Source organism: Apodemus sylvaticus, chromosome 6, assembly GCF_947179515.1.
Source record: "Apodemus sylvaticus chromosome 6, mApoSyl1.1, whole genome shotgun sequence".
NCBI classification, from domain to species: Eukaryota; Metazoa; Chordata; class Mammalia; order Rodentia; family Muridae; genus Apodemus; species Apodemus sylvaticus.
The window spans coordinates 49910445-50054623 of NC_067477.1; the positions used below are offsets into that span (position 1 = coordinate 49910445).

General features: G+C 40.4%; 2 protein-coding genes across 3 annotated transcripts in view; one reads left to right on the top strand and one right to left on the bottom strand.

Moving 5' to 3' along the window:
* Positions 1-36473: 36473 nt before the first annotated feature.
* Positions 36474-106292, bottom strand: Lrrc9 (leucine rich repeat containing 9). 2 transcript variants are annotated; one of them, XM_052186792.1, is made up of 31 exons: positions 106245-106292; positions 105751-105969; positions 104817-104957; positions 104053-104116; positions 103515-103585; positions 101218-101400; positions 99318-99473; positions 95833-96014; positions 94901-95032; positions 92352-92528; positions 91915-92032; positions 89339-89471; positions 86962-87084; positions 85987-86117; positions 82145-82357; positions 78176-78295; positions 76976-77167; positions 75566-75691; positions 72576-72710; positions 71098-71275; positions 66747-66967; positions 66054-66176; positions 58109-58239; positions 56819-56927; positions 56051-56190; positions 54100-54236; positions 52837-53054; positions 50327-50395; positions 43756-43896; positions 39564-39708; positions 36474-36496 (listed from the first exon to the last, which is right to left on the bottom strand). In XM_052186792.1, exons 1-31 carry the CDS (start codon positions 106290-106292, stop codon positions 36474-36476), a joined length of 4299 nt encoding a protein of 1432 aa, XP_052042752.1. The 2 variants fall into 2 exon arrangements, with proteins under 2 accessions (XP_052042752.1, XP_052042753.1); XM_052186793.1 differs by lacking the exons at positions 36474-36496; positions 39564-39708; positions 43756-43896; ... (2 more) ...; positions 54100-54236; positions 56051-56190 and having other exon boundaries at positions 56750-56927; positions 85987-86090.
* Positions 106293-140755: 34463 nt separating this feature from the next.
* Positions 140756-144179, top strand: part of Rtn1 (reticulon 1) — a 209740-nt gene continuing 206316 nt past the window's right edge. Inside the window, exon 1 of the mRNA XM_052185681.1 lies at positions 140756-141174. Coding sequence (XP_052041641.1) covers positions 140934-141174 — 241 coding nt within the window. The 5' untranslated portion in view covers positions 140756-140933. The remainder of the gene's footprint in view (positions 141175-144179) is intronic.

The following is a 144179-nucleotide window of genomic DNA, read 5'->3' on the forward strand; positions in this document are numbered from 1 at the left end:
GGAGAGATAGATGGCTTGACTGTCTTTTGGGGAGCCTAGGCTCTCCAAGATTGGCAGATCCGTGACTCAGGAGTGCAAAAGGAGCCCAATCCCCCAGGGTCCTGATACCTCCATTAATGATTACAGAGCTAAGGCCATTCAGACAGTCTCAGGGGTGGGAATGCTTTTAAATGGTAACATGTGCCCTGTTCTACTTATATTTGAAACCAAAAATTTTTCTTACATTAATAGATACTGCTTTTTCCTGTTTATAAAATGAAAGTTCATAGCTTTAGCTCTGACTCTAGCCAAAGTCTTGTTACCATTTTTCAAACCTCATGTGCCTTCTTTTGTGTCCCATTTTGTGATTCTCAAAAACAATGTATACATTTGTTGCAGAGGTCTGAGCTCAGATGTTTTTGCTCTTAATTTTATAGTACTTTTGGCACATTATAAACTATAGCCATGTAAAATCGTGCCTCTCTCTGTGGCAGCCAGCCAGGGCCCTGGGACACAGGTTGTGGATAGCCACACTAGGAACTGGATTTTTTTTTTTTCCAGAGATCTCCAAGTGACGTTGGGATTATTGAATTTGCCACAGGGGAAAAAAAATTCCAGGATGAGCCTGAATGAGGCAGAGTTGGAGTCTACAAGTGATTTTAATATAAAGTACAGGGGTTGATAGATATGCTCAATGACAGGGTAAGACACACCAAAGTGTGGGGACTTCCTCTTTCTGTGTTACATATACAGTGTTGGTGATATCTGAGGTTACGCAGGAAGCTCTGCTAAGGAAGTTGAGTGAGAGCAGAAGGCTCCTGAATTTCCTTGGACCTGATTGAAGCTGATAAAGTAAAAAGTATTTTGAAAAGTATGTTTATAGTCTTGTTTGGAGAGTCCCAGAACTTTTCAGGTTCATATATATTTGAGAAAGGAGTGAGGTCATAAATACTCAGGCCTTAAGCATGGCTTGTGAATATTTTTCCATTCTTAATTTGAAATACTTGTACATAAAAAGAATATTGTCTCTTTATATGAAACCTTCACAGAATATTTCAGCTATGCCGGGTCTCTTCACTTGCTGGACTATCTCACCTCATGTAAAAATAGAATTACAACTCTTTGAGCTTCTCAATACATATAAAATTTTTAACCTTCAAATATTGTGTTTCAGATTGGAGAGGTGGCTCAGTGGTTAAGAGTGCTGTTCCGGAGGTCATGAGTTCAATTCCCAGAAACCACATGGTGGCTTACAATTATCTGTAATGGGATCCGATGCTCTCTTTTGGTGTGTCTAAAGACAGCTACAGTGTGCTCATATAATTGTCTTTAAAAAATAGTGTGTTACTTAGTGTATATTAGCATTATATCTAAAAACAACATACATATCTTAAATGCAAAACACTACCTTGGGGGATCAGGGAGGTGGACCAGCAGAATTGACTCTTAGCTAGTAGAGCTTCAACCAGACTCTGGAGTGAAAGGTTTCTCTTCCTTGCTGTGGCCCCTAATTTTCCCTTTCTAGCCGTCTCAAACTTAAATGAGAAATGTGTTTTGGCAGTCTATGAATTCGTTGATTTCCTTTTTCTTCCACTTCTCCAGCCCATTTCTTGAAACAATGCTGTGTTGGAGTTAGGCTACTTAATAATTCTGGAATGATCTCTAAGTGTCCAGGTGAAGGGAAGAATTGAATATTACTCACTTTAAATCAAAAGCTAGAATGACTAAGTTTCAAGAGGCTGGCATGCCAAAAGCCAAGACAGGCTGAAAGGTCTTGAGGCCTCCAAGATGAACCGACTAAAGCTGTAAATGAAAAATTCTTAAAGGAGATAAAAGTGATGCTAAGAGAACACACAATAAAAAGAAATAATTGATTATAGAATCTGCTGGTGTAGAGAATGTCTCAGTGGTCTGGATGGAAAACTAAACCAGTCACACACTGATTCAGTGAAGGCAGAAGGAGAAGCCGTGGAAGCAGTTTTGAAACTAGCAAAGGCTGGTTCATGATGCTTAAAGGAAGAAGTTGTTTCCATTACACTGCATGTCAAGAGAAAGTTGCAAACATGAACAAAGCAGCCTCAGTGAGTCACCGGAAAATCCAGCTAAGACATTGAAAGTGATCACACTAAGCAGCTGGTTTTAAGTACAGAAATACAGCCTGGAGACTTGACTGCGTTACTTTAATTCCATGGTAAACTATGACCATCAGTAGCTGTAGCGTAGGAACAGGCAAAGAAGATGATTTTATAAGATGAGATCTACTCCTGGAAAAGATGCTTATGGTAGTGTTGGAATGGCAATGAGGGATTTCCGATAGTTAAGTGTGCTTGAGAAAGTAGCAGCAAGGCTTGAAAGGATCAACTCCAATTTTGGAAGAAGTTCTACTGTGGCTAAAGTATTATCAAGTAGCATCACATGAAATCGTTTGTGGAAGGAAGAATAAATCAGTGAAGAAAACATTGTCTTGGGAAATTGCTTCAGCCACTCCAAAGCTTTAGAAGCCACCATTAGGAACCAATCAGCAGCCACTAGCATTGAGGCAAGACTGTCCACTGCTGGTGATAACTCTGAAGGATCAGAAAGTTATTAGTAATTTGTTACCAATAAAATATTTTACATTTTATTTTAATATTAATTATAAGTTTATGTGCATTTCTGAATATGGATTTGTGCATTGAAGTGTAGGTGCCTACTGAAACCTGAGGGAGGATGTCTTGTCCCCTGGTCCTGGAGTTACAGGTGCTTGTCAGTTGTCCAATGTGGATACTAATTGTGAAGAACTAGTTGTGAGGAACTAAAGCCAGGTTCTCTAGAAGAACAGCAGCAAGTACTATTAACTGCTGAGCCAACCCTCTGGTCCCCCTACTTTGTAATTAAGGTATGTGTGTTGCTTTTAGATAAAATGCTACAATATACTTAATAAGCTACAATATAGTTGAGTAAAACATTTATATGTATTGAGAAACTGAAAATGCTATGACTGCTTTAACATTTGATTTACTGAGGTGGTCCAGAACTAAACAAGATGTATGTGCAAGATATCATCTCTTTTTTTTTTTCCATGAGTAGGTTTGTGGCTACATTCTTAGATATGGAGAACCAAGAGAGCAATCACTGAAGCATGTTACTAAGTAAGATACCTGTTCAGATAATAAAGGAAGCATTCATATGTTCCAACTGTCTTCCAGACGCAGTGGATAGCTTTCTAGTGTAGCATTCATTTCAGGTTGAGAAATCTTGACTTAGGATCCATTATTCTTGTGCCCTCAACAACCACCACCCTGTTTCTTTGTCTGTGTTTCAGGTTCTGGAGACATTGCAGCTTTACAGCCTGGAGTCCTCAAGGTAGCTGCTGAGAGGCTTAGCATCAGTTCATCTCAGCCGACTCATGCATGGAACCCTGAAGCCAAGCTGTTGGTGTAAAGGTCCTGTGTTTCCTGGTGTGAACAACCTTCTCACACTTTTATATACTCGACAACCTCAAATATCTTGAGAACTTACTAATTTGGATCTTAACCCACTATATATATATATATGTATATGTATATATATTCTCTAGCTTATATCAGTAAACTAGGGTTCAGCAGAGCCTTTTGGCTTTCAGAACATAATAGGACAATGATTTTATTGTCCTATTTATAATTTATAATAATAGCAAAAAATATAAATTGACTTTTAAAGTACTTCTAGACGTTAATTGTAGTTTACTGAAAGTATATGGAAGAACACTCTGAGGCAGCAGCAATGTGCTAACGAAAGACAAAATTTGCAGGCTGACTCATATGTCAGTGTCTCCACAGTCTGAGAGATCATGAGAAAATGTGCTCCTGGCCTAGCCACAGGCTCCGCTCTTTGTTGGGGAAGCTAAGCCCTGTCACTTCAGGTCTGAGCACTACATTAAGTATCTTTGAAACTGCAGTTTCTGCCAATAAGTCTAAGGACACAGTGGTTAAGAGGAGACACTCCTGACTCAGGAAACCTAGACTGGAACTCTAACATTATTCATTGCTCATGTGTTTTTGGAAGTAATTTCATCTCTTTTGTCCCAGGTCTCCATGTCTGATAAAATAGACACAATAAGGTAATTTAACCACAGAAGGTTAAGTAGATTGAATTAAATAAAGTAATCTTAAATAATTTTAGTATGGTAACAGGTAAAACGTAAGAGCTTATTAAGGGTGAACTCCTGGTGTGTGTGTGTGTGTGTGTGTGTGTGTATGCGTGTGTGTATGTGTGTATGTGTGTGTGTTATGTGTGTATGTGTGTGTGTTATGTGTGTGTATATATGTGTATGTATGTGTGTGTATTTGTGTGTGTGTGTGTATATGCGTGTGTGTGTGTGTGTGTGTGTGTGTGTGTGTGTGTGTGTGTGTAAGAGGCTTTAACATGCTTTTTATTCTCAGGCGTACTCACTATGACTCACCAGAATTAACATGTATTAACCTGTTTTTATTGTTGAAATACCTGCTATATGGTACAAAGCTATTAACTATTATTTGTGAATACAATAGCCATCCAATAGCTATTAAAATCATGGTTTTTATTTATCAGTAACCATACTAATTTTTGAAGATAAAAAGATCAAATAAAATAAAATGATTCTCAAGGGACTTAACAAAATATAACTTGGGAGATGAACAAGGACATCCACAGTTACAGGAATGCAGAAATAGACAGAAAGTATTTTGAGAAAATGAAGGTTGGCTGCAGTCCAGTTGTAAAAGGCAGGAAGAGTTAGCAGGATGGAGATGTGATCAAGGACACAGTCCAACTAATACTTCATTCCTACAGTGCTTAGGCAATACAGTGAGTGGTAAGTGCTTTTATGCACTTCATTTAATGGTGAACCCCATGAGACATCTGTCACTAATCTAATTTTAAATACTGGAGTCTGCATTCCAATCAAATGAAGTCTGGAATTGAGCCCATGTTTGTATGCCTTTATATTTCATCTGTTTTCTACTACCTTGCTTATTCATATGAAATAAGCAAATGAAAAATACAGAACAGCTGCACAAGCCAAAATATACAGATGGCTATAAGCTTAGATTTTCAAAACATACTTTAATAAGGGTTCTTAAATACTTCAACCTTCCTTATAGCACACCCGCCAAGGTTGTGGAGAAAGATGGTTAATAGGACAAGGGGGACATGGACCTGTTTAGAAGTAGTTCTTTGGGTTGATTCCAAGTTCATTGTCAGGATATCAGCAGTCCAGTCCAAAGCATCAAACAGGAATCAGTAGAGGCAGTGCAGTACAATGGGCTAACACCACCCACGGATCAGTAGCAGCAACTAGATCCAAAAGAAACTAGGAGGCTCCACCTAATCTGGACAGGTCTTCAGAAGTGGGAAAAAGCAGCCAGAATGCCATGAGAAGTTCTTTGGCATTTCTCTCTATGAAGTCACAGCAGGTGAAGATCAGCGAAGACCAGCAAAGCATTGCAAGGCAAACCAGTGCAAGAGAACCATTCACTGTCTGTTGGGTCCTACTTACCCTCTTTCCGAACATCATGCATCAGCTCAAGTGTCTGCCTCAGTAAAACATCCTCTCACATGTCTGCTTCAGTAAAACATCCTCTCACATGTCTGCTTCAGCAAAACATCCCACGACACAACTGAGTCAAAAAACCAAAACCAAAACCAAAACCAAACAAACAAACAAAAAACAAGAGAAATTTCCAGTTCAGACAATTATGACCATGATATAGGTTTTGTGTGATAGGAAAATGGCTCAGTTTAGATCCAGCTGAGTGGCTTGTGGGGTATACAGCTACATAAAAGCAGCTAGAGATACAGGAAAATAGTTGAGATTGTGAGACTGGAAAAGATCAAGGGAGAAAATCATCAAAAATAGGAGGAGATTAGGTGATAATCTCTTGGTGCATTGAAATTTACCTGATTTCCATATATCATAGATAGTGATATGTTTATTATCATAGCCACAAGGTGTACGGCTTCAGTTCATAGCTGCTGTTCCAGGAATAATGGGATAAAGGCAAAAAAAATTAAGAATACATGAAGGACATTTAAAAAACTGAGCTTCTCAGGCAGGGAGGTACAACTAGTTAGGACAGTAAATGACTGGGCTCCATGGCAAAAAGGGGACTGAAGAAGGAAGAGAGACACTCCCCCTACTGGTGGGATTTCATGCTGGCACAAGCACTCTGGAAATCAGTCTGGCAGTTCCTCAGAAAACTGGGCATGAAAACTGGAGGACCCCGTTATACCACTCCTGGGCATATACCCAGAGGATTCCCCAGCATGTAGTCAGGACACATGCTCCACTATGCTCATAGCAGCTGTATTTATAATAGCCAGAAGCTGGAAAGAACCCAGATGTCCCTCAATGGAGGAATGGATACAGAAAATGTGGCATATTTACACAATGGAATACTACTCAGGTATTAAAAATAATGAATTCATGAAATTCTTAGGCAAATGGGTGGAACTGGAAAATATCATCCTAAGTGAGCTAACCCAATCACAAAAGAACACACGGGGTATGCACTCACTGATAAGTGGATATTAGCCTAAAAGCTTAGAATACCCAAGACACAATTCACATATCAAATGATGCCCAAGAAGAAGGAAGGATACTCTGTCCTTCTTAGAAGGGGGAACAATATACCCACAGAAGGAGATACAGAAACAAAGTATGGAGCAGAGTCTGAGGGAAAGACCATCCAGAGACTATCCCCACCTAGTGATCCATCCCATATACAGTTACAAAACCCAGACACTATTATCGATGCCCACAAGTACTTGCTGACTGGAGCCAAATATGGTTGTCACCTGGGAGGCTCTCCTAGTGCAGGACAAATACAGGGGGGACACTCTCAGCCAGCCATTGAACTGAGCACAGGGTCCCCAATGGGGGAGCTAGAGAAAGGACCCAAGGAGCTGAAGGAGTTTGCAGTGCCATAGGAGGAACAACGATATCAGCTATCCAGTCCTCCCAGAGCTCCCAGGGACTAAACGACCAAGCAAAGAGTACACATCATGTTAACCATGGCTCCAGACGCATAGGCAGCAGAGGATGGCCTTGTTGGACATCAAAGGGAGGAGAGGTCCTGGAAAGGCTCAGTGCAGAAGTGTAGAGGAATACCAGGACAGGGACGTGAGAGGGGGTTGATTGGGGAACAGGGGGAGGGGAGAGGGCTTATGAGACTTTGGGGGGGGACCAGGAAATGGGAAATCATTTGAAATGTAAATAAAGAATATATCTAATAAAAAATAATAAAAATAAAAAAATTATCAAGACAGCAAATTATAATTCAGACATCAGCAATGACCAAATATGTTTTTCTTTTCTCTATGAAAATCAAACACTTCGTCCACAGTTAAGAACAATGTTTTTCTAAATTTTTCATCATTTTAATATTGAACAAATTAATCATGCTCATTTATTTAATAGTGACTCTACCATTCCCCAAATCAGCTACTTTGTTCACGCTTGATAAGAAATGAGGGAAATGCAGGTCTAGTAAATGAAGATTATGTAGAGAGGATGAAGTGTTCCCAGGTACTGTCAATAGGGATGTTTTTGTGTGTGAGGAAGAAGCCATTTCCTCAGGATTAGGCAGCGGCATGGTGTCCTACAATTTTAAATTCCAGTATGCAGGAGGCAGAAGCAGATGGCTCTCTGTGAGTTTGAGGCCAGCCAGTTTACATAGTGAATTCTAGGCCAGCCAGAACTACAGAGTGAGACACTCTTAAATAAGTAAATAAGTAATTGCTTTCAGTCTACAAATAGACATGTCTTCTCTTTCTCAACAAATTTCAATTTCCAGTAACGATAATTCTAAAATAATAAATACCTTACACACTAAGCTAGCTGCGTGGCTCACTCCTATAACCTGAGCATCTGGGCGGTGGTCACAGGTACACTGCTGAAAGCACAAAACCAGTGGAACCTAACTGTAGTCTGTCATCTAAATAAGAATACCACCACCAACAAAAAGCCTCTAAAAGTTAAGTTTTTCATACGTGAAGTTACTGATAGCAAATGACAGTGAAATGTACAAGCTACTCAAGAAATTTTTGACTGCCTTAAAAAAAAAGTCTTGCCTGGTCTAAAACTCTCTGTATAGACTTGACTGGTTTCAAAGTCACAGAGATAGGACTGCCTCAACTTCCTGAGTGCTGGGATTAAAGCCATGCCCCACCAGGCCTGGGGGGAAAAAGTTTAATTCATGATAACAAAATCAGAAAACTATCTTTTTAACCCTTTAACACCTTCCATCAAGAATTACCGTGAATTTTTTTTTAGAACTTTATATCTCACAAGAAAGTTTAAACCAACGAGGTCAAAGATATGATTATGTTAGCTATTGTTTATTTCACAGTCATATATGTATCTGTGTGACATCACACAGCACACATGCCTGTCAACACCATGAGAGAATCTAAAATTCCACCTGTCACATGATCTTCTTACAAGTATGTATATCAGATATGTAGCTCAGTCATCAGTGTTTACCTAGCATGCACAAACCCTGGGCTTAATCCCCAGCACCCATTAAGCAAGCATGGTAGGCATGCCTGTCTGTACTCTGCACACAGGAAGCAGAACAGAGGATAAGTTCAAAGCCATCATTAGCTTCACAGTGAGTTGGGAATCAGGCTGTATAATAAGAACGTGTCTCAAAAATAAACAATAAGCATATCATCATCTGTGCAAGGAAATCAGGTAAATGTCAACGCACCAGGAGATTATCACCTTATCTCCTCCGATTTTTGATGATTTTCTTCCTTGATCTTTTCCAGTCTCACAATCTCAACTATTTTCCTGTATTTCTAGCTGCTTAATACCCCACAAGGCCCCAGCCGGCTCTCGGATCGATTTTGCTGTCTTTCTTCTCAGGACAGCCTCTCCTCACTCATCCAATCATTTCTGTGCATACTTATGTACATTTTAGTTACTTCAGACTTGATGTGGACTTGAACTTGAAGTTGTCTCCTGAGTTTTTGATCTTAGCCATTCTGACTGGTGTGAGGTGAAATCTCAGGGTCATTTTGATTTGCATTTCCCTGATTACTACACATTTCTTAATCTGAACTAAAGATGCTGAACATTTCTTTTTTTTTTAATTTTTTTTATTCGATATAATTTATTTACATTTCAAATGATTTCCCCTTTTCTAGCCCCCCCACTCCCCGAAAGTCCCATAAGCCCCCTTCTCTTCCCCTGTCCTCCCACCCACCCCTTCCCACTTCCCCGTTCTGGTTTTGCCGAATACTGTTTCACTGAGTCTTTCCAGAACCAGGGGCCACTCCTCCTTCCTTCTTGTACCTCATTTGATGTGTGGATTATGTTTTGGGTATTCCAGTTTTCTAGGTTAACACCCACTTATTAGTGAGTGCATACCATGATTCACCTTTTGAGTCTGGGTTACCTCACTTAGTATGATGTTCTCTAGCTCCATCCATTTACCTAAGAATTTCATGAATTCATTGTTTCTAATGGCTAAATAGTACTCCATTGTGTAGATATACCACATTTTTTGCATCCACTCTTCTGTTGAGGGATACCTGGGTTCTTTCCAGCATCTGGCAATTATAAATAGGGCTGCTATGAACATAGTAGAGCATGTATCCTTATTACATGGTGGGGAGTCTTCTGGGTATATGCCCAGGAGTGGTATAGCAGGATCTTCTGGAAGTAAGGTGCCCAGTTTTCGGAGGAACCACCAGACTGCTTTCCAGAGTGGTTGTACCAATTTGCAACCCCACCAGCAGTGGAGGAGTGTTCCTCTTTCTCCACACCCTCTCCAACACCTGCTGTCTCCTGAATTTTTAATCTTAGCCATTCTGACTGGTGTAAGATGAAATCTTAGGGTTGTTTTGATTTGCATTTCCCTAATGACTAATGAAGTTGAGCATTTTTTAAGATGCTTCTCCGCCATCCGAAGTTCTTCAGGTGAGAATTCTTTGTTTAACTCTGTACCCCATTTTTTAATAGGGTTGTTCGGTTTTCTGGAGTCTAACTTCTTGAGTTCTTTATATATATTGGATATTAGCCCTCTATCTGTTGTAGGATTGGTGAAGATCTTTTCCCAATTTGTTGGTTGCCGATTTGTCCTCTTGATGGTGTCCTTTGCCTTACAGAAACTTTGTAATTTTATGAGGTCCCATTTGTCAATTCTTGCTCTTAGAGCATACGCTATTGGTGTTCTGTTCAGAAACTTTCTCCCTGTACCGATGTCCTCAAGGGTCTTCCCCAGTTTCTTTTCTATTAGCTTCAGAGTGTCTGGTTTTATGTGGAGGTCCTTGATCCATTTGGATTTGAGCTTAGTACAAGGAGACAAGGATGGATCAATTCGCATTCTTCTGCATGCTGACCTCCAGTTGAACCAGCACCATTTGTTGTAAAGGCTATCTTTTTTCCATTGGATGTTTTCAGCCTCTTTGTCGAGGATCAAGTGGCCATAGGTGTGTGGGTTCATTTCTGGATCTTCAATCCTGTTCCATTGATCCTCCTGCCTGTCACTGTACCAATACCATGCAGTTTTTAACACTATTGCTCTGTAGTATTGCTTGAGGTCAGGGATACTGATTCCCCCAGATTTTCTTTTGTTGCTGAGAATAGTTTTAGCTATCCTGGGTTTTTTGTTGTTCCAGATGAATTTGATAATTGCTCTTTCTAACTCTGTGAAGAATTGAGTTGGGATTTTGATGGGTATTGCATTGAATCTGTATATTGCTTTTGGCAAAATGGCCATTTTAACTATATTGATTCTACCAATCCATGAGCATGGGAGGTTTTCCCATTTTTTGAGGTCTTCTTCCATTTCCTTCTTCAGAGTCTTGAAGTTCTTGTCATACAGATCTTTCACATGTTTGGTAAGAGTCACCCCAAGATACTTTATACTGTTTGTGGCTATTGTGAAGGGGGTCATTTCCCTAATTTCTTTCTCAGCCTGCTTATCCTTTGAGTATAGGAAGGCCACTGATTTGCTTGAGTTGATTTTATAACCTGCCACTTTGCTGAAGTTGTTTATCAGCTGTAGGAGCTCTCTAGTGGAGTTTTTTGGGTCACTTAGGTAGACTATCATGTCATCTGCAAATAATGATAGTTTGACTTCTTCCTTTCCAATTTGTATCCCTTTGACCTCCTTATGTTGTCGAATTGCCCGAGCTAGTACCTCAAGTACAATATTGAAAAGATAAGGAGAAAGGGGGCAGCCTTGTCTGGTCCCTGATTTCAGTGGGATTGCTTCAAGTTTCTCTCCATTTAGTTTGATGCTGGCTACCGGTTTGCTGTATATTGCTTTTACTATGTTTAGGTATGGGCCTTGAATTCCTGTTCTCTCCAAGACTTTAAGCATGAAAGGATGCTGAATTTTGTCAAATGCTTTTTCAGCATCCAATGAAATGACCATGTGGTTTTGTTCTTTGAGTTTGTTTATGTAATGGATTGTATTGATGGATTTCCGTATATTGAACCAACCCTGCATTCCCGGGATAAAGCCTACTTGATCATGGTGGATGATCGTTTTGATGTGTTCTTGGATTCGGTTGGCAAGAATTTTATTGAGTATTTTTGCATCGATGTTCATATGGGAAATTGGTCTGAAGTTCTCTTTCTTTGTTGGATCTTTGTGTGGCTTTGGTATCAGCGTAATTGTGGCTTCGTAGAAGGAATTGGGTAGTGTTCCTTCTGTTTCTATTTTGTGGAATAGTTTGAAGAGTATTGGTGTTAACTCTTCTTTGAGGGTCTGGTAGAATTCTGCACTGAAGCCATCTGGTCCTGTGCTTTTTTTGGTTGGAAGACTTTCTATGACACCTTCTATTTCTTTAGGCATTATGGGGCTGTTTAGATGGTCTAGTTGGTCCTGATTTAATTTTGGTATTTGGTATCTGTCAAGGAAATTGTCCATTTCCTCCAGATTCTCCAGTTGTGTTGAGTACAGGCTCTTGTAGTAGGATCTGATGATTTTTTGGATTTCCTCAGTTTCCGTTGTTATATCTCCCTTTTCATTTCTAAGTTTGTTAATTTGGATACTTTCTCTGTGCCCTTTGGTCAGTCTGGCTAAGGGTTTATCTATCTTGTTGATTTTCTCAAAGAACCAGCTCCTGGTTTTGTTGATTTTTTGTATGGTTCTCTTTGTTTCTATTTGATTGATTTCGGCCCTGAGTTTGATGATTTCCTGCCTTCTACTCCTCCTGGGTGAAATAGCTTCTTTTTGTTCTAGGGCTTTCAGGTGTGTCATTAAGCTGGTAATGTATGCTCTCTCCATTTTCTTTTTGGAGGCACTCAGGGCTATGAGTTTTCCTCTTAGCAATGCTTTCATTGTGTGCCATAGATTTGGGTATGTTGTGTTTTCATTTTCATTGTGTTCTAAAAAGTCTTTAATTTCTTTCTTTATTTCTTTCTTGACCAAGGTATCATTGAGTAGAGTATTGTTCAGTTTCCACGTGTATGTGGGTTTTCTGTTGTTTCTTTTGCTATTGAAGACCACTTTTACTCCATAGTGATCAGATAGGAGGCATGGGATTAGTTTTATCTTCTTATATTTGTTGAGGTCTGTCTTGTGACCAATTATATGGTCGATTTTGGAGAAGGTACCATGAGGTGCTGAGAAAAAGGTATATTCTTTTGTTTTAGGATAGAATGTTCTATATATATCTGTTAAATCTAATTGGTCCAAAGCTTCAATTAGTTTCATTGTGTCCCTGTTTAGTTTCTGTTTTCCTGATCGGGTCCATTGAGGAAAGTGCAGTGTTGAAGTCACCCACAATTATTGTGTTAGGTGCAATGTGTGCCTTTAGTTTTAATAAAGTTTCTTTTATGAAAGAGGGTGCCCTTGCATTGGGGGCATAGATGTTCAGGATTGACAGTTCTTCTTTTTGTATTTTTCCTTTGACCAGCAAGAAGTGTCTCTCAGAGTCTCTTTTGATGACTTTGGGTTGAAAGTCAATTTTATCTGATATTAAAATGGCTACTCCAGCTTGTTTCCTGAGACCATTTGCTTGTAAAATTGTCTTCCAGCCTTTTACTCTAAGGTAGTGTTTGTCTTTGACCCTGAGGTGTGTTTCCTGTAAGCAGCAAAATGTAGGGTCCTGTTTACGTATCCAGTCAGTTAGTCTCTGTCTTTTTATTGGGGCATTAAGTCCATTGATGTTAAGAGATATTAAGGAATAGTGATTGTTACTTCCTATCATTTTTGACGTTATTTTTTAAATTTGATTGCTTAACTTCTTTTGGGTTTGATGAAAGGTTACTATCTTGCTTTTTCCAGGGTGAAGTTTCCCTCCTTGTATTGGTGTTGTCCTCCTATTATCCTTTTTAGGGCTGGGTTTGTGGATAGATATTGGGTAAACTTGGTTTTGTCATGAAATATCTTAGTTTCTCCATCTATGGTGATTGAGAGTTTTGCTGGATATAGTAGTTTTGGTTGGCATTTGTGTTCTCTTAGAGTCTGCATGAGATCTGCCCAGTACCTTCTAGCCTTCATAGTCTCAGGTGAAAAGTCTGCTGTGATTCTGATAGGTCTTCCTTTATATGTTACTTGGCCTTTTTCTCTTACTACCTTTAATAGTCTTTCTTTGTTTAGAACATTTGGTGTTTTGATTATTATGTGACGGGAAGTATTTCTGTTCCGGTCCAGTCTGTTTGGAGTTCTGTAGGCTTCTTGTATATTCATCTCTCTCTTTAGGTTAGGGAAGTTTTCTTCCATAATTTTATTGAAGATATTTGCTGGCCCTTTAAGTTGTAAATCTTCACTCTCATCTATGCCTATAATCCTTAGGTTTGGTCTTCTCATTGTGTCCTGGATTTCCTGGATATTTTGGGTTACAAACTTTTTGCATTTTGCATTTTCTTTAACTGTTGAGTCCATGGTTTCTATGGAATCTTCAGCATCTGAGATTCTTTCTTCTATCTCTTGTATTCTGTTGTTGATATTTGCATCTCTGTCCCCTGATTTCTTCCCAAGGCTTTCTATCTCCAAAGTTGTCTCCCTTTGAGTTTTCTTAGTTGTTTCTACTTCTGATTTTAGATCCTGGATGGTTTTGCTTAGCTCCTTCACTTGCTTGTTGTTGCTTTCCTGTAATTCTTTAAGAGATTTTTGTGTTTCCTCTTTCATGACCTCAGCCTGTTGACCAAAGTTCTCCTGTATTTCTTTAAGTGTTTTTTGCATTTCCTCCTTGTTGGCTTTTGTATTCTCCTGGATTTCTTTCAGTGATTTTTGTGTTTCCCTTGCAAGGGCTTCTAACTTTTGATCCATTTTCTCCTGAATTTCTTTAAGTATGTACTTCATGTGTTCCTGTACCAGCATCATGACCAGTGATTTTAAATCCAAATCTTGTTTTACTGGTGTGATGGGGTATCCAGGACATGCTGGTAGAGGAGAATTGGGTTCAGATGTTGCCATATTGCCTTGATTTCTGTTAGTGACGTTCCTGCGTTTGCCTTTTGCCATCTAGCTCTCACTGGTGTTAGTTTGTCTTGTCAGTGCTGGACTCACCAGTGCAAGCTGCCCCTTCCCCGTTGGCCTCTGGTGCACAGCTTACCCCCTGCACTGCCTGTAGACAGGGTGCTGCTGCCCAGGCTGATCAGATCCTGAAGCAGGCACCCGAAGGCTCCCGCTGGGGCCCGCTGGATTCACTGGAGCACACTGACTTCTCCCAGCTGGCCGCCCGGAAGCCCAGCTAGCCTCTTGCAGGACCTTGGAGCTGTGGTGCTGCCGCCCAGGCTGATCTGGATCCAGAAGCGGAGAGAGTTGAGCTGAGGGCTTCCGCCTGAGGCCTTGCCCCAGATTGTGTCTGTGGACCAGATGGAGCCCGTGTGCACCCCCAGGGAGTGCCGATGGTGTATGCTGCCGTGACCTCCCCTGTGTTCTGCTCACTCCGCTGGGCAGCCGATCCCCCAACCGGGCTGGCACACACAAGGTTAGCCTGGCCGCCCAGGCCCTGAGTCCAGGCAAAAGCCTGGGAGGCCAAGGTCCGAGCAAAGTTCCCCTAGGTCTATGACTGTTAATTGGGTCCGCCAGGTGACCAGGATGGCGGGCGTGCGCGCCCGCGCTCCCTGAAAGTGTCGGGAGAGTCTGCTGTGCTAACAACCTCCTGGGCGGGTTGACTCACAGATGGCCCACCAAGCCGCCCAGTTCTTGGGATCAGTCCTGTGCCTTTTGGGGCCTAGACCCCCGCTTTGTTAGCCTCAGGTTATGCCTGTTACAGGTCTGCCCGCCAGAGCTCTCTGTCGTCCTGCAGGCAAAATGGCAGCGCGCGCACAGGCCTGGGCAAAAACCCTCCTGGCTGGGTTGGCACTCCCATGGCCCCCGAACAGCCCAGGGCCTGGGTGCAGGCCAACGCCCGTCGGGCTCAGACCACCGCGGTGTTGGCCTCGGATTATGTTTGTGTACCTCAGTCTGTCTGATCCCTGGAGTCCGAAACCAATATGGATGAGCCTTTCCTGACTGGCGGGAGGCCGAGTTCTGAAGTGGCTTCCGTGCAGGAAAGGTGCCGCACAACTGCAGCTGCTTGCCGCCCGGCTGGTCAGCGAAGGTCAGTGGTCGTGGGCGCAGGGCCTAACTGGACCCTGTGTCGCCTTGGTTCCACTGCTGATGGCCCTTCAGCTGGACCAGCCACTGCTGCACTGCCGCCGCCGCCGCCGCCGCGGCCGCCACATCGCCGCCCGGATCAATGCTGAACATTTCTTTAGGTGCTTCTCAGCCATTTGATATTCCTCAGATGAAAATACTTTGTTTAGCTCTGTACCCCATTTTTTAAATAGGGTTATTTGGATCTGTGGAGTCTAACTTCTTCAGTTCTTTGTATGTATTGGATATTAGCCCTCTGTTGGCTAATGTAGGGTTGGTAAAGATCTTTTCCCAATTTTTTGGTTGCTGTTTTGCCTATTGACAGTGTCCTCTGCCTTACAGAAACTTTGTAATTTTATGAAATCCCATTTGAATTGATCTTAGAACATTAGCTATTGGTGTTCAGTTCAGGAACTTTTCCCCTGTGCCCACATGCTCAAGGGTCTTCCCCAGTTTCTTTTCTATTAGTGTCAGTGTGTCTGGTTTTATGTGGAGGTCCTTGATCCACCTGGGCTTGATCTTAGTACAAGGAGACAAGAATGGATCGATTTGTATTCTTGCATGCTGACCTCCAGTTGAACCAGAACCATTTGTTGAAAAGGCTATCTTTTTTCCACTAGATGGTTTTAGCTCCTTTGTCAAAGATCAAGTGACCGTGGGTGTGTGGGTTTATTTCTGGGTCTTCAATTCTATTCCATTGATCTACCTGTCTGTCACTGTAGCAATACCATGCAGTTTTTAACACTATTGCTCTGTAGTACTGCTTGAGGTCCAAGATACTGATTTCCCCAGAAGTTCTTTTACTGTGGAGAATAGTTTTAGCTATCCTGGGTTTTTTTGTTATTCCAGATGAATTTGAGAATTGCTCTAATGTCCCGCGCTACTGTCTCGCCAGCAAGAACGACGCGGCACACTTAGGATCCTTCTGTAGAACGCTTTATGCCTCTTGAGAGGGAGAGCATAAGCTTACATGGCGGAGACCCCGAGGGAGCGCGAACCCAAGTCTTATATAGGCAAGTCCTCCCGCCTTGGACGTGGCGTACCCTGGTTGGCTGCGGCTCATTACCCCATATGACGCCACGAGGTAGGCAGAGACTCAGTGGTGGGAAACTCCGCTTGAGCATGCGCACTTGGCCTGTTTACGGCTCAGCAAGAACAGGAAGTAGGTGCCATCTTGTAATGGAGATCATAGGAGTGTTCGGGCGGCTCCCAACATCTCACCCTTTTTGATTTACTATGAGGGCTAACAGATAACCTGTTTAGAAGGTGGAGACAGAGATCGTCCCTCCCTGTGAGAAATCAGACCATGTATGGTGAGAAATCAGACCATGTACGGGGATATCCCCTAGACTCCTTGCTACGTCCGGGGTATCCTCGACCTGTCCTCTACCGTTTTTTGGGAGAGGGGAGACTTGGGCAGGTAACCCCTATGCTGGGCGATATGCCTCCTGGAGGTGATTTAGCCTCCATGCGATACCTCGTTCAACAACCTTCCCCAGGCGCCAGTCCAACACTCTGCCATGTGCAATGAGCTTAACTCCAGGCGTGCAAGAGCTGTTTGGGCCGGCTTTCTATTGCTTCAGGATTGACAGCCATACTTCTGTGGAGGTTCCATTCTCCAGAGCTGCAAGTGCCTGCGCAATGACCACTTTGTCTCGTTTACTTTGGGTTCTGAGCCTACAGACCAACCATAACAGTAACACCAGCCCGCAGCAGACAGCCATGCCAAACATTCCCACCCCCACCCATTCCTTGAAGTAAGAAAAGGTTGAAGTGTTCCAGGAAGAGAGTCCCTCTGTCAGTGACAGGTCCACTCGAGTCGAATTGACAGCCAACACTGCTGCCTGCAAGGATTCGAGAGTTTCATCGAAGCCTTCAGACCAATTTCAAGGGCCAGGAGTAGTTTCTATGGTATCTGTCCAGGTGTTGTCTTCAGGTGTCAGAATTCTCCGTGTCAGTTGCTCCAGCAGCCAGAATGGGTTATCTTCCCCCTGTGGGAAAACATAAACAGCTCCCCTGGATCTTATTAAAATAGGATCCGGGCCTTTCCATTGACCAGACAACACATCTTTCCATTTGACCATTTCTTTTGGCCTGTCAGGTCTAAACAGTGTCGGTCAGCTGCAGTATGGTCATGCTTGTCCAAATTTAAAAAATTCATAGTAAAGAGTGCTACTGCTATAGCAACCCTTGGTATAGGAGGTAAATCCTCCGCTATTCCCCCTTTTTGTTTTATTAAGTAGGATTTGAGCGTACGGTGGGCTCGCTCGATAATGCCTTGCCCCTGAGGGTTATAAGGCAGACCTGTGATATGGATAACCTGCATTTGTAAGCAGAATTGTTTAAATTTTTGAGATGTAAGCAGGTCCGTTATCAGTTTTCAAACATTTAGGTTTCCCCCAGGCGCTCCATGCCTCAAGGCAATGTTGAATGACCAGGGTGGTTTTTTCGCTGGTCAGAGGTGTGGCATGGAGAATGCCAGAACATGTGTCTACAGACACATGAACTTATTGGAGTCTCCCAAATGAGGGCAGGTGGGTGACATCCATCTGCCAGACCTGTAGGGGAGAAATCCCCCTAGGATTCACGCCCGTATGGGGGGCAGGAAGGAACTGACAGCAGTTCTGACATTGAGTAACAATGTCTCGGGCTTCTTTTCTGGTACAAAGCGTTGGGGAATTTTTCTGACTCTTGCAATCCCTCTTCATGTGCCCAGGCTTTCCGCAATTAAAGCAGACACGCCTGTCAGGGCCCCGAGGAGGGCGTTTCTGAAACTGTAAGATGGCAGCAGCTAGTCCTGTATTAGTTAGTGGGCCACCTAGCTCCTGGCACACTCTGAGCCAATCTTGCAAGCCTTTGTTCTTTCGGGGAGCTATTGCTGTGCAGCATTCCTGCGTGGCCTGCTCAAAGATGAGTTGCTCTATAAAGGGCATGGTGGCCTCAGAGTCCCCAAAGATTCGCCACAAAATCAGAGAAAGTTTCCTGGGTCCCCTGTATGATCTTGGTAAGCTGATTACTTCCCTCCCCTCTTTTTGAAAGAGCTTTCCATGTCCTGATTGTTGTACTTGATATCTTTTGGTATACCCCCCATGGATAGTTAGTTTGATTGGCGGCATAGTGCCCTTGCCCCGTTAGCATATCAAAAGTCCATTGCTGCTGTTCGGGTGTTAGGGAGGCAGCATTGGCCCTAGCCTAATTTTGGGCTGTCTCATGCCATAAGGCCTTCTATTCTAGGTACTGTCCCATGCTGAGAAGCATGGCCTTGGCCTCCGTCTGCCAATCGGTGGGTGTCATGGCGTCCCCTGCCAGTCGGTCTAACTGGCCCAATGTGAAATTGGCCGAGACCCCATATTTTCTAACGGCCTCAGCCAGTTCTTTAATCTTACCATATTCCACCGGGGCATACGCCCGATCAGTGTTCTCCAGGCTTTCAAAGACAGGAAAGGACATCCGGAGCTTTCTCCTCACCCTCTCTGGTAGGAAAGAGAAGGTTCCGCGGCATGCCTCATAAGGAGGGGGCACCGTGGGTGTCTTAGCAATGGTCATGGCAAAGTGAGGGTTCCGACTCCGCCCAAACCATGAGCTATATATATATATTTACTATTATTAAAAGCTTGATTATTAACATCTCAAAAATAGCTGCTATAGTATGTGCTGAAGCAGGGAGAAACTTAAAGGAATAAACATGTGATCTGAGAGTACAAATTCTTTTGGATAACAATTATTAATTTTGCCTAAAAAGGCTTGTCATGTAATAGATCAACCATTAATAATAATTCATTTGATTGCTGCTTAAAGCAAGGAACAAACGTTTTCTTGAAAACAGAGGTTTAAGACCTCCTGTGGCAAGCTTAAAATAAGGTAACTATAAGATAAAGCCAATTAATATATCCTAACAACCTTTGAAAACCATTTACCTAAAAAATTTTTAAAAGTCCATAGTTAGAGCAAAGGCCTGTAACAAACATTCTATGAACATTATACACTGAAAAATGTAAGATCCTAACTCTTGTATTGAAACAGAGACAAACATTTTTTCTCACAAGACTTAAGGCTGTTAGCCATTCCTTGAGGCAAAAACTTTCTAATGAAATTGTTTTGTTGTCTCTTTAAAGTTAGAAGCAAATGCTTTTATAATTATTAGAATGTAAAGTAAAAAACCAACCCTTTAAATTTACAATAATTTTGTAGGGAGTAGACAGGCCAAATGTTAATGCCTTTATAGCCTCCTTGACCTTTCATAGATTTGAACTGCATTTTAACCCACACCTGGATAAGTCAAAAACTTTTTTTTTTAAGCCAAACACTCCCTAGGTGGGGCCTGTAAGGCAGAAACAATTTCTCCAAGCTTCCTCACTAGCTTCCCCTGAGGCAGCTCTAAGCTTTGCATTAACTTAAATGTAAATTTTTTTTATCTGCCCTAGGATCCACCTTGAGTCCTTGGCAAGGACAATGTAAGAGATTCCTCAAATGTAAATATATTCTAATCTGAACCTTTTATCTAACTAAGACCAGACCCAAACCTACAAGGACGTTTTGAGGATTTAAACAAAAGAAACCAGTAATTCCATGGTCAAAGGAACCTACTTGATATCAAATACATTTCCACTGAGATCTCCTTTTTAATCTTGGAGGGTTAAATTTTGCTCCTACCATTGTAGCCTATAAACTTGTGGAAAAGTGGCAATGGGCCTCTAAAACCCATAGCTGTATCACTCTCAAAATTATCTTAATTACAAAATGTTAAGAATTATGAGCCTGCAAGCTGAAAACTGCAGCCAATGACACTGATTGGTTTTGGCACCAGTTGTCCCGCGCTACCGTCTCGCCAGCAAGAACGACGCGGCACACTTAGGATCCTTCTGTAGAACGCTTTATGCCTCTTGAGAGGGAGAGCATAAGCTTACATGGCGGAGACCCCGAGGGAGCGCGAACCCAAGTCTTATATAGGCAAGTCCTCCCGCCTTGGACGTGGCGTACCCTGGTTGGCTGCGGCTCATTACCCCATATGACGCCACGAGGTAGGCAGAGACTCAGTGGCGGGAAATTCCGCTTGAGCATGCGCACTTGGCCTGTTTACGGCTCAGCAAGAACAGGAAGTAGGCGCCATCTTGTAATGGAGATCATAGGAGCGTTCGGGCGGCTCCCAACACTCTAACTCTATGAAGAAATGAGTTGGGATTTTGATGGGGATTGCACTATATCTATATATTGCTTTTGGCAAGATGGCCATTTTTACTATACTAATCCTGCCAATCCATGAGCATAGGAGATCTTTCCATCTTCTGAGGTCTTTGATTTCTTTCTTCAAAGGATTGAAGTTCCTGTCATACAGATCTTTCACTTGTTTGTTTAGAGTCACACCAAGATACTTTATATTGTTTGTGGCTATTGTGATGGGTGTCATTTCCCTAACTTCTTTCTCAGCCTGCTTATCCTTTGAGTATAGGAAGGCAACTGATTTGCTTGAGTTGATTTTATAATCAGCCACTTTGCTGAAGTTGTTCAGCAACTGTAGGAGTTCTCTGGTGGAGGTTTTTTTTTTTTTTTTTTTTGTCGCTTAAGTATACATCTGCAAATAGTGATAATTTGACTTCTTTCCAATTTGTACCCTTTGACCTTTTGTTGTCTAATTGTTTTAGCTAGAACTTCAGGTACTATATTAAATAAATATGGAGAGAAAGGGTAGCCTTGTCTAGTCCCTGATTTTAGTGGGATTGCTTCAAGTTTCTCTCCATTTAGTTTGATGTTGGCTACTGGTTTGCTGTATATTGTTTTTAATATGTTTATATATGGGCCTTGAATTCCTATTCTTTTCAAGACTTTTAACATGAAAGGATGCTGAATTTTGTCAAATGCTTTCATGGCATCTAATGAAATGACCACATGGTTTGTTTTTTTAAGTTTGTTTATGTAGTGGATTGCATTGATGGATTTCCGTATATTGAACCACCCCTGCATCCCTGAGATGAAGCCTACTTAACTATGTTGAATGATTGTTTTGATATGTTCTTGGATTTGGTTGGCAAGAATTTTATTGAGTATTTTTGCATCGATATTCATAAGGGAAATTGGTCTGAAGTTCTCTTTGTTGGATCTTTGTGTGGTTTTGGTATTAGCATAATTGTGGCTTCAAAGAGCGAGTTGGGTAGTGTTTCATCTGCTTCTATTTTGTGGAATAGTTTGAAGAGTATTGGTGTTAGGTCTTCTTTGAACGTCTGATAGAATTCTGCACTAAAACTATCTGGTCCTGTGCTTTTTTGCTTGAGAGACTTTCAATGACCGCTTCTATTTCTTTAGGGGTTATGGGACCATTTAGATGGTGTATCTGATTCTGATTTAACTTTTGTATTTGTTATCTGTCTAGGAATTTCTTCATTTCATCCAGATTTTCCAGTTGTGTTGAGTATAGGCTTTTGTAGTAGGAGCTAATGATTTTTTTTTTAAATGTCCTCAGTTTCATTTCTTTTCATTTCTGATTTTGTTAATTTGGATACTGTCTCTGTGCCCTCTGGTTAGTCTGGCTACAGGTTTATCTATCTTGTTGATTTTCTTAAAGAATCAGCTCCTGGTTTTGTTAATTCCTTGTATAGTTCTTTCTGTTTCTACTTGGTTGATTTCAGCCCTGAGTTTGATAATTTCCTGCCTTCTACTCCTCTTGGGTGTATTTGCTTCTTTCTGTTCTAAAGCTTTCAGGTATGCTGTCAAGCTGCTAGTGTATGCTCTCTCTAGCTTCTTTTTGGAGGCACTCAGAGATATGAGTTTTCCTCTTAGCACTGCTTTCATTGTGTCCCATAAATTTGGGTATGTTGTGCCTTCATTTTCATTAAATTCTAAAGAGTCTTTGATTTCTTTCCTTATTTCTTCCTTGACTAAGTATCATTGAGTAGAGCATTGTTCAGCTTCCATGTGTGTGTGTGTGTGTGTGTGTCTTCTGTTGTTTTTGTTGCTATTGACGATCACCCTTACTCCATAGTGATCTGATAAGAGGCATGGAATTAGTTCGATCTTCTTATATCTGTTGTGGTCTGTTTTGTGACCAATTATATGGTCAATTTTGGAGACGGTACCATGAGGTGCTGAGAAGAAGGTATATTCTTTTGATTTAGGATGAAATGTTCTATAGATATCTATTAAATCCATTTGGTCCAAAACTTCTGTTAGTTTCACTGTGTCTCTAGTTTTTGTTTCCCTGATCTGTCCATTGAGGAGAGTGGGGTGTTGAAGTCACCCACAATTATTGTGTGGGGTGCAATGTGTGCTTTAAGCTTTAGTAAAGTTTCTTTTATGAATGAGGGTGCCCTTGTATTTGGAGCATCGATGTTCAGAATTGAGAGTTCTTCTTGTTAGATTTTTCCTTTGGTGATTATAAAGTGTCCTTCCGTGTGTTTTGATGATGACTTTTGGTTGAAAGTGTATTTTATTGAATATTAGAATAGCTACTCCAGCTTGTTTCCTGGAACCATTTGCTTGTAAAATTGTTTTCCAGACTTTTACTCTGAGGTGGAGTTTGCCTTTGACACTGAGATGTGTTTCCTGTATGCAGCAAAATGTTGGGTCCTGTTTATGTTTTCAGTCTGTTAGTCTATGTCTTTTTATTGGGGAATTGAGTCCATTGATGTTAAGAGATATTAAGGAGTAGTGATTGTTGCTTCTGGTTATTTTTGATGTAATTTTTCTGTTTGTGTGGTTATCTTCTTTTGGGTTTGTTGAAAGATTAATTTCTTGATTTTTCTAGTATGTAGTTTCCCTCCTTTTGTTGGTGTTTTCCACTCATTATCCTTTGAAGGGCTGGATTTGTGGAAAGATATTGCGTAAATTTGTTTTTGTCATGGACTACCTTGGTTTCTCCATCTATGCTAATTGAGAGATTCGCTGGGTACAGCAGCCAGGGTTGGCATTTGTGTTCCCTTAGGGTCTATATGACATCTGGCAGGCTCTGGTGAGAAATCTGGTGTAATTCTGATAGGTCTACCTTTATATGTTACTTGACCTTTTTCCCTTACTGCTTATAATATTCTTTGTTGAGTGCATTTTGTGTTTTAATTATTATGGGAGGAATTTCTTTTCTGGTCAAGTCTATTTGGAGTTCTGTAGGCTTCTTGTAGCTTCATGGGCATATCTTTCTTTAGGTTTGGAAAGTTTTCTATAATTTTGTTGAAGACATTTACTGGCCCTTTAAGTTGGAAATCTTCACTCTCTTCTATACCTATAATCTTTAGGTTTTGACTTCTCATTTTGTCCTGGATTTCCTGGATATTTTGGGTCAGGAGCTTTTTGTATTTTGCATTTTCTTTGACTGTTGTGTCAATGCTTTCTATGGTATCTTCTGCATCTGAGATTCTCTCCTCTTTCTCTTGTATTCTGTTGTTGATGCTTGCTTCCATGCCTCCTGATTTCTTTCCTAGGTTTTCTATGTCCAGAGTTTTTCCCTTTGTGATTTCTTTATTGTTTCTACCTCCATCTTTAGATCCTGGATGGCTTTGTTCAATTCCTTCACCTGTTTTGTTGTGTTTTCCCTTAGTTCTTCAAGGGCTTTTGTTTACTTGTGTTCTCCTGTATTGCTTTAAGGGAGTTATGTCCTTCTTGAAGCCCTCCATCAGCATCATGAGCTGTGATTTTTAAGTACAAATTTTGCTGTTCTGGTGTGTTGGGGTATCCAGGACTTGCTGTTGTGGGAGAATTGGGTTCGAATGGTGCCATGTTGTCTTGATTTCTGTTAGTAATGTTCCTACGTTTGCCTTTAGTCATCTGGTGATCTCTGATGTTAGTTGGTCCTGCTGTCTCTGGCTGGAGCTTGTCCCCCCTGTGTGCCTGCAAGCCTATCTCAGCACACCTGTGTGACCTGCTCTTCTCTGGCACAGAGTGCTGTGGCATGCCTAGCTCCTGGGTGCAGGTGGGACCCTGGTGGACCCAGTCTCAAGTGATCTTACACTTGAGTGTTCTCTGAGTTCCTGGTTGTAACAACCCACTCAGTCTCAAGAGTGATGGTGGCCTTACCTCTAACCATGGGACTCCTTGCAGAGCAGATGTCCCCTGGCAGTATAGGTGCACAGATGTCTGTGGCGCTGCCCAGCTCCTGGGTGCAGGCGGGGCCCTGACGGACCAAGTCCAAGTGATCTTACACTCGGGTGTTCCCTGCATTCCTGGCTGTTACAGCCTACTCAGTCGCAGGAGTGAAGATGGTGCCAGACTTGATAATTTAACATGGGGTAAGTCACTCAAAGTCTTGAGACACTGAAGGGTGACATTCAGTGATGGGAAGAGCCTGGGCAGCAAGCATAGTGCTAAATTTCCAGGTAACTGTGTTCGTTCTGACTTTTGTGCTAAATTGATATTTATGGATAGAAATAAAGGCAAATGTATACAACTTTAGTAAAAGTTATCTTTCTTAATTGCATAAACCTTCTAAATAACACAGCTAAATATGAGTGAGCTTTATTTATTGCTATACAGACCAAAACCAAAACCCTATTTATTCATAACTATGCTAATGTTGAGTCAGTGACTTGTGTCAGCATTAACACGGGATAATATGCCACCTTAATCAACTAGAATTCATTAAGAACCAACAAGTTTACCCACCGAGAGCTTTCTCTTTAAGGTCAATTAAATAAAAATGTTAGAGCTGGCATTGTGAAGATTTATCACCTGTAAAGGTGAAGTTATTTTATTTTTAGCCTCCTTTTGATTAAAACTAGTGGTCAGTGCTGACAAAGCCCTGAGAAATGGTTCTGAAGATGAAGTGCCAGGCTGCTTAGCCTGCAATCACAAACAATTAGGGAAAACTGTAGCAAACACTTCAGTCCTTTCTCTAGGCTGCATGGCAAATTGCATTTAACATTTCAGGCTTGTTGCATTTTAAAATAAGGTCTCAAACTCAGCAATTTTCAAGACAACTTCAATCAAGCGATATTGCTTAAATTTTTGTTATTACTATAGAAATGAAAAGAGTGATTGTCTGTGTGATTAGCCTCGCAGATTGCTTTGGGAAGAGTTTGACAGTTCTGGTAACACACCTATTATCGTTCACAATCTGGGTAGAACTGGATACTACATTGGCTCTCACGACAGTTTTATAAGAGTCCCTCTTGCTAATTTTACTCCACAGTTTTAACATAAAAGAGGGAATCCTTGCAATGTGTTAATGTGTAGGTAATATACTTTTTAATCATGATTTAAAAACATTCCCTGACAATAAAAAATAAACATACAGTGGATAAATTTGACCTGGTGCCTACTATGTGCAAAAGTTTGTGCTAAACAGTTGACAGATTTGTGTAACTTAAACAGGTTGTAGTGTAATGACTCAAATTACAAGAGAGAAAAAGAAGCAAACAAAGTCAGTGAAGAGAAACTTAGCACTTACGTGTGTGCGTGTGTGTGTGTGTGAGTGTATGCATGTGTACACATGAGTGTGCTTGTATGTATATGTGTTTATACATAGTGTGTGTGAGCATATGTGTCTCTGTGTGTATATGTGTATTGTGTATGTGTCTTTGCCTATGTGTGTATGTATGTATGTATATATATATCTGTGTATGTGTGTGTTTCTCTGTATGTGTGCATGTGTGTGTGACTGTATAAGTCTCTGTGTGTATGTGTGTGAGTGTGTGTCTATGTTTTTGTGTGTATGTCTGTGTTTCTTGTACTTTTTTTCCTTCTTAAATTGTGAATGTTCAAAGATGTGCTTGTTTGAGAGAGAGAGAGAGAGACAGAGAGAGAGAGAGAGAGGTGGAGTTGGATGGGTGGGGATATGGGAAGCATCTGAGAGGAGCTGGGGAAGGGGAAACTGTTATCAGAATATATTGTATGAAAATTATTTTCAACAACAACAAAAAAGAAAACCTTAGCAGCAACTGCAGCGATCGAGCCGTGCGGACATTTTGCCTGCCCTGCCTCACTTGCTTAGCAGCACTGCACATAAAAGGATTAAACTGACCTAATGTACATAGCTGGAGAAGTCACTGCACACCCACTTACTTTGTATTTATTCGGTGATAATTGGTTAGAGGTGTAATGGTTCACAGAAGAATTACAGTACCTCCTGCCATCATTTAGAAAGGAGGGAATTATACAAAATCTATGAAACAACTTTGGAAACAAATCCAATATTAGCAGCTGTCAAAATTACATCTTTTGACTGATTAATATTTTCTTATGGGAATTATTAAAAAGAGGTACTTATCCATCGATGTGCTTATTATATATTTATAAGGCTAGAAAAATTTTAGCAGCTTAAATAATGCGTGCTTTTATGGTTGAGAAAATTACAGTATTTGTCTTGGCTGAACATAACACACACATTAAAAGTTAAAATCATGGCCAGGTGTGGAGGTGCCCTCCTTTAATCCCAGCATTCAGAGTCAGAAGCAGTCTGGTGTCTGAGAGTTTGAGACCAATCTAGTCCACACAGCTAGTTAGAGTATCCAGAGATACACTAAGACCCTGTCACACACACACACACAAAAGATGCTTATATGTCTTTGTAATACCATGGAAAGACACATAAAAGATAGCATAAAAGTTGCATGAAATATTCTAATTCTGAAAAAAATAGGCAAATGAGAAAACATGAAAAAATTTTAACTGACAATTTTGTTAATGTCATGACGGTGTCTTGATGTTACTTTGAACACTCATTGTATGTCTGTTTTCTAAGCATCACATTTTATTTTGATATAGCAAACTATTCTAGTGTATAACAGTCTTTTTGTGTGCCGCTGTTGGAATATAGAGTGGTATAGCCACTGTGGAAAGTATGCTGCCTCTTTAAAAACATTAGTTAGAACTACCATATGATCTAGTACCCAGCGGGACTGAAAGGAAGGGCTCAAGAGGATGCTTGTACATATATGTTCACATATGATCATAGAAAAGTCTCTTAAAATAGCCCAAAGGTGCAGAAGTTGCTAAACCAAGTGGGGTGTATACACACAGTGGATGCTTAGTCTCCTGTAAGTGGGAAGACAATTGTGGCACACACTGCAACATGAATAAGGCTGAGGGCATGTCTGTGAGATCCTCCACTCACCATTCACATACTGGCATAATTACAGTATGAGTTATCTATAGTAGTCGGAGCCATCAAGACAAAAGCAAAATGGCAGATTCCTTGGATAGAGGACAGGGAAGTTATTTAATGGGGACTAAGTTTTGAGGTTTTCAAGATAAAATGGCTTTAAAGATGAATGATGGTGTTGGTTGTAAGTGAACTGCACATTAGTATAAGTTAGAATGGTGAACTGCATGTCCCATCACCACAATCTACACAAAGTGGTTCCAATGGACTGAGACAGAGGTCAGCTGACTGGTGCTTGCTTTACACTCAGGGGAACCTGGGATCTGTAAACCAGACACAGTAGCAGACACTGACTTGTCATCCTAGTACTCAGGAAATAAAGATGGCTGGAGCAGAGGTTCAAGGTCATCCTCTACCTAAGGAGTTGGAGGTCAGCTTAGGCTGCTTGAGACCCTATCTCAAAACACACACACACACACACACACACACACACACAATTATATAACATGTAAAGTATACATAATGGGTATAAAAATAAAATACTTGGGGCGGGAGATCTGGCTCAGCAGTTAAAAGCACTGACTGCTCTTCCAGAGGTCCTGAGTTCAATTCCTAACAACCACATGGTGGCTCACAACCATCTGCAAAGGGATCTGATGTCCTCTTCTGGTGTGTCTGAAGACAGCTATAGTGTACTCACATACATAGAATAAATAAATAAATCTGATAAGTAAATACATAAAAGAATTGTTCTATATATTTTATTGCAATAGTTTTAGAAAGGAATAAGGGGACAGAGGGTCTTTTTTTCTGTGTTAGAAATGAAAAAGGGTGTAGTTTACAATATAAGTATATAGTACAATTAAAAATTGAATCCACAGAGCAGCTTGATAAATAATCTTAAATGTCACCAAATTATATTCTATATTAAACTGAAACTTGTGATTTAAAGATCTGTACTGCGTGGGTATTTTCTGTGCCTTTCTTTTCCTCAGTCCCTAGGCAGGGGCAGAGAGTGTAAATGTCAGAAGATAGCAGTAAGAAACAGCTGTGACCTTTGAGTGTTCAGTCACAACTTTTTAGACATAAAGACACTTTCATGAAAGGTGGGAAACTGGAGGTCCAGTAAAGATTATATAGATACATAATAACAGCCCTGTCTACCCCAGGCGTTGGATTTACATTCCAGTGGTATTTAGACTCTATACCATGTCACTCTTAAAAATATCACATGAAACATTCAGTTCCTGTTTTCCTTATCATAACGTTATTTTATTAAACATAAAATTCTAGTATGGTTCTTGTGCCTATGGCTGTTTGGGGGATGTTATTTTTACATTCTCATAAGTTTCTTTTCTGATCCTTTTGACCCTAAGAGAGGTTGTATTTTCTTTACTCTTAAGAATAATATATTTTACAATTTTTCTCACACTCTTAATAATGAATATTCTCTAAATCACTGTAATTTAATCAAAATAAATTTATAAATTATTCAGAATAAAAGTGATACCTTTGCTCTTACCCCAGACTGAGGTGAGGAATCACACTAAGCACATTTTTGGTTGCAAATGACAATTTTATTGCCCCAAAGGAACATACTGGCTGTCTAACTGGGAAGTCAAAGGACACATCTTAAGACATCATTTGGAGACTCAAATATTACTGTCAGTAATATCACCTTGTTTTCATTGCCTCATCCTGCAAAGGCTCTTCCTCTGGCAGGCAAGTGGTGGCCTGTGTCACACTTCCCACTTACCAACTGTCACGAAGGGCACAGACTCATCGCTCCTTAAGTCCATATCCCAACTGTAGGCTGTGTGCCCACTCCTGTGACTGGTATTCCCAAAGATGACTCATAGAACAGGGGTAGACATTGCAAGAAAAGAGTCTGAAGAATGAGGCTGGAGAAATTAGACACAGTACAAGAGTTTCGCTGTCCACTGAACCAGGGTTTGCTAACTTTATAATGAAATGGCGTCTTTATTCAAACTGATTGATCACCACTGCTCCTTTCCAGGCCTCTATAGTATTTATGCCATGTGGTAGACTGCACAGTTGTCTTCCTAACATTTAAATTCATTTTTTTTAAATGAAACTTGCTACCAGCAGAACCTTAGTGGGAAGGCAGGCTACATACCCTGTTAGGGAAGTTGAAAGCTTCAAATGTAAGGTTGGCCATTTTCCTGGGGCTTTCAATTCAGGGGGCAGAAACAGTTCCAGTTCCTTTTGATGGCAGTCAGGACTGTCGGGGCCAGGAGCTCTCATGCAGTCCGCACTGTGTCTGGGACAGCGAGAAAGGCACTGCTACCTAATTAATGAGCAACTTAATTTTGAGTTTGTCATTCCGTTCTTCGAGCTCTCAGTCTCAAAGCTTGTTTCCACTCTTTCTGCTGAGGGAGATATCTAATAGTATGTATATAAAGTAGTTTTTTTCTCTCAGCCCAAATCACTAATTGCTATATAGCTAATTCTTAGTAATTATTTTGAAGAATAATTATTTCTCCAAGTTGCTAGTGATGGATAAATTAAGATATGATTCATCTTTTTCGTGTACTTAACAGCTCCAAATTCTAGATTTTTATTATTCCTTCACACCCTTTATAATGATATTAAATTTATTAAAGCCATAAAGCATATTAATACATTTAAGGGATATTTTTAAAAAGTATACAACTTTTTCAATGAATGAAAACCATTTGATATGAACACTTCCATGTTCTATATGTAATGTGTGACATCTAGTTTCAAGTTTCTATGACTGTACACCTACACCTTTGACATTAATATAGATTAGCATCTTTTTGAGTGGAAGAGGTTCACCATAATTATGATGGTTATAAGGTTGTGAGAATTTACTATAATTATATGAGATATCTATGTTTTCATATATCCACATAAGTGCATATAAATATGTTTATAAAATACCAGGTGTAGACTCTGTTCTTTCAAAATTCTAATGGTGGCAGCTTAAATACTTTTTGTTGTTACAAATGGCTCAATACCTAAAGTGCCCTTCCAAGGTAAATTAACTAGGGAAATGTGCCCATTCCGACTTCGGTCGTGAATGACTGCATTCATTCTTTTTTAGACGTAGCTCTCCATTTGCTGTTCCTCGGCACTCTATAGAATTCCAGCTTGCTCTGCTTTTCACCTATCTTTTAACGGTTTAACATAGATGGCTGGATCAGGTCCACTGCTCCAATTGTGTGTAGCTTAAAAAGCTCTGCAGTGCTTTAGTCTCCCATTGTGTCTGGCTTGCCTGAGTGCTCCGTGCATGGCAGTTCACTGTGCTTTCTGTTTGCTAAACCCATTTGTGCCCATTCTTTCTGAAAACACTGCTCATCTGGGATCTCAAATTGACTTCTCCCTATTCTGTGTCCTTAACTAGAAGTGCTCCATTAGTGTTGATTGAGCTCTGGCAAGGCCTCCATAGAGCGTGAAAGGCTACATGAGACTAGGCCACAGTGTTGGCAAATACCTGTTTGAGGCAAATTGGGAGGAAGAAATGAGAAATAATTGAAAACTTAAAAAAATTTACACACACACACACACACACACACACACATCAGATTAGTCTTTTTTGGTTGTTCATAGAAACAGTTGTAAAACGTTTTGAAGTGAAGAGAGAGGGAACAACAAACTACAAATACAGACCGAACAAAGAGTAAAACCAAATCAGTAAAATTATCACAGAGTTTCTGAAAAAAAGAAAACCTCATAATACAGCAAGGAAAATGCGAAGCACACAGGTTGTGAATTTGAGCTATGGTGTTTAAATGTTTCCAACTTCATTTTTTTAAAAACAAAGTACAGCTGTTGTATTTATGATTTACACAATAGTAAGATCGCTTTAAAAAAAACTACTGGTAGGAAATATTTTTATACATTTATAAGTTAATTAGAATCATAAAACAAAAAACTAGAAAACCCGATAGAATTATGAGTTGACATTTACACAACATTTTAATACTTGTGAAAACCACATCACAATTGTTTAGAGTCTTCTTTGGTAAAAATGTAATTCATTTAAAAATGTACCAAAATGTGTTATCCTGATGTGCTTCTGACCCAGGACTCATGGAAATGTCCCAGTTACAGCCCAACCAGAAAAGAAAGTGTGTTATAACGTTCATCTCCCTCTTTTCCCTGTAGCTCCCTGCCACATTGCAGGCCTGCAGTCTTCGGAACCATGTGTGGAACCAGACAATGTCAATAAGTGAGTATATATGGAATCAAAAGAGCATAGACTTAAGGTGAAGCCCACTAAAATATGTAAGGTAAATAATTTAATTTAAGGTAATTAAGATTTTTCAAAGCTTTCTCTACATTTCTTGGACTAGCTATTTTATTTTTAGGTTACAAATCCTTAGTGTCTTCTATTAAATCATTAATAGTTATAAGCAAATGCCATTACAAAAGCAATAGTTTAAGGTAAAGTGCATATGTGGAATCTAAAAGGTCCCTTTTGAATAAAAATGTTAACTTAAAATGAAAAGATTTGTGCTATATGGCATAATAATTTTTAAATTAAAAATGTGTAGAAACACTGTTTTTAGTAAAATAACAATGTGCTCCTGGCAGATCTAGTTTCAAAAAGCAGCTGTGAACTTAAACAGAAATTTAGTATTGGTTTTCTTTACAAATATTTTAATAATGAAGCAAAAATTAGAAAGATGAACAAGGAAACAGTTAAGAGCTCCAAGACTGTCTGGAATCTCTAGGTTTTTTTTGCAGAGACAACTTATTCTGATGAAGAAAATTAGCTTCTAATGCATAAACAAACCAACTTGATTAGACATTCCCTTAAAAATCAAGACAATTCAACCATGTGTGCTGCCTCTACTCACAGAGAACTAAGAATAATTTATTTCCTATTATGTCAGTAATATTTAATTGAAGCTGAAATTAAGGTCTAATATTTCAAAACACTGAGTGCTTCTTATAATGTACGATAGCTTATGGGCAAATAAAAACATGCATATTGCATACATAGGATGACTTTAAAGCGAGCCATTAGTGCCTATGAACATACATTCAGTGTGCATGTGTACATATGGGCATCATGTACACAGCGGACAAAAATACTCAGAATCACAGTTAACTCAGGAGAAGAATCTAAGGCTGTAAGAACAGCGTAGGTGATAAGATCCTTACTGAGAGATTATAATTACAGTTAATTGTCAGATGTAGGTATCAGAAGACGGGCCTGCTGTCAGCCGCTTCTAGCTCAGCACAGCAGGCTCCTACTCAGTGACTAATGTCTTAATTTCTCACATTCCAGGTTGTTTGTGGAATTGAAAATCAAATCATAGTGCATTTGATTGGCTGCATGCAAAAATACATCTATTACTGAGAACAAAGAAATACTACTTGTAGAAATTATACTTTTTAATCTAAGTTAAATATATTGGAAGAAAATGAAATAGTTTATAATCTTTATGTACATTAGCTATCTAGTAACCTGACACAAACTGCTGGCAAAATAGCACATAATTATTAACTGCTAATTCATGTGTATTTGAAAAAGCAATGAATTTGGAGTGGAAAATATCTAGGATTAGATATGTTATAGAGCATCCTTTTCATAAGCCACACTCTCTTTAGAGAGATAGTGCATGCCATGCCTATCTTAATAGGAATATTAGAGTAAGTCACTCAAAATGTGTGCAGGTATAGAAGGCATCTAAAATCACTCCTAGAAAGATATCTCTTGCATTTCATGATATTTGTTTGTTTTGTTACATAGGAATGGGGTGGAGACAAATACATTGACCATAATGACACGTAGCTTCACCTATTCAACAGTCCCAGGGGAGTTGTTCTTCACATCAGTGACATCTGCTGTCATGGCAGAAAACAATTATAACCTGCCAAATCATGTTCAGAATCACGCCCTTACTGTTTGCACGTAAGAGCAGCATGATTTATATGAAAAGGCCACTGCTTGCTAGTTCTGTGTTTTCTGTATTCTGTACAGCACCCAGCAACGACTAAAGTAATGTTTACTCTTCTTCTTCGTGTCGCTATCAAATTATGCATTAAAATTATTTTATACTCAAGAAGAAATTCAGATGTAATTAAAAATATTTATAAAATATCTGAAATAAAAAATGTACATAAAAGATAGCATTTATGAAACATCTATAGAAGAAATTTAAAAAAACCAGAATGTTCAATTGTTGTGGTATAATGTTATCCTTTTCTGTTTTATATTTTTCTGTCCTTGAACACTTTCCCCAGGAAAAACATTGCATTTAGTTGTTCTAGTATTTTAAAAAGACATTTTATTATAAAAGCTTGACATCCATTTCTATTCATAAAAGGAAAAAGAAAGAGCACAAAGTCCTAATTTCATGATTAGGCGCATGCTGTCAGACATTGTGACGTGGAAACTGCAGCACAACCCAGACACCTTCTGGACATCTTGAGAACTGCACATTTGTTCTCTGAACAAAGACCCTGACTGGAATAGCTATTTAAAAACCACACATTAAGAAGTGTAAAACTGGGCACCTTACTTCCAGAAGATCCTGCTATACCACTCCTGGGCATATACCCAGAAGACTCCCCACCATGTAATAAGGATACATGTTCTACTATGTTCATAGCAGCCCTATTTGTAATTGCCAGATGCTGGAAAGAACCCAGGTATCCCTCAACAGAAGAGTGGATGCAAAAAATGTGGTATATCTACACAATGGAGTACTATTCAGCCATTAGAAACAATGAATTCATGAAATTCTTAGGCAAATGGATGGAGCTAGAGAATATCATACTAAGTGAGGTAACCCAGACTCAAAAGGTGAATCATGGTATGCACTCACTAATAAGTGGATATTAACCTAGAAAACTGGAATACCCAAAACATAATCCACACATCAAATGAGGTACAAGAAGAAAGGAGGAGTGGCCCCTGGTTCTGGAAAGACTCAGTGAAACAGTATTCAGCAAAACCAGAACGGGGAAGTGGGAAGGGGTGGGTGGGAGGACAGGGGAAGAGAAGGGGGCTTGCGGGACTTTCGGGGAGTGGGGGGGCTAGAAAAGGGGAAATCATTTGAAATGTAAATAAATTATATCGAATAAAAAAAAAAAGAAGTGTAAATCAATCTTTAATTAGGGTTGAAATGTAAAATATTACATGATTTAAATTACAAAAGCCAGTATTTAAATAAAGCATTAAAAAAGCATGAAGTTCTTGCATGCACATTGAAATGATAGTTTCCAAAATACCTTTGGGACTATTTTCAGGTTGATTATAAGGTTTGAACAGTCAGATAAAGTTCCCTTATGTATATACAAAGAACATTGTAATAGTATGAAAATTATATTCAATGTGGAGCTAATACTTTGAATACAGGGTATTTTCTGAACTGTGTAGCTTATTTATGTCAAAATATGATTAACAACTTAGCTCTCATTTTTTTTTTCTGAGATAGGGTCTCTTGTAGCTCAGGTGGCATCAAACTCAGTGTTGCTGCCTTTACCCCTGGTAACTGTGAGCCACCATGCCTGATTCACGCAGGGATAGTGACTAAACCCAGGGCTTTGTGCTAGGCTAAGCAGGCATTCTCCCACTGCCTCACAGCCTCGGTTCATTTAGTTATCAGTTTGAAGAATAGGAACCAGCAGGGTCCATAGTTGGGCATACTTAGGAGCTCACACTGATGCCCACTTTTTGCACTGGTCACTAGGCAAGTTTGATGGTTGTCCTGACTGCTTCATGTTGTGGATGGGCCTGGTGCTGTTCTTGTGAACCAATCCCCTAATGAATAAAGGAGCCAATCACTGGAACTTCCAGGTTGAACAGAAGAAGAGAGGAAGCAGGAGAGAGGGAGTTCCTTTTGGAACCAGACAGCAGGGCAGTAAGATGGAGCTGCTAGAGTTTCCTCGTATCACCTGCTCTGCCACCAGAGGAATCAGATTTTAACAAGGTTTACAAGATTAGATTTTAGTTGTTGTGCCCAGAGACTGAGTTACCATTGTTTCTGAACTAAGTCTGTGTTGCATTTTCCTTCACGCAGCATCTCGTCTGGGTTCAAGAGAGAAAGATAAAGCAGGCCAATCGAGGGTTTGCCTGAGGTGCTCCACAAAGGCCATGGGGGATTTGAAGCACAGGGATGGCATGGTAGCGACCCACCAGTGGGAACCTAGAGAGCTGGGTGGAGAAACTGTGGAGTTCAGAGTCAGAATCTCCATGAGATAAGAACAGGTCGGCCATTGCCTACCAGTGCAGGGATGGCCAGGCCGCTGGGGCAGATAGTTGGTGGCAGGAGTGTGGGAATATGCAGTTTTGATTCCTACTTTTTCAATAATTCACACAAGTTTCATTTCTCCCACTTCAAAGAATAGCCCTAAAAAGTAACCTGTGGCAAAATTCAACACAAGACTGGCTTTGATTTAGCAATGGTTGCGATGGTCTGCTGGTTCCTGTTCTCAGAGTTCTTACTTCCTACACAAACAGCTGTGCCTGTAGTGAGTGATAATATTTTACAAACAGTTTCAGGCTAAAAGAGACATGTTCAACTGAGCTTTGATCTTTACTAATTACCTCTAGTAACTATAAATGAGTAGCTAGTTAACAAACCAAAGTCCTCACAGGGCAGGCCGCCATGAGCTCTCAGCTAACTACTTCCAATACTAGCATTTGGATTTCTAGAATTTGTTTCATATCTGTTACTTTTATCTTCTCAGATTCTTGTATACGTAATAAGTAGTTCATGATGTTCCAATACAGACATTGGGGGAGTGACTAAAATAACCATAAAATTTCAGATCACTGGTAAAGTCAGACTAATCAAGGGAGACTCTTCACAGAGCTGAAACGTCTCAGCCATGTTAGTCATGTCACTGCCTGCTGTCTGCTGGCTTCTGCATGACTGCTAACATACATGTTTGCTGGTTCATGCTCATTTACATCTGATTTGATCTTAGTAAGTTACTCCCAGGAATTCTGTAAGAAACAAGGTAGGTATGAATCACATAACAACCACTTAATGATTCAGATTACTGGGAGCAATTCTGTAGTAAGTGGCTTCTGTGCTGTATATGCATTAAGGTACGAAGGGTACGAAGGGTATATTTCATGACTCTTTAGGAATTACGTCAGCCTAAAGATTCACCAAAACAACTGATTACAGTGAGGGAGTCAGTGCAGCTGCTGAGGCTACATTTAAAGAACTTTGAAAGCATATTCCTAAAGACAATGGAACACATTTAAGAGAAGTTGTAGCAACATTGGGAATAAATTAAAGTAGTAGGAAAACCAGTCGAAGTGGTATATAGTTTGGGTTCTAGTGGTTGTTATCAGACCCATGGGCAATTACTGAATAGCCTAGTCTGAGACATTTTGAATTCTGTGTGCTACTGAATCTCATTTGAAAAATGATGTGTATGCTTATTCATTTATGTATATTTCACATGGAAATACATGCCATATCTAACACATTTAGAGGATTCTAGCCAGAAATAATGGTGGTTTTTGTGTGAAAAATATATTGTGTAATTGTCTTCTCTCTTTGTATGTATAGAGAGAGCCACTTAAATGAACATTATAAATTAGATTTTAAAAATATAATATGTACCTTTGGAGATGGTACACATCCAGTCTCCATTAGCGCACATATCAGCAATCAGTTTATATTTCAGGTATTTTACCTAGAGATTTTTACTTTGCCAAAGGGTTATAGAGTGCCTTAGCTGATTTGAATTTATTGCAGTAAACACACACATTCAGCTATGAGAGGAATTACTCTATAATGAGTGATAAATGCAGGAAAGTCATATATCCCATTGGTGTACTTGGATAAATCACATTTGAAGGACAACTAATTGTCTAAAATTTGTTTAAAATCCAATAAAAATGTTATTTGCCACTAGTTGCTGTTGCAGATTTTGGAAAAGTTAAAGTTACGACACATGCTTAAGTGTCTTCGTCATAGCACCATTTCCCAGGTGCAGCGTGTGAATAACAGAAGCATTTCTACCTAACGTAAATGTTTCAGCTATTTTGGTACTTAACACTAGGCCATCATAACTAAAATGGTATAATCTTCCATTTTTGACACTGGGACATTTTTCATTGTTACTAAAATATTTTTTGTCATGATTAATTTAAAAACAAAAACAAAAACCAAGTCCCGAATGTGGGCAGCGAGGAGGCAGTGCACAGTGGAGCAGACTGAAACTGAGCACTGAGTTGGGCTTGGGGAGGGGGTCAACGTTGGAGGCAAGGTAAGGGGAAATTTTAAAGAAAACTTGGAGTATTTAAAAAATTCTCTGTCTTCACAATCTCAGTGTTGAACTTACTTGCTGTTGAATCCAAATGAGCTGCATGACGGGCTGCATGAGTGTGGTGGGTGAGCCGCATGATGGGTTGCATGAATGCAGTTAGTGGGGTGGTATCTGCCTTTGATCCTAGCACTTGGGAGGAAGAAGCAGGCAGCCAGATCTCTGAGTTCAAGGCCAGCCTGACCTACAGAGTGATTGCCAGAATAGAATAGTCCGAGTTGTGTAACTAGACACTGCTTCAAAAACCAAAGATGCTGCACCCTCCCCCCACCGCAAAGAAAGACAACAGCAACAACAACTCATTACATTGCCATATATTGCTAATACTTAGTATGACTTACATTTTTTTGCAAACTAATCAATTTGATTCTGTTCATAAAAATGTAGCTATCCAGATCTATGTGCTGGATAGGAATACACACAAGACCATACTTTTAAAACTAAAATTTGAGCAGTATAATCAGAGAACAGCAAACCAAGTATTTTTTTCCTTCAGAAAAGCTAAGTTGCTGCTGACAAACCTTGAAGAAGGATACATGTGAAGCAAGTTACAGTGATTAGAGCACAGCTGGGCTCGCAGGAAAGACCAAGCCACCAGCCCGAAGACAGCATTTCACGCTCCAGGAGATGGAGACCAATTTGACAAATCCAATTGTGTATCTAGTTGAGTCCTCTGAACAAAAACATAATAATCCTCACTATTATTGGAAATGTGAGAACTAAGATAAATACATAAATTGATAAGTTATGCTGAGTCAATTTGTCCTGTGTGTGTGTGTGTGTGTGTGTGTGTGTGTGTGTGTAGGGTGGCTGTGGTGGAGGGGAGGGGATATAGGTGGTGCAGTCCATAATGAGTGTGGTGATCAGAGAACAATGTTCAGGAGTGGTTTCTCCCTCTGTGTGGGTCCTGGTGTGGGAACTCATGTTCTCAGGCTTGGCAGCAAGTGCCTTTACCACCCGAGCCATCCCAAAAACCCCTGGTTTCTTTGAACAGGCTTTTTTTTTAATGTACATTTTATGTATCTCTACAAATGATAACCTCCTCCTCTTAGTAGGCTCTGAGATAATTTCATAACTGTTGTGATTTAGAATAAGGGGGACGTTAAAAGGAATGAGCAAGGTTCTGTCTCCAGCTGCAACACCGTCCCCAGCTATTCAACAAGAGAGCAAGCAAGGATCTCAAGTTAGGGAGTAGGTGTCTTCTAAATGCTAATTAAAATGAACATATTAAATGAAATCCTTTCATGTCCCCGTGGCTCTCAAACTCCTTCCTCAGGCTAGCTTCACAAGTTTCTAATAATCCCGAGGGAACTGCATTGTCTCTTTGGAAGATGCTCTATGTATAGACTACTATTTTCTGTAATGTTAAATTTTCTGACTTCTACTTTTAGCAGAATTCATACTGAATTTGTCTTGGGAGTTGTTCATGATGACATGCAGAAAATGTAAAAATCTTTGAAAGAAGTCAGGAAATTCTTGTTTATACTGAGAGCAACCCATAAGTGATTCAATAAAATAAAAAAAAATACAGTTTTGAGATCAGCATGGCCACAGACAATCTGATAAAATGTATAATACTAAGACGCAAATTAAACCATGCAATTTGAAGTAACATTAGACGTCAAATGAGATCGCTGTTTTAAATGAGGGTTTTTTCTTTCTTTTTTATTGTTGCTGCTGCTGTTGTTTGTTTGTTTTTTCATTCTCTCTGAAACTCTTTGTAAAAATACCTTCAACTTCAGGAGTTAAGGTGAAGTCAGGTCCCAAGAAATGGCTAAATCCAGCAGGCAGAATAACATTTGTTATTTTAATGGGAGAGGCTTTAACGTGGCAGAATGACCCACCATCCGTAGGAGAGCTGGTAACAGGAACGAACTACACAATAAAATAAAACAGTTAAGAACATCTTACCTCTGAAACTGAAATAAATAGGTTTAGTCCTTACCATAAGCCCCAAGGCACAATAATCTTTACAAGGCACTTTTCCTTGCTTGCCTAAACTTGGGATTGGTACTTCTGTAACATGGACAGAGCAGAGTCCTGCAGGCCCAGGGTTGCCTGCCCTCAGTCTTGTGGGTTGCTTTTTCAGACCATGTTGTACTGGTCACTAGAAGCCAGAGCTTAGTGTTCATTTTACTTCCAAAAGCTCTCAGTCGGGAAAGGCAGAACCATGAACACTGAGACAATGCTTTCTTTGTAATGGTTCTTGTCCTTTCTTCAAATACTTCAATACTTTTTTTTTTACTTTGTTTGTCTAAACGTCTTGCCTGTCTGCATGTACGTATGTGTATCATATGCATGCCCAGTATCACCACAGCTCAGAGATGAGAAAAGAGCGTGGAACCCTTTGGAATGAATTACAGTCTATGTAAGCCACCATGTGGGTGCTGGAAACCAACCTGCTTTCTGCGTAAATGTTCTATTTTCGTTAGAACCTTGAGCTTGTTAAAGTTATATATTCTGAACACATGGTTCCACTTTGCCATTTGTCTAAAGTAACCAACTTGACTTCAGCAAGCATCAACAAGGATGCAGCTGTCAGTGGGCCCCAAGGTTCTTTAACTAATGTTGTATAGTCCCAGGCTGCCCAACAGTTCATTTATGGAAGTTTATTTCTGTCACTAATATGGTATGTGGCTGACTTTCGTCTTAAAGTTGAACCCTGAACACATTCAGGTGAAAATGTTGACCTGAATTTGCCCTTCGGCTGTTGAAAAGAAACTACTGCAGTGACCAAAATAAAGAAATATCAATTGAGAAATTTGAAATCTTTCCCAATCTTGTTTCTTCTGAACAGCTAAAAGAAATAATGGCTCGATTTCGTTCCACACACGAAAGTAAGTTATTATTGAACCTTAAAATACACTTTTGTAAAGCAAAGATTTCAAACACTTTACTGGGTATAGATAGATCAAAATAATTTTAAATGAGTGCTTATGTAACAAAACTAGATAGTTAAACTCTTTTATATAGGGCTATTTAAAAGGCAAGAGTAGTTATATTGAATAATAATTATACTGTTATAGAAGAATAATGGAAAAAAGGAATTCTTGAGAAAAATGCACAAGTAAACAATAAACTGCAATGCTGAAGGTTAGTCTACATATTTTTGATAAATTAAACCAGTTTAGGATTTATATATGAAAAATGGTGTTTTAAAGTATTGTAAGTGATGATTTGCTTTAAAATTTAGCAATATTATTTTAAAATAGAACTTATACATTTTGGGGGAGGGGTTTCAAGACAGGTTCTCTCTCTGTAGCCCTGGCTGACCTGGAACTCACTCTGTTGACCAGGCTGGCCTCACACTCTGTCTGCCTCTGCCTCCCAAGTGCTGGGATTACAGGCTTGCGCCACCACTGCCTGGCTGAATTTATACATTTTAACTAAGCAATAGTCCTTATAAGTGCCTCTATGGAACCTCATATGCAGTGTGGTAGGAACATCTTCCCCCAAATAGGTCTACTAGCCTCATTTCTACACTTATGAGGACCTTACCTTACATGGCAAAGGAGTTTGCAGGTGTGACGGAAGTAAGGACTTTGAAGTGGGGATATTATTCTGGATTATCTAAAAAGAGGGAGACAGAAGGGTCAGAGTGGGAGGAGGAGCTATGATGGCAGAAGTGGGAGGAGCTGAGCGATGCTACTGGCTGAGAGGCAGGAGCCGAGACAGCTCTGGAGGCTGGAGAGCACATAGGCTGAGCACCTTTGCAAAGCTTCCAGGAAGGACTGTAGCTCAGCCATGCTTGCCTGCAAGACCCCGTTTCGACTCTTGACTCCCAGACTGTAAGACAATCACCACATGCTCTGTTAAGCCAATGATTTGGGGATAATTTGATGCAAGAGCAACAGAAAACTACTTCATGGGACGTGTTCTTTTGTTGTTTTGTTTTTTGTAAGAAGTTGACTGAAGATAAAGAAAGGGAAAGGAGGCTTAACCATAGAACTAAATTTCATCTGACTTGTTCTTTCTTTTTTTTTTTTTTTTGAAAGAGTGAAGCCTATCCCGAGAACTTGAGTACATGGTATTAGACAGTACTCTTAGCTACATGTTTTTTGTTTAATTTTTATTAACATTGAACAACTATGAGCCTTAAGGTCTCTGTAGATACTTTAACTTATTCTAGAAGTGCATTTGATCAAAACATGCTAAGATTAATTTTTAAGACTGGAGTTAGAAAGTCAAGGAGTCATTAAAATTTTTAAGTAGAGATAAAACTATCTCAGTAATAGGACACTTGCTTGCTGTGCTACGTATGCCCCAGCAGCACTAAACAGGAAAAAAATCAGATATAATACACATTTATCTCTTGACAACATTTTTCAAATTGTATATGTTTAATGAAGAAGTTCCCTGTCTTTTTGAAACAAGCTCTCAGGTAGCCCCTGGCAAGGATGACTTTGAACTTCTGACCTTCCTGTCTCCCAAGTGTGGTGGTTACAGGTATATACACCACCATGCCTGGTCAAGGCCATTTTCTAAGCAAGGGTCTGTGGTTGATATTTTATCTGATTATCCTTTAAGATTTTGCATGCCATTTCTTCTGCTGGTTTCTTTAAAACAGCATAAAGTTTTAAAGATAATAAGAAAATTTAGAGACAATAATTGTCTAGGTTTGAAAGTTAGTTCTCGTTAAATCTGTATCTTTTCTCTTGCATTTTATTGGTTTTTTAATCCCTCATCCAGTTTGACATTGTGTGTATGTGATTATTCTTTCTCCAGATTTTCCAAAGTATTGAATTTGGTTTTTATATTGACATAGAACTCTTAACTTAAAATTTGAACTTAACATTTCATCTGTCGACTTAGTATAAGACCACACAGCAAGTTTTTTTTTGAAGGCCATCTTTCTAGAGTATGTGACACAAAGCCATCTCTCTGAGTATGTGACTCTTGCTGAAGGGAAAAGTAAGCTAGAAGAGTTGATAGAAACAGAAGCAGCGTTTTTAAATGACGGCTGAGGAGCCACCCGTCAGCAGGTCTAGATCCTGGTGGAGGGAAAGCCTAGTGGACGGCATCCGTCTGGAGTGACCTCACCGTTTCTTCTTCTGGAGCCTGTTTTTCCTTTGTTGTTTCGAGACAGGGTTTCTCTGTGTGACCCTGGCTGTTGCTCTGTAGACCAGGCTGGCCTCACACTCAGCAATCTGCCTGCCTCTGCCTTCCGAGTGAAGATCCTGTTCTTACTGTAACTTTGGATCCTTGATGCTAATGTCCTTGGATTTTTGCTTCTACTTAAGTGGAAGGTTCAGTTCCACATCCCCTCTGCACCTGCTCAAGGTCATTGGACCATCTCTTGGAATACTCTAATTGTCAGCTGGCTTCCCTCTCTACTCCTATCTCTTCTTCAAACTTTGCAAAAGCTCAACTCCAATAATTCTACATTTCTGTTAAAAAAAGAAAAAAAAAACATCGTCTTTCTGTGTTAAATACAGTATTTAGATGATGATCAGAACAAATAGAAGTGACTAATGATAAAATCCCTAAAAGCCTATTTCTGTTGTTTCTTCATTCTAGAATTGTGCTCCTATCATGGTCAGGTACATTTTAGGGCTCATGGGTAAAGAGACCAGTAATCCTGCAAATCTATAATAGCAACACACATCTCTGTTAGAAGAACTATGCAGTATATAGAGATGAAAATTCCCCTCTTCCTCTCTGCTTAAATTGAAGCAATTTCACAGTTTTTTTAAACATGGCATGTCCCAGTTTCTTACCTTCTAATGTAATTTAAAGTACTGAACAATGAAATATTAAATAATTTGCCTTATATTAATGTCTTATTAGGAAAAATCTTCTATTGATATTAGTCATTAAGTAAATACTACAATTTATAGAATCACATGTGGTTATGTAAACATGTACATGATGATTATTTACAATAATATACAGTAAAAAGGAAAGTATAAACAGTATACTCACTGAACTTTTCTTTGCTTGTAGTTCAGAGAAATGAAACTCAGCTTTTGCCCTATCATCAGAATTGATAGGAATTCCATCCAACATCTGTAAATTAGGCAGGCGGAATATGAGCACATGTCGATGTACCATTTTTCTACAAATCTAAAGAAAGGTAAAAACAATTGTTTATTCCCCAAATCACTTATATTAAAAAGAAAAAAATAATTTCAAAAGGCAGCATGGGAAAGGCCACAAAGATGGTGAAGAATGGCTACTTTACAGTCCTAACTGCTATAGGCAGGAGCTTCTTTCTGAAAGATTTCTCAATCTTCTGTAATACCAAATAAAATAGAAAATATTTTAAACTAAGGCTAGCATTCAGAGGTTTAGTCTTTCTCCTTTCCTGTCTCCTTCCAGTCTTTTCTCCCCACTTTGTCTTCCCCCTTTCCATGTATCCCAGTCTGGTTTGACAAATAATCTTCTTGCCTCAGCCCCCTCAGTGTGGAACACAGGTACATGCCACCATCACACTCAGACTGTCATCTCTCTGAAGTCCTTAGCACTGGCCATTAGCTAGCACAACCTCAACTCATGGGCAGAATTATATGCAACTTCATTTCTATGTAATTGGTTTAATGTAAAGTTTTTTCCAAAAGGTCTCATTTCACTTAATTCATTCTGGTCTGTACAATTCATCTCTTCATAGTGTTAACCTCCTCTAAAAAATTGCATATGTCCATAAAAAGGTGGGTAGAAAGACTTGAGTAGAGTGTTCTCAGGGTCTTTACTTTTAGAAGGTTCTGCTTACAAGGATGGCACTTTCCTGGTGTTTGGTACTTGGACTTGAGAATGTTCTTATCATTACTAGGTTGATAATGGTAGCTGACTATGTCTTGATAATTACTAAAAACAGTAGGATTTATATTCAACCTCTTTTCCATCCGTAAAGTTTCAGTTCTTATTGGGAAGAGTTCCTAGGTTGTTTAACTTTCAATTGTTAAATGCTAAGTCTCTAAGGGGCTGCCCTGAATAAAACAACATAGAAGACATGCCATTTTTGTGGTTAAATGAAGAGTGTGCTCCATGCTGTGACCTACTACGGCATTGCAACTGATCTTAGTTGTGTATTCTCATTATCTTAGCCACAAGGAAAACACACTGACTGAGTCTCTCAAATCTCTGAGGTAGTGGTAATCTTGAGGGCTCCTAATATAGAAAGTATACAGCATTATCTGTAGCAAAGAACAACAACAGTCTTGAGATGAATGGATAAGCTGGGTCTGGTGGCTCATGCCTATAAACCTGGCACTCTAGAGGTTAAAGCAAGAAGCTATCCATGAATTACAAGCCAACCTTGTTTACATAGTGATTTTAGAGGAATTTGGAATTAAAAACAAAACAAAACAAATGGAAAAAGAAAGGAAAGAAAGGAACAAAGAAAGATACATCTTTTGGGTATATGCCTAGGATGGTATAGCTGGGTCCTCAAGTAATACTATATCTAATTTTCTGAGGACCCACCACACTGATTTCCAGAGTAGTTGTACCAGCTTGCAGTCCCACCAGCAGTGGAGGAGTGTTCCTCTTTCTCCATATCCTCATCAGCATCTGCTATCTCCCTAGTTTTTGATCTTAACCATTCTGACTGGTATAAGGTGGAATCTCAGGGTTGTTTTGATTTGCATTTCCCTGATGACTAAGGATGTTGAACATTTCCTTAGGTGCTTCTTGGCCATTTGAGAATCCTTAGTTGAGAATTATTTGTTTAGCTCTGAACCCCATTTTTTAAAATAGGGTTATTTGGTTCTCTGGAGTCTAATTTCTTGAGTTCTTTGTATATATTGGATATTAGCAGACTATCGGATGTAGGATTGGTAAAGATTTTTGACCAATCTGTGGGTTGCCATTTTGTCTTGATGACAGTGTCCTTTGCTTTACAGAAGCTTTTCAGTTTTATGAGATCCCATTTGTCAATTCTTGATCTTAGAGCATAATCCATTGGTGTTCTGTTCAGGGTCTTTTCCCTTGAGCCTATGTATTCAAGGCTCTTCCACACTTTCTCTTCTATTAGTGTCAGTGTATAATAGCCATAAAACATGTGGGGGTACTTGATGCACTTGGATTTGAGCTTTGTACAAGGAGGTAAGTATGGATTGATTTGTATTCTTCTATGTGCTGACTGCTAAACCAGCACCATTTGTTGAAAGTGCTGTCTTTTTCCACTGGATGGTTTTAGCTCCTTTGTCAAAGATCAAGTGACCATAGGTGTGTGGGTTCATTTCTGGGTCTTCAATTCTATTCCATTGATCTTCCAATCTGTCTCTGTACCAATACCATGCAGTTTTTTTTTATCACTATTGCTCTGTAGTACAGCTTGAGATAAGGAATGGTGATTCTGCCAGAAGTTCTTTTATTGTTGAGAATAATTTTTGCTATTCTAAGTTTTTTGTTATTCCAGATGAATTTGAGAATTGCCTTTTCTAACTCTATGAAGAATTGAGTTGGAATTTTGATGGGGATTGCATTCAATCTGTAGATTGCTTTTGGCTCAAGATGGCCATTTTTACTATATTAATTCTGCCAATCCATGAGCATGGGAGATCTTTCCATCTTCTGTGATCTTTGATTTCTTTCTTCAGAGACTTGAAGTTCTTGTCATATAGATCTTTAAGTTGCTTGGTTAGAGTATTTTATATTATTTGTGACTATTGTGAAGGGTGTCATTTCTCTAATTTCTCAGCCTGTTTATACTTTGAGTAGAGGAAGACTATTGATTTGTTTGAGTTAATTTTATATCCATCCATTTTGCTGAAGTTGTTCCTCAGGTTTAAGTGTTCTCTTGTGGAATTTTTGAGGTCACTTAAGTATATTATCATATCATCTGCTCCACTATGTTCATAGCAGCCTTATTTATAATAGCCAAAAGCTGAAAAGAACCCAGATGTCCTTCAACAGAGGAATAGATACAGAAAATGTGGTACATTTACATAATGGAGTACTACTCAGCTATTAAAAACAATTCATGAAATTCTTAGGCAAATGGATGTAACTAGAAAATATCATTCTCAGTGAGGTAACCCAATCACAAAAGAACACACATGGTATGCACTCACTGATAAGTGGATATTAGCCCAAAAGCTCCAAATACCCAAGATATAATTCACAGACTACATGAAGCTCAAGAAGAAGGAAGACCAGAGTGTGAGTGCTTCGGTCCTTCTTGGCAGGGGTAACAAAATACAGGAGCAGATACGGAGACAAAGTGTGGAGCAGAGACTGAAGGAAAGGCCATCCAGAGACTGCCCCACCTGGGGATCCATCCTATATACAGTCACCAAATGCAGACACTATTGTGGATGCCAAGAAGTACATGCTGACAGGAGCCTGATATAACTGTCTCCTGAGAGGCTCAACCAGAGCCTGACATATACAGAGGTGGATGCTTACAGTTAAACACTGGACTAAGCATGGGGTCCCCAGTGGAGGAGCTGAGAAAGAACTGAAGGAGCTGAAGGGGTTTGCAACCCCATATGAAGAACAACAACATCAGTCAACCAGAGCTTCCAGGGTTTAAACCTTCAGCCAAGGAGTACACTTAGAGGGATCCGTGGCTCCAGCCGTATATGTAGCAGAGGATAGCCTTGTTGAGCATCAATGGGGGAAGAGGCCCTTGGTCCCATGAAGGCTCGATGCCCCAGCATAGGGGAATTTGAGGGCGGGGAGGTGGGGGTGGGTGGGTGGGTACAGACAAATCCCCATAGAAGCAGGAGGAAGGGGGTGAGATGGGGGTTTCTGGGGGGATTGGGAAAGGGGATAACATTTGAAATGTAAATAAATAATATATCCAATAAAAAAAAGAAAAGAAAGAAAGAAAGGAAGAAAAAAATGATCAAACTGCTGGAGGTGAATGTAGTAGAGACATGTTCAGTGATAGAGAAAGACCTCTACATGTAGCAGCCCCCCCAAAAAAATCACTGACCACATTCTAAGTTACAAAATGCTTTTCCTAAATATCAAGTAGCAGAGAGTTTGCTTCCTTTGATTGAAAAATCTCCAACACTGGAGGAAAATGATGAAGATACAACTAGAAAAACACCATAGATTAATCAAGAATAAAAACACATGCATAGAACTCAGTAATGTATAAATGAAAACCAAGTCTTTAGAAGAGTACAAGCTTTCATATATGAAAACCAGTAAGGGAATAGTATATAAAAATGTCCAGGACATCGTTAAAGCAATACAATGTAGCCTAGAACTTGCTGATTTACAAATGTATTGAAAATTAATATTAAGCTTAAATGTTTACCATAAAGAGATATGAAGTTAAAAAATTTCTAGAAAATTTTCAAGAAACTAAAAGGAGTAAATGACAGAGTAGATGTTGGTGAAAGAGAATGCAAACAACACCCCTAGTAAAGAAATGTATGATGCTCTGAAGACACACTGTGAACAAGGATTTATCAAGATTTATCAAGAATAAAATGAAGAAGCAAAACTTGACAATCTTGGGCACAGAGGGGCAACAAAATAGATACAGTGCAGGCTGGAAAGAGCATCCTGAGCTTACTATGAAAGCAATACATTAAGAGCTTAGATAAAAGAACAAGACCTACAAAAAATTTAACTTCTCAAAATGAGCTTCTAAGGAAGAAGAAATGTGATGTGATTTATACTCATGAAGGAATTTGAGCCAGTGACTTAAAGTGAAGCTTATAAAATAATTAAGGCCAAGGGGTTTTCGAGATAAGACCAAATTCCTTTTCAAGAACCGTATTAGTATTCAAATGAATCCTTAGACTAGGAATAGGAGATTCCTAAATTAATCTTATAAAGCAAAAGACATTGCTTTCAAGATATTAAAAGCAGATTTAAAGGTAGTGTATATAAAGATAGAATTATAGGTTTTTACCTGCATAGATGTGGATATGGTACATTAAATACTGGATTGAGTCCAGCAAAATATAAAGATAAATATTCACACCAGGAATTTAAGGATAGTTTTATTCTATTAAGTCTGTTAATGTGATTTACCGTATCAGCGAGTTAAAAAGGAAACTATATTATCTATCAGTCAAAACAGTACCCACACATTTGCATAAATGTACACTTCATGTAATCAGGTGACTATACCTTTATTTATCACTGTTTATGAAAAATTATTAAATTTTCCATAATTTAATGACTGGTATAGTAACCAATCATTGTCTGTAATTACCACTGTATTGAATAGCACAGCACAGATTCTGGCTCTAGTCACCTAGAATCCATTGATAACATTCCTAACTCAAGAAAATTCTAAATTTTTGAGTAAGATGCATAAAGGATATTAATACTTATGAATACAAAAGATGAAAACTGAAAGTTAGAGAGGACTGCTTATTGACATGTTCTTGGTGGAAGACCCCGACTACTACCACCTAGCACTATGGTGGCCTGAGCCTATTTGGCACTCTCTCTTAGGACAAACGAATACATGCATGGCTTCTGTCATCCTTCCTGGAATGTTATCTCTCATCTTCACTAGGAGAGTGTTCAACTCCTCCCACACAGAGTGATTCCCATCAGGAGTTTCCTAGGCCATTGCATACATCTGTGATCTACCAGCACGCCGATTTGGCATTTTCAAGGTAGGCATCAGCCTGACCTGATGACTGTCATCTAGTGTTGTAATCCTCATACCAGTTCTGAGCAGTCCTGACCAGTTTGCCCACATCCCCACAAAGTTTCCCAGCTCTGTAAATTAAAAAACCATTAGAGCAATGTGTGAGGCTTTCCCACTGGATCTGGATGTCACCGCCACCAGGCACGTACCTGACCACCTCTTTCATATTAGCTTGAAATCATCTGCTCTGAGTTAGATGAAAGGCCCTGTTCTGCCATTACACGAGTGCCTCTCTCTGATCCACTGTCTTGTGGCCCGTGGCATGCTTCTGGGGATCTTGGTCCTGCCTGTCTTGTGGCCTTTTCAGTCTTACATCTTTGGCTATCAGTTCTTATGTTGGACTTTCCTGAGCACTCAGCACAATGATCAGAAGGCCATCTTTTCTTTGCCATGTTTTTCAGTTTGCTTACATGTTAAGTGGGCAAGACTCCAATAAAAAAGTGACAGATGTCTCCCACGTTAACTTTAAATAAGTACATTCCAATTAAAACATCAACAACATTTTTCTTCAACCTAATTTGCTTCCTAAAGCTCACAGGAAAGGGTAAGGTGCCAAGAATAGCAAAGACAGTGAAGAAAGCAAAGGATCTGAGGAGGAAGAAGAGATAGGAGAGGAGAATAAGGAGAAACACTCTAGTAAGAATTAAGACAATATAAAATGTTACACATTGATACGGTGTAATACTATTGGTGCAACAATGGGCAGGTAAGCCAAAGGGTGCAGTGCAGAATGGAAAATGCGCTTACATAAGGTAGAGTTGGTTTGCAGTACAGTTATGTGGAGATAACACTAAGCCCAAATTGTGCTGAGCCAGCTAGTTATGTATGTATGTAGAAATAGATCAAATCACTTTCTCATATCATATAAGATAAATTACTTATGACTGTTGGGAAATTAATCAGTTATAAAGGTAAATAAATACTCACTGGATTGCCATAGACAGTAAGCTCTCTGAGAGAAGGAATAACATCAAGTTTTTCCAGTTCTGTGATATCCTATGTAAAAGGTAATGAATTATATTCAGTTAGTTTGTATCTCCTAATATAAACTACTCTGAAGTTGTTTTATGCAAGTTTTAGATTCCAGGATCCATACTTGGATCCTCTGATGTGAATGTGAATGAGGACTAGACTCCTAATACCTTACTCACAAAGATAACACTACAATGTGGAAAATGAGCAGAACTTGCAAGGTAACCATAAACTTTTTCTAGGAAGAGTTTTGAGCCATCCCAGGGCTCAGATGAGGGCCTTAATAATAGAAGAATGTGATATTGGTTATACTCTGATACACTATCTATGAAAGATATACAGATAAAAACTATTTCTCTGGTTAAATGTTTGATCTTAATGCTGCATAGGACTATTTATTATTACCCACTTAATATCAGTGTACGTTTGCAATGTTATAGGTTTTGCAAATTTCAAAAAGATTTATTTTTATTTAATGTGCATGTGTTTTGCTTTCATTGTATGCTCAGATGTTTAAGAGTACATGGAGAATCTGGATCTCGGACAGAAGGATCCCCTAATCAAAGACTCAAATGGGACCATGAAGCTGAAGTCTTCCTTTGTGTCGCTCTGCTTCTTAGAGGCAAGGCAACAGGCCACATTTTCCTCAGTTGACACTACTGGGCATATTGGGGAAGCCAAAAACTCCACACCATGCCTGCAGGTCAATGAGAGACTGTATCTACTTTTACCTGAAGGACTAGTGTTTTGCTAATTTTCAATAGGACTTTCTCTTGTCCTATCATTCTTGGCTAACCCAGAGACTGTATTCTTAGTGCTCACATGTAGAAATAATCTTGATATTAGATTGCCCATGTTGGTATGAATCCAGAGAACAAAAATCTCTCCCACAAAGAAACTTTGAATGGATAGCCAGGTTTAGAAAGAAAATGGTTTTTAGAAGAATTCAACTAAGTTTCCAACCCATGCCCACTCTCCAGAGTTGACTTTTCCCTCCAGTTAACCGTATATGGTCACACTAACATTCAATAACATCAGTCATAAGTGTAAGTTCAGATGTGAAACAATCCACCTAAACTCAATGGAGAATGATGTGTGCATAATCTTCTGCTTTGTCACACAGTTTACTATAGAGCTGTATTAGATTTTGATAGTAGACCCCACTAAGCATAACTCTGTTCAACTTGCTGAGGAGGGGCTATCATTATGAGCTGATCTACTCTCTCCTCCATCCCTTTTGAGGAATAGTGTGTCAACAGGCAACCAAGGGCATCCTGGGGAAAAGCTGGTTACCTGGTCTTAGCTCTTTTAAGTGTGCTGCTAACTGGGTGTCCTGGCAGACAGCAAAGACATTTTCCAGGAGGGTCCTTACCCATGGCATTCTCTTAACAGATCTCTCTGGACAAAAACTGTTTACAGCCAATTAACCTGGACTCTATGGAAGCACAAGGCTTCTAAGAAGATGGCATGGAAGTTTAAGTATGAATGCAAATGTTTCATGAAATACTCCCCTACAGGGAGACCACTCTACAAAATCTGTTTTGGAGACTGTATCTTTTATTCTGAGCTAGATAGCCTATGTGATATGGGAAGAAAATAACTAAGAAACCAATAGAATGTCCAAGGTCTCAAGTATTAATTACTGGATTGATAAGCAAAACCAGATACCAGATGAGGTCACTGATAGATGTATGAAGGTCCCATCTGTTTTTACTGAGCTTGTTTAAGCTTGGGTTTTGGGCATGCTGGGCACGTGCTCTACCACAGACCTACTGCCCCAGCTCTGAATCTCATTTGTTAAGGTCACCTGCTGTTGCCAGAAATATTTCCCATAGAATACCAATTTTTCCAAAGTTTTATTTCTTCTGAATAAAGTTTTGGTAAGATCACTGTCAATATGGTGTTTTAGAGTGGTATTTGAATCTGGATTAATCAGGTGTATACTATTTTTCACAATAAGGTTCTTCCTACTTGCTTCTTTATTCATGATTTACTTCTAACCTTGGAAAGAAATCTCAGTATTCCAGAAAAGGCTTTATGAACTGTAGCAAACAGAGCCTCGGGTGAATATTGTCAAGCATCCAGTGTCTACCATGTACCTTGTGTTATGCTACTACAAACACAGACGAGATGAACACAGGACTTATTCTTGAGGAGGCAGGAGGAGTGCACAGTTTACTCTGTCTTTGAAGCTGCCTCAGAAGTACTAAGAGAAGCAGCAACATTAGCCAAAATGCTGATACAAACACAAGCCCTGTCAGGATGTATCAACTCTCCTACAGTAGACCTCCTCAGGGGACAGTCTAAGGCGTCCCAGGAATCCTAAGAGAGTGCATGTCTGTGACATGCCTGATAGATAATTCATAAACATAATGCTCTAATTGGTACTTGGGGGCTCTACATTGAGGTCACAGAGGATTTCAAACATGTAGACCTCAAAACGACAGCACCCCGAATAATGTTACCTGGATTTTGTTATACCCTAGGAAGAGCTTCTCCAGCTTGACCAAAGCCTGCAGCTTGCTCAGCTCTTTCAGCCTGTTTTCCTCTAGGTGAAGGGTCAGCAGGGAACTTGGCTTGGCAAACGCAGTGTCATTAAACGCCCGGATGCGGTTATGGTCGACGACCAGCTCCTGGAGGACGATCAGGTTGTCCAGCCCTTCCACCTGACTGATCTCATTTCCTAAAGAGTTAGGACATGCTGCGTGAACCCCAATTTCCAGAATTAAAGCTTGTCTACCCACATTCACTTAAATACTCACCAAATGATTTTTAAAGCTAAAAATGACATTTATTTTTAATAAATGTAACTACTTTTAAATAAATAACTGTAAAACAAACTGATCTTTCCCTAATCTCCAGTGAGCAACCTTACCCCAAAAAACTTTATCTAGCCTTAGCGACCCCTCTTGTCAATCTGTTCATTCAGTTACAAAATAATCTTGGACTACTTTTCCTCTCCTTTTGCTCTAATTCGTTACTTAGTCCTAATAGTTCCTCCATTTAGATCTACCACTTCTGTTAACACCAACGTGGACCAGGCCATTATTAGTATATATTAATATATATTCTTATAGTAATATATAATATAGTGATACATGTATTATATAATAACACAATATGTATTACTATATGATTAAAATATATTATTTTGGATCAAAAATGTATATGCTTTAGATTACCTGATTATCATTACACACCAGTGCAAACATGGGTACATTATTTAGCCACATTGAGCCTTAATTATTTTTTTCTTCATTACCCCCAAGGTGTCCAGCAGCAGAGAAATGACTAAGAAAATGCGATGGGTAAACATGCAATGGATTTCACAGTCATAAAGAAAAACAAGGTTATATTCTTTGTAAGAAATGCATGCTACTGGAAATAATCACATTAAACAAATTAAGATGATCTCAGAAAAACAAACTTCATATGTGGAAGTGACGTGACGAGAACAAAGGAATGCCCAGTGGGGACAGGAGGAGGCGACAAGGGATGTAGAGAACACACGCAACATACTACATGTGTATGAAAATGTCCTTGCATAATAATACCAGGCACAATGGTCAATTACTCTCTAAAAAGTTATTTAATAATTTACAACTAAAGAAAAAAGCTTGTGACTATTAAATTTTTTGTTGCCAATGATCAATGGTGTTTATACTTGCTTGTCAAAGAAGAGGACAACCAGCCAGTGTACAGGATTTATAAGCTACATGTCTACTCACCCTGTAGAAAGAGGAACTTTAAGTTTCTTAGTCTGTTAAGTTGTAGCTGGACTAAGTTACAAATTCCATTGTATCCCAAATGAAGAACCTCTAAACTTTGCATGATTGGAGGCAAGTTCTCACTGCTTACTGAATCTCTGAAACACAGGTAAGTTTGAAGTCATAAACTTGATTTAAAAGTAATTTTATCATGAAAGGCAGCCTGAGCTGTATTTACTATAAAGTAAAAGTAAGATAAAAATTTATATGAGCTTTGTTATATGACAATTGAGTAGTACTTTAATAATAATAATAATAATAATAATAACTTTTATCCCTTAAAATTCTTATATGGAAGAGAATAAAGTACAGAAAGTCACAATGAAAAGTGAATCAGCAAGAAAAAGAAAAATGTTTTATTCTATTATAAGGAGATAAGTGGAGTTATCTTTATTCCAAGAGGATTTATGCCTGAATGTATTAAATTCTGACTGATCTACTAAAAAAATAATTTTGCTAATAAATTAACTCATCCAAGTCACAAGATAAAATAATAAATGTATGAAATTCCAGTGCCAGTAATAAAAACATAAACAACTCTTCTACCTTTTATACCAGTGTAAGAGAAAATAATTTCAGAACACTTTAGAATAAGTTAAAAAGCACAAAATTTATATATAGTTAGTTACACATAACTGAACGAAACCAATGAGGGGTGTCAGCAAGTGAAAAATTATTTTGTGTTTGTGTCTGAATGTTAAGATGTAAATTCTTTGTTTTGTTTTGTTTTTTGAGACAGGGTCTCTTTGTGTGGCCCTGGCTGTCCTAGAATTCACTCTGTAGACCAGGCTGGCCTCGAACTCAGAAATCTGCCTGCCTCTGCCTCCCAAGTTCTGGGATTAAAGGCGTGCGGCACCACCGCCCAGCTAAGATGTCAATTCTTTCAAATGGATAAATAGATTCAATACAACATCTATCAAAAACTCATTAGGAGCAATTGAATTGTCTTAAAATTTACAAAGAATTAAAAAACTCTGAATATCCAAAGCAATATTAAAAAAGAAAATAAGTTAGGTGGCTTACGTTCTTATGTTCTATATATTGAAACAGTCACAACGGTGCAGTGAAATTAATTACTGGCCCTTACAACAACAAGGGATGTGTCTCAGAAAGTAAGCTAAGTGAAAGAGGCCAGACACAAAATGAAAGTAGGAGCTTGGAGTAGAGGCAGAGGGATCATGGCAGGGGCAGCAGGGTATAACTGGGGACTGAAGATAACCAAAGTATGTTACATATGCATGTGAAATGCCATGATGAAACCCATTATTTTGTACAATTAATAAATGCTAATAATAATGAAAAAGTACTTACTATATAATTCCAATTTTACACAATTCTAGAAAGAGGCAAAATTGTAGGGAAGAAAGCAGATCAGGGGCAATTGCCAAAGATGTGGGGAAAGGGGATTGCAAAGAAAGTAGGGGTGACTCGAGGGGCCACACTGTGGCTTTAGGTGAGGCACAGCAGAGTTATGACTGAGTACTCTGAGTATGGTCAGAAATCATTAAATATTACTCTGAAGTTGGTAACTTTGCTATATGCAAACTGCCCCTCAATAAAGATGGCAACAGGAATGCTCTTCGTTGAGAATATGAACATGAAAACATTTTGACTTAGTGATGCACACACACATCCCTGTCTGTCTATCCGTCTAGTCATCCTTTCATAAATGGATAGGAAGGCAGGATAGATATGTCTTCACCTTCACAAATTATATCTTTTCTATTAATACAAGAATTGGGTGGGGAACAATGACAAAGACATAGTTCATATTTTTATTTGGGAAGTTTATTTTTGGCATACTGTTTGTTAAATAAAATAATTCTTAATATCAGCCAAATATGTGCACTATTATGTGTTATCTCTCTGATTGTTTTTAAGTGTGAAAAATAAAAGATTTTTTTAAAAGTACCTATTTAGCTTTGAGGTTCCTTGCTGTCCATAGCCACTTGAGGGCACTTTCTGGTAGAGCAGTTGTCTGCTGCTTAAGTGAGTCTGAGGTTTTAGTCTAGGCATGATTGATTCAATGTGATTATAGTTGAGGCATAAGACCTACAGAAAGAACATCTCATTAATCAAATGTCCTATGAACTCTTCAAATGGTATGACTAATACTTGGGATAGAAAACATAATTAGTAATAATATGTTATTGTGAAAAATAAAATTATCCCAAAGTATTTAAATTTAGCTTCAAATGTGTTTTTAATGACCTTACATGTTGGAAAATCACTACAAATAAAATATCCAAGACATTAGCCAGCTATTCAGTGTTCTCCATCTGTACTCCTAATTTGTCTAGGTCTGAGAGAGATGAAATAATGACTTAGCAAGTTGTTTGTTTCTGTGTTTAGATGCCTTTCACTGCTGATCTGAGGCAATGAGACTGCTTTGAAAACCACCTCATTCTCAATTTTGCTTCGGATCTGCTCACTAGAGACAGTGCCTCTCCCCCTGGCCCTCCTGAGGAGTAAGATCTGCATGTAAGTAAAGGACGTAAGATACAGTGACTCAAAAATTTGGAAGGCAAGACTAAGATTTTCTCGATTACTGAAAAACAAAACAAAATATAATTTAGGGAATAATTTCGACACCTTAATAAGGAAATACATTTTAATGTAAATGAAGATTAAAACTTGTGCTGATGTCTTTGAGGGCAAATATGGCTCTGCAGCCACGTGCCTTCACGTTGGGCAGGTAGATGAGGCCGCTGAACGAGGTGAGGTTGTTGTTCTGGAGGTTCACGTTGCTCACGTTCCTGAAGTGGTCAACAGGAATCAGATCCACAGTCCTGAAGCAGAAGCACAGTCGTCACTTCAGCGGGACAGAGCGAGTCCCACTACGTATAACCCCAAAGCCATCAAAGAGTCACTGGACAAATTATATCCAATGTCAAACACAGGAGACGAATGCTCAGCTAAGCATTGGTTTTGCTGTTGCACAGGTATGAAAAAAATGATATAGAATCTGATTGCTCAAAAAAACCCCATATCTATTACCATTAAATGATTACTGTAGATGATGCTTATATAATAAATATCTCCAATTTATTTACAAATTAACATACAAGTTCATGAACTCACGGAAGACTTGATGCAGTAAGTCATACAACAAGCAGCTCCTAAACTTCCATGGGCCACAAGTTTCCAAAGTGACAAGAAACCAAAGGAGTGGCCAGGAGGGAGGGAGCGGTGAGGGCTTTGACACCAGACTTTTCTGAGCTCTGGAAAAATCCTTCCCAGCACTGGTTTCAACACCCAACTGAGAAAGGTAATGGGCCTGTGGGATCGTTAGAGAGGCTCTGGAAATAGACAGGTCAGACAAGTCTGGAGCCTGGATAGAACTCCACATTCACATCCTATCATGTGCATCAAAGAATCCCATTAGAATGAATGAGGTACAGCTTTTTTTCTAACTTTGATGTTCATGATTTTCTTAAGATACAATTATGCTTTTGTTGTTCCTTAAAACAACAACAGCACCATACTAAATGTAAGTAGTAAACCTAATATGACTATCTGTAAAAGAAATGGGAGAAACAAAACCAGGTAAAAAACAAAACGTCTTAGTAACTTTTTAACCGAAGTTCCTGATAATAAGAATTACTGCATCCTTTCAAGAGGTATCTGAAATAGACTAGTACAATTATTGGTATGTTTGGAAAGGAAGTCAGAAAACTTGGTAATAACTATTATATGTGGTTACAGTGGCACATTCACACAACTGCACATGTGGTTACAGTGGCACATTCACACAACTGCACATGTGGTTACAGGGGCACATTCACACAACTATACATATGGTTTCAGCACATTCACACAACTACACATGTGGTTACAGTGGCACATTCACAAAACTACACATGTGGTTACAGTGGCACATACACACAACTACACACGTGGTTACAGTGGCACATTCATACAACTACACACGTGGTTACAGTGACACACGCACTTAAGGAAGTGAGTGTACCTGATGGATGATGAAGTCCAGTTTAGCTCTTGCATTTGGACAAAGTTTGAGTGTCCTTGTCGTTCGGCAATCATGTCAGAGGTGAGTCGACCACCAAACAAATCTTTTGCATTCTCAGTCTCTGATGGTTCCTGTGAGGACATATAGAAAGTGATGACCTCTCTGACAGATGACCACACCTCTGGTTACAGATGCAAACAAAATAGACACACTTTTCTTTATTCTTTCCAGTAGAAACAGCTACTCCCAGGCTCCTGTACATTGGATAGGTCAAACAATACAAGATGGTACCAGGGCTTTAGGGACTTTGCGACCTGAGGAATGATACTCCTGATTTTATTTTTGCCTCATATAAACCAGACTGGGTACTGGGAACAAAAACAAAAACAGAAAGCTCGCCATGATCCAACTGTTTCCAGTCAGTGGAGAGGTGAAGAGGAAACCTAGCTGGACAATGACTGTCAACCTTTGAGATAATAACAGGCCTGTTCGTCAAAGCATCAGAAAGTAAACTTTGACCCCACCACCAAGTGCAGAATGGGATACTTAGGATTGGCAGCCTATAGCAAGACTCTTTTTAGCTTTCTTCTGTTGAAGGAGAGACTGAACGTACATTCCTTCCCAGCATAGCACTGCCTTGAAAAGTAACAATCCCCAAACCAAGCTGACTCTCACAGAGTGTTTGTTACTGGAGATCAATGGTGGTGGTGGTGGTGGTGGGGTGTTACCACTTCTCTGCAGCATAATTAGAGATCTGCGGAGTATCAGTGATCCATTCCCCGCCCCCCTCCTCACATCCAGAATGAATCTGTGGAGGCCAACTGGGGAACATAGCAAAAAAATCTCTCCTAGCCACACACAATCAATGGAGGTGTGTTGGAAAGCATGAACTCCTACCTTGGCCTTAAGGAACTACATACACTTCAGGCTGGCAGCAACAAGCTGGTGCCCAGCATTTTCTCACTGCTGCATACCAGAGCACAGTCAAAAGAATGACCCATGGTGGGCGATGCCTGGGGAGCTGTGAGTGAGGCTCCAGGAATAAGAGCTGAGGGCCTTTACCTCAGATGCCTTTGTCCCCTGGGTTGTCTTTGGATGTGACCTCACGCATCCTGTGACCACCATTTGCATTCACGTTATGACATGTTTACTTGTGTCAAATGTCAGAACATGGCTGTAGAACCCAACAGTATACCCTGCAGTCTGGATATGGCCTCTGCCTTGCTTTCATGTTTTCCCAGATCTACTCTACAGCATGTACCAGGCAACCATGTTTAAGCTGCCTGGCCCGAGAAAGTTCTGGGAAAGGGCTGCTCTGTTAGTATTTGGTATGTGCTTACTGGGGTTTATTTACATGTCTTTCTGAACTCAAACAACCTTCCTGATCATTGCTCTCTTTGCTACACTGGTGTATAAAGGCACACTGAAACAGAAGTAAGGCTGTCTACAGCATCAGACTATAATCCACCCCACTCTCTCAGCTCTGCAGGTCCCAGGTCTCACAGACACAGAGCCACATAGATTGAAGAAAGTTGACAGTGCACGGTCAGGGGAGGGTTGCTTGGGGTTGTAGGAGGGCTGCTGAGACACGTCCCCTCTGCTCTGCAAGACCCAAAACTGTCCAGGGAGAAGTAGAAAAGTCTCGTCGTGTCAAAAACCAAGAAAAAGTTCAGTGAAAAGAGACCATCAATAGATCCTCCAAAATGGCATAGACATGAGTAATCACTGACAATCAGGTCTCGCAAAAACACTTCAGCAATTATGAATGTACTTGAATCAAATGAAAACATTAACTACCAGTAAGGAATTAAAACCACAAGAAAGAGATAGAATTTTAATCTTGAAAAATAATATAGCCAGGCAGTTATCCCCAGGGCAGTGATTTTTCAGTTTGCATTACGTAAAACTGATAAGGCATTCGGTCAACACTTACCCTCCCTTCCTATGTCTCTAACTCACAAAGACTTTATATTTGAGATGAAAATGTATACTCTCCATTTCATCTCAATGAAATGCAATGATTTTTGCATTCCCTACATTTTCAAAACTATGCAGGAAGGTGGAATAAAATGAGGTTGCAACTACCCAGAGAGTGCTTTAGCTCTTCATAGACTTTGCCGTCACATGGTTAACAATGTGGAAATAAAGAACTGTCCCACTTGAAACAAGCCATGTGTCATCTCTCAGTGCGTGTGTGCATCGGTGCTTTGACCTGTGCCATTCCTGGTCTGTGTACAGCTCAGTAGACTCTGGGGATGCGCTGCCCTTTATTTCCCTCTGCTCACACTCCTCACTGCTTTTCCTTTCCTTTGCCATATTAGGTTTCCTAGGGAAAGTATTGAAGCGTGTCAGAAGCCGTCTAGGAATGGCTATGGCAAGCGAGTTTTCGGAGATGGCCCACCATTTTGCATGGCTGCAATGGGTGAGCTCTGAGATTGCAGGGTCCTTGGAGACTTCATTCCAGGATTGCTTCTTGCTGCCTTTCCTGCCACTATTAGACAGCCTAACGATGCTTGGGCATTAGCTCACTCTACTGGGCAGATTCCCTGCAGTTAATATGAAGATGTACTTTCATGGAGTAATGCTGTATAGACAAAACAATGTCATAATTCCTGATAATGATTTTATAGAATTCCTAAACTGATACAAATGATCTCAAGCCCCATATAGAATAAAAACTGCAAACAGAGCTCTGTAAAACTTCATGTGCTACAGGCTAATTGCACTAAGAAAAGAAAACAGGCTTGGAACAAATTTACAGTTAAGGAAAACATTCCTTCTAGGTCACGAATGAGAACACTATCTGGTAACTAAGGTAATAAGCTTAAAATGGGCAATTTATTGTAGGTGCAAGGACAGAAAATAAATGGTCTAGTTTATCCATACAAGACTTCAAAATAATAAGACATAAGGCAGATGATTTATCTCTTGACAAAACCCTGCTAACTTATGACATAAAAACATTGCTTTAAATTTAAAATGAACTCATGGAACTAGTAAGAGATAATGAATATTTAGTCAGGTAGTAGTTTTAATGGAAAGACATGTAAACAATTCTGCTGTAATTCCTTAAATCTTATCTATCTATGGCACAAACTATTGCCTTAAACTTAGTATGAACTCACAGAATGTAAACATTCTTAGAAAACCATGTGACCAATTATCCTGGCAAAAGATAAAAACTAAGAACAAGAAAATGGAGGCACAGTCTTCAACTTCATCTACTGTGCATGTGCCTCTGTATGTGTGCCTGCCTGCCTGCCTTCCTTCCTTTCTTTCTTTCCTTCCTTCTTTCCTCCCTCCCTCCCTCCCTTCTCTCTCCTCTCTCTCTCTCTCTCTTCCTTCTTTCCTTCCTTTCTTTCCCTCTGTTCCCTTCCCTACCCCGTTTCTTTTCTTTTTCTGTTCTTTTCTTTTCCTTTCTTCTTTTCTCTTCTCTCTGGCAGAAACTCCAAGCCCCTCACTTGGCCAGGGAGGGGCCTGAGTCAAAGAGAAAAGAACCAAAGTTTCTTTTCCCTGCTGCTATAACCAGCAGTTAGCTGCCAGAAGTCAGTGGCAGCTGCCAGAAGTCAGTGCAGACAGAAGCAGCTTTGGCCCTGATGGCTGACTCCATACCTCTTCACTGCCTTCCTCAGGAAACTCGGTACTGGTACAAGCCCCACCCCAAGCCTAATCCACACTTCCTTGCATTCTGTACTCTTTCATTAGACAGCCTTACAAATGCTTTCAGTTCAACTATCAGCTCTCTTCAAGCTGTTTCTGATTTAAAAACAATGTGAATGAAATATCCAAATTTAGTCTCACGATTTCAATTGCCTGCTTGATATTTCTAGTCAGATAATCAAATGTGTCGTGAGATGTAATTCGTCTGAAAGTCTCCTTCCTGGAAGCTGCCTTTCTTCTACTTTATCGGGGCCTGTTTGTTACAGTAGTCTTGGTGACCATGGCTAACAGGGATCTGTTGATGCTCATTAAGGGAAAGCTGGTCATGGAATCAGCCTCTGGCCTGAGCGGAGACCTGACAAACCATTGTTTCCTAGGTGGGTGGGCGGGGAGCACCCTCATAGAAGCAGAGGGAGGGGGATGGGATAGAAGGTTTGCAGAGGGGAAACTGGGAAAGGGGATAACATTTGAAATGTAAATACATAAAATACCCAAGTACAAAAATAAAGGGGGAAAAGAGTTAATTCACCAGAACCTGCCAATCACCTTTCCCAGGCTTCATCTCTCAGGAAGGCTTAGCCACTCAAAGCTGTGCCAAAGCATTGGGAGGAAGAATTTTCTGCTTAGTGAGACAATGTGCTTTTTCTTTAGTCTATTACCCTCAATGTGGTCACGCATGGACCCACACTCTGCTCATCTTCTAAGGCCAGTGTAACTTTCTCTTTTTCTTTTCCATCACTATTTTTTTTTTTGCGGGGGGGCGGGGGGGGACGGTATACTAACCAAAGCCTAAGCGTGTTTTCTCTAGCATTTTGGGTCTCCTTGATCCTCCCCTAAAGCTGCCTCCTTCTGCCTCGCACCTGCTCGCTGCCATGCGGCTTGCTGCTGACCTCCCTTGCTGAACACTAACTCAAGGCACTAACTCTTTCTCCCGTCCACATACCTTCCCAATGGCCACCAAGGTTTATAACTTGCTTGCCCTGTTGTTTTCTCTTAAACATTAGCAAAATTCACTTTAAGCTTCCTAGTGATTCTCTTTTATGAAGCCTAAGAATCCAAAGAGGTAAGCCCAAGTTCCTCCTTAACACTTGTAGTTGCAAACTTTGCAGACATTAAAACTTGATTCTCTAGCATAACTGCAGCCATTTTTGTTTCATGCCTGCCAGCCATATCATGTTGTTGTAATGCTGACATAGAAAACTCTTTCTGCAGGGTCAGACTGACCACATATCTTATGTTCTTAGTTTTGTTATTTTTGGAAATTCCACAACCACAGTCTCCACTTAGGGCCAATCAAATTAAAGGTCAGTTACAACTATTTTGTTTAGCTAGCCAAAATAGCTGTATCACCCTGAAGCTATGTATGAGCTCAGTGAGGTTTTTACCTTTATAAACTGGCCCTGAGAAACATTGAAGGTCTCAGTCTTAGCTCCTGAGCCTATGCTATGCCCCTGATGGTTCAGTCTTGGTGTGTGTGTTCAATAAACTATTCTTGTTTGACTGAGACCAGAGTCTGAGTGGTTTATGTGGTGATTCCTGGACCCCAGCAGTAGGTATCTTTTCATGTTTGCTGTATATGTCTGATAAATTCTGTCAGTTTCCCCCCAGAATTTCTCCTGTGCAATACTTACTCGGCCGAACCCTGCTTGGCTCACAAGATTAGATGAGCACAGGCACACTTAGGGCGGTGTGACTGAAGAGGCCCCATTGCTTTTCATAAGTCTTGGTTTTCTGCTTTTATTTATTTATTTGGTTGTTTTGATTGTTTGTTTGTTTGTTTGTTTGTTTGTTTTTTTAGACATGGCTGCTATATATAGCCCTGTCTGTCTTGGAACTTACTACATAAGACTAGGCTGCCCTCAAACTCACAGAGATCTGCCTGCATCTGCTAGGGTCTGTTGAGTACTAGGATTAAAGGCATGCACCACCACTGACTGCCCAGCCATCTTTATATTTTTAAAGTCACCTCCTTGTGGTTCAGTTTCTCATTATATGTTCCTGGTATATTTTAGTAATCTTCTCTACTGCCATAAATACTGCAATTAGATGAAAATTCATAATACTCAGCTCTAGCTATGCGATCACCCTTCTGAAAACTATTCAGCATGTTCCCATTCTCTTTAACTGGAAGTCCAATTCTTCAGCCTAGTCTTCATGTTCCATTATTAATTCATAGATTTGCAACATACCCCATTCCACAAAGAACTTAGAGCAGCTTACCGGAAACATATAAGAAAACAATCAAAGCACAAATAATAAACAATGAAGAAGATCAAGACTAAGCACAAGGAAAGTTAAGCTGGGAACTGGTGGCACACACCTTTAACTCCAGCCTTCGGCAGGCAGAGGCAGGCACGTCTCTGAGTTAATGCAAGCCTAGTCTAGAGAAGGAGTTCCGGGACAGCCAGCGCTGTTACATAGAGAACATGGAGAAACCCTGTCTCAAAAAACAACCAACCAACCAAAAAACAAAACAAAACAAAACAAACAAACAAACAAAAAACTCCAACAAGAACAATATAAACTAGAACAGATAAAAACTAGGGTTAGGGAAAGAGAGAATATAATATCCTATAGAATTTCTATTATTGAATCATAAAATTGGTCCTGAGCTTTTGAGATGCTAAAATGAAAAAGGAAATACATAATATTCATTGTTAGTGAACAGAACAAGACATTTTCCCCCTACATTTATCTCTAAAAGTATTTTCTCATGACACCTTTTAAATGAGGGCAGTTAATAAGAAGGATAAGAGCATGAACATATTTAGAGCAGACACAATACTAGTTATATAAGACTATGCAGACAAATCCATCGTTAACGAGCCCAACATACACACTTCTGGATGTCGCGACCACCCTTGTCCAGCAAGAGATAATGTGACACCAGGGAGTTTTCTTCCTCCAACCAAGGGAGTTTATTTTGGGAACCTTGAACAAAGCTTATTTTTCTTCTTCTTACTGGGGCCCCAGAGCCCTCTCCCTGCTGCCCTTATATAGCCTTACAGCTCCGTCTACAGTAGAATAGATAGTGTGCCGCTTCCTAATAGGTGAACTAAGTGAATTCTTCATTAGCATGTAAGTGTGATAACATATACAGCACACTGCGCATGTACTAAAGTTGTTTACCACCAGAGAGCTGTGCCATCTTGTAATGGAGATGAACAAAGGTGGCTTACTACATCTGGAGAATTTGCATTTATTGGAATGGGATGTTTTATTCAGTGAGATCTTGTAATGTGGGATTAGTAATCTCCTCAGAGTGTCTCAAGTATTGAACTACCAAAATTTCTCTTTAATTTTCTAGAAAATTTGATGTACATTTTTATTTGATGAGAGCTAGATAATATTACACCAGGAAACTGCATCCTTCGTAGGATTGTCTGGCACTTCCCCTGTTACACGGAGCCTGGGAGTCCCCGATGAACCTGCTTGTTACAGAACCTGGGTCTTCAGATGAGGACTTTGTGTCCATCCCTAAGCCCTGGGTTTTCTATTTACAATTTTTAATGTAATCTTGCCATACTACTTTTGTGGGTTCAAATATATCTTCCACAATTGTCAACATTGTATTTCCATTGTATTTAGAAATAGTTCTTAAACCTAAGAAGATGATGGTGCTCTGGTGTGGACTTCTACTCTGCTTCATGGAATTATGCCTTGTCGGCTGCAGCACTTATTAGAGATGCAACCCAGACCTTCACACATTAGGAATTTTCTCATCACGAAGCTTCACCTCCAGCTGCTGTTCTTCACTTAAAAGTCTCTCTCTCTCTTTCTCTCTCTCTTTCTCTCTCTCTCTCTCTCTCTCAGTGTCTGTGGTATGATGTGTGCATATGGAGGTCAGGGGAGGATCTTAGGCACTGGTCCTTTTTATCCTGTTATTCAGGCTACCTGCAAAGCTTCTGAGGAATCTGTTTCCCATCTCGCTGTAGGAGCATTGGGGTTACAGGTGATCCAGGGAGCCCAGCTCGGTGCCTCACACTTGTGCTATGGGCTCTTCACCTGCTGAGTCCACTCCTCAGTTTGGAGGCACCAAATTCTCTGTATAAACAGGTAAACAGCACCTTCCCTCTCTGTCTCATGTTAGACTATTAAGAACTGGCAAGATGAGAGAGTTGTAAAATCCAGAACCAAAAAGAACTTTGGAGAAGGAGATTTGAATAAGCATGGTGGGGTTCAGTATAATACTAGAGATAAATCAATATTCAAAATGATGATGACCTGTGACTATGCAAATATTTGCATTGTGGATCAAATGTTATGATTCATAAAAACAACTTACAATTGAGATTCCATCCAAGGCCTTCAGTTCTGGAAGATGAAATATTACAAACAACCTGTAGTTTTCTTGGTTCCATATAATAATGTTTCCATACATGTCTAGAATGACCAAGTTGCATAAACCCTAGATGATGAGAATATATTCAATTTATGTACATATGCAAATCATACTCCATCAAGTTATTTTCTACAGGTTAGACAACCTTGAGCTTTAATATTTCAATTATACCATATATATATAATTATATAGAATTTGAGTGTTCATGGAAAATAAAAGTCTCAGAAAAATAAATATTGTGTGCTTTCACTCAGATTTGGAGCCAGTGGAGAGAAAGGCCATGCGGGTGAAAGGGGACTATTGTGGGTGGGAAGAGGAAAAGGAGGAGGAGCAGGAGGTAGGGGGGCAGGAAAGGGGTATGGATATGATCAAAGCAACTGTATGTGCCCTGAAAATGTCATAATGAAACAAATTACTTTGCACCATTATGTATACTGATAAAAAGTTACCCCATACTTGTATCAGATTGCTGTCATTTGTACATTTACACAAAATGAGTGCAAAATGTGTCTCAATAAACCTTGTTATTTGATTTTCTTCCTTATAGTTCAACACACTCTGTGCAGTGAGCATGGCTTCCATAGCATAAACGGTAAATGTTATTACAAGCGGAAAACAGATAGCCTGGGCAGTCACCTTTAAGTTGTAGATCTCTTGGTTCACAGCTATGTAGTTATTGCTTATGTACAGCTCAATCAGAGTGAATGTCTTTTGTAAAGCACTCAGCGATGTGATCCTGTTGTTCTCAAGAGAGAGGGAGTGGAGGTGAAGCATATTATCAAATGTGTGCTTTTCCAGGCCAGTGAGGAGGTTGTTGTTCATGCTGAGGCGGCTTAATTTAGTCAGCCTGGTGATGCCTAGAAAATCAGCAAAGCCAAGGAGAGACTCAGACGGCAGGTTAGTCTCAAACAGAACAGGCTAGCCACTGTACTGATGCTCCTCAAGTGACTCATTTCTTTCTTGGTGTCTCAGAAGGACAGAGTCATGTGTACAAAGTTCCACTCATGCAGAGTGGATTTTGGATTTCTAAGTAAATCCATTTTTTCCTTAGGTGTTAAAGAAAGGCATTTTGTAGGTAACAATTTCTCCTTCAAAAATAAAAATATAATAGCTACTAGATCTCATTTTCAAACACTAAAGATTAGAAACCAGAGTATAACACACTGAAAATTATGGAATCAGCCATAGAAATGGCAACTATTTCCCCGAATTATCACATTATACGCCTAAAATTGTTTTTAGAACGAAGTTTGAAAGCTGACCATTCCCAGAAGAATCTAACCTATTGCCTACAGTGGGGAAGCGAGCAGGCAGGAGAGAGCAGTTGAAAGAAGGGACATTTTTCTTTTTCTTCTTAAAGACACAGTCTCAATATGCAGCTCAGACTGGCCTCAAACTCACAGCTCACAGTTCTCCTGTCTCAGACAGCTGAGTGCTGGGGTTTCTGATATGAGTCACTACACAGCTGGAGTCCCAGTTATTCCTCCTCCATAACAGCACCACATGAAAGCCCACCTCCATGGGGCTACAGGATTGAGAACAATTGTTTCCAAGAAGGCAGACTATGAGACAAGTTTTAGCAGGCCAGAGGTTTCTTTCAAATTCTTCCCATTAAAGGCATCAAGTAAGGGTAGGGATAGAGTCCAAGGCAGTTGCAGAATATTTAATCTAGTGTGTTTCAGAGCATGCTGTGCAAATGTTGGGTTTAGATGCAGTAAGCAGAAACCAATGTGATCTGAAGAATCTAGGACAGCTGCTGTGGGGAGGAGACTTCACTCCACTCCGGCATACAATCAATGCTCTGATATTAAACCTTAACAGTCAAAATGCACTCATGAGATCTTAGTAAAGAAGATTAATTGGAGGAGAAGAGGGGAAGGGATAGGGGTTTTTGGAGGGGAGATGAGCAAAGGGAATACCATTTGAAATGTAAATAAAGAAAATATCTAATAAAAATAAGAGCTAAAAAAGATTAATTGGTTTGAAAGTGGAGCTATAAAAGATGCCTATAGGATTTTTTCTTTTTCCTTTTCTTTTTTGGTATACATAAAATTTTATTATTTTGCTTTTTTAAAATTAAACTAATAAAATTTATTTTAAAATATACAACTCAGTATTGACATTTTAAGTCATCAACATAATTTATAATATTTAAATGCCTCTTGAATATATATATATATGAATATATATATGAATATATATATGATATTTTCTAAAGCTAGAAGTAGTATGCACTCAACCAGTTTTTAAAATCTATTAAAAACATGATACAAGTAGAAAAAGATCTATCCTCTATGATCTAGCCCTCTATGATCTATGATCTAGCCCTCTATGAAAGAAAATTGTTACAAGTTCCTGATTAGACAGAAACCATTCTATCTCCAAGGGAGACTATGCAGTGTAACTGTGGATTCATATAACAAGTTGGGTAGTGTTCCTTCTGCTTCTACTTTGTGGAATAGTTTGAAGAGTATTGGTATTAGGTCTTCTCTGAAGGTCTGACGGAATTCTGCACTAAAACCATCTGGTCCTGGGCTTTTTTTGGTTGGGAGACTTTTAATGACTGCTTCTATTTCTTTAGGGATTATGGGACTGTTTAGATGATTTATCTGATCCTGATTTAACTTTGGCATTTGGTATCTGTCTAGAAAATTGTCCATTTCATTCAGATTTTCTAGTTTTGTTGATTATAGGCTTTTGTAGTAGAATATACCTTCTTCTCAGCACCCCATTCTCCAAAATTAATCATATAATCGGTCACAAAACAGGCCTCAACAAATGCAAGAAGATTGAAATAATCCCTTGTATCCTGTAAGATCCCCATGGACTAAGGCTGGTCTTCAATAACAACAAAAACAAGAGAAAGTCCACAATCACATGGAAACTGAACAATGGCCCCACTCAATGATAAATTGGTCAAGGAAGAAATAGAGAAATTAAATACTTAATGCGAATTGATCCATTCTTATTTCCTTGTACTAAGCTCAACTCTACGTGGATCAAGGACTTCCACATAAAACCAGACACACTGAAACTAATAGAAAAGAAACTGGGGAAGACCCTTGAGGACATGGGCACAGGGGGAAAGTTCCTGAACAGAACATCAGTTAGCTTATGTTTTAAGATCAAGAATTGACAAATGGGACCTCATAAAATTACAAAGTTTCTGTCAGGCAAGGACACGTCAATCGGACAAAAGGGCAATGAACAAACTGGGAAAAGATCTTCACCAACCCTACATCCGACAGAGGGCTAATATCCTATATATACAAAGAACTCAAGAAGTTAGACTCCAGCGAGCCAAATAACCCTATTAAAAATGGGGTACAGAGTTAAACAAAGTATTTTCATTTGAGGAATATCAAATGGCTGAGAAGCACCTAAGGAAATGTTCAGCATCCTTAGTAATCAAGGAAATGCAAATCAAAATGACCCTGAAATTTCATCTCACAGCAGTCAGAATAGCTAAGATTAAAAACTCAGGAGACAGCAGGTGTTGGCGAGGATGTGGAGAAAGAGGAACACTCCTCCACTGCTGGTGGGGTTGTAAGATGGTACAACCACTATGGAAATCAGTCTGGCAGTTCTCAGAAAACTGGGTATGACACTTCCGGAGGACCCTGTTATACCACTCCTGAGCATATACCCAGAGGATTCCCCAGCATGCAATAAGGACGCATGCTCCACTATGTACATAGCAGCCTTATTTATAATAGCCAGAAGCTGGAAAAAACCCAGATGTCCCTCAATGGAGGAATGGATACAGAAAATGTGGTATATTTACACAATGGAACACTACTCAGCAATTAAAAACAACGAATTCATGAAATTCTTAGGCAAATGGTTGGATCTGGAAAATATCCTAAGTGAGGTAACCCGATCACAAAAGAACACACATGAAATGCAGTCACTGATAAGTGGATATTAGCCCAGAAGCTCTGAATACCCAAGACACAATTCACATATCAAATGACTCCCAAGAAGAAGGAAGGAGAGTTTCCTGGTCCTGGAAAGGCTTGATGCAGCATTGTAGGGGATTACCAGACAGAGAAGTGGGAGGGGGTTGATTGGAGAATGGGCAGAGGGAAGAGGGCTTATGGGACTTATGGGGAGGGGGGAACCAGGAAAAGGAAAATCATTTGGATTGTAAACAAAGAATATAGAAAATAAAAAAAGAAAACAAAGACACAACATACACAGTCTTATGGGACACGATAAAAGCAGGAAGCGGAAAACTCAGCCCTGATTGCCTCCCAATAAAAACTGGAAAGAGCATACACTAGCAGCTTCAGAGTATATCTGAAAGTTCTAGAACAAAAAGAAGCAAATACACCCAAGAGGAATAGATGGCAGGAAATAATCAAACTCAGGGCTGAAATCAACCACGAAGAAGCAAAACGGAACTATAACAAGAATCAACAAAACCAGGAAGCTGGTTCTTTGAGAAAATCAACAAGATAGATAAACCCTTATCCAGACTAACCAGAGGGCACAGAGACAGTATCCAAATTAACAAAATCAGAAATGAAAAGGGAGATAGAACAACAAAAACTGAGGAAATTAAAAAGGTCATCAGATTCTACTACAAACACCTATACAAAACTGGATTTTTTCCCCCATTTTCTAATTTCCAGTGAGTATAATTTTCACTTCTGTTAAGGTCTTCACATTTCTAAATGTCACCTTAATTCCATGTCTTGCAAAATGAAGCAGACTGTTGGCTCTTTTCACCCATACATTTCTTCAGTGCTACAAAAGCTAATGACCCCCTCACTTCTACACTGCTATACACTGGGTACAGTGATTGATGGTAATCCCCTGCGTTAGAAAGGCAGGAGGCCTGCAGGGTTGACAGCTGCTGGGGCACATTGTGCTTAGCAGTTTATCACCAATCCCACCCATAGGCATACAGAAGACTCCGACACAGGCCTTCTGGGGGCTTCTCTAGGCATTGGTGGCTTGAGCCGTGGGGGCTGTGGCGTCTTACCTTCTATCTTTGAGATGCAGTTGCCATCTAATGTGAGCTCCTCCAGGTTGACACAGGACTCAAGGCCTTCCATTTTGGAGAGGTTATTATTGCTGAACGATGCCCATTTCAAATTCTCCAATTTTTCTAGATTTGTGATTTCAAAGAGATGTTGTCCATCTAAATTTAAGGCAGTTATCTATACAATAATTTATATTACATGTTACTTCTGAATCTTGCAAACAAATTCAAAATTATTAGATTTAAAAAGCTAACAACACAATCCAAATGTGATACGTAAATGTTAGAATTCCTTCAGGAACTAATGATATGAAAAAGTCTTAGATTACAACAAAGTGAAAGTCCAACAAGACTCTAACGGGGATGCTTGTTGTATTGTGGGCAGGACAGTGGGCCAGTTGGGTGTCACTGTAACTACTGGGACAGCTCCTGATAAAGCCTCAGCTGCGGAGCCACTTTGTTTCCAGGCACACTCCTTCCTAGCTGGGCTCATTGTTAGTGGTGGATATAAAAATCTGGCCCTTTCAGCCCCACTTGGAATAACTTTAAGCATCACTCTGATTCCAGGACTTGGGACTATCACTGAGCCTACTCTGCAGCCCAGTAACAACCCATATTACGTGAGGAAAATGTCACCAATGTTTTCCATTTTCAAGGGTTCGATTAGCTTTGTTGGTATCTTTCAAGTCTGCACTAGAAAGGACTCTGAAGCTTCTGGGGCTGTGACTGTCCCTGGCTAAGGCCTGGATAATTCCCAGATTCTCTTGCAAAAATTTCAGCTCCCTTGCCATCAGGGTGCTGGCTTGATCTCTGGCTCTGAGCAGAGTTGGCTAAACTTAGTATCAAAGTCTACTCTTCAGTTTGTATCCTTCAATCTACATCTCCAATTTATAGACCTTCATTCTAAATCTCTAATTCCATAATAACTATAGTTGAAGATGAGTTCCTGAAACATATTTCTAGAACTTGGTCTTATCTTTTTATATTCTCTAAGAAAATGGGTACATTTATTACTTTAAAAATAATAAATTGATTGTATGTTTTCCCAACTTTATTGAAGCATAATTTACCATATAAAATGATAACTAGAGTATATTATTTGATAGCTGTGCATTATAAATTAAACACTGTGAGCTCAATTCGATGTGGAATCTAAGCAGCTAAACTCACAGAGGCAGAGGGAAGATGGATAGTTTCTGGGGATGGAGGTGGGAGGTGATGGAAACAGGGTCAAAGGGCATAAACTTTTAACTTTTCAAGAATGATGAGTTCTGAGGGGTAAAGTATATTATTACGACTACAGTTAGAAACAGTGTGGTATACTTGACATTTGCCAGGAAAGAACATCTTAAGTCTTCCTTCCCCATTTTATCTCTTCATGTTTCTTGTGTCTATCTGTGTCCTCCTCATGGTTCACACCAGTCTTGACTACAGAGATCAATGTAAGCTGACCCAAGTTTTAATGAATGAGTCGTTACCTTCAAGTACCAGTTCCCGGTCAGATGAAAGTGGGGTCCTAACTTTGAAATCTGGGTCAGAATTTTGGCAGAAGGCCATATACTGAGCATCCGAGGTCTTTCCTCTTTAGAACTAGAATGCTGTAAGAGAGTTAACTAATAGGATAAAAAAAATAGGATGAATAAAAGGGATAGCATAACAATGTTCATTTATACACAGCTAAGAAGTTTAGTTTCCCATGGAAGATGAATATCCCAATAAATGACTTTAAAACAGTTCCTTTCCCTTAAAATATCCTCTAACTCCAGCTAAATTTTAACTTTCAGTTTGTCTTGTTTTCCTACACACACCTTCACGGATGCTTATACTCTAAACATCCATCTAACACTCCCATGAAACCACTTATGATCTAGAACAGCCCTGCAAGCTCCTGTGGTCACATCTCGAGCATCCTCCCACCCTCCCTGAGATGGGGCCCCTCGTACATGCCTCTCTGTCATCCTCTCCTTTCTTCTCTCTAGTCTCCTTTGTGCTCATACACAATGCATCATTAAGCTCTGCACTCTTTGAACGTTTTTGAAACCAAACTATGTATTATTTACTTGCTTCTTCTCAACACTATGAAATTCATCTATGCTGCAGCACTGAGCTGGAGTTCAATTGTAGTCAGTGATGTGTAAATTTCCTGTGTGACTCTCTCTCTCCCCACCGCTTCCCTTTTCTAGACAAGGTTTCACATAGCACAGAATGTCCTTGAACTTTCTATGTAGCTTAGGATGACAAACTTCTTCTGAGTCAATTGCCTTACCTCCCAAATGCAGGTGATAAAGACGTGCACACCATGCCTGGTTTGTGGGGTGCTAAGAACTGAACCCAAGGCCTTTTGCACAATACACAACCCTTGGGTACTGAGCTACATCCCTAGCCTTGTATAGTGTTCTCTTAATGACTCTGCTGACCATGAACACTGCTGTGCAGTCCAAGGCTACTGAACACTTCCACTGTGGAAACCCTTGAACCCTTGTGTCTCTGGTACATACACAGTGTTTCTTCAGAGAATATAATGTTGGGGGCAGGGAAGGGAGGAGGAGAGAGTGAAGAGAGAGGTAGGAAGTCAAATAGAATTTCCAAAGCAATTGTAACAATTATAATTACAGGATTTTTAAAAAAGCAACAATTGTTCTTTTTTTTTTTTTTACGATTTAATTATTTATTATATTTAAGTACACTGTAGCCGTCTTCAGACATTTCAGAAGAGGGCATCAGATCTTGTTATGGGTGGTTGTGAGCCACCATGTGGTTGCTGGGATTTGAACTCAGGACCTTTGGTAGAGTAGTCAGTGCTCTTAACCACTGAGCCATCTTTCCAGCCTGTAATTACTGTTTCATATTCTGGCTGTAACTTAAACTTTTTGCCAATCTGTATTTATTGGCAGATCATTGTGTTTGAACCTTTGTGTTTTGAATGTTAGTATAGTAAAGCATCGTTTTCTAAATTAGTTGGCTCTTCTAATATCCTATCCAGTGAGATGCTTTTCCACCTCCTTCCTTGTTTTGTCTTGTTTTCCCTCGGTTGTCTGTCTTTTTCTGCACACAACTGGGATATTGAGAGAGACTATATTTTGACATTTGTGTTGTAAATTTTCTTCCCTGGCAGATTACTTACCTTTCTTTTTCTTTCCGTATAGAATCCTTCAAGGAAAGGCTGTACCAATTTTACCATAAACTCCATCTTTCATGATATGCCTGTTGTCTCCTTCCTTATGAATAATTGCTTAATCCATGGTCACAAGGATAAATCACATGGATATTTTGTTCTAAAACATTCTTGGTTTTGTCTTTTTGAATTTTTTTAAAGATTTATCTATTTTCATGTGCACTGGTGTTTTGCCTGCATATATGTGTGTGTGTGTGCATGTGTGTGTGTGGCCTAGAGCCACTGGAACTGGAGTTACAGACATTTGTGAACTGCCATGTAGGTGCTGGGACTTGAACCGGAATCCTGCTGAGGAGCAGCCTGTACTCTTAACCACTGAGCCATCTGTCCAGCTCCCTGCAGAGAGGTTTTTACACATTGGCCCAGCCAGCGCTTTGTACTGAGCAGCTGCTTCAGCCTGCAAAGGTGCTTCCATTGTCTAGGAAGCTCTCCCAGAGGTCTGGGCCTCCGCTGGGTCTTTGTTCTGAGATGCTAAGTGTCTTTAGCAGCCTTTGGTCTTTTCCAACACATTAATTATAATTTTATCAACAAAAATTTTCTCCCCTTCATTTTGATTAGATCTAAAACCAACTGTTATGCTGTTTAAGGAACAAACATTCAAGTATCCCAGGGGTTGAGGGGAGCTACGGGTAGGGGAACTGGGAGGCGGGGAGGGAACGGATGCTGCTATCAGATGTAAGAGAGAATAACGATCTCTTTATTCTCCTTACACCTTTATTGAGAAATCAGATTGAGATAGAGCTGAACGTTGGCGATCAAAACCAGGGCCAACCCAAGATGTACAGTGTTTGTAATAATCTACATCCCCAACACTCAAAATACAGGATTCTCTATCTGTATAACGTAGGTATTTCTGCCCCGCAGGCTAACAGGTTAGCTTTGTTTTTAGCAGGTTACACACAATATCGATACTAAATACTATACTAAGTACAGTACTATATTAAGCTTATTGTACTAAGCTTACTGCACATTCGAATACTACTTATTTTCATGCAGCCTCTAGAAAGGACTCAGTAAGTTCATGTGATTAGAAAGTAATTACCTGGAGATATTAGGGGGAGGGCCTGGCATTTGGGCTGTTCCAAGATAATGCATAAAGCCTGCTGTTGTTTATGGGGGAGGGCTTGGGAGCCTCATTAGTGTAGGAAAATTGTCAAGAGGTAACATTGGTATATGTTTATTTTTTATTAATATACCAGGAGAGTGTATCAAGCTTAATGAAAGAAAATAAGCCAGAAAAGTATCACTTGTATGTCCACCTATCTCAGGGAATCGTAATCTACTGATGCCAACCTGAGTAATCTTTGTTCCACTAATGAACTTCAGAGCTGCTCTGGTTTCTTCTTCAGAGATGAGGAGTCCGTCTAAGTGTGTAAGAGTCTTTAGTCTGCCAATAACACTCAGCCTCAATGTGGCTGGCTTGGGAAAAAATATCAAAAAAGTTAATTTTCATAAGACATCACATGTATTATGGCATGGGAAAGTAACACTTCCTTCTTTTCCTTATAATTGAAAACTTTTAATACTACTTAGCTTCTAAAACTAAAGACTTAATTTAATTGTTTAAGTAATAGTTGGAACTAAATTATGTGAGGATAAATCTGTTCCATTTTCAGGATGCGAGTCCACTGCTCTGAGTGGAGATCCCAGGAGCGCTTGGAAAGCGTCTGGTGAAAAGGATGATGGGAGTCACGGGGAGACTCATGTTTGCTGAGTGGGCGGTAAGCCAGGCAGCTCCTTGCTGGACTCAGCATAGACTCTGGACTTTGAAGTCCAACTCGACAGGGAGGTAGTGACCATTAGAGAAATCTGCTTTGGCAACAAAACAGAACAGAACAAAACAGTATTGCTTTGTCTAGCTTAAATTCAGTGTTAAAAATTTAGTAATATGGTCCACTTAATAGAACCAGTTATTTTACTAGTGCTTTTCAAACACCAAATATAACCTTACAAATGTCAGTTATTTAGTCTTGAGATGTGGTCTTACTTCAAAGCCTATGCTGGCCTTGAACTCACAACCCTCCTGTTTCTGTCTCTCAAATGCAGTGCCTTGGCTCTATGTACATTTTAGAAGCAATGAAAGAAGATTCTTAAAATTATAAATTTGGGCTCATTTAAAACACTGGGAGATAGCCTTAAAGGGATAATATGAATGATAATAAAAATAATATTCAAATTTCCTTCTCTAATAGAATATGATTTTATAATTTAGGTTTATGAAGAGACATGATTTCTATATTTTAAAGAAAATAAATAATGAAAATTGCAAAATAAGCATGGGTATGTTATTCTGGATATGTTATTATCCAGAGTTTAAGGCATGTTGTAAAATGCTGTTCCCTTCTTAACAGTGTATTTCCCTTACCGTATCAGATTATTCTTGGCTCCAGTGTGTCATTATAAAAGCATTCTAGCACACTGGCATGAATTCGCTGAAAGTTTGCAAATGACAATGACTTCGATCACTCTTAGAGCAGTAATACATTCAGACTGTCACAAGCAACAAGACACCTGGTATGACAGCACAGCTTTCTCTTACAGTGACATTCGAGCCATCACCACTCTAAACCTACGTGTCCAAGATTTTGAAGGAAGCACAAGAAACAGGTGTGGCTTGCCTATTTCTGGCTAGGATCAAGCAGCGAGGCAGAGACTGGTTCTGAACTTAGGGCATCTGCTTTTCTAGTGGTGTCTGCTTCATACCTTCTGCCAGGGGTTGTGCTGAATGTCCAGGGTGAGAAGGCTGGTGGTGTGTTTGCACAACACATTGATCTCGTCGCCAGTCTTCTTCAGCTGGTTCCAGCTCAAGTCTAAATGCTTCAGTTTCATCAGGCCTCTGAACCCCTCCAGGGTTATCACATGGTTATGGCTGGCGTCCAAGTACTCGAGGTTGTACTGTGGCACATACAGAGAGGTGCAATGCTGACTCAGGGTTTGTGCATACCAAGTGCATGTCACACGTTTTCTTATAACACACAGAAAACCTACACGAGAATCCCACTGCCTTGAGACTGCCACACTGGGCCACGGTAGCGCTTCTCAGGGCAGGCTTTGCTCTTGTCAAGTTGGGAGAAGGAAAGGTTTGTAGATGAATTAGGCAATTAGACCATGGCTTTGACAATGGAGGAGCACTGTCAAATACACAAAACCAATCCTTCTTAAGGACTACAGAGACTACCGCATAGCTTTCCTCATTTCTCTGAACACAGAGCTGCAGGGCCTTGTTTGCTCAAGAGGACAGGCAAACAGTGACTTGCAAAACAACTTGTTACCCACAAAAATACATGTCTTTATACATAATACCTAATTATATTGTTGAGATGGCTTCAGTTACAGAAGAGTACATCCTTAGAGACAGAAATTTAATTTTATTTTATAACTTTTTAAAGAGATGCATGGTTTTCTAAAACTAGGCCTCTTGGTATAGGCCCATGATTGGTGTTAGCAATAAAATGCACCTTTCATAAAATGGCAAAGCCAAGCAACTGTGGTAGTGTGTGCAGTGCACTGGGTGAGAGCATGCCCGGGGAGAGGGCAGGGAGAGGAACTAGGGAAGGGGCAGAGGGCTGCACAAGGGGCTGTGGATCTCAGTAGCAAACTCCCGTCTTTCTGCGTGGGCTGCGTTGTAAGCACACTCTCCTAAGAGTGCCCCAACTCACATAATTGCATTGCTTATTTTAATGTATCTTAGTGTTATTTTATAATAAATAATAAAATACATATTAAGGCCATCCAATTGACACAGTGACCACTGTGCTGTGAATTAGATCCCCAGAACATGCTCATCTCACAACTGGACATTTCTTTCCTGTGACCAACATTTCCTCTCCCTCAAGGCCCAGGCTGCCATTCTGCTTCTATGCGTTTGACTTGGCATTTATGTTTCAAAAGAGCAACTCTTACCAAGTGGTACACATCATCTAAGCAAGTAAATTCGTTAAAGCTAATGTTTAGCTTTCGAAGCCCAGTTAACTTGGAAAGATCTCTCAGTTTGCTCAAGCTATTCCCATGTAGATTCAGATTCTGAAAGCAAAAATAAATGTGAATTGAAAAACAAAATACATTGCTTTCTGTGATGCAGTCTAGATGTTAATAGCTAATATATGTAGAATAATTATCAATGCTTCTTAGCCTTTTGCCTAAGATCAAGGGAATAATTAAATCATCTCTAATAATGCAAAAAATGAGAACATGATTGTTATGAATAACATTCAAAGAATGCTAATATAGTAAGTAAATATGCTATGTGATGTTGAAAGTTAATAATAGTTGTAGCAACACAGCTGGGCCTGATATGTGATCAACATGACTTCCTATTTGATCTAAGTTTGTTATAATTAACAAGAAATTCTTCTTGGGTGAATAAATATATTGGTTAGGGTATTTATTTGTTAGGGAGATCTTTTCTTGTTAGCCAGTAAGCAGCAGAGGCTCTCACGATTTCAGATATTAGGCAGAAAAAGACACAGGAAAGAGGTTTAAGTGTGCCCCTTGGCTGAGCCACTGGACCAAGGGAGAAAGTCTGAGGGTCTTGAATCAGGGGAACAGAAGGTCAAAGAGGAAGATGAGTGGGCATCCAAGGGCATGCCTGCATCGCATGTTGGCCTGGACGTTCCCTGTTCATCTCATCCTCAGACACACAAAACAAACTTTATTTCAGTTTTGTATTTAGAAGTGCTCGTGATGCCTACACGGTTTTCTGACTTCAAAGCTCACGTTCTGAATGTATTGACTCTAACCAAACAAGTGAAAGATCTGTATGAGAAGAACTTCAGGTTTCTGAAGAAGGAAATCGAAGAAGACCTCAGAAAATGGAAAAATCTTCCATACTCATGAATTGGCAGAATTAATATAGTTAAAATGGCCATCTTGCTAAAAGCAATCTACAGATTCAATGCAATCCCCATCAAAATCCCAACTCAGTTCTTCATAGAGTTAGAAAGAGCAATTCTCAAATTCATCTGGAATAACAACAACAACAACAAAACCCAGGATAGCTAAAACTATTCTCAACAGTAAAAGAACTTCTGGGGGAATCAGTATCCCGGACCTCAAGCAGTACTACAGAGCAATAGTGTTAAAAACTGCATGGGATTGGTACAGTGACAGGCAGGTAGATCAATTGAATAGGATTGAAGACCCAGAAATGAACCCACACACCTATGGTCACTTGATCTTTGACAAAGGAGCTAAAACCATCCAATGGAAAAAAAAAGATAGCCTTTTCAACAAATGGTGCTGGTTCAACAGGAGGTCAGCATGCCAAAGAATGCAAATTGATCCATTCTTATCTCCTTGTACTAAGATCAAGTCCAAGTGGATCAAGGACCTCCACATAAAACCAGACACACTGAAACTAACCGGGGGAAAAAAAAACAAAAACAAAAAACTGGGGAAGACTCTTGAGGACATGGGCACAGGGGGAAAGTTCCTGAACAGAACACCAATAGCTTATGCTCTAAGATCAAGAATTGACAAATCAGACCTCATAAAATTACAAAGTTTCTGTAAGGCAAAGGACACTGTCAAGCAGACAAAATGGCAACCAACAAATTGGGAAAGGATCTTCACCAACCCTACATCCAACAGAGGGCTAATATCCAATATATACAAAGAACTCAAGAAGTTAGACACCAGAGAGCCAAATATCCCTATTAAAAAAATGGGGTACAGAGCTAAACAAAGAATTTTCACTTGAAGAACTTCAAATGGCTGAGAAGCACCTTAAAAAATGTTCAGCATCACTAGTCATTAGGGAAATGCAAATCAAAACAACGCTGAGATTCCACCTTATACCAGCCAGAATGGCTAAGATTAAAAACTCAGGAGACAGCAGGTGTTGGCAAGGATGTGGAGAAAGAGGAACACTCCTCCACTGTTGGTGGGAATGCAAGTTGGTACAACCACTCTGGAAATCAGTTTGGCAGTTCTCAGAAAACTGGGCATGACACTTTTGGAGGACCCTGCAATACCACTCCTGAGCATATACCCAGAGGATTCCCCGGCATGCAATAAGGACACATGCTCCACTATGTTCATAGCAGCCCTATTTATAATAGCCAGAAGCTGGAAAGAACCCAGATGTCTCTCAATGGAGGAATGGATACAGAAAATGCGGTATATTTACACAATGGAATACTACTCAGCAATTAAAAACAATGAATTCATGAAATTTTTAGGCAAATGGTTGGATCTGGAAAATATCATCCTAAGTGAGGTAACCCAGTCACAAAAGAACACACATGGAATGCAGTCACTGATAAGTGGATATTAGCTCAGAAGCTCTGAATACCCAAGACATGATTCACATATCAAATGACTCCCAAGAAGAAGGAAGGAGAGTTTCCTGGTCCTGGAAAGGCTTGAAGCAGCATTGTAGGGGAGTACCAGGACAGAGAAGTAGGAGGGGGTAGGTCAGAGGGCGGAGGGAAGAAGGCTTAGGGGACTTTTGGGGAGTGGGGAACCAGGAAAGGGAAAATCATTTGGAATGTAAACAAAGAATATAGGAAATAAAAAAAGAAAGAGGTATTTGTGGGTATGCTACGAAGTACATAATGGCACAAGAGAACAGTACACCTAGCTGACTACAGTCCTCACAAGCAGCGTTGTGGAACGATTTCACTATCTACTGTCAACCACAGTCACACACTGGTGTGGATGCAGCTGAGCTCCTCACAGGGAGAACCAACTGAGTTTCTAATCATATCCAAACTTGGCTAAAACTGCCATGAAAGGCTAGGTTGTGCACACTATTCTAAAATTCACAGATAGGCCATACAGATGCATCATATTTAATATATCTGAAATAGAATTGATCATCTTCTCCTTCAGTCTGTGACTTAAGAGAGTCAATATTTTGTTGAACACCCCTTTCCTTCTTTCCATATATATTTGGTTCTAGAAATATTTCTCATGCCAGCTGCACAGTACTTTACCCACACCAGTGCCTTGTACTAACTAATTCGTCTTTGGTTCACTGCAACAGCTCCTACTCGATCATCATACCACCAGTCTGACTGCCACTAAGTTCACCTCCAAGATACCAAAGTTAGGGTTTTGAGAAGTAAGATTCTGCTCCTTGAAAATGTGCTACACTTTCTGGAGCAGACTACAAAGTGCACTCTTTCTGGAATTTCAGAATTGCTACCGCAGAGCACAGAAGTCCTGGTGAGGAAGCTATGATAGTACAGTAGGTCAGAGGCAATGGTAGTCTGGAAATCATGGTAGCAGCACATCTGAACATGTGCTCATAAGTCTCAAAGTCCTATTTCACATAGAGTTGCTTTAGTGTACAATAGCACTTTAGTTGATAACTCACATTCTGCTGATACATCTGTAAAGATAAAGCTGTCATATACTCATTGATTAATCCTAGAAACTGATTCAAACTTTTTGCTTTTACCTAAATCATTTAAAGAGAGATTACTGATCATTTAGAATAAAGCCACTTGCATATTAAAAAGCCACTTCAAGGAGCTACTGAACTCCCAACGCATGGGAGTGAATTAATACATGATATTGGTAGAAAATACACTCCAAAATTAAGACTTAATACTAATATTTCTCCTTAACAAGTTCTCATATTGACTGCATGTTGAAATATTTTACATATTTGGGTTAAATAAAGTGACAAAGAAATAATTTAAGAACATTTACTTTAAGTACTTTAAGGAAACTTAAAACTGCATGTGTGTTTCACAGTTGATTGCTACTATAGAACACTGGCCTAGTCTTCATACAACAAGAGGACTGGGTACTTTTCAATCCAATTATATGATTCCTAACAACATTGTGTAATAACTTTAGACTCCACATACTAGATTTAAATTCCAAATTCAGGCTTCCCTTCCATTTTTTTCTTATAATACTCACCACAATATGGCTGTAAATATTAGTCTTAGCAAGGGAAATTATTGTCTTCTCATCCAAACTAATGAGTTTTGGGCGGGGCTTAATCCTGGGCTCCATCTTCAGAACTTCATCATCAAATTTCAAATCCTGTGAGAATACTAATCCTTCAGAATACTTTTTGCCTTCTTCTAGAATAACATTGTTTAATGTAGAAAATAAAGAATGAACTTTGACCTAAAAAATATTTCAAAGGTTGAAAATTCAGTTATTATTTCATACATAAAACCAAATAGGCTGTATAGAAAACAATTGAGTTCTGCAGTTATACAATAATATCTAGAATAATAAAAATCACTTTAGTAATTATATAAATATAGATTAAGATTGTGAGCTAGGCATGCATGTTCCTATTCTCATCCATAAAGATTTCTTAAAACTGGCAAAGAATACATTTAAAATAGTTTATGGCATCAAACAGAACAAGCGTTAAGAAATGATCAGACACAGCGCAGAAGGCATTGGTATGTGTGACATGCAAGAGCAGAACTGTGACTTTTAGGGAAAAGATATTCAGGTGAAAACTTTTAAGAACAGATCCAGAGAAATGTGATGTTTAGAGTAAATATATAAAAGAGGAGGCTACTACTGGTAGGCACTGGGTTAGTACATGATTACAGCAAGGACTGTGAGTGAGTGAGTGAGTGAGTGAGTGAGTAAGTAAGAGAGTGAGTGAGAGAGAGTGAGTGAGAGTGAGCCACATGAACAAGCAGAACTGACCCTAGAAGAAAAGAAAATAACCAGAGAACACAATCTATAATAAGACATTATAGAAAAGAATAGAATGAATACTATAATAAATGTACAAGCAAACACTAAAATAAAATAATTAATAAGTACTAACAAACCAAATGATTATAACGGCAGATTTAAGTTATCATCCTGGAAGCCAGTACTGAGGAAATATCCCATAGCAAAGAATTAAGAGGTGACTATAAGAAAAAAGGAGAAAGTCATGTCCACATCATTTAGTTATCATTTCAGAGCCACTTCTCCAGGGTGGATTGCAGAGGACTCAACAGAGAACTGAAAAGAAGAAATAATCAAAGGAACTAAGAGAAGAAAGCTTCCCAGAAGTCAAGAGGAAACGAAATCATCAGATCTGAGGAGCTTCTGAGGCAGCGAGCAAGCAGCAAGCACGGTGTCTGCTGGCGCCAGTGAACCGTCAGTCCGCCCTCCTCCAGGCTGCTCTGACACGGACTGCTCTGCTTACTACTTGTCTAGCTGCTGTGAACCTGACAGGAAGAATCTCATGAGAACAGTAAAAAAAAAATATGCCTAGAATTATATTTAATACAAAGTACTACAGTATTACAAAGTGTGGAAAAGAGTATAGACACATATTCAATGAATGAAGTAGGCCACCATGTTTTTGGACAAGTAGACAAATGATTCAAAATATTTAACTCAGGGGTAGAGACATAGTTCAGTGGGCGAGAGCCCTTGTTGTACACGCACACGAACCTGTGTTAGAATCCTGTGTAACAAGCTGAGCACCTGAGCATGGCCACCTGTGCGGGCAAACCTAGCAATAGAGGCTGGGGCAGGGGTGTCCCAGCAGCTCAAGCTAGGCAGCCTCGCCCAATGGCAAGTGTGCTTCTAGTTCAGAGAGAGATCCTATCTCAGAGCAGTAAGATGGACAAGAAGAAGGCACCCGACAATGTTCTGTGCTGGCCTACACATGTACACACATTCACATGCATAAACTAAACACACATATCACACACACACATACACACACACACACACACACGCACAGAGAGAGAGAGAGAGAGAGAGAGAGAGAGAGAGAGAGAGAGAATTAATTCACTCCAAATGAAGCTTGAGATTCCATACAGTTTCAATCACATCTTAGTAGGAATTTTAAAAACTGAACTGGTAAATTAATTTTAGAGTTTGAGAAAAAAATATTCAAGAAAAAATTTAAAAAGTGTTACTACTAGAAACTGATGAGCTGATTATAACTTTTAAGGAACAAAAATGTTCAAGAATTTTTTTAAGTTTTTAAAAGATGGAGCAAGAGAGTTTTTCTTATCATATATTAAAATACATTATCAATACAGCAGAACAGGGAGTTATTTATACATAGATTTTTAAAATGTTAAAATAATTTAACTAGTAAGATAATATTTCAAAACACAGCAAAAGAACAACAATTAGATAGTATCCATTCATATTTAAGAAAACAAATGGATTAATCTTCAATTCACATAATATAAACTAATTTCTATATATACTTGAAAAGCCTAAAGTTTTAACATAAGCTAAATAAGCACTGAGGAAAAAAAGCAAAATATTTATTATAAGACTTTTGAAAGAAATATATAAAATTCAAAATCCACATTGGGAAAGATTGAGAGAAACAAAGTTTATAAATTATACATTAAATGGAAACTTTTGTTACAATTAAAATGAAAGGACAACAGAAAATTTATACTACAAAATAAAGTACTAATATTCACAATATATAATTTTAAAAATCGGCCTGAAAACAACCATTTTGTAGAAGTTACCCATGAGGGCTGGAGAGATGGCTCAGTGGTTAAGAGCACTGACTGCTCTTCCAAAGGTCCTGAGTTCAAATCCCAGCAACCACAAGATGACTAACAACCATCTAATGGGATCTGATGCCCTCTTCTGGTGTGTGTGTTTAAAGACAGCTACAGAGTACTCATATAAAATGAATAAATAAATATTTTTAAAAAAGAAGTTACCCATGAATGCAACAGGTGACTTGTAATGCTGTGAAGAGTTTTAAGCATATTTGAAATATTCTGCTTTTTTGCTTAAGAGAATAGAAAAAGTTTGATAGTATACCAAACTGTCAATGATCCAAACAAAACAAAACAAAATAAAAAACCAAACAAAAAAACTAACGACAAAAACTCCACGTCACACTCTGCTGTAAAAGTGTAAAATGGCCAAACCTCTGTGAAGGGTATGAGGCAATGCTAAAATTTAAACTGTGCGCATCTGTGGACTTTTATATGTCCTCTGTAGCTATCTCTTGCATAGGAGTGTCTAGAGTCATATAAAGACACATCTAAGGGCCAGGCAGTGGTGGCACACACCTTTAATCCTAGCACTTGGGAGGCAGAGGCAGGCGGATTTCTGAGTTCGAGACCAGTCTGGTCTACAGAGTGAGTTCCAGGACAGCCAGAACTACAAAGAGAAACCTTGTCTTGAAAAACAACAAACAAACAAAAAGACACATCTATAATAATGTTCACTATAATAATATATATGGATACATATAAATGTTATCCATACAGGATAACATATTAAATCAGTTTTATGAATAGTATACAGCCTCACAAAGAAGAAACGATGCATCTATGTGCAATGAAATGAACTATGGTTACAATGTATTGTGAAAAGCAAGATGTGGAGCTGGCTTCTACTAGCTAAGACTGTGTTGTGTGTCAATAGAAAAGGACTGAAAGCAAACCCTGCAAACCTTTTAGGGGATGCGCTGGTAAAAGGAGGGGGTGGGAGGTTAGGGGGAGGGAGCTTCCTGGGCTTATTCTATAGGCATCCATAGGCTTCAGATGTTTCTCAGTGAGACTACAGCTACAGAATAAACCTATAATGTGCCCACATAATAAAAGTATTCAGGTGTCATGATGACAAGTTTTGAAAATTCAGTCCTTCATAGAAGAGCAATTGTGTGTGGACACACATGCACACAAAGCATTGAGAAGCACACATAATACAAACTCTGCTTAACATTAATGGATTTCAAATTATTCAACTCCAGGCTAAGGAATACATGTTTTTAAAAATTGTAAAAAAAAAAAAATGCCTACCACTGTAGTATACTCAAATTCAACGATGTACTCTGGCAAAACGAGGTCATGGTCAAAGACAAACCATTTGTACTGCCGATAGCCACAATCACAAGTTCTTTGTCCTATGATAGAATCCAGAGTTAAAAAGTCTGGCAAGACAAACACTCAAAATACAGTAAATGTTTAAACTCCAGCGGAGATGAAGACGTGACAATGAATTCTTACCAACAATTTCCTACAATTACAAAACTGCGGATATTATAAAATCCTCCGTTCCAGCTCTTTCCCCACAGAGCAGGCTCTTGTGTAGTTTATCATTTTCCTCTTAAATCTTCATTTTACTGAGGACCAAATGGCTATGTAGTTTTGATAAATGTAGCATTCTAAGATCTTTATTAAAGGTTCTTTTTTAATTCTTTGAAAACTAATTGTTCCGTACACACTCACACAAGAAACCTTCCATCTCCATGACTTCTGCAACCACTGATTCAAAAACTGCAGGGCAGAAGTATGTGGATTAGAAAAGTGTTTGTAGAGAACTGTATATTTGTCACTATGCCTGGAACAATAAATGTATCTACAGTTTGCACCATTTCATTTATACTGCATTAGCTATTATTTTTATCTCTAGGTGTGTGTGTGTGTGTGTGTGTGTGTGTGGTGTGGTGTGTGGTATGTGTGTGTGTGTGCAAATACTGAGAGTTGAATGTATAGCTGAGTACACACACACACACACACACACCACACACACAGACAGACACACACACTCCTACCACAAATAATAATTAAATTATTGAAATTAATCTCAACATATATTATTGACATGAATAACAGAAAAATCACTATTATTCAGAAGTAGATTTTCATAGAAAAGTGTATGGGCCTTGTTAGGTTGAGATTAAACATGCTGTAAGTTGTAGACTGTTGTATTAAGTAGGAATGTTTTGTACTGAGAGGGATGGAATGGCACATCTTTCCTTTTGGCAGACATACTTAGCACATGTCTCTGGGGAACAAACACCGAGTTAACCATGGGGTAGTTGGCTTTACTGATGGGCTCCTGGTCACGAGCCTGGGTACTCTGGCCGAGAAAAACCTTCGCAATGAGGATGGTGCCTAAATATGAAAAAAGACATAATTTTAATAAATATGACCTTAACAAATTGCCAATGTAATGCTTATTAATCTTAATGCTCTGTAATGGCAGAGGCCATGGTTATTGATACTATATAGTGCACAGCATACAACTTGATTCAAAATAGGAGTTAGGACATATCTGATAATAAACTGGCCCTAAAAAGGACAGGGTGATTGGAGAGAACACACTTTAAGTACTGGGCATGGTGATTCATGCTTATAAATCCCAGTGCTCAAGAATCTAAAGCAGGATCCTTACATGCTTTAGGCCAAGTTTACATACTGAATTGCACATCACTGGGCTATAGGATGAAAAAAGAAACACAAATAAAACTATAAAGAAACTAGAAAAGAACACAATCATTTAGCAATGCCTTTGCTGTATTTGTGTCTCTGTATGTGAGTGTGTGTGAGACTCTGTGTGTCTGTGTGTCTCTCTGTATGTATTTCTGTGTGTATGTACTCTCTCTTATCATGTAGGCCCCAGGAATTGAACTCAGGTACCTGCTGAGACATCTTCTGTCTCTTCCACCTGAGTTCTAACAGGTACTAAATATAAATCTATGGAACGGAAGGACAGACATTTCTTCTCTCATGTATTTTTGAGATCTTTGTAATCTCATGAATACTAAAGATTCCTATGAGTCAAAAAAGTTGGAAAAACTCTAATCATTACATATACATTATATATATGAATTTCCAGTATTTTATTTTTATTTGCGTGTGTGTGTGTGTGATTGTGGGTTTGTACACATCACAAAGCAGTGCCTGTGGAGTTTAGAAGAGCATGTTGGATTTCCTGAAACTGGAGTTACAAGGTGGTTATGAACCACCCAGTGTGGGTTTCTGGAACTGACTCTGGTCCTCTGCAAAAGCAGCCAGTGCTCTTATAGACTCCGCCATTTCTCAAGTCCTGATTCTTTATTTTCACTCCATGAAAGATAAAATGTGAGTCAGCTTAGCCTGTTTTAGAAATGCATTTTAGAAGAATTAAGTAGATAGTAAATATGAGATTTTTCTAATATAATAACTGAAATGGAATAGAATAATTTGAAAAGTATCAGCTTTTTTTCAAGTAAAGAGGCCGTGGTTTAGCAACCCGCTTGTGTTTCTGATGATATTTAACTATATGAAGCCATGCGCAGCCGACAGCTTACCATGAACCATTCCAGCAGAACTGTGGTCTGGATCCTGGCATGCTATTCTCAAAGAACCAATAAGTGCTGCTAGCCCAAGGCTCCGGGCGCCAGGCTGCCAGGCAGGCCTTCTGGACCATGCTACACCTCCTGCCACAGCAGGTGTTCCTGGCTGAGGACCAACCGAAGTTCTGCCTACCTGATGCTCAGGCAGTTTGGTGACTGAGAGATAAGAGAATAAGCGCCCTTAATCCCTAGCCTGATTGTCTGTCTGATCTCTTTATTGTATGCCTTGATACTTCATTCATATTTATACTTATAGTAATTGTAACTTTTTTATTTAATTATGTGATTATTGATATTTGTAGGCACTATGTAGGGGAAACTGGTTTACACAAAACCAGACAGCGCTTAAGATACATTAAGCATCTAATTAGTACACTGTTAATTAGTACATTCTGATTAATGATGAGCGGAAGGGGAGGGAAGAGAAGGCACAGGGCCTGGCATTTTATGCAGCCTGGAAGTAAGCGCTTCCACGGTGTTTTACAGGTTGGTTCTTGTACTTAACACTGCCATCTATTTAAGTTGCAAAAATGGTATTTACTAACTGAATAAATTACCACACCGTTTGCCTTCTACAGAGCAACGTCTAATCCACGTGCTTTACAACTCATGCCAGGTTTCCTTATCACCTTAGATTGTGGTGACTTAGGACAAATCCGTCCAATCTTCCTGACTGCTCTATCTGATTATTTCACACACAAGCCAATTCTTTTCTCTTTCTCGTGAAGCAAGTGCGTGCTTCTGAGTTTATTCTTATGATGCAACGTAAGGACAGAGGCAGACTGAAAAGCATATGCAAGTTGGGTGAAATATCTGAACAAAGGTTCTCTTCTTCCTGCGGCTGGTAGACAGTAGATACAGAGCTCAGCGGATGGTGCAGCTGAGCAGATCGATGCATGTTACTCTTTTGGTGAGTGCACCATACAACAGTTTGGACAGTGTCTCTTGGATTGATAAAATCAAGAATGAAAATGATCTAGAAGAGATGGGGGTGCTGAGGGCCCCACAACTTCAGAAGCACTGTCTGTTACCGTGTCTGTAGAGGTCACTCTCTGATGGGCCTTTCTTCTCCTCCTTGTACTTCTGCTGGAGGAACTCGATTCGGGGACACTCGCACATACTGAGGCTGTTCACAAGGGTAACGGCTTCCTTTCGGAGAGGGGGCTGCAAAGGAAGAAAAAAACCATCTGAGGGCTTTTTAAAATGTAAAAGCCACAGCTGTACTGGCTGGTCTTGTGTGTCAACTTGACACAGGCTGGAGTTATCACAGAGAAAGGAGCTTCAGTTGGGGAAGTGCCTCCATGAGATCCAGCTGTGGGGCATTTTCTCAATTAGTGATCAAGTGGTGAGGGCCCCTTGTAGGTGGTACCACCTTTGGGCTGGTGCTCTTGGGTTCTATAAGAGAGCAGGTTGAGCAAGCCAGGGGAAGCAAGCCAGTAAGAAACATCCCTCTATGGCCTCTGCATCAGCTCCTGCTTCCTGACCTGCTTGAGTTCCAGTCCTGACTTCCTTTAGTGATGAACAGCAATGTGGAAGTGTAAGCTAAATAAACCCTTTCCTCCCCAACTTGCTTCTTGGTCATGATGTTTGTTCAGGAATAGAAACCCTGACTAAGACAACAGCATTTCTACTTGGAGGCAGATAGTTTATTATTTTACCTTTCTGTGTCTGCCAAAGTAATCTGCAAAGAGATAACCTTCGGGAGCAGCTTCATTATGCAAAGTCATTTAACTATTCAAAATTCATATGTAAATAGGTCTATACAAAAGTGCTAAGGAACAAAATTTGCTTCGCAGGGAAAACCAGCCAAAGTCATAATCAACACCAGCACTGTGTTGTCGGGTTCAATAGCTTTCAACAAGGACTTGTGGAAAAACGCCAAAAGGAAGGAGTGTTGGGGTGAGGCATTTATCAGTAGAGGGCCCCATTCATTTTGGGTGCATGCTGCACAGCTGACATTATTTTCCAGAAACAAAGCATTTCCAACTGTGCACTGACATCTTACGTTTTGTTGTGACTAACTTCACTTCTTCCACACTGTATCAGTGTTATACAAAGAGCAACCAGAACCCCTGTTCTGAGAAAGGATCCTAGAGCAGTGAACGATTATATAAGTGATTCCAAGGACGGGAGGAGAAACTGGCAAAGTCACAATCTGAGCTCAGATTTTTCTGCCCTTGTCACAACCTCAGAGTTTTAAACTGATTATTCGTTTTCAACTAATAAGCATATTATTTAGAATTATGCTTTTTCTGAAATTCAATTAGGAAATTATTTCCTAAATTGAATAATTTACTAATTGAAACCCAAAGAAGTTCTTTTTTTTTTTTTAAAACAGGCAAACTGGTTCCTGTGTCGTCTACACTTGAGCAAATGCTCTTTCCACTCTGCAGTGGGTGATCCCTATTTGCTCTGTTAGAGTCTCTGGACACCGCACATGGGGACAGCAAGAAGTCAGGAACTATGAACAATAACTAAAAACGAAAGACATCTCAAGCTGCATAGAAGAAGTTAGCCTTCCTAACTGAAATGAGCAGAAGGTGGTAATGGGACCTCACAAAGCTGAAAAGCTTCTATAAGGACACTGTCATTAGGACAAAATGGCAACCAACAGATTAGGAAAAGATCTTTACCAACCCTACATCTGATAGAGGGCTAATATTCAATATATACAAGGTACTCAAGGAGTTAAGACTCCAGAGAACCAAATAACCCTATTTAAAAAAAAATGGGATACAGAGCTAAACAAAGAATTCTCAACTGAGGAATCTCGAATGGCCAAGAAGCACCTAAAGAAATGTTCAACATTCTTAGTCATCAGGGAAATGCAAATCAAAACAACCCTGAAATTCCACCTCACACCAGTCAGAATGGCTAGGACCAAAATTCCAGGTGACAGCAGATGCTGGCAAGGATGTGGAGAAAAAGGAACATTCCTTCATTGTTGGTGGGAAGAGGAAGTGTAAGGGTCAGGAGTTCAAAGTCATTGTCAATACAGGAAGAGACCATGCAGGCCTAGGTGAGGTGATCCATTTGGGGAACAGTAACATCAAACACAGCCATGCTCTCATGAATGTGTCTCACAATGTGACATGGCTTGGAAGTGACACCCTCTAGCACTGTGCTACAGCTGCCTCATCAGGAGGCTGCGGGAAAGCAGGCTAGATGTGTGGAGCTCAGGGACCTGGCGATGACACAGCATTCACTAAGACGGAGAAGTAGAAAGGAAAGAAATGGTGGCAGAAAGAGGAAATAGTGCTTTCTGGCTGGCAGCTAGAAAGCACAGCCAAAGCGAGGGAGAGGGAGATTTCCACACATAGTTTACAGGGGTGTTGGAGGTTCATGTTGAGTTTAGAGCCAATTAAAGAAAGAGATTTCAAGGTCACCAATAAAAGACTCTAAGAAGAATCAAACAAGGCAGGCAGACAGAGCTGTGAGGACTGACTGTGCCGTTCTTTTCATGCCTAAGACTCTCAGTCACTAAGTTTCCTGGGAAACAGGAGCAGAAGTTTACGGGGCTGGGGGTTGGGAGGGACAGTGATGCAGGGACTGGGAGACCCACTGACCAGCAGCAGCCGCCAGTGTTCTGGAAGAGAGCGTGTGCTACCTTGCTTGTGTCGCTGTCTTTAAATCCCCGTTCGAGTATTTGTAGCAGATGCTTTTTCTTTACTATCACCTCAGGATCAAAGACGTAGAAAAGGCACTCCAGCATCTTTCGGTAGCTCCTTAGGAAGAACGGAGGCAGAAAGAGGGCGAGAGTCAATGTCACAAAAGCTTAACGTTAATAAGTTAACTGTACACTATGGTGAGTTCCTATTTCCAGTGTCATTAAAACCTCCAGTGCCCCTATCCCACTCTCAGGAAGAGGCTCACTCAGTATGGACAAATCATGACTTCATCTCGGCCACGGGAGATGCAGGACCAGAAAACACTTACTAGTGGGGTGGTTAACTTTTAAATCAGGAATACTCATATTCTCTCTCCCCCTGAAAATGGAGCAAAGGCAGGTTTTCTATAGTTCCTCATTACAGAATTGATTCTTACTCCGCATCTTGTATGTCTTCGAGATCCAAACACTTTTGGAATTTCTCTTCAAACCGCAGTCTCAGAATCCGGTTGTTAACTTTAATGACTCGCTTGACTTTCACCCCCGTGATGCCGTACGCTCTGAAGTCCCAGGTGCAGAAACGTGAGAGAATTAGTTCGTAGCAGGAGTTAAACCTATGTGGGGACACAGCACACACTCGTAAGGCAGACAGCAGAGTGCCTTCGACGTGCTGAAGCATCCGAAGCACATGCAATCAAACCCCAAGGTCCTGTTCTGTGATAATTTTTGCTAAACATACTTCACCAGATCACAGTAACAGCATTTTTGTTCCAATGACCATATTTGATCAACAAAAGATGCTAAAATTTGAAACACGGTAAAATGTTCCCTTTTCTAAATACCTGTTATCTAGTTCTCTACATAAGGATGATGTTGACTGAACTGTCCTTCCTTTGCAAGACTGTTTGATCAGCTTCAGTGTGTACACACATTCCTGGCTACTTCCCTTCACGCTACGCCTTCGTCTTTTCTTTTCTCTCTCTCTCTTTTTTCGGGTTCCATAAATGATTCACTTTAAATGTTTTTATTTATTTTATGTTTTTTTAATGGTGTTAAGGATTGAAACCAAGGACCTTCTGCATGCAGTCGAGCCCGTTGTCACTGAGCTATCTCCCAATCTCCAATAGACTTGGAAAGTTTGCATTTCCCCAGGAACCAGAATTATGGCTCTCTTGTTTCCACTATCCTTAGGTGATTTTATCTGGCATGTACATATGTACGTACGGACGTACGTATGTGTATGTATGTATGTATGTATGTATGTATGTGTTCATATACAAATAATCATTTCTACCAAAACGTAGCTGTAGAACCCAGTTTGAATATCTACTGTCTTCTAAAATACCCGAGTAAATATGTAAAGGGTCTTTCAAAGCTAATTACTCAGCACCTGGCCCCAACCTGTAGTCAAAACGGCAGGAGTGACTGTCTCCACTCCTTTTCACCCTCCAGCACGCCTGTACCACATCTCAAACACATGCTGAATCAGACCCTGGGTCATAACACTGGTCCTGTCCTCTCTGGGATTATCATTGTCTCTGGGCCTATCCCAAGAACTTCCCAAATCAGGGCACAGAGTGAGAATGACAGTGTCTACCCTCTCTCTCCTAAGGCTTATATTCGGAAGGGAGTAGATATTCAATAATAGGTAAAGCCATAAATATAACAAATTCTAAAGAATAAAGACTTAGCAGAGGAGCCTTGGGTGAGGAGGGCAGAGGGCATCTGCTCGAAGCCTCAGAGATCTTCCAGGAAGGAAAGCCATTTGAGAATCAGGGAGGATGAGGCAGCTTTGAGAAACTCTAGACCAAGGATCCTTTCCAGGGCTGGCCAGCTCTCTGTCGCCCTCATCTGGCCGTTCTCATAAAATTACAACCTTGTCTTAAAATTGCACAGAATGGAGATTAAGACCAAAAGAGAAACTATATAACAAGAAAGTGAATGATCCTTTATAAGATACATCTACCCCATAACCATTTTAATGGGTGTGAGGGCTACAGCCACAGAAGGAAGCTCCTGATGGGTGATTTCTGAGCCCAATATTTGAATTCCTAGCTTAGAGCACCTGATTTACCATCTAAGGCTTTATCAGTTCAGGAGGTGACTAACAGCCCAAGTGACCTCTATGCCATATGTGTGACCCAGACCACGGCAGATCCTTCCCTAGGTCCTTAGTCTAATACATGCAGCCTCTCTCTAGAACTCACTTTCTTACAAGAAATGACATACACTTTGAAGTAGGTTTTGGTATAATTGTGCCTCCTTGTGGATCTGAGATTATATTACACGAGGAATAGTAACAAACTATTCTGTTTAAAGATGCTGACAATAAGCGACCTGGTGTCAGACTCCGGGAGTTAGAATGAGCCTAGCTAACAAAATTGGACTGAACCGAGCTTCATTCTCATCTTACCCAGATAGTTTCCTGCTGGCTGTGATACAGGGAACCTGGCAGCCTGAAGTCTGGCTCTGTGCCCCTTCTCCCACCACCAACGGCCATGCACCTACTGCTGGCTTAGCTTCCAGATGGCTTCCCCTTTCACTACAGGCCTGTAGGACAGTCAGGAGGCTGTGGTGGCAACCTGCTGTGGCCAGTTGTGCCGTTGCTTTCTGCCCTGTTCTGGTTTTCACCCAGTTTTCAGAATCCAGAGTTATATCCGCCCAGCAACTGTATAAACATCGAGATGACAAGAGTGGAACATAAACCTTTTTCTTAAAATTCTTACAAACTTCCCATATACTTTTTTTTCCTGCTGACTGGCTAAGAAAAAGAATGGGTGTTGAGTGACTCCGTGGAGGTGTCCAGGGTTTGGCTCATGATGATAAAGCAATGAGACAAAGGTGGAAAATGCATGACAGTAAATTTTCAACAGATGAATATTGCGATAAAAACTATTTTGAAAATGAGACGCTTTGCAAGGTGATCGCCAGGCTTGGGGTCGACTGTAAGGACAGCCGCCTTCGGAGCTCTAATGCGCAGACTCACCATTCATCAGCTCGAGTGCCTTCTTCAAAATGGATGTTTCCCACAGTCTCCAGCTCAGTCAGCAGAAACGGGGTCAGTAGGCCGTGGCTCTTCTTCTTCTGTTTTACTTCCGTACGATAAATTGCTTCAATTCTACCAGAGACAAAATACACATGGAGGGAGTCACTGGCTACGACACTCACAGCACTGAAGCACAGCCGTCCATTCATATGCTGTAGCACATGCCATGCATTAGAGGATCAGTCGCTTCTTGCTTTCAGTGGGTGAGTAACGTCAGTGTTAGCAGTTAGACCCAGAACAAGACATTCTGTTTCTGGCAGTGAAAATCCCCACTGATGTTGCTATCCTCATCAGAGTGTGAAAAGCTAAGTCCCTCCTGGATCTAGGCTGCCAAATCCTACACAGGTCATTTTGTCTTCTTACAGCAAAGCATTCTCAGCACCATGGCAGTACTAATAGTACTTCCGTCTAAAGCGCTAAGGAGTGGGAGGGTCGCCTGTCATGGAGTAATCCCCCACCTCCACATGTTACAGTCCTGTTAAGATCATTACAAGGGCCTAGTAACCCATTTACCCAGGGTCCCCATAAATGGAAGAGCAGTGTGAACAAGCGAGGACTGTAGTGCGTCTTGGTGGTCTTGTCTGCTTGCTGGGTTTCTGGACTAAGGAGCACTCAATTGCTTGTAGTTTGCAGACAGAAGCAGAGATGTGACACTATGCCGAGTGGAGGAAACCCACTGTGCTTAATTGAAAATGGCTGCAGCCAGAGCCCAGCTTAGAGTGAGTGGGGGCCCTGGGAACCTGGTGTGCCAACATAGTTCATGTTCTGGTTTCTTCCATTTATCAAAGGAATTGAGCTCAATTCTTGGCCTCCAACATTGGTTATTTGATCCTGTTATCAATCTGAGTGACCAGACAGTTTGGCAAACATACTCATGTAGTTTCTTGTTCCAGAATGTGACTCTGTCATCCAGGGCATTCAGCTTGGTCAGTATCTTCTGCTGCAGAACAGACTCCTGTGTGACGGCCTCAGTGTTCCGGGACTTCTCCGCCTCTGGCACAGTGTCACTCTGCCCTTTGCCAGAGATCTTGAGTTCGGCCAGTTCCCGTTCTAACTGTGGAAATCAATATGCCGGAGAGTAAATTAAAACAAAACACAATTAAGGCAAAGCCTCCATTCAGATATTTTGTGGTGAGATTTATTAGTTTAAATGGTAAAAGTGGACCATCCAGGTAGCTCAAGTTTTATAAAAGTCAAATAGGTGTCTATATGAGTGACAGGTTAAAAAGAGCAAGTGTGGCCAATCTCTCCACCGGAACACAAGCATGTTAAAGAAACAGGCCATGAAATGTTGAGTGTGCTTACTAAAGCCAAAGTAAAATTTCTATCAATGCTGGTCTGCATGTAAACAAAACCTTACACTTCAGATAACGTAACTTTTAGCATAATAACTATTCAGTGTTTCAATTTTTTAAAAACTATGTCTGGAGAGATAAAACCATAGAAAACACATAAAGGGGAGACAAAGTTTTCCTTTTGCTTCAGTATCTGACCAGCTCAAAAACTACACACTGCACCAGATTTTAATATTTGGGGGTTTGTTGTCCATATTAAGCTTTTGGCATTAATTGGGATATTTAAAATGTTGTTTTAAATATTATTTATCTTGATTACTTAGCCTTTGGGTCACTCCCTAAAAGTTTGAGACCAGGGCAAATTTCTTGTAGGATTTAAAGATAAACTACAATGCACAACATTTATAAAAAGAAATTTACTAGTTAGTGATATTTCTTCACTTACATAGCTATAACTGGTTGCTATAACCAAATTACATATTTAAACAATGTGTATAGTTTATATAATATATATTCCTTTCCTTGCTTGCTGGTTTTGATTAATATGGTTGCAATTTGAAGTGCACCCAAAATTGAAACTTTGGACATATTTTAGATATTCAGATAAAGGACATTCAGAGTTCATGTAAATATTCCAATATGCGAAACACTCCAAACTCTGAAATCCATTTGGTTGTAAAGTATTCTGGGTAAGAGATTCTCAACCTATATACTTGAAAATGGCACATTATAAAATGAATTTTGGCATTTTGGTCTTTCTGTGGCATTTAATCAAATAATTTAATTAACATCAGACCTCAAGAATCTCAATCTGATTATAAACCAAAATCATGCTCATTTGTAGAAAGGGCCATTAAATATATTTCAAACTTCTATTTCATAAAAATTTTATTTTTTTACTTGTAAATGTATGGATATATGGGCATTTATAATGAATGAAGGCTCCAAGGAAGGCCAAGGAAAGCTCAGGATGTACTGAAGCCAGATTTCCAAATGGCTGAGAGTCACCAGGTATAGGTGCTGAGAACCAGCATGGGTTCCCTGCAAGAGCGGCCAACCCACGTCTCCAGGCCTCCGACTTTCTTTCTTAATGGCAGTGTAGTAGCCTACATAAAACGATCAGCTTGCTTCCTTGTTAAAGATTTAGGTAGCACTTAATGCTTTGTTGCTGTCAAGGGGGTGGTGATAAACAGCCATAGGATAAAGCACACAAGCAGACCTGCCGAGCGAGCAGAAGGCTAGGAGCTCTCTGAAGCTGCGTGACCACGGCTCACTCTCATGAGCAAGGCAGAGTGGATTATGGTCATCTGCACCACCAAGTGCCGTTGCGCGCTGTGCTTTGATAGGTTTACAGCAAAGGTGGTTTCACACTGCATTTGAAAATGCATGAAGAAGTGCTTATTAGTCATGTAATGTATTCATTTGTAAAGTGCTTCCTTCCATTTTCCTGTTTGCACATCTCATTTTAACCGTATCTTCCTGACGGATGTACTGTGCTAATGATAGGATCTTTTTGGGCATGCATCCTATTTCTTGAGGATACTTTATTGTCTTCAGACTTCTTTTCCTTAATGTGTCTGTGGAGGGCAAGTGCTTGTGTGTGTAAAGCATGTGGAGGCCAGAAGTCAGACTCCAGCGTCACCCCTCAGGGACGCTTCACGTCGGTTTTGAAGCTAGGGTATCTCACTACCTGGAGTCTGCCGAGCAGCCTCAGCTGGCTGGCCACCGAACACCGAGGTTCACCTTGACTTCTCCAGCTCACGTGGTTTCCATGGCTACCCTTTTATAAGTACTCTTGGGACTGAACCCAGGGCCTCATGCTGTACAGGAAGCACTTTACCTACTGAGCCATCTCCCTAGCCCCTGTGCTTACCTTTTATGAAGAACACCTTTTAGTATAAAAGCATCTTACTTTTTTGTTTTGCAATTGAACGTGCATCTTTTTTCTTTGCAATGTCTAGTATTAGGTTGAGATCAGCTAACTCAGTCTACATATTTATTCTTGATATTTTATCAATTAATTTTTATCCCTACTAACACTTAGTTTTGGTAAAGTGCAAACTAAGCACCTAGCTTTCCTGCTCCTAAATACCTTGACAGTTTTTTCTTTTTTTTAGCATATGAATCTATGGGGGCCAGAGCTAAACATAACACAATGCAATAACCATACACCTTGACAGTTTTCTAACACCATTTGTTAAACTCATTGTTTCTTCATGTCTTTGAGAAATTACAGAAAATTTTACACTCACAAGGTTCTGTTTTCACATAAATGAGTCTTAACTTTTCAAGGTCTACTCTTAACAAAAGGAATCTAATTATTTTGCATAAAAAGCACAGATACTACTAAAATAGAGTATGATTTGAAGTTCCCCATTGTATACCTGTATGTGTGTATGCCTGTGTGTGTGTGTGTATGTGAGTATGTGTGTGAGAGTAGGTGTGTATGTGTGAGTATGTATGTGTGAGTGTGTGAATGTGTTTGAGTGTGTGTGAGGTGTGTGTATGTACACATGTGTATGTGTCAGTGTGTATATATGTGTGTGTATGTGAGGTGTGTGTATGTGTATACATGTGTGAGTGTATGTATGTGTGTGTATGTGTGTGTGTGTTTTGAGTGTATGTGTGCACACACATGCATGTGCTCACAAATATATGCATGCCACAGGACATGTGTGGAGGACAACCTCAGATGCTGGTCCTCACAGTCCTCCTTGTCTGAGACAGAGTCTCTGTTTTATGCTGCATAAGTCCTGTCTCTGCTTCCCTGTCTCACTTTAGTGATCACAGACACAGGCTACCAAGCCTGGCTTTACATGAGCATGTATGGAGGTCTCACACCCATATCTTTAAAAAACATTATACATAGACTACAGCTCAGTTAATTATTTGTAACTAAAGTATTTTTAGAGTAAACCTGACTCGAATCTCAGTATTAATCATACGCTCACACACATGCACACAGGGTAGGAGTGAACAGGCAGTGGAGTTGAGGATTTACCAGTTTGTAGAATAATTTTCCTACACTGTGGGCACTGAAATTTTACACGATTAAATCTTACCGTTTTCTTTGCAAAGTTGAATAATTTTATCCGTTCTTCTGGTAGCTTCTGCAACTTGCATTTTCTGTCATTCAATTTTTCAAGTTCTTCATTCAGATGTCTCTGAACAGTTTTTATTCGCATGTTATAATACATTATTTTTTTCATTGCTGTGGACTGAAGGTAAAGGGTTAGATAATACAAATTACAGGTAACTGTGTTGGCTAGTTTTATGTCAATGTAATCATTTTGGAAGAAAGCACTTCAATTTAGAAAATATTCCACCAGATTAGCTGGTGGTGCGTTTTCTGGATTGATGATGGACATGGGAGGGCCCAGCTCACTGTCCTGGGTGCTATAAGAAAGCAGAATGAGCAAGCCATGGGGAACAAGCCAGCAAGAAGCACTCCTCCATGGCCTCTGCATCAGCCCCTCCTCCAGGTTCCTGTCCTGACTTTTCTGGGAGATAAATTTCAAGGAGTAAGCTGCAATAAAATCTTTCCTCCCTGAGAATTATGGATCACAGCAATAGAAATCTAAGTAAGACACAGTTATCAGTGGTATCGTATAAGCATAGCACGCTCTTCATACATTTGGAAGTTTGCTAGCTCCATCATAAATGCTGATGCTGACTGCAGACATGATGGTGCCCACAGGATTTTGTATTTAATTTATGATATGACATAAAATCTCAAAGAGCATCTTTATTTTTATTATGTGAGTGTGTGGCATATGAATGTCTATTTCCAAGACTCCAGTAAAGAAATTACAGCTACAATTTAACTTATAAAGCAGTAAACTTAGCTAAAAAGACATAAGACTGGAGCAAATATTAAACTACATTATTCCTACTTTATTAATTTAGGGGAAACAAATTAAAAGAGTCAAAAGTAAAAGCCACATTGAGTATAACTCGCCTTTGAAAAGCTTGACCAAAATACTGGCCCTCTCCCCCTATCTGTGAAACAATGCTCTAAGTGAACTCCTTTTAGACTGATGATAACATTAAATTATCATTCCAATGCAACTATCTCTAACCTTAAACTTAATACTACTCAGTTATTAAGACACAAATAATAGCAAATTGATCCAATAGCCCATTACGAACTTTACAAGTTAAATGATGCCTGAGAATTAGATTAGTCAAAAACCAAAACCAAAACCAAAACCAAAACAGCCAGCCAGTCTACTCAAAAGGATCAGTTCCTGATTCATTGAGAGATTCCCTTTTGAAAAATAAGGTGAAGAATATCAGAGCAAAACACCTGATATCCATCATATATGGAGTGTGTGTGTGTGTGTGTGTGTGTATGAAAGAAAAAAAGAAAAACATTCAAAAATGATGTTTTTATTATTTTGAATATTTGCGGTAAATGGAAAATCTAATACAAAGATATGTGAGTCACTGAGAGGTAAAAGGATTTCAAATAAATTCTTAAATCTAAGATAATATCATGTATTGAGGAGTAAGTATTCTATTTTGCCTAGATGTAACTAGATAATACTAAGTTACATTTCAAATAAGCAACAAGGTATTCACCAAACTTGTTTGTACTCATTTAGTTATATCAAGACATGCTTTGGTATTTATATGAAACTCAAATTTAACTTAGATTTCTTCCATGTGGGGAAAAAGATTTTTAAAATACTACATTTAATTTGTTCTAACATAATTTTAAGAATCGTGTATCAAAAAACAAAACTATTTCCAACACCAGCTTCCCATTTGTTGTCTTACCACTGGATTCCAGAATTACTGCTATTTTCTGTATGCTTTTAGGTGAAGCATCCTGCTTATGGAAGGGGCAAGAGCAACCAGGAGACAAGAACTGATGCAAAGCCACAGCTTGTGAGGACCCAGCCAGAAAAAGCATCAGCTATGCAAACTTGAGTCACGATACCTGATTGCGACTACACTTACATCTGCCAGCTCCTTGATTTGCTTTGCTGATACGTCAAATGTGTCAAGTCGTTGAAGAGAAGGCAAGTGGTAGAGCACGTGGGTGGAGTAGTTACACAGCTGACACACTGGATTAGATTTATACTGAGGATCATTCAGAGATAAATCCTTTAAGCGAGTGAGCTTGGTCAAGTTAGTAAGGTCCTAAACATCAGTGACAATGGTCAATCAGTTATGAATGATGGCCTTGAGAGGAAGTGTTTTAACATCTAACATCACAGTCCAACGTAACACTCTAATTGCACACCTAAGTATGCATGTTGCAGTGATCTAGACGGCTGAGATGCTTCTCTCTAGGGAAAGGACATGCTAAATTCCAGAAGAGAAGATCCACCTTTGCTAAGTGGCTGACTATACGGCTCTGGATCGTCCCAGCTGCCCCTAACCAATGAACACTAATTCCAGTCTTTTGTTCCTCAGGGACATCTGTGATCGGATTATAACAGCCCCTTGCTGAAAAGCAGTGACAGCTTCGTGTCAACTATCAAACATGCCACACTGGAAAATTGATTAGCCTTTTAGTCCCAACATCCTGTGCTCTTGTGCACACTGTGTATTTGAGCCAAACAACAATGCTGATGTTACTCAACAGACCCATGCTTTCTGATCTCCATGTCCTCATGAATACCCATCTCTCCCTCTTAGAATGGTGACTGCCACTGCCCAGAAGAGCCTCTTCCAGTGCCTGTTAAAATGCTGCTAGCCTTTCCTTTTGATCAGTTCCGTTGCAGTTGGACTAATTGGGTAACATTTTACTCAAATTTCTTCCTAAAGTATTTATTCTACTGCCTTGCAGTGCCCTTCTGTTTTTCTTGGAGTTAAAGAGTATGTCTTTACATTGACTGATTTAAAATTATTCCTTACTCCTTTTTCTCTCTTAATTTCATAAGCTGTGCTGGACTGTGTGCCTCCAATCTCACGCTGTCAGAATCATACTGTGAACAAGGTGAGAGGGCAAAGGGAGTTTGACAAGAGAGATTTATTATAGCACATTTAGAGGGGCTCCAGCGAGCTGTGCTGCATGGAGAGCACACTGAGGATAGAGAAAAGGAGAAGAGGGCTGGCAATGTGCCAGCCAGCCCGGGTGCAGTGAGCGAAGTGACAGCTGCAAAGTGTCCTCTGTCTCCACGTGTGCCATGGCGTGTACACACACACACACACATGCACACACACGCATGCACGCACGCCACACACACATACACACACACACACACACGCACGCACGCACGCATGTGTGCACACACACATGCATACACACACACATGCATGCACACACGCACGCACTAAAAGCAGGATTGTGAGAAGTTTTTTTTTCCTCTCTCAGTAATGCAGCCTGATAAGGATAGTGTTGCCAACCAGGTTGACAAGGGATCCAGTCAGTAAGGCTCTGGGTATGTTCTGAATGGGCAACAGGATTTGCTCACAGATTGAAGAGGGGAGGATATGAAGGAATAACAGGGGTAAAAAAGGCTGTAAAGAATTTTGCTTAATTAACCAAAGAGTGGAAATACTATTTAGAGAGTCAGAGACTCCTGCAAGGAAAGAGGGTTTGAGACATCAGTTGGATAAGAGACATAAGAGATGTCTACAGTTAACAAGGGACAACAGTGTGAGCAGAGAGTCCAGTTGAGCAGTAATTAGAGCAGGTGCATTCACAGTCCAAAGACAGGACGGGGCTATGCAGAGAGTGAGTACGGACAGAAGAGCCCAGAAGGGGCAGTCCACCTTCTCAGTTCCTTGTAGAGGATGAACCCCCAACAAGATAAATGTAGCCAGGAAGACTAGGACAAAGTTCAGAGAAAGTAGCATCCTACCAGCCAACTAAGGTTATTTATTTATTTATTTATTTATTTATTTATTTATTTATTTATTTATTTTTGGTTTTAAAAGAACCAAGTCCTATGGCTAACTGAACAGATGCTACTAAAACTCCCTAGAGCAGTGGCTCTCAACCTTCCTAATGCTGAGGCCCTTTAATGCAGTTCTTCATGTTGTGATGACTTCCTACCATAAAATTATTTTGTTGCTACTTCATAACTTCAATCTCGCTACTGTGAAAAATGTAAATATCTGATATGTAACTTCCGAAAAGGATCCCAATGCCCAGGTCAGGAACCACTGCCCTAGACCACCAGGAAGCACAAAGTAATTAGAACAATGCAATGACACCTTGGGGAGGATTGTTTGGCATATTTTCTGGTCTATAGAGTTCATAACTCAGGTTGATAAACTGAAACCAATCATTTAGTTGAACATACCTTGAAGGAAGTAATTTGATTTCCAGAAAGGTTTAGTTTTTCCAGTTGTTCATTGGGATCAAGACATCTACCTTTCGTTTAAAAACAAGATTAAAGAAACGTTAGGAATACCCAAGGCAAAAATAATTAGGTTTCTTGTTCCACCTTTGTTATATGCCCTGACACACTTGTAAGTTATGAATGTCCATTATTCCTGCATTTCAATAGTATTAACGACACCACTGCATAATTAGCAATAGTGACTAGTGAAAGTTAAACATCTGAACAACAGATTTAAAAATAGGTAGGGAAGTGGACGTGGATCTGGGAAAAGATGGGTGGGTATAAATGTGATCAAAACATACTGCATAAAACTCTCAAAGAACCAATAATTTTTTTTTAGAAGATCTTCATAGATCAATAGAAAGAATCATGATCTAAGGTAAAAATGTATGTAAAAGTAAAACTGTTTTTCGATGGCATAAACTCTAAAAGAGACAAATCTAAGCACATATTTTTAAAATGCATTAGCTCAGATGCTAAAAGAAACAGTACATACCAATGCTGCTTATTAGGTTTCCTGCAAGGTTGAGGTCTTTTAGATTCTTCAAAGTCTCCAAGCCCTGAAAGCATAGACAACACGTACTTTTAAAACATCAACTATGATCAATCTTGTTATTTTCTTGGGTGATCAGACAGTAGATACCATGTGCTTCACAGGTCCAGAGGAAAATGGGCTTAATGAAGCCTCCCTGTTCCCACTTTAACAGAATCCGGAGAGAATTACAAGAAGGAACAGAAAGGGGTGGAGGGGAAGATCAGTACAGTGAGTGAAGAAACAACACATCACACAACTTCTCAAATCTTGCTTTAAAACCCTTCAACACCAAATACTTTTTAGACCTGTTGTGAAGAAAATGCTACCTACACATTAGTTCCTCTTTTTACTTTATATATATGTGCTTGTGCTTGTGCGTGTGCATGCGTGCGTGTGTGTGTGTGTGTGTGTGTGTGTGTCTGTTTTGCCTGTGTGTATGCTGTGCACCGCAGAGAACAGAAGAGGATACTGCATTTCCCAGGACTGGAGTTACAGACAGTAGAGAGCTGCTATGTGGGTTTTGGGACTGGAACCCAGGTCCTCTGGAAGAGCAGCCAGTGCATTTAACTTCTGATCTGTCTCTCTAGCCCCAAAGTAGTTCTTTTGACCACAATAATTATGCTATTCATAACTGTTTTGACACTTAATGTTGTATTTTAGACACTGTGGTTTTAATGCCATAGCAGTAAACTGACTTTATATACAAAGTATCAAAATTATCTTACCTCAATATTTTTTATCATATTGTGGTTCAGCCACAGAACTTCCAATTTTATTAACTTCTCTAAATTTTCTACTTTTGAAATTTTATTGTAATATAAATATAATTTTTCCAAATTTCTACATCCTTGAAGGCCTTCAATTTTCTGTTGAAAAGGAGATGAAAGAGCATTATTTATTTCATCTTTGACTTATCAATAAAGTAAGTTTCTAAGTCTTTTTTCTCTTAAGTACCACTTTATTATAATATAAATACCCAGAAAAATTAACTCTAAATTAAAATAAACATATAATTTCTCCATCTAAATACAGCTATATTCAATTTTGTATGTATTCTTTAAATGTTAACCAACTTCATCTATTTGCTATTAATATAATCATGTGCATATGATTTTATGGATGCTGTGGAGTTTTTTTGCTCAAGACCATCTTACACATTTTCACAATTTTCAAAATCTAATATTTAATAATTATAAAATATTTTATAAAGGTCATAATACTTTTCTTTAAAATTCCCCTATGTGCAGAATATTCACATTTGATGATTGTATTTATTCTGAAGGTGGTCCAACAAATACTTTCATGAATAACTATTCTCTGTTGTTGAATTACTTCTCAAGTATAAAATTCTTAGGGTAGGGGCTTCTGAGTTCAAAGGTGTGTACATTTCTATTACCCATGATACATTTTGTAGTGTTTGTTTCTAAAATACATTTAGTGCCAAAGTGAATCAGTTTTGCTAGTAAGCAATACTGGCTATGACCTAATTTGCTATGTTTACCAAAAAATATGTTTGATTCCTTACTCTGTTTTCACTTTGTACAGATTTTTATCTTTGCCCACCTATCAGTTTTGATCCATTCACACTACACATATTTTAATGAATTATTTTTCCAAAGTCAAGAATTCAGGATTGGATGCACCTCTGTTTAAACTTACCTCTATGCAGCATTCAGCAATCCACAGTTCTTTAAGACGTACGCATGTCTCCAACCCTGAAATTTCCTTTATATCTTGAGCAACAATTGTAAGACTTGATAAATTATGAAACAATGATAATCCAACTATTCGGGGATACCCTGAGAAAAACATCTCCAGTTTTGAAGTATCGGATCCTTCCTGTCCAACCATCTCATAAGATAAACCATTGCATAAACACTGTTTTTAAAGAGAGAATTTGAATTATTATTTGTTTTAACTAGCTTTTTAAAAACTGTCTTTTGATAACACAAACTATAAACCTCCCCTAGAACAGACACCTTTCTCATACTCCCACAGAAGAGAAAGCTGGATTATGCTCCTGACACCTATGTCTCCAGTCACCCAATAGGAGGACTCTCCTTCCCACCAATCCCCACAGCTCCAGGAAGGAGAGTCAGAATGTTCTACTCAATACTCCTGCAAATATTACTTAACGAAGGTCTTGGACTCACCAGTTCTTTAATGATTTCACCTCGATTTAAATTTTCACTTTCAATCATCTTCCATTAAAAACAATGGTCACACTACTATATCTATTAAAGAAAACAAAAGACAGAGTTCAGTCCTGGAGTCACATCAGGCTGATTGGTGAATCACCTTAACGTGCTGGCAACTGTGGCATTGTCAGGTCCCTGATTACAACTAGACAGCCTACTATCAGATGAGAATGAAGAGATGTATACCTGCACCAGGGAATAGTTGACCTCTAGAAAGACTGATGAAGTTGTTTCAAGATGAACCAGACATCACATTTGGAGAAAAGCCAGGTGTACAAACGCATGTCAAAATTCAAGACACCAGAAAGAGAAGTTTTACTAAGTTAATTTAAAAAAATGTGAAGCTGTTTTCAAACTCAGAGCAACAGCTGTTGTAAAAAGGGACTGTTGGGACATTCTCCATTGTGCAAGGCTTACAGCAAAGTATGCCTGGGGATTAGCACTCAGGCTTTGTGAACTCGGGACACTGTCTCACCTTGATGAAGTCATGCCTGGGACAAAGACCATCTAAAGATCAGGTGTCATCAATACAAAGTCATTAAGAGGTAAAGTCTTTAAGAGGCCGAGAAGGTTCCTTCCCCCAGGAATGGACCTGGTGCCCAATAGCAGCCTGATGGAGGGGGTTATTTCCTCTTTTCCTTTTCCACCTGCCACATGGACATCGCACCAGACACTGGATTCCGGATTCCAGTGCCTTGATCTTGGAATTCCTGGCATACAGAACTACAGAAGACAAATGTCTATTGATTCTATTCGGATCTGGGTGTTTTATTATAGCAACATGAAATGGACTAAGGCATTGAGCCAAGGAGGAGAGGAGGAACCACATGCATCTAATTCCATAGAGCAAAATGCAATCAGAAAATGACCTTACTTGCACTAATGTCTTGGCTCAGTTTAGCCATTTCCCCCAGTCACTAACCTATGTATCAAAGACACGTGACTACATTTTCTGGGTATAGAAACATGCAGATTCTCTCTCAACTCCACGCTACTCTGTCAACATCAATGCCCCGTTTAGGCAAAATAATCTTATTCTAGCTCAGAAGTTAATTGACAAAGCAAAATCCAATGGAAACCCCCAAATCTGCACAACTACACCTGAACTATAAGACGCTATTCCACAGTTAGAGGCAAGTGCTTCTCTTTCTCCTCAGCTCCCTTTCCTACGAGAAGAGGCTGGAAGATGAAAATCCTGGGATCCATGAAAGTACCCTAACATGCACCACCCTTCTCAAGCCTCCCTCCTTTCTCCCTCGTTTCTCTCCTCCCCCTCATCCTCCCTCCCTGTCTCCTCCCCCATCTCTTGTCAGATTGTCCTGTCCTCACCTTCACAGGCAACAGGGCTGTCTTAGGATGTATTCCTTCCAATTTCCTTTCTCCTTAAAGACATATCACCCCCTTCCCCTAGGATTTTAGGCTCAGTAGAAGTGTTCATTTTGGGGCTGAGGGAGCTGGCTTAGTGGGTGGAGTGTTTGTGTTTGCTGTGAAAGCATGGGGATTTCAGTTTAGATTCCCAGCACCCATGTAAATGCTTGGATACCTGCAATCCAGGCCTGAGAGTGGAGACAGAAAGATCACAAGAAGTTGTGGGGTGGGGGGGGTGTGGAAGCCTGGGAGGGCTTGCGGGGTCTAGCAATTTGGCTGGATTGGTAAGCTCCGTGTTACTGAGAGACTGTCTCAAAAAACAAGATAGAGAGCATAGAGGAAGACACTCCATATTAGCAGTCTCTGACCTCCACACACCCTTGAGTGAGCATGCATCCCCATACATGTGCACATGTATTACATACATGTGCACACATATCACATGTGCACACATATCACATACAATAAATAAATAAAGTCATCATTTTGACTGGAATGAATCATCTTTGCTGTGCACAGGCCCACCTTCTCTACCTCTGTTAGAGCTGCTCTGTCAGTCCTTCCTCTTTCCATAATGTCTCCTTTCCTCTGTGTATGAGTACCAGGTTTTGCTATTTAGAAAAGTCTCTTCTATATTGCATTAAAAAAAAACCAAATAGCTAAGTTTCACAATTTCACAAAGAACTCTCTAGATAATCAGCAGCAACAATTTACTGCATTCAGTCCTCAACCCACTTTAATGTGAAAGAAAACCCTTCAAGCTTCTACTTAGGGTTAATTACGGTTAAACAAGACCACTGATAGTAAGTCACCTCCAGTTGCTGGCCAAAGGCAGTGGGTGTGTTTCAATGCTTGACCTTGGTGTGACTTTGAGCAATGCTGATAACGTTGAGCAATACTGATTACTCTTAAATCTTCTCCTCGGTTTCTCTCTATCCCTCCTTCTCCCCTCCCCCTCCCACTCTGTGTATGCACATGCAGGTAAAATGCTGCTGTGTGCATCCAAGTGTGGAGGCCAGAGGATCATCTCAGGGGACATCCCCCAGGTGCCATCCACCTTGACTTTCTTTTGAGACAGTGTCTCCCATGTTGATGGGAGCTCCTGTTAGGCTAGCTTGGCTGATCAAGGAGCTCCAAGAATCAGCTTGCTTCCCCAGCATGAGGAATGCATGCCATGCTTCATGTCCATGGGTTCTGGGATGGAACTCGGGTCTTCTTGCTTGCAAGGAAAGCACTTCACTGTCTAAACTGTCTCCCTAGTCCTCTACTTGTTACGTGCACCAACAGCTTCCTTCTTTGTAAACGTCACTCATCTTTCGTGTCTTCTTTCCTATGCAATAAACTCAAAAGCCCACGTGGATGTGTCACAGGCATCTCAAATTCATGTCCCAAGCTGAGCTCACATTTCCAACTAGCACTGTTTCCCCTTAAGGAATGTTTTCTTGTGCTAAAGGAAACTGCCATCCATCCAGCCCGTCTGTGTCCAAGTTGGAAGCTTGAGACTTACCCCATGCCTTTCCCAGGCTCATTTGTCACCACGCGTGCTCGTACGTACACACACACACACACACAGAGAGAGAGAGAGAGAGAGAGAGAGAGAGAGAGAGAGAGAGAGAGAGATCTCCTGCTTCCTCTCCACTCTCTGCATCCCATTCTCTGACCCACCGGAGCAGCCAGCCTCCTGAGGGGAGGCTTATGCTTCTGCTACTCCTCTTGGAAACTGTTTATGTTCACCGTTTTCAGACCCGTGCCAATCTCTTAAGCTCTTGGTCAACCAAAACAGCTATACAACATCCCAGCACTGGCTCCTACTCTAATCCCGTGCTAGCTGGCCTGGCTGTACTTCAGCACACACTTCTTCCTCTCCTTGGAATGCCTTCTCTCCTTGCCTTTATACTCCACATATCCTTATAGAGTGCGTTGGGTCTCCTCCCAAGACTTGATCCTCTTTGATCTTGTAAACATTCTCTTTCCTGAGACTGGGTTAGGTTAGCACATGTCTTCTGTGTAGCTGCTGTCTGTTACATTGACACATGATACTTGCAGGTCTTTCCTCCTAACAAGTTCACTAAGAACAGGAACTATGTATGACACATGGTGAGCATTCAACATAATTTATCAAATGGTTCCAATTAACTGTCAAACCATACAGATCCTACCCAACATAATTTTAAACACTGTTCTGCATGGCAATTTGAAACACAGTACAAACGGGTCTACAAAGAACTCTTTCTGTCTGTCAGAAGAGCTGAGTAAACATTTATTCTAAGAAACTACAACTTTTCTGCCCAGCAGAAGCCCTATGTGGTCCACCTGTTTTCTGAGTATAAAGGAGCCAGAATCCAACAGTTCTCACTGATGGTTCATGTAAACGCCCTCTTAGTTCTAGATGATCAGTATCAGCTTCAACAATGAAGCCCAGGAGCCACCTGAGCCTGTGGCACATCTTTTCGTTTTCCTAGGATCCTTCTCTAAAGTATCAGTTATTTTTTATTATTATAATTATCATCACAATATTATTATAACCCCCATTGCACCATCGCATAGGTCCTCTGACCCGTGTGCTGCTGGCAGATTTCCTCCAAGTGACTCCAAAGCTGACTCCCTACTCCTCCTTCTTACAGGGGAGGGACGCCTCTAGGCAACTAGAAGACTCAGTACCTTTTTCCAGAGAGAGGATGGATTCCGGGTCTGCCCTAGACAGGTCAGAGTGCACTCCAACCTCCCAATCCCTTCCTGCAGCTGGCACCGCACCTTTCCAGCCCCCGGCCTGCTGTGTACTGACCGCCCACTGCGGTTGCCTAGGAAACCGTCTCTCTCCGCCTCCCTTGACCTCTGGGTCATGAAGGGGATGAAGAGGGCGGGGAAATCAGCCGCCCATCCTTGTCTGCATCACGTGGTGGCAAACTACAACCAATTAACATAAGCAGGGAGGACCCTCCCCCGCCCCCTTCCGGTAGACCTCCCCTCCCACCTTTGCTATGGTTCCTGGGGAGCGGTGGGAGCCTGTCGCTGCCCAGTTCTTAGTCTTGGGTGTATCTCTTCATTTTGTTTCCTTCCGAGGAGGACAGTGACAGTTTGTGGGCTAGGCGGTGGGGACCTGGTCCTGACATTTTCACAGTGAAAGTTTTTGACACCTGGAGCCTTGAAGTCAGCAGTATTAACTAGTCTTGATGCCCAGCATGGCGTGGAGCAGTGAGGTCACAAGATGGTTCCCAGATCCGCCCCCTTCCGCAGCTGATGGTCTCGGTCCTAGTGCGCAGCTGCGGCTGCTAAGAGCTGGGTGAGCCCCCAAGAGCAAGCGCAAGACCGCATGCGCGCAGAAGAACGTCTCCAAGCAATCGACCCCCACTGGTCTTTTAGGAGTTCTCAGGCAGGCTTTCGAGTGTCTTAAATTTGCCGAAATTCTCAGGAGGCAATAATTTATTTACAAAATAGAGTAGAATTAAGGGATCAGGGAAAGACTGGCTGAGAAAGCAATGAACTTATAAAACACCAAATCGACCGCTGGACATCCACGAAGTCCACTAGTCAGCCACTAACCACAGCCATGTATGTGCTTTTTAAATACGGTGGTCTGAACTGACGTGTACAGTAAATTACACCTCAAAACTTAAACGCTTAGTATGCGGAGATGGAATGGAAACAATTTCGTTAATGATTTTTGTATCATTCATATGTTAAACTATTTGGGGGTGCATTGGGTTAGATAAGGTTTTGTTTTGTTACGTTGAAAATTTGGCTATCAGGACACTTTATAATTGCTTAGGAGGCTTGCATTAGGCTATTTTGGACATGGCCTGTCGTTGTTTGCTATTTCAAGAGATAAACATCATGACCGGACACAACTTGAAGTGAGGGTTTATTTGGCTTCTATGGTCAGATCACAGTCCTTCACAAGGAAAGTCAGCTCAGCTAGGAGCAGCAGAGAAATACTGTGGGCTCAGGTTACTTTCTTATACAAGCCAGGACCACCTGCTCAGGAGTGGCCCTGGCCACAATGGCCTGGGAACCCTCTCGTATCAGTGATTGATAAAAAAAAAAAAAAAAAATGTCTCACAGATACGTCTTCAGGACAATCTGATAGGGGCAATTCCTCAGTTGAGATTCTGTCGTTGTGTCTAGGTTTGTATCAAATTGGCAGTATCTTGACAGCACTGCACTCTTATTATAATTCAGTGGGGTTGTGTTAATATTCATGATAGCAAAATAGTGTCTGTAATGATCTTTTCCATCACCAGAGGGTAGCTTTGCTCAGCCTAGTTTTAAATTGCTTCCTCAAGAACAAGTTCACATGATAAAGGTTTCTAATTTAACAACTTAAGAGTTGGATTCATTTGATGCCTTTGCTGTCTGTAATACTGTAATATCTTCTGTAAACAAATTCACTGAAGAAGTAAATTAATTTTCCCTTTGTATTTTCATTCCACTGAACACTGTTCCTTCCTGTCAGCAACAGATCAAAAGTAAGCCAATTAAACTATTTGTGGCTTAAATGTAAAAGTGATGCCAGTTTTTTGTTGTTGTTGTTGTTGTTTTTTTAAGTCTGATTCAGGTTTTATTTTTACTATCTTCCTCTCTGAAAATCTAGTTGAACAAGATAACCTATGCTTGTAGAAGCCTTCTGTTTAGACTATAAAGATTAAATAGAAGGATAGTTTTAATTTCTAAAGTTTAAAAAAATTTCATCATCTATCAGTTAGATTAAAATTATCTACTGATGCATTAAAATTTTTACTTTGGGATATGCCGGTTAGGTTTTTTGTTTGTTTGTTTGTTTGTTTGTATGGTTTTGTCAACTTGACACAAACCTTAATTAAGAAAATGCCTCCATCAGATTGGCCTGAAGGCCATCAGATTGGCCTGAAGGCCATCAGATTGGCCTGAAGGCCAGCCTGTAGGACATCCTAACAGTTGATGTGTGAGGACCCAGGCCACTGTGGGCAGCTCCATCCCTGGGCAGGTGGTTCTGGATTGTATAAGAAAGCAGACTGAGAAAGCCATGGAGAGGGAGCCAGGAAGCAGTTTCCCCACAGTTCTGCTTCAGCCCCTGCCTGGCATCATAAGAGGAAATAAACCCTTTTCTATCTAAGTTGCTTTTTGGTCATGATGCTTATCATAGCACTAGAAAAAAAAAAACAGACCAGGAAGAATGCAGTGTTCAGGGGTGGGAGTACAGAGGTTATCAGAATACATTGTTTTGTTTTGAAGTCTACAAATCTGTTGCAATTTCCCCTACAAGAGAAAGTGCTAAAATGCACTCTATATTTATTATATAAAAACAAGATTATGCGAGAGCTCACAAATGACTAGGCCAACCCCAGTCATTCTTCAGGAGCCAGCCATCTTTGTTCCTGAGGCAGGGACTCTGAGGGAAGCTGGTGCTCCTGGAATTACGGTGGTCTGTCTGGACAGTGGGTTTCAGAGATCTACATTTTCCCCTCCCCGGCTGGGATTACAAGCAAGCACTCTCTACCTAACAGAGTTTTTATCTGGGTTCTGGGCCTTCAAGTGCAGTCTTCACACTTGCCCAGCAAGCAGTTTTCTCTGAGCATCTTCTTATTAACGATTGATGTGGGAGGGCCCAGGCCACTGTGGGCGGGTGGTTCTGGACTGAGAAAGCAGACTGAGCCTCACACCCACCCATAATGGGAAAACCGTCTTTTTCTTCAGGGAAAAGCTCAAGGGCTTTGCCAGTCGGGCTTGTGTTAGTATCCTCTACAGGCTCAGAAAGAAAAAAAAAAAAAACCTTTGGTGATTTGCCAAATTAAATCCTTTGTCCAAAGTAATTTGTAAAAGACGGCTTGTTTGTTTCAACATTCCAGATGTTGTTTAAAGCAGAAAGGTGGGACCAGCTTTCATTAATGTCATTTTGAGGTTGACTTATGATCTTTTTTTTAAATGTATCTGTAAATGGAAGTGAAATCACTAACAGAGCGGAGAGGAGTGGACATATGTCCCCTTCTCTAGCCCAGAAGCCGTCTCCAATAGTTACCATTTGCAAACGAGAATTTAGTTCCTCCAAGGAAATCTCTCTGGGAAACAAACTACTCTTAAGGGTAGGCTGTGTTTCCAGGAGTAGATGCCAACAGAAAACAAACTCATAGGCATCTTGGGAACTGCCTTGTCTCATAATGCTGCTTCAGGGCTTTTCCTCTCCCATTTTACTTCTTCTTCTTCTTCTTCTTCTTCTTCTTCTTCTTCTTCTTCTTCTTCTTCTTCTTCTTCTTCTTCTTCTTCTTCTTCTTCTTCTTCTTCTTCTTCTTCTCCTCCTCCTCCTCCTCCTCCTCCTCCTCCTCTTCCTCCTCCTTCTTCATCGTCATTATCATCATTATTATTACTATTGTTATTTTGTTCTACGGGTCTTTTCATCCATATTACGGCTTGTAGTTTAGCCATTCCTGACTGTGTGAATGAGTGGGTCTCTGCATCTATATCTGTTTCTTGTGCCTTTTCTTGGGCTCTTTCCCTTCTGTTAGTTTGTCTTGCCCTATTCAGATGTGTTCTTATTTTGTCTTATCCTATTGAAATTTACTGTTATCCTTAGAAGACTGTTCGTTGACTATTTAGACACATAAAGAGGGTGGATCTGGATGGGAGGGTAGGTGGGGCAAACAAAACCATAATCAGTATATGTTATTTGAGGGAAAATAAATCTATTTTCAATAAAAGGAAAAAAAAAGAAAAGCTCGAATGATGTAACCATTCACTAATTATAATCTTTTGGATTGACTATTAAATTTATTTATCCAGGAAACCTACCATTAAGACAAGAGAATGACAAGTTGGAAGAATGAAAAGTCTGGGGACTTTAAGTGCTAATTTGAATTTCTTTTTTCTATTTTCTTTTTTTCTCTTTCTTTTCTTTTTTTTTCTTTTTTTTTTTTTTTTTGTTTTGTTTGGTTTTTTGGATTTGGTTTTTTTCGAGACAGGGTTTCTCTGTATAGCCCTGGCTGTCCTGGAACTCACTCTGTAGACCAGGCTGGCCTCCGAATTCAGAAATCCCCTGCCTCTGCCTCCCAGAGTGCTGGGATTACAGGCATGCGCCACCACTGCCTGGCTCTTTTTTTTTTTTTAGAAAAGATAGACACTTGATCTTTATACAAATGACTGCTTCCTAGCTAATAATTTCATTAGACCATCTGTAAAAGTTCACTGCCTTGTGCTTGAATCTTACATGTCACAAAGCCCATAAATAAAACACAATTCAAAACGTACTCAAATAGTATAAGGGGTAATTATGTGCTACTTACAAAGTCATCATTAAAGGCCTACTTATTAATATCTAGCATGAATATTCAAATTCTGTGAAATGAATACATTAGGATACAGTTAAAAGTTAGAAGTGGTACGAGGCAAAATTTTCATTAGGCCGACATAATTCTACAACTATGGTTTCTACCTAAAAGAGTTAAGCTTTGGCTGTGACTTGTTGATACATAATTAATGAACAGAAAAAGGAGCTCCCCTGTCTCACATTATGTTTGCACTTTTCTCTAGGCAGCAGTCCAAGGACAATGAATTTAAGCCCGAGAGGAAGTGTTATTCCACGGGAGAGACTGCTGGTTCTTGTGAGGGAGAACCCCATCCCCACCTTCGCTGCATTTGGAACTTAGGCCCTGATCCTCTTCTCAGGCCTCAGCCTGTTGACAGCGGTGCACACAAAGCCCCTCTCCATTTCCATTTCTTCTCCAGCTGTTGTCTCTATCCTACTCTCATCCTAGCGACTGACAAAACCAAGGACTCTTGTTCATGTTAATGCATGCTAACTACATAGGAAATGGGTTCCTTGTGGTGTTTTCATTCATATGTTACGTATTGTATTTTGATCGTATCCATCCTCTGGTACCCTTTGTTCCTCAAAAACCCTCCATATACTTGTTTGCTGCTCTTTCCCCCCGTCTCTTCTGCAGATTCCGTTTAGAAGAGAAAACATGCAATGCTTGCTTGTCTGAGTCCCGTTTGTTTCACTGAATATAATGAAATGGAGTTCCATTCGTTTTCCTATCAATGACTTTTTATCTTTATGAATGATCAGTATTCCGGTGTGTGTATCTTCTCTCTCTCTCTCTCTCTCTCTCTCTCTCTCTCTCTCTCTCTCTCTTTCTCTCTCTCTCTCTCTCTCTCTGTGTGTGTGTGTGTGTGTGTAGGGGGGTTGTATATTTTTCTTTATCTATCTAGTCAATGGATACCTAGGCTTGTTCTGTAAGCTGGCTATTGTGAATAGTGACTTAACAAACATGGCTAATTCCCAGGACTGGTGTAGTTGGGTCATATGGTAGATCTTTTCTAGTCTTTTGAGGAACCTTCCTACTGATTTCCATGAGGCTGCACCAATTTACATTCTACTATTAACACAAGAGTTCCTGCCTGCCTGAATCCTCTTAGCATTTACTTACTTGGCATTCTTGATAATAGCCTTTCTATCTAACTGCAGCAAGAGAAAAGGCTCAATGTAGCTTTGGTTTGCATTGGTCTGATGGTTAAAAATGTCTAAGGTTTTTTTTTTTTTTTTTTTTTTTTTTTTGTCAAATGTCTCCTGTCCGTCCATACTTTTGAGTAATGTCTTTAGTTTATTTGCATATGTATTGATTGCATTACTTATTCTTTTGGTGTTAAATTTTAAGTTCTGTTTTGTTTCTTTGCTTGTTTGTTTGTGCTTTTTTGAGACAGAGTTTCACTGTGTAGCCCTGGCTGTCCTGGTATCTGCTCTGTAGACCAGGCTGGACTCAAACTCACAAAGGTCCACCTTCCTCTGCTTCCTGAGTGCTGGGATTAAAGGGCTGAGCCACTACTGCCCAGCAACATTTAAATGGTTTATATATCATGGAGACAGTTCCTCTGTTGAAAGAATAGCTGGCAAGGATTTTCTCTCATACTGCATATTGTATTTTAACATTTATTTATCACATGTATGCATGCGTATGGAATATATACACATATATGTATGCATACGTATGGAATGCAGGTGGAAGACAGAGGACCACTTTCATGGGAATCCTGGGGATTGGTCTCAGGTCACTGGATTTGGCAGCATATCTGCCACCCCCCAGGTAGAAAGTTTTTAACTTGATGCAATACAATTGAATGCCTTTTAGAAGCTTCATACATTTTTCTTTCAAATGGGTTGCATGTTCATATTTTTATGTATATACATGGTATTTTGATATAAAACTTATTCTGTTCTTTAAATCTCATGCTATCGTGATATATCTATGTTTTAATATATACATCTAGTTAACTGGGTCTGTATTCTGCATGCTAGACTATAAGGTATACCAGCCATTATAGTCTTTTGTTATTGTAACATTCCTAATCATAGCCTTCCAGATTGATTCCAGTAAACACCGTCACAGTGTTTACTGTGATCAACCTGTAATTGCTTTCTGAAGGACAATTTCTCTGGAATAGATAGCAGGAATGGAACTCCTAGGCTAGGGCATGCATACTTTTTTTTTTTTTTTTTTTACCATATACTATGTGATAATGCCCCAGAATGACTGTCCCAGACTACCTTTCTACAATAGTACTTGGGGAATCTTATTCTTCTTGTTGGGCAAGTTTAAGTGAAAACAAAAATCTCTGGCCAATCCTCCAAGATCCTTTCCACAGAGTTGGAAGACATCATATTGGTATAAAAGCATTGAACTCACATCGGCAGATCTTATGGGCAGGCCACTAATGAGATTACAGGTGCAGGGTGACATTATATAGCTGAACAGATACAGTTCATGGCTCACATACTCCAAGAATAAACGGCTGATTCTCAATTGAGAGAGCTTGGCAAGCTCCCTTTGTCACGCCTTTAATGAGCATAAAGTTCATCCTAAATTCTCCCAGTAACTTGCTTGAACCACCTACATTAACTAAATGGCTTGCACTAAAGGAGAAACAAGCTAGTTTCCTGACAGAAGGCAGATGGAGACAGAGGCGCCTTGCAGTAATTAGGCCCTGACAAGAGAAGAGAACCATCTCCCTTGAGGATTACATTTAAAAGAGATATCCCCCAGGTTACAAGAAAGGTCCTATGTGTACACATATATAGAGTAAGACCATAAGGAATTTATAATTACATGTATTCTAAAGAAAATACCTTGAAGGAAACGCGGGAGCAGGTTTTTCGGCCTTCTGTATGGGCATTTCCTTTCCTTATTTGTGTTCATAACATCACTCTGACCTTTGCTAAAGATCTGCATCCTGTCTGCCTCCACCATAAGGCCCTGAGCTCTGCGAGGGCACTCACCATCCCTCCCTCATTTGTGGTTACAGGCCCAGCATCTAGCTTAGTAGCTATGCTTACCAAGTTATGTGCTTATTACTTTATTTAATCTATGTCATATTTACAGGTAATTTTTCTCTCTAAGATTGTCTAGGTTTCCTCCACTTTAAGCAAACTAAATGTTCTATAAAGACTGGGATTTATAAAGCTCCAATGAACAACCGTGACTTACTACGAGTATCTAATCCCCACTCGGCAAGATGAAGAACTTCAAACTTCTTACTGTTTTCTCATCAGGGCAAGGATTAAGTGAACTCCACTGGCCATCCTTTCTGAGCACTAATCTCATTTATGAGTGTTCTTTCCTCATGATCTAACCTCCCCAAAGCCCTTCCTCCTAATTGCCATGGAGTTAGAATTCCAACATAAGAACTTGGGGAGACACAAACATTCTGGAAATGCATTGCATTCCACCCCTAGTTCTCCCGAGCTGGTGCCATTTTCAGGAGCTTACTTCCATCCCAACAGCCCCAAGGTCAAGCATCAACTCAGAGCCAAAGTCAAGAGTCTTCATATGTAAAACAAACATAAGCTAATCTCAAGGCAAATTCCTGGTTGGCTGTAGATCTGTAAAATAGGTCAAGTAATATGCTTCTCAAAGCAATGGGACAGGCACAGGAACACCTCTCCCCATTCTGAGAGGGAAGCATAGGAAAGAAGAATAATTAGTACACACCATTTGTACCCAAGACTAAACAAGGAAAACATTAAACTTCCAGGTATAAGATTAATCTTTGGCTTATTGTCCTATCTTCTAGACACACTGGAACAAAGGTTAGGCCCCCAGAATTCTGGGTGGCCCAGCTCTGCTGGGTATTGCCCCCACTGTAGCTTTTACAGGTTAGAGGACACATGTATATTTCTCTCAGGAAGGAGTTGCATGCTGGTGGCCCTATCAGTCTTCAGTGTGTGGTCCTATGGCTGCCTCTCCCTTCACATATCTTTGGCATGGCTTTGTTCAGGCTCCATGCATTTTCAGAGGCACATACTCTGTAGATCGTGTGAGCTAATCCACCTGTTCAACAAATACCAAACTGTATTCCCCATGCAGGTGCAGGTGTGGTGTCTGTACATCCTTAACCAGAGAAAGCGGCATTCTTCCTGATGTTCTGATGGCTGGGGACAGTAACGGGTGGTGGCAAAGAGAGAAGAATAGAAAAGGACTTGTACAGGATAGCCTTTGTTTAGAGAAAGAGTTGGCAAACTATGGCTTTGATTCAGGTCCAGCTTGCTCCATGGTTTTGTAAAGTGAGTTTTCATTGGAACACAGCCACACCCATTTATACTCATTACAATGGCAGTGTCGACTAGTTACACAACAGAAACCCCATTACCTGCAAGGCAGTATTTGCAGGAGCTTTGCCAACACTTTGTATCAGATCTCAGCAGCACAGAATGTGGAACAATGGTTAGTTCATGGGCTTTAACCAAGACTCTAATGATTTCAAAGACTTGAATTTAGAGAGGTTCCCAGAGTACTTGATCCGTCTACTGAAGAGCACTTGCCATCTTACCTCTGTTGTCTTTGAGTCAGAGCACACAGCAGTGAAGCACAGTTCTCTTCCCTCTTGGAGCTGCTATTCTGTTGAGGGAAACTACTTTATTTCCAAATATTTGTTTTCTGCAACTGACTTTCTTTTACCAGCCTCTAGACTCAGAGTAAACAGATCGTTGGCAGAGTCTAGGGAAGGACCATGCTAGAGGAGATGGTTAATTTTGGTTGACAACTTGACTGGATCAGAAAGGAACCAAAACACTTCTGTAGGGATAGTTCTGATCTCATTATTTGAAGAGGGGAGAGCCATTATCCCAAATGTGTGCAGCTCCCCTAGTGGCATCAAAGATAAAAGGAAGAAGGGAGCTTTTGCTTTTTGCCTGTTCATCTTCACTTTTGCTGGCAAGTTTATCTTGTTGACAGCATGCACACACACACACACACACACACACACACACACACACACACACACACACTTTAGAGAACCCTGACTAAGACACTGGCTGAGGAAAGGAAGATGGGGTGGCATGATTTTATTAGGAGAGCATAAAGGGGGCAAATGTTTCCTGAGGGGCATTGTTCTCTGTATTGAGCTGAGTAGTGTCTCCCCAAATTCAGAATGGAACCTCAGAATGTTATTTTATATGGTAAAAAAAAGAACTTTAAACAAAAAAGGCAAATTCTTCCTACATAAACATGACTTAGTACATTCCAATTTATCATGTAATTGAAGCTGGCCTTGGACTTGTGGCAATCCTTCTGATTCTGCTTTCCAATTCTAGGCATATATCACCGTGGGAATAAGATAATTAAACACGAACCAGTTGGAAACAATATAACATAGACTAATATTACATTAGTATGGACCTTATATAAATCTAATGACTGGTGTCTAGAAAAAAAAAGGCCTTGGGCAACAGACAGAAGGAAGAAAAGTCAAAAATCAGGGATTGGAAGGGATGGTCACTAGTCAAGGGTGACCAGATGGCCATCTACCTCAGAAGGCAGGGAAAATATTAAAGTAACCTAGAGCCAATAGAGAGAGCATGATCCTGCTAACACTTGATTTGGGACTTCTGGATTCCAGAACTGGGAGAAAATACATTTCTGTTTTTAGTAGCAGTCCTAGAGGTTTGCTGCGGGGACTGTTAGGAAGGGGATGAAACTTGTCCACAGTAGCCCATAGAGGTTTTTGTTTTTGTTTTTGCAGAAAAGACTCTCCTGGGGAAACATAACTTAGCGATAGCACCTTTGAACAAAAGAAATGGAGGCTCATCCTTCTGGGAAAGATCATGGTGTGTGGGAAACAGCTCAAGTGGGTTCCCTATGCCAGTGTCCTTGCATGGGGTTCAGACTGGGCTATGTCCCTGTCTAAAGTAAATAGGAGGAGGTCTTCAGGAGCTGTTTTGCTGCTGAGAAGAGAGAGAGAGAGAGAGAGAGAGAGAGAGAGAGAGAGAGAGAGAGAGAGAGAGAGAGAGAGAGAGTATATAAGGCCTAAGAAAAGTAAACTTGAGGCTGCCACAGTACTGACTGACTTTTGTCTCTGTCTTCCTTTCCTCAATCATCCTCTCTCCCCCCTCCCCCCACCCACCAGGGGACTGTTTGACCTTGCACCAGAAGGACCAGTGCACGAGGTGACCACTGCTCAACACTACTAGGCTTTGGATCACTATGGAAACACACTTCTGGGAATGTCTGTAAACCGGTATCCAAAAAGGGTTTCATGGGAAGGGAAGAGCACCTTGAATCTGGGAAATGCCTTTTCTTGGACTGGGGAGTCCCAGGCCGAGTTAGCTGAGGACAGTGTTCTGTTTGACTTTGGATCTAATTTGACAGCCAGCTTGCCCTAATCAGTGCTTCTTCTCTAGGTTCATTTGTTGGGTATGTTTCATGGCAATGAGAAAAGTACCTAGCTATGGGACCATCTGGATTTCTCCCAACCTAAGATCTTGCATGGGAGAGGCTTGGAGTGGTACAGTTTTGGCCAGAGGTAGGCCCAGAAATGACAAGGCTGGCTTAGCACACTAGACTCTCTTGACGAGATTTAGGAGAGACCAGGGAGTGAATTCCGGAAGACCAGCATCCAGGGCAGCAAAGCAGATCACTGCTGGGCTCGGGTCAGGGCTCCAGCCATGGCTTTCATAGTTTCTCTTTCCATAAACACCGTATTTTCATTAGGAATGTGTAGATAACATATGTGCTTTGGTATGTGTGCTGTTCTTTCTTGAAACAGGCAAAGTAGATTAGAACTGCTCTAGGGACTGAGTGGCACCTCCAGGCCCTCCATCCTGTCTCTTAACTGACCAAACTTGTCTGTAATTCCTGGTGGGAGGCATGTGTGATAGCCCCACCCCCACCCTGCGTGTTCTCTGCATGTTCTCTGCGTGTTCTCTGCGTGTTCTCTGGCCACTCTGTTCACTGTCACCTCTGCTTCCTATGTCAGCTGATCAAGCCACCTCTCCGTTCTCTCGCCAGCAGTGACCCAATTAGGGGCACACCATGACTCTCTGCAGCCTTTAAACTAGCGCCTCTCAACCTTCTTAGGCCTTTCATTCAGTTCCTTGTGTTATGGTGGTCCCCCCCAACCATAAAATTTTATTTTCGCTGCTCCTTCATAACTGTAATTTTGCTACTGTTATGGACCGTAGTGTAAATTTCTCTCGATCTGCTATCAGGTCTCAAGAATGTTCATGCTTGCAAAGCAACAAGTGTGTGCATCGTAAAATGACAGTTGTCTGTGTGACAGAGACCCTTTTACAAATGAAAGTTAGTTCTATTTAAAAATTATACCTGAATAGAGTTATTTAAAAGAAATTACTATTATCTTCCCCATATCCTATTCTCAGATGAGTATCTCAGATGGTTAAAAAGGGTTTAATCGCCGGGCAGTGGTGGCACATGCCTTTCATTCTAGCACTTGGGAGGCAGAAGCTGGTGGATTTGAGTTCGAGGCCAGCCTGGTCTACAGAGTGAGTTCCTGGAGAGCCAGGGTAACGCAGAGAAACCCTATCTCAAAAAACCAAAAAAAGAAAAAAGAAAAAGAAAGAAAAAAAAGAAAAGAAAAGAAAAAAGAAAGAAAGAAAAGAAAAGGGGGTTTAATCATCAGTGTGGCTCTCATTCTGTCCCAATGCTACAGGCCTTTGCTGGGGTCCAGAGCGGAAGGAGGGGAAGGCCAGAGACATGAGATCACTGCACCTGAGATAGCACAAGCGTAACTTCGGGTCATCCCATCCCTGGTACCATCTTTCCTTAATTCTTAGCACTTTGTCTTTTCTTAATTCAGCTCTAGTGGTTATGTAATGTGTCTGTAACCTTTGTTTTGAATGCCTCTGTGCTCCAGATTGTCATTAAGAACCTTCCGACTGGGTGGTACATTTAATGAAATCAAAGCTCATCCTTGCAGGCTTTTAAAATAGTGATGCTTGATTTTATCATGGATTTTCTTTCTATTACCTTTCACTTCTGGCTTAAATAAGTCACTACGCAACGGTAGTGCTATTTGAGCCCTAAGCTCAAGTCATATGGTCTCAAGTGTGAACTACATAGAAGGGTGCTTTATAGTAAGAGCTTACTGAGATTTGAAGATGACAATAATATAGTTTTCTTCTCTTCTCTGTAGAATACACTTAGTCAGGGTTTCTATTCCTGCACAAACATCATGACCAAGAAGCAAGTTGTGGAGGAAAGGGTTTATTGAGCTTACACTTCCACATCACTAAAGGAAGTCAGGTCAGGAACTCAAGCAGGTCAGGAAGCAGGAGATGATGCAGAGGCCACAGAGGGATGTTTCTTACTGGCTTGCTTCCCCTGGCTTGCTCAGTCTGCTCTCTTATAGAACTCAAGAACACCAGCCCAGAGATGGCACCACCCACAAGGGGCCCTCCCCACTTGATCACTAATTGAGAAACTGCCCCACAGCTGGATCTCATGGAGGCACTTCCCCAACTGAAACTCCATTCTCTGTGATAACTCCAGCCTGTGTTAAGTTGACACACAAAGCCAGCCACCAAACAACATTTATTAGTTTTTAATGTAGAATTTAACCAGGATGTTCCCGAGGGCTTGTGTAGCGTACTGAAGGGCCTAGGTCTTATCCCCTAGTCCTCAGAAAAAGAACTTTTTTTCTTTTTTGAGACAGGCTCTCACTGTGCATCCTGGCTGTCCTGGAACTCATTAGTTATACAGACCAGGCTGAGCTTGAACTTTGAACTCACAGAGATTGCCTGCCTCTCTCTCACGAGTGCCAAGATCAAAGGTGTGTGCCATCATGTCTGGCAAGAATTTCTGATTATAATAACTGTTCTCAAACTTTTGAATCTCCTTCTTACTTTTAAAAATTAATGAGAGATTTTATTTACAGTTTGGAAATTTGAGAAGTCCATAATGATACAACTTAAATTAATCTACTCTGGAGGCTGAAGCAAGGTGTCTTTAATAAATACCTCTTTTTTTAGATTTATTTATTCATTATATGTAAATACACTGTAGCTGTCTTCAGACACACCAGAAGAGGGCATCAGATCTTGTTACAGATGATTGTGAGCCACCATGTGGTTGCTGGGATTTGAACTCAGGACCTATGGAAGAGCAGTCAGTGCTCTTAACTACTGAGCCATCTCACCAGCCCTTTAATAAATATCTTACATGTCAATATAAATAACGTATTTGCATAAAATAACCATATTTGCTAAATGGAAACATTAGTGAGAAATACATTGTTTTACAGTTTTGAAATAATTTTTTATTTGAGACAGTTGACATAAAAGAGACCATGGTTTATCAAACTGCATTTGTAGTTAATATATCTTAACATAAACATAAATCAGCTTTGACTCAGGAGTCCTGCAATATCAGCCACAGTTGAGAACCATTGGCTTAGAACAGCAATTGAAAAATGAAGGAAAAAATGACATAAAAATCATGATTAACAGTAAATACATTTAGAAAGCATAGGAACTAGTCTATTAGTTATTAGGACATAATTTTACACGTATTTTACAATATTTCTTCTCTGGGCTTGAGAGATGACTTGGTGTTTAAGAGAACATCTCTCTTTTGGATGATCTGGGTTCAATTCCCAGAACCAACCTTATAGCTCAAAACCATCCTAACTGCAATCTCAGGGGATTCTGATCTCAAGGGGCACCAGGGATGCAAATGGTGCACATGCATGTGTGCAGGCAAAAAATGTAATAATAAATATAAAAATATCGTTAAATCATATTTTGATTTATGTTTTAGAAGTAGATTCATTTTTAAAGTTCTGAAGAGTACTTCTGTATGTGCTTGATCTTACTAAGTAACAGAGATATGTGGAGAGAGAGGACGGGTCCTTAGAGCTTGTCAGCTGCAGGTTTGCTGTGCCCCCCCCCCCCCCAGAAGATAGAATCAGCATGTTTAGTAGGAAGAGTTCAAAGTTTTAAGTTCTATGCAATTTTAAAACTTACTAGTTTTGTAAATCTTGGGAAATTACTTCACTCCTCTGAGCCACACCCGTGTGTGTGTGTGTGTGTGTGTGTGTGTGTGTGTGTGTGTGTGTGTATGACTAAGTATTGAGCCCTTCCACATTCAGCTTCCGTATTAACAGACAGTGAATTCTACTCGGGAACAGGTGGGGGCAGCAGAGAGCTGCCTGAGCAGGGAAGCCTGCAAAATGTTTGCTGCAGGTTTGCTGCACTTAAGACAGAAGGGAGGGAACTTTAGGCTCCTTCCAAGCATGATGAGTCAGTGGTATGCAGAGGCCAGGAAGACCAGAGTAAACATAGGATGAGGACACACAGAAGCAGAGCCGGAGGCGAGCGCGGGAATTATTTTATAGGAAGAAATATAGTTCTAACCAGGACCAAGGATTTCTCAAAACTCAGAGGTGCCTGGGGAAATCGTGACTTTATCTCAGCATCCTTCAAGGGAGTAGGCTAAGGGTTCTGATGTGACTGCTTTAGTATCTTCCTCTTGGGGAGGGAGCAGTCTTCTCTCATAAATTCATAAATCCAGTTTTCATTTGTTAAGCGTCTGTTGTATACCAGCTACCTTTGTATAATATGCATGCAAATTATGAGACAAAAAAATGGTGGTTTGAATGGAGTGTGAATCCCCAGATTCACATGGTATGTCTCCCGTGAGGTTTGAACCCTTACTCCCAGCTGGTGAGGTTGCTCTCTGGAAGGCTGTAAGATCTTAAGGAGGCTGAACCTTGGCAGAGGAAGCGGCTCACTGGGGATGACATTTCACGTCCTGACCAAGCATCCATGTTCTCTTTGTTTCCGGACTGCAGATACATCATGGCCAGCCAGCCTCATGCTTTCCAGGCTATGATGGAATGGATCCTGGTCAACTGTAAGCTGGAGTAGACAAACCCTCTCTTCCTGGATTGTTTCTTTCTTTTTTTTTTTTCTGGATTGTTCCTTGACTGGTATTGTGCCAGCAATATGAAACCAGTTAATACAAATGGGAGGTCAAAAATAGCAGCCAACATGTCACAACTTCCCAGTCGTCTTCTCATGGCAACCCCGTTACATCAGGGCCTGTCCCTCCCACCCCGTGCCACTTTCTCTAGCGCTTTGCAGCCAGCGCAGGGCATCCGCTGTCTGTGGATACCTGTGTATTGATGGCTTTGATATTTGCTCAGCTTGCAGCTGTTTTGCATTTTTGTTCATGTCAGAGTTCCTCTTGAAACCTTGCAGCCACTCATCCTTTGTGTCATGCTCAGCTGCATTTACTTCTCAGATGATTCAGCTCTCAGCAGCTCAACCTCTGCAACTCAGAGAAAATGCCTTGCGGGAGTAATTGGAATTGCCAATTCAGCTTTAGGTACACCAATAATTCAACTGTGTGTACGTGTGTGTGTGCCTGTGTGCGTGCGCGCGTGCGCGCGCTGATGCATGTTTGCCTACTCATATTTATGAAGGTCGAAGGATCACATAGACACACATTCTCACCTTCCACTCTTTTTGAAACAGGATCTCTTTGTCATTTGGCAGTGTGAGCAATGCCCACTCAGCCTGTGAGCTTCCAGAGACACTCCTGTCTCCTTTCCCATTTTCTCTAGGATTTCTGGGGTTGCAGATGCATGCAGCCACATCTGACTTTATGTGGGTTCTGGAGATTCAAACTTGGGTCCTCATGCTTGTGTCGCAAGAGGTTTTGTCTACTGTGCCACCTTCTCAGCTCCAAACCAATAGTGAATACTGGATTAAAGTAATTGTGATGTGATACTTATTTTACTCTTAGGATGATGTAGAGTTATCAATCAAGCATGTAGACTGTTTGTGAAACCTTGTGCTGATACATAATGTTAGTAATATTTGCTAAAGCTCCGATGTTGCTACTTTGGTTCCAACCCAATTCCCTGGTAAAAGAAAGCTCAACTCAATCACTTAACAAAACAAGCTACAAGCCTAGATTGGGCAGATCTCCCACTACACTACTCTATTTCCATCTATATTATCCCAATAACTTGCTGTTTCTCTAGGCCACAAGCTCCTCTCTCTGCCTCCTCTTCATTGATCTCCCATCACCATGTTCCCCCCACCCCCCAACCCCCACCCCTACCCCCACCCCCCACCTCCCTACCCCCCTCACCCACCATGCTTATCCTCCATCGCTCCTTGCTTAGACTCTCAGCTCCTCCCACTTCCTCTTGCCCAATCATTGGCTCAAGCCTTTATTTGAAAAGTTAAGGTGGGGAGAAGGTTCACAAGGCAACTCTCCTCATCTGCAGCCCCTCTGAGGAGTGGAATTAGCATCAAAATACAAGCCCAGGGCTACCCACAACACTCTGACTTTAGGTTGTAGGCTTTGTCTTATACCTCATTCAGTCCTCTCAGCAGTCTTATGGAGAACAGATTATTTTGGCTTTGAAATGAGACACTGAAGCACAAGCAGAGTTAGTGCCTAGATTCAGAGCTAGTACCTAAGTTCAAGCATCCCTGTGACTCATCTGGTGTGACCTTCATAACAGTCCTGAGAGGTCCACGTCACAATTAATTAATCTGTAACAGGCTGATATCCTTGTAGACAGTATTAGAAGCTAAGGTTTTGAGAAGGTTGTCACCGACTTATATCTATAACCAAACAGGGCAAATCCAAGCTAGATGCTTATCCTTGTTTGCTATGTACTACTGTAATGATCACAGTGACCAAAAGCAGCCCAGGAGGAAAGGACTTATTTCATTGTATAGCTGTAGTTCATCGTGAAGGGTAGTGAGGGTAAGGACCCAGGAATTTGGAGGCAGGAACTGAAGTGGAGGCCATAGAGGAACACGATGCTGGCTTGCTTCCCGTGGCTCACTCAGCTGATTTTCTTTCACAATCCAGGCTCACTCGCCTGGGTGTGGCACTGCCCACAGTGGGCTGAGTCCTACCACATCGATCACTAATAAAGAAAATGCTCAACAGACTTGTCATAGGCTAGTGTGATGGAGGTGTTTTATTAGTTGAGGTTCTCTTTTCCCAAGTAATTTTAACTTGTGTCAAGTTGACATAAAACCAAACCAAACCAAACCAAACCACAAACAACAACAACAAAAGCCCCAAAACTAACCAGCAGACAACTAATTATTCACTGAAGCGACTAGCAATACAATTCTTTTGTGTGGTCCTATGTGCTCTCTGTTACCAGTCATCAAATTGAATATATTCCTTAATTTTTATGAAGCATATGAAATTATAAATACAGCCTATCTCTGAGCCTCCTGCTAGGTGTCATTTCAGTCTCTGGCCTATATGTGCCAACTAGCTTAGTTTGAATGGAGAGAAGAGAAAGAAGTTCCTCTGTGTGTTAGCCTACTCCCCCAAAGCCCCAGGGGTACGAGATTTCCTAATGTACTTGTGAAGTCTGACAATGAGTGAAGCCCTATAATTTAAAGAAGATGCTCTTAGAAGACAGTGTGATATGCTTTTCCAGGATAGGCTGGGTCCATATGAAAAAAAGCTCGAGATTAATCCTATAAAGTCCATTAACCAGTCATCTGGGGCTTCAGTAATTGCAGTTTGAAGTTAGGAAGGAAGGAATCCCCGCCACTGTGGGAGCTGTCCGGGGTTCTGACCAGAACACAGCACTGCATTATCTTTCTCGACCTTAGTCTTCACGGAGCCTATTGGCATTAGATGGCGAATACTTTGGATATAGTTTGAGATCATTAATCCTGGAAGACATTTATAGTTAACCTTTATCTTTATTGAGCCATATTCCTGTCAATGGAATACAGTATTTTGCCAGAAACTCAATTCTATGGTTTGAAGACATCCATGGGAGGGGGCCACTAAGCACCAGGTCAGGTAGATGATTTAGACTTTAGTGGCATCTGTCTTAGGCACGCGATTTGAAGAGGTCTTTAAATTTTTCAGAAATATGGTTTCCTTACCCTCCTTAGACATTAGGATGTGGAAATGATGGAAATATAGAACAAAGAAGATTCTGAACTATATGAGGGAAAAAATACGTGACTTAAAAGTAAGCATGAGGGAGGCACAGTGGAAGCCAGGATAGGCCGTAATGGCTACCATCTAGGCCCAGATTCAGTCACTGAGTTAGTCCACTTCAACGTCTACCCAATCTGTGAGCTGCTGGAGCACAGGAAGGAGCTGGTCCTGCAGGACCACCATAACTCTGGCAACTGCAGGCTGTCTGAAATGAGTCTCAGTGATGGTCTAGTATTTATGGTGCTTCAGAAGCCAGAAACCTTGAACCAGACCAATAACTCATTGCAATGAATATTTGCATGCAGTATGTCTGGCAATATGTATATATATGTATATACGTATATATATGTATATACGTATATACATATATATAGTGACAATGCATATATATAGTGACAACATATGTATGTATGTATATATATATATATAGCACATGATGAACAAATATTTGACAGAGAGGTGGGAAAGCAGAAGAATGGAGTAGTGAGTGAACAGTGAAGAGCGGTGGAGTCAGAGACATGTTGGTAGTGACGGGTGTGAGAGAAGTCTGCAGTGGACAGGGGACCATGTCGTTGTCGAGTGGGGCCAACAAGATGGTGTGGCGCAGCATGGAACTTGCACTCCACTCAGCCCTCAAACACGATGCCCAGCCACACGATCACCCTCGGTATGAACAATGACAGGGTGTTGAAGATGAAGAACAGATTATTTTCTGGATTGGACTTCCTCAAAGAGCACTGTGGCCCATGCTACTCCTGCAGGCCACTTTGGAATCCATGGTCCACTGTTCCAGGCCATGTCAAAGCCCAACATTCCTGTGGATGTTCCTGGTTCTACAGCAGCCAGGAGCTGTGTTAATGTCCCTAGTCTCAGCTACCATTGAAGGTCACACAGATGTCATTGGCCTGGGCCACCACCTGAGGCCAGGCTGTTGTCTGGGTCCATGCTGATATGAATGGCCATGGTGATGTCTGAGTCCATGATCCTATTGTAACTGGGGTCTGTGTTGATGTCAATGGCCTGTGTTACCACCAAAGGATGGTAACATGTGGACAAACAAAGGATGGTTACCTGTGCCACGGTCTGAACATATATTGATGTCCATGGGCTGTGCTGCCGCTGGGGGCCATGCTGCTGTTGTTGGGGCCATATTGATCCACCTGAGGCTGTGGAGATGTCCGGGTCCATGCTGCTGCTGAGGGCCATGTCTGGGTCTGTGTTGCTACTGTGGTAGAGGGTCATGTTGATGCCTATGGTCTGTACTGCTACCAGAGACCATGCTGAGTGTCTGTGATCTGTGTTGTCTTCCTCTTCCTCCTCTTCCTCCTCCTCTTCCTCCTCCTCCTCCTGCTCTTTGTGTGCGTGTGGGTGAGTCTCATGGGTTAGAGGTGGATGTGGGAAGACTGGGGAGAGAGTTTGCTTGAGGTTCATGATGTGAAATTCCAAAATAATCAGCAAAAAAAAAAGGAAGGAAAAAACAGTAAGAATAAGACTCAAAGGCAATCATAAAACAAGAAAGAAAAATTACTCACATCACATATGCAAACAGACTAAAATGGGATAAAGTACCCGAATCTTACTGAAATCTAAGTCTAGATCTTAAACTGAGAAAATTTTATAAAGAAACATAAGTGCATATCCTTTGGACTAGACTTATGCAACAATTGCTAAGATATGGCCCCATATAATTTAAGCAGAAAAGAAAGGAAAATTGAGCATTTATATAAAAAACAATAAACACTTTTGTGCTACAAATAACACCATCAAGGAGATTTTAAAAATCCAGAAAACAGGAGAGAAAAAAATGGAAAATCATGGATCTTATAAAGGATTTATATCCAAAATATATAACAACTCTTGTAATTCAATAATAAAAAGACAACCCAGTTCAAGAACAGGCAGAGATTCTGCACAGACATTTTGCCAAAGAAAATAAGCAAATGGATAATGAACTCATGAAAAGATGTTCAGCATCAACTGCCTGGGAAAGGCAAGTCAGCCGCAGTGAGAGAGAGTTCTGTTTTCATTGTTTTACCACCATGCTGAAATATCGGATGTAAGCAGCGTGGGGAAGGAAGCTATGTTCTGACTTAACCGTTCTAAGGGTCACTCTCACCATGGCAGGGAAGATATGGCAGCAGGGCAAGGGGTAAGTGGTCACATGGTGTCCACAGTCTGGAGGTGGGGAGACATGATGTGTGCACACCCGACTCTCCTTTCTCCTTCTCACACAGTTCAAGATCAGCCCACGGAATGTGTCACCCACCGACATGCCAGACGTTTCCACCATGATTCTAAATCATTAAGTTGACAATCAAGATTAACTATGACTACTTCATACTCATTGGTATGGTTGCAATTTTAAAATGATATATAACATGTTATTAAGAATGTGGAGAAATTGTAACCCTCGCACACTATGAATGGGTTTGTGTCATTTTGGCAATGTGTAGGGAGTGTTTTTAGGTGCAGTGATGGAAGGTATCAAAAGAACACTTTTATGATTATTATTTGATATTAAGAGGAAGTGAAATTCAGCAACTCCCATAGCCACAGATGCTGTGGTAGCCCAAAATGACTGAAGTCCCTTGACCCTGGATCAGCAGGGGTTTGTCTAGAATGTCCTTGATTCTTCATCACTGGGTCGGTCATTTCTTGGGATGAAGACCCAGCAATGTCCACATTGCCTCCAGCATTCTCTAAGAACTAGACATTAGATGTGCCCAGATGCTGATCAGTTTCAGATAGCTATTTCCCATTGTTTGCATTCTTACTCTTTTGTCAATTTCCTTTTAACTATCAAAACCTTGCCATCAAACATGGTCTTTCAATTTAATAAGCTCTTGATTCTTGAGCCGGAGGGGGTCCTTTGGTTTTCATCCTAGTGTTCATCTTTAAAAGATTTATTTTTATATTTATGTGTGTGAGTGACAGAGCATGTGTGCAGGTGTCCTCAGAGCCCAGAAGAGGGCCCCAGTCTCCCTGTAGATGGAGTTAGAAAGCTAACCTACACTGGAAACAAAACTAGGCTCTTTACTATCAGCAAGTGCTCTTAATCACTGAGCCATCCCTCCAGCCCAGCAATGATTTTCCCCTTTTATTGAAAATAATTTTTCCATACATAATACAGCCTGATTACAATTTCTCCTCTCTCCTCCATCCCAATTCCTCACCCACCTCCCCTCCTGTGGTGATCTGAATGCTGCCCCCATAGGTTCATAGGCATTAAAAGCACTATTAGGACTTCTTTAAGTAGGTGTGGCTTTCTTAGAGGAAGTGTGCCACTGGGGGTGGCTTTGAGGTTTCAAATGTTCCAGCTAGACCCAGTGTCATTCTCGCTATTCCTGGTGCCTGCTGATCCAGATGTAGAACTCTTGGCTCCTCCCTCAGCACTATGTCTGCCTGAGTGACACCATACTTCCTGTCATGAAGACAATGGACTAAACCTCTAAGCTGTAAGTCAGCTCCAGTGTAATGTTTTCCTTTCTTAGAGTTGTCGTGGCTATGGCTTCTCTTCTTAGGATCAAGATGTAGACCTCTCTGCTCCTCCCTCAGCACCACATCTGCCTGGAAGCTGCCATGCTTCCCACCATGATAAGGGCCTAAACTTCTGAAAATGTAAGCCAGCCTCTATGAAATGTTTTCTTTTATAAGAGTTGCTATGGTCATGGTATCTCTTTACAGGAATAGAAACCCTATCTAAGACACCTTTTGCCTGGATCTACTCCCTTTTGCTCTCTCTCATTAGAAAACAAACAGGCTTTTAAGGGATAATAATACAACACAATACTATACTGTACTGTATTATACTATGCTATAAACCAAAACTAAAACATCAGATTTGGACAAAACTTGGAGAAGATCTTCCTGTACTAATAACACTAGCAGGTAGGGTGAAGGCTCTATGTAGTCAGGTTGATTTTATCATGGCCAATGAGTTGCGTAGACCTTGTCTTTAGGAATGGGGCCTTGCCTTCAGTTTGTGGAGTGCAACTAGTGATGGTCTGCCTTGTTTGCGGAGTCCCAGAGAACCCATTTGACCACATTCTGAATTACATGTAACCAGTCTTGGCACAGGAAACTTCACTGGTGACAAGGGATGACCAATTGGGACTTTTTTGTCCTCCATTATCTGGTGAGTTCTTTTAGATTGCTTTTATATGCATATATTTTAGAAAGCTTCTACCGTACTTGCCCTCAAATGGCCCTTAAGTTTAGCTGTCTCTCCCCATATTCCCTCCCCTGTTTTCTTCTCCCCTCTCCTCCTCACTTGATCCTCCTGTTCCAGCCCCTCATCCATCCACACATATCTATTATATTTCCCTTTCCTAATGAGTTCTACCACCCCTGTCCCTCACTCTATACCTGACCCCTGTGGTTCTATGGATTGCGGTTTGGTTATTATTGACCTAACAGTTAATATCCACATATAATCAAATGTATACCATATTTGTCTTTCTGGGGGTGGGATATCACACTTAGGATAACTATTTTTAGTTCCATCCATTACCTGAAAATTTCATTTTTCAATATAATGAGTAATAATACTCCATTGTGTAAATGTGTCACATTTTCTTTATCCATTCTCCTGTTAAGGGACATCTAGGTTGTTTCTGATTTCTGGCTATTATGAACAGAGCAGCAATGAACACTGTTGAGCAAGTGTGTCTGTGGTAGGATGAAGCATCTTTTGGATATATGCCCAAGAGTGCTATAGCTGGATCTTGAGGTAGATCAATACCCAATTTTCTGAGAAGGCATATTGATTTCCAAAGCGCTGTACACATTTTGCATTCCCACCAGCAGTGGGTGAGTGCTCCCTCCTAATCCTCCCCAGGATGAACTGTCATGTATATTATTGATCTCAGACATTCTGATGGGTATAAGATGAAACCTCAAAGTGGTTTTGATTTGCTTTTCCCTGATGACTAATGATGTTGAGCATTTCTTTAAGTGTTTCTCAGCCATTTGTGTTTTCTCTTTTGATAATGCTCTGCTTAGGTCTGGACCCTATTTTTCAATTAGGTTATTTGTTATCTTGAAATTTGGTTTCTTGAATTCTTTATATATTTTGGATATTAGTCATCTATCAGATTTGAAGCTGGTGAAAATTGTTTCCAATTGTAGGCTTCTATGTGGCCCAAGTGATAGTGTTCTTTGCCATGTAGAAGTTTTTCAGTTTCGTGAAATACCATTTATCAGTTATTGATATTAGTGCCTAAGCTAATGATGCTTGTTCAGAAAGTCTTTTCCTGTTCAGTCTATTCCCTACTTTCTCTTGTATCAGGTTTAGTATGTGCTTTTATGTTGAGGTCTTCCATCTATTTGGAGTTGAATTTTGTGCAGGGTGATAAGTATGAATCTACTTTGATGCCTCTACATGAAGCCATCCAGTTTGACGGGCACCATTTGTTGAAGATGCTGCCCTTTTTACATTATATGTTTCTTGCTTCACAAAAATTATGTGTCCATAGGTGTGTGGATTTATGTCTGGGTCTTCAATTTGATTCCATTAATTCTGTCTGTTTTTGTGCCAGTACCATGCTGTTTTTATTACTATAGCTCTGTCGTACAATTTGAAGTCAAGGATAGTAATACCTTCAGCAGTTATTTTATTTTTCAGGATTGTTTTTAACCTATACTGATTCTTTGTATTCCTATATGAAGCTGAAAATTGTCCTTTCAAAGTCTATGAAGAACTGTGTTGAAATTTTTATGGGGATTCCATTGAATCTACAGATTGCTCTTGATAAGATGGCCATTTTTTCCTATATTAATCCTACTAATCCATGAGCATAAGAGGTCTTTTTATCTTCTAATATCCTCCTCAATTTCTATCTTTAGTGACTTGAAATTTTTATCATACATGTCTTTTTGCTTGTTTGGTTAGAATTACCAAAGATATTTTATATTATTTGAGACTCTTGTGAAAGGTTTTGTTGCCCTGATTTCTTTCTTAATCTGTTTGACATTTGAATATAGGCAGTCTATTGATCTTTGGGAGTTAGTTTTTTTTTTTCTAGATACTTGGTTGAAAGTGTTTATCAGTTATAGGAATTTCTTGGTGGAATTTTTAGGGTAACTTATGTATACTATCATATTATTTGCAAATAAAGAGACTTTGACTTCTCCCTTTCCAATTTGTATCCCCTTGATCTCCATCAGTTGTCTTACTGATCTAAGACTTCAAGTACTATGTAGAAAAGGTATGGGGACAATAAACAACAACCTTGTCTTTGTCCTGATTTTAGTAGAATTGCTTTGAGTTTTGACCCATTTAAGTTGGTGTTGGCTATGAACTTGCTGTCAACTGTCTTTATTTTGTGAGTTATGTCCCTTGTATCCCTGAACTCACCAGGACTTTTATCATGAATACTGCTGGATTTGGTCAAAGGGCGGTGGGTTGGTGTGTTTGTTGGTTTTGTATCTAATGAGATGATCATGTACTCTCTTTCAGTTTGTTTATATGATGGTACATTTATTGATTTACATATGTTGAACTATCCTTTCATCTCTGAGATGAAGCCTACTTGATCCTGGTAGATAATCTCTTTGGTGTGTTCTTGGATTCATTTTGCAAGTATTTTATTGAGAATTTTTGCATGCATCTATGTTCATAAGAGAAATTGGCCTGTAATTTTTTTTTAAAAAAATTGATTCTTTATGTTATTCCGAGTATCAGAGCAACTGTTGTATTTCTATGCTGTAACTGTTTTTAGCTCTGGGAGCTGACAGCACTACCAGCCCCCTCCCAGTTGCCCTTGACATCATGGATTGATGACACATACTGTTGCTTCTTTTCAACTTGTCTTCTGGTACTACCACCTCCCACACGGAAAAGCTTGTCCTTATCAGTTTCTTCTCTCAGTCTCTCCCACCTGTCCTAAACCTCAGTTGCTAAACTCCCCTGACCACCTTCCTGTGGGAGTCCCTGTATAGCCACTCAAATTTGAGATCTCACATTGTTTCCTGGTTCTCCTCTCTCTAACACATGGCAAAATCCTTTTCTTCCCTTGCATCTTCCCCCTGTCTCCATTGACCAGGAAGTCCTGCCTCTATCTTGTACCCAGCAATTGGCCCATTGCTTTCTTTACTGACAGATCAAGAACCAATTGGAGAACAGAACTTTAGCATCAGAACTGTTCCCTACAGGTAATTATGGCCTCATAAAATAAACTGATCAATGTTTCTTCTGTTTCTATTTTGTGAAATAATCTGGAAAGTATTGATGTTAATTCTTTATTGAAAATGTGGTAGAATTCTATGCACTTACTCCATCTGGCCCTGGGGTTTTTTTGGTTTTAAGACTTTTAATATTTGCTTCTATTTTACTAAGAGTTAGAGGCTTAAATTCAAGAAAAATTTCCATTTCTTTTAGATTTTTCAATTTTGTAGTGTAAAGGTTTTTAAAGGATGTCCTTATTATTCTTTGGATTTCCATCGTGTCTGTTGCTATGTCCACCTTTTTGTTTCTATTTTATTAAATTGGATATTCATTGTCTTTAAGTTAATTTGGAAAGGGTCCTTCAATCTTATTATTTTTTAGAGAACTAACTCTTTGTTTCATTGATTCGTGTAGCAGGCCTTTCTGTGGACCTGCCACAGTAAGTATAAATACTGCATGAAGGTTCTATTGCAGTGTAAAGCTTAGGCGTTTAGCTGGGACAGTCTCCAGCTAGCTCATCTAGCCTAACTGGACAGTTCTAGTCTACGACCTACCACATGGCTTGCTCTGTACCTCTCTACTCTGAGGCAGTCCCTGTCTGTTCCACTTCATACCCCTCTCAAATCTCTCATGTCTGTTTTCTTCCCCTTTGCCACTCTCTCTGCCCAGAAGCTCCGCCTTCCTCCTTACTGCTCCCCCAATGGCTGTCAGTTCTGTATTACAACCTCAGTAGTGAGACAACCTTTGACACAACTCTAGATTGCCTTTTGACAGATGAGGAAGGACAAATATTTACAAGAGAGAAAACCCTGATGATGGGCCATAGAAATGACAGAACCAAACTGCTGCCAACACTTAGTTCTCTGCTGGTACAGAATTAACAATAGACAAATACAGAGACACAACTTCATACTATGTAAAGAAAGGTTACCTCCATGTTTTATATTGCTCTTTTGGTTTCTATCTTATTGGTTTCAGTCTAGAGTTTATTTCTTGCCATCTACTTCTAGTGGGTGTGATTTATTTTTGCTATAGAGTTTTTAGAAATGTTATTTGTAATAACTCCAATGTGGAAATGGCCTATGTTATCTGACTGACGAGTGAGAAAACAGAGGCACATCCGCATCTATTTTACTCATTAATAAGAAGGGAATGAAATATAGATGTGCCACAAGTGAGTGAACACGAAAAATGTTATGAAAAGAAAAAAAAGCAGCCACAAAAGGCTACATGTTGTCTGATTCTGTTTATATGAAACACTCAGAATAAGTGAATCTAGGAAGGAGACTACAGTTGGCAATTGCCTGGCACTGATGTTGGTTGGTATCAGGCGGGATGGGGAATGGCCGCTAATGCATGTGGAGCTTCTGTATGGGCTGATGAAACCGTTTACATTGCTTGTGGTGATGACTGTAAAATTCTATGAAGACTCTAAGAATCACTGAATCATATACTGAAGAATTCATTTTAGTGAGTTAAATCTCTATAAAACAGAAACAAACAAACAAGTTACTATCAGGGTCATAGAGAACCTGATTTACTAACTCATCAAATAAATTAAAAAGTAAAATTAATATTAGAAAGCATGTAGTTTTCACCAACCTAAAAATAAAAACCATGTGTGTAAATATTAAACAAGATCTATATTAGTATATTCATTATAATGAAGAACTAGTCAAAGGAAAATTAACTCTGTCAGGTGTATTATGGCCACTTCTCAAGCTCAGCATGCCTTAAAAGTTCTTTTATTATCTTCATAGCATGGAAAAAAAATCTCCAGTTTCACATTCTTGCTCAAAGGCATGTTTTATAACTTAGGTAAGTAAAAATATACCAAAACATTCTTAGAAGCATTTTCCTGTGTGTAATAACTCAAAACTGGAAATAACCTGGCTCTATCATCTGATGAGTGGGTCAAAAATTAAGGTATATCCATATAATGGAGTAATATTAACCAAAGAAAAGGAATGACATGCAGGCTTGCTACTTCAAAGATGGCCCCTTTGTAAATGTTGTAAGCAGAAGGAACTTTGTCTTTGCTTAAGTGTACTAGATTTGATGGAAAGTGATAAGTTCTCCTCATCTAATTCCTGCTGGAGGCCACTAGAAGCATCCACAATTCCTCCCTGTGGGTATCAGATGAAATATACCAGCAGCCACTCCCCCTCTGTGCTTGTTCCAAAAGTACTAGTGAATCTGCTGAGTGCTGGGGCTGTCCCCTGGACATCTGTATAGCATCAACCTAAATATTGTTTCACTGCAGTAATAAATGGAGAATACTTTCCAACAAATCCAGTAGCTTCTACACTATCCCAAAGTGCAAAGCATGCTGCAAAAAATAATCTGGGTGTTATCTAGATAAATTAGAACCCGCGTCAACACAATTCACAATAGTTTTGATGTATCGAGGCACTAGACTAAGTCTCATGTGAGACAGACATCTCACTAAGTCAGAGAGGGTGACACCACCATTGTATCTTCCCCTCAGAGGTCTTTAAAGTGGCCTGTGACATCAGCGATTCTGAGCATAAACATAAACAGAGAAGGAAATACATGGCCACCATCGCCTTCCCTTGCCTAGCTGTAGCTATGTTTAACTTTTTTAGAATTCTCTTCTATAGAATATGAATACGACCCATAATACTTTCTCTGCACAGCACTCCAGACACTCATCACATATTAACCAGTGGACCCTGTTGTCCACTTCCGAAATAGTCTATTCCATGTTGGGGCGTGTGTGGGGGGGGTGTTTGAATGTTTCTTTCCTTGTAAATAACTTACATAACTTCACACGTTGAGCCCGTAAGTGAAGGTAATTATGAAGGTTGCTCGATTGAAACATGATGCACACTCTTTTAAAGAATCTGTTCACTCTGTCTTGCTGTCTCTCTCACATTGGGGATCGATCCCAGAGCCTCATACACCTCAGTTCTATACTACTGAGACACACCACCAGCACACCACCAGTACACCACATATCTTTTCAGAATAATCTATCAAAATGAAATTGTCTTTTTCCTATAATGAGTCAAATATAAATAGACTTAACTGGCTATTTGGCGAGGATGTGGAGAAAGAGGAACACCCCTCCACTGCTGGTGGGGTTGCAAATTGGCGCAACCACTCTGGAAATCAGTCTGGCGTTTCCTCAGAAAACTGGGCATGTCACTTCTGGAGGATCCTGCTATACTACTGCTGGGCATATACCCAGAGGATTCCCCAGCATGTAATAAGGATATGTGTGTGCTCCACTATGTTCATAGCATCCCTACTTATAATAGCCAGAAGCTGGAAAGAACCCAGGTATCCCTCAACGGAAGAATGGATGCAAAAAAAAAATGTGGTATATATACACAACGGAGTACTATTCAGCCATTAGAAACAATGAATTCATGAAATTCTTAGACAAATATATGGAGCTGGAGAACATCATATTAAGTGAGATAACCCAGACTCAAAAGATCAATCATGGTATGCACTCACTAATAAGTGGATATTAGCCTAGGAGTTACTTTTTAATACATCAATACTGTAAAATTTTGGTGACCATAAGATCACACACATTTTCTTCCAATTTATTGCTATCTTTTGAACATTGTTGTACTAGTAGAACAAAAGATTACACTGAATAAAAAATTTTCTATTTTCATAGTTTTTAAAGGAACCCAAATGTTGATGACTCTGGTCTTTGGATTTACAGACAGTTGTGATGCTCTTAATATGCAAATGGTATCTGAGAGCCCTAAACAACCACTCTGCCTGCAACAGCACAGCTGCCTTCCCCCTTTCTGAGTAAGACTAACAGATAACTGTACTTGTCTGCTCTGCTGTTAGACTTAAACCAAGACTTAAAAGAAAGGCACACATCATTTTACAGTTCAGGAACTGGTAAGACGGCTTGTTTGAAAAGAGAGTTCTAAATAGGCCTAGATATGGAAATAGTACTTGTAGGTGAGAGTCACCTTCACTCTTCATTAAGTATCAGAGAGCACAGTAAAGGGGTGGGGCGGGGAGGGGGGAGCAAGAAGTTTCTATGGATGTCCACTTCTCAAAACAGACTGCCCAAGGCAGCCTGTCATTTATGTGGCTTTGGGCCTACTAAGGAGAGGCACAGCCGTTTGTTGTCTGATTGTTAATGCCTGGTAGCATCCTGTTTGCTTTCAATGCGACTTGGGAAGGGCTGGAAAGCATTTTTGTGGAGTTCCTTCCGGGGGTCCATTCCTGTACTCTGTTTTTATTGTTTTTTGTTTGTTCGTTCAGACCAGTTCTGGAAACTTGAGAATGAAGGATTTAACCTCCAGGTTGCAGATCACCAGGTTATGACTTGGGCCAGTGTCCTTTCTGCAGTTAACCCTCAGAACGGTTGTCCTGAGATTCACTAGTCTTGCTCGCTGTCCTAGAGTCCTAGCACTCCAGTCTAGCTTTAACTTCTTGTCTAGTCAAGCTGCAGCCAGTACCTGCTGGTCCTGTGTATTCTTCCCCAGATAAAGGGTAAATCAAGTGGGTTTGGCACATCCCCTAATCAGAGCCAGCCATTAGCAGGCCCAGGGCTGACGTGCTTCAGGGAGGACTCCGACCAAGCAGGCCATTTTCACCTGCGTAATAACAGGCTTGGGAGTAGCAAAGCAGCGCAGGCACAGCAAGCTGCCTCTGGAGCAGGGGAGGAGCGCAGGCGGCAGCCGCCCCGGGGCCCCGGAGGAAGAGGAGGGGGAGAAGGAGGAGCCGAAGCGCCCAGAACAGCAGCCGCGGCTCGGGCCGGAGTTGCAGCAAAAGCAACGACGGTGGCGCGGAGACTCTGCAGCCTCCTGGAGCCCGGAGTCCCGGTAGGGACAGCAGCAGGGAGCGTCCGCGTCCCTAACCACCGCACCCCGGCCTTGCCAAGCCACAGTCGCCCAGCCTGGGGCACAGCCAGCCATGGCCACACCGCCGGATCTGCAAGATGAGCCGCTGTCTCTGGCTAGCCCCGGGTCCCAGTGGTTCGGGGGCCGGGGGGATGGGGAAGACGAAGCTGCAGCGCCAAAGGGGACCAGGCCAGCGCAGCAGGATGGGGAGCCCGCTTGGGGGTCGGGCGCTGGAGCTGGGGTAGTGTCGTCGCGGGAACTGTGCTCCAGCCCCGCCCGGTCGCCTCCCGTCGCCATGGAAACTGCATCCACAGGTAAGCCGGCCCGCACAGCGACCCCGCAAATGGAGGCCCGGACCATGTTCTGTGGGTCTCCTAGTCCACAGCTTTCCTCTGCGTCTTCCTGGCGTTGGGGCACCAACCCCAGTAGGGGTTCGCCTCCGACTGTAAATATTAGCGGACTGGTGAAAAACAGCAGGGTGCTGCCAGAGGCTTGGAGGAAGAAGGCTGTTGGTCCAGTTATTTCATTATTACTCTTGTTTCAGCCTTAGACATTGTCCCCATTGGCACGCCTGGCTTCTGCTGCGCCCCGGAACAAGTTTTTCCTTCTTGTCAGGGGCCTCAGGGCAGCAGGGCGGGAGTGACAGGTTGTGATGGTTTTCTGGGGCGTGTTTGCGCACAGCGTGCTCCACGGGCAACAGCAGACGTAGACAACTGAGCAGCGGGCGGGCCCACCGCCTCAGGACCCTCCCGCTGGGTTTAGGGCAGCTAAGTACAGTAGAGACTTTAATTTCCCCTTTCTCTTCCCTCAAGGAATTACCACACCCTACTCCTTTCCAGTTTCTCTTCTGCTCTGTTCTCTTTCTCCCGCGCAGAAAACAAACCCCCATGAGTACCAGGCTTAATTCCGGAGGGACAGCATTGTTAGGAGGGCTGGGAGTTGTAGCCTTCCTTCTTTATTTTCTAGTTGCTTTTTACCTGAATCTATCAGAGAGTATTGAAATTTGGAACCCCTGAAGTGCGAAGGTGCTAGCTGTAGATTGGCATGCTGGGGCTGGGGCCAGTGGTCCAGGCAGCAGCAGCAGCAGCAGCAGCAGCAGCAGCAGCAGCAGCAGCAGCAGCAGCAGCATACCCAGCAATCTGAACTCACCTTTGCCTTTGAAAAACTGCCAGTGGTTCGGCCCCTCTTCCCCATGACTTGCCCTTCCCTGCAAATACTTGCCTGGTGGAATCAACCCTAGGGCCATGTCTTGTCCTGGCTGTTGGAAGCTAGAGACAGGCACCAGCACGGGGAGGGGTGGCTACCTGGTTGTCACTGTTTTCAGAAGAAATACTGTAGGGGGTGTTGTGTTGTGCTGTTGTCTGAGAGGCTCTGCTGTGCTGGAGTAGGAGTTGTGTAGTTTTGGTAATGTAGTGCGAGGCCTGGGTAGTGGGTGTCCCTGGAGGAGGGGACGAGGGAGGGACTGGCATATGTGTTCCTGGCAGATGATTTAGGGAAACCCCTTTCTTAAGACACCCCTCTCAAGGGTTATGTGGAGTCCCTCGGGCTGTCTAAACTCTGCTCTAGAACAAATATGGTTTAAGCCGGGAAAGGAGATTTGGAGAATGTGTTGAATAATGGGAAGAAAAAGTGGGGACCAAAAAACAAAAAGAGAAGCAAGCGAAAGAAGGAAGGGCAGGGTGGAGGGGGGAGAGGAGGTTGGGCAGGGAGGGGGACAGAGGAAGGGAAGAACTAAATGTGAAAAGACCCACAGGTTGACAACCCCATTTGTCATATATTAATTGCTATGGATTATAGGATTTAAACCAAATAATAGTTTCCTGGTCGCTCTTACAACTTTTTGAGTCCAAATGAAAAGAAATGAAAGCATATAATTGCAAGAGCAACCGGCAAATGATAACCTAGAGCTTATGCAATATCATGTTTTGATAGTGTATATTGTGGAATGATTAAATCAAGCTGATTAATGCAACTGTGATCATTTCTTTTTAATGGTGAAAACATTTACAAATCTACTCTACCAGTTAGACAGATGCAATGTCCCCGTACTAGACAAAATGGCATCTTCCATATTCAGCATCTTTATTATGAAGATACCTTGTGTTGTCAAACCACTCAGGAGTTTCCTTTCCTGAGCATCAAATGAACTAATAAAATCCAACAGGGTTCTAAGTTTGGGTAGGAGGAGGTTGAAGGGATATAATCATACATTATTATTGTATAGAAATTATTGTATAGAAATGCTTCCATTGATTATTAGTCAGGAAGGGGTTTCTCATGTGGTTGTCTGGCTTGCATTTTAAATTTCCAAGGTCCCTACTTCACAGACAAGATAGGCTGGTGTATAAGATATGAGTGTTGGAAATAGCAGCCAAGAAAATAGACATTTATTGAAAAGTCCCCCCAAAAGTAGGGCCAACCTACTTATATGCTATTTTTGCAGTTTCTTTTTCTTTTTTCAGTATAAGAAAAAAAATATTAGTGTACTGGCCACAAGACCTGGGGGAAGACTGTGGAGCACCTTGCTTGACTTTGCAGTTTTATAATTTGCCTTATAAATAGAAACCTGCTTTCCTGATGCTCTTAAAGCCGGGAAGCCTGAGCTTCAGGCATCCTGGAGTCTGCGTTTGCTGTGGCTGTGCCTCGGGGCCTCCAGGGGTTTTCTCACTGTGTCCTCTAAGCGTAAGGAGGCTACGCTTTGTTATTTTTTTTCCTTTTGAAAGAATGCTCTAGGTTTCAATTTCAGTGAAGACAAAACTTAGATTTTAAGCAGGAAACAGGATAAACAGGAGGCTTCATTTTCACATACAGACAGATATGGATGTTTTAAAACTATTTTTTTCCTGAAAATGAACTATTGATCATGCCATATGGCCAGAAATTCTGTTATTTATTTTTATACATTGATGGTAATTAAAGTCTCCCAAGAAATAGTTTCAAAAAATATTCACAGTCAACTTCCAGTATATGTATGTACATATGTATATATAATATATACATATATATTATATATACATCAACGTTATTCAAGCAAGCTATAAAGATCTGTTACAGTGAATGAATTTTCAGCTATCTTCACTGCTTCTGACACTTGTGTAGGATGGAAAATTCCCAACAATAACAACAAAATAAGTTTCTTCTTGCACTATAATCTTTCCCATCTAAAATTGCTAGTGGGCATGTGCAATGATGGCTTTGGCCAAGGAACATTCCACGTGCCATGTGGAAGCCACAGAGTGTCAGGGCTGCTAACTGAGGCATTGCCAGCCTCTCACAGTTTTATACAAAGGACGCTAAGAGCAACTCTCTCTCTCTCTCT

Bases quoted from the DNA above. Each gene is read 5' to 3' on its own strand.
- Lrrc9 (XM_052186792.1), bottom strand. From the start codon at position 106,292: ATGATTGAAAGTGAAAATTTAAATCGAGGTGAAATCATTAAAGAACTG. The intron at 92,529-94,900 runs GTGAGTCTGCGC...GTCCCCACATAG, and splicing joins GGCACTCGAGCTGATGAATG to GTTTAACTCCTGCTACGAAC. The intron at 43,897-50,326 runs GTGAGTATTTAT...ACCTTTCTTTAG, and splicing joins TTACTGTCTATGGCAATCCA to ATTTGTAGAAAAATGGTACA.